Source organism: Coregonus lavaretus (genome assembly GCF_964263955.1).
Source record: "Coregonus lavaretus genome assembly, chromosome: 11".
NCBI lineage: Eukaryota > Metazoa > Chordata > Actinopteri > Salmoniformes > Salmonidae > Coregonus > Coregonus lavaretus.
This window is the reverse complement of record NC_139998.1, coordinates 15,823,757-15,967,935: the sequence shown is the minus strand read 5'-3', so window position 1 is coordinate 15,967,935 and position 144,179 is coordinate 15,823,757. Positions and strand designations below refer to the sequence as shown.

The following is a 144,179-nucleotide window of genomic DNA, read 5'->3' as shown; positions in this document are numbered from 1 at the left end:
TGCTGTATTTTCAGCTGATATTTCATTTGTTTATGGAAATGCATATTGTTTATGCAGTGTTGAGGAATGGGAAAGAACACCCTTGATTATTTTTACTGTGATAACTTATTTTGCTTTTGTAAGCCAACACTTTTGAGATCAGTCAATAAATGCTTCTGGCATTGACTTATATGCTGCCCCTGTCTTCATGTTGTTACTGGACATATCTTTTTTTAAAATGTGTGTAGGTCACCTAAATCATCAGAAAAATTGCCCCCCCTGAGAATTTTTTCAGGAGCCGCCACTGGTCTCAGGCTAACACCTCAGTCAGTGCAGTTCAGACCCGTGCTGCGTTCACGGAGGGCCGGAATACTATGGTTACGAGTTTAATCAACGTATTGGCGCCCCCGCTTCTCTCAGAACGCGCTGATGTTTCCTCTCCCTTTCATGGGAGGCCCGCCTTGGGCTGTTCCACCACCTCAGTGCTGGGGAACAAGGGATTTTTTTTCTAATCAATTATATCACGGCAACAGTAGTTATCAGTGTTCTAATCTAGACGTCTGATCTGCCACTAAATGTCCAATCAGGCTAAAGTCTGCTTCAAATGGCCCCGCCCGTTTTGGGGCGATTTCAGTCAGGTTGAAAATCGCCCCAGAAGTCTCTCATAGACTCTCATGTAAAATCTTTTTTTTTTCAAATATCAGAGCTTTCAATACAATCTCTATGGGTTCCGGGAGGGCTTGCACTTACGCGCTTTCGTCATACGTAACATAACCATGAACATAACTAAGAAAAGAGCGGGTAGCAGCGTCAATCAATTCACGTACTACTGTCAAGATGGCTAGCGTTCAGTGCAACTCGATTGTCTCTTTGAAAGAAGTTCCTTTTTGTCGGCGAACAAATCAAGATAAATTGGCAACGAAACAATTAGGACATCCCAGACCAAATTTAATAATTCAACAGGTTTCTACTAAAGGGGGAAAGTCCTACACCCGAGGATTTTCCAAAAATTGGTACGAACGAAAAACCTGGCTAGCAGGCTGCGATGTAGCTAATGCAGTCTTCTGCTACCCCTGCTTACTCTTTCACCCTGAAGGCGGCACGGCAGACAGCACCGCTTGGACAGCGACTGGTGTAACGGACATGCACCATCTTTCAGAAAAGATTAAGAAACATGAGCTGTCAAAGACCCACATGGATAGCTGTTTGAGATTGTCTGCTTTGGGGAGAGTGAACATTGCCACTCAACTGGATGAGGGATACAGGCTAGCTGTCCGCCGCCACAACGATGAGGTTAGCAAGAACCGCCACATCCTCAGCCGGCTAATCCAGTGTGTGAAGTTTTGCGGAGTGTTTGAGTTAGCTTCGCGAGGCAAAGATGAAACTGAGGGCTCCACCAACCCTGGTATTTTTCTTGGACTTGTCAACTTTGTGGCACAATTAGATGAGGTGTTTGATGACCATCTTAAAAATGCTAAAGTTTTCAAGGGCACATCAAAGACCATTCAAAACGAGCTACTGGAGTGTATGCTAGCGGTCATGAGGGAACATATTGTGGAGGAGGTGAAGTCGGCGAACTTCGTAGCTATCCAAGCTGACGAGACCACGGACGTTTCTACACAGACACAGCTGGTGCTTGTGCTGAGGTACATAGATAGCAAGAAGATTTTATTTTTTTCCTGGGGCTTTTTCACAAAATCATGCCCCACGTCGACATTCTGTACCAGAAGCTACAGAAGAAGGACATCGATGCTGTCTTCATCAAACGTGCCCTCGACAGCTTCACAAGCAGTGTGCAGGCCATAAGGTAAGATTAAACAATATCATTAGATCTTTCTCAAAGCAGAGCTTTATTTGAAAATGTATGCATGAAAGGAGACATCATCATATTTACAAATCTATACAATTGGCCAGAATATGGTTGTTCATTTTTACAAAGCCATACAGATAGCTGTGTTTACCTTTTCTAGAAATTATTTTCAAATTCTGTTTTCAGGCAAAATGTCTATCACTGTTCATTTTCACAAATCTATACAAGAGGACAGAATATGGAAGTCTATAAAAATGTCTTATTACCAATAACTTGCATCAATGTTTTCAGTAGCCTCTATCAAAAGCTCCTGCTTGCTTGTTGTGAATTATGCTCAGGTGAACATATTTCCAATTCAACCATGAGGCCTTTTTGAAGCAAGTAATGTGTATATCAGTATTGACTTATATGCTGCCCCTGTCTTCATGTTGTTGCTGGACATATCTTTTTAAAAATGTGTGTAGGTCACCTAAATCATCAGAAAAATTGCCCCCCCTGAGAATTTTTTCAGGAGCCGCCACTGGTTAGGAATCACAGTACAAATACCCCAAGCACTAACCCGAGTATGTCTCGTGTACAACTCCAAAAGGATGGGGTCGATTGTAAATTAATTGATGCTGTACATTTAGATCCATCTGATCTTATCTACCTGAATATCCTTTGTGAGCTCTGTTGATGACTACTCCATATAAATGGCGCCGGAGGAGATGGCTGCTGTTTTACGGGGTCCTAACCAGTTGTGCTTTTATGTGTGTTTTTTTTGCGTTATTTGCAACTTATTTTGTACAGTCGTGGTCAAATTTTTTTGAGAATGACACAAGTATTGGTCTTCACAATGTTCGCTGCTTCAGTGTTATGAGATATTTTTGTCAGATGTTACTATGGTATACTGAAGTATAATTGCAAGCATTCCATAAGTGTCAAAGGCTTTTATTGACAATTACATTAAGTTTATGCAAAGACTCAATATTTGCAGTGTTGACCCTTCTTTTTCAAGACCTCTGCAATCCGCCCTGGCATGCTGTCAATTAACTTCTGGGCCACATCCTGACTGATGGCAGCCCATTCTTGCATAATCAATGCTTGGAGTTTGTCAGAATTTTTGGGTTTTTGTTTGTCCACCCGCCTCTTGAGGATCGACCACAAGTTCTCAATGGGATTAAGGTCTGGGGAGTTTCTTGGCCATGGACCCAAAATGTCGATGTTTTGTTCCCCGAGCCACTTAGTTATCACTTTTGCCTTATGGCAAGGTGCTCCATCATGCTGGAAAAGGCATTGGTCGTCACCAAACTGTTCTTGGACGGTTGGGAGAAATTGCTCTCGGAGGATGTGTTGGTACCATTCTTTATTCATGGCTGTGTTCTTAGGCAAAATTGTGAGTGAGCCCACTCCCTTGGCTGAGAAGCAACCCCACACATGAATGGTCTCAGGATGCTTTACTGTTGGCATGACACATGACTGATGGTAGCGCTCACCTTTTCTTCTTCGGACAAGGTGTTTTCCGGATGCCCCAAACAATCGGAAAGGGGATTCATCAGAGAAAATGACTTTACTCCAGTCCTCAGCAGTCCAATCCCTGTACCTTTTGCAGAATATCAGTCTGTCCCTGATGTTTTCCTGGAGAGAAGTGGCTTCTTTGCTGCCCTTCTTGACACCAGGCCATCCCCCAAAAGTATTTGCCTCACTGTGCATGCAGATGCACTCGCACCTGCCTGCTGCCATTCCTGAACAAGCTCTGCACTGGTGGTGCCCCGATCCCACAGCTGAATCAACTTTAGGAGACGGTCCTGGCGCTTGCTGGACTTTCTTGGGCGCCCTGACGCCTTCTTCACAACAATTGAACCTCTCTCCTTGAAGTTCTTGATGATCCGATAAATGGTTGATTTAGGTGCAATCTTACTAGCAGCAATATCCTTGCCTGTGAAGCCCTTTTTTGTGCAAACAATGATGACGGCACGTGTTTCCTTGCAGGTAACCATGGTTAACAGAGGAAGAACAATGATTTCAAGCACCACCCTCCTTTTAAATCTTCCAGTCTGTTATTCTAACTCAATTAGCATGACAGAGTGATCTCCAGCCTTGTCCTCGTCAACACTCTCACCTGTGTTAACGAGAGAATCACTGACATGATGGCAGCTGGTCCTTTTGTGGCAGGGCTGAAATGCAGTGGAAATGTTTTTGGGGGATTAAGTTCATTTTCATGGCAAAGAGGACTTTGCAATTAATTGCAATTCATCTGATCACTCTTCATGACATTCTGGAGTATATGCAAATGTCCATCATCAAAACTGAGGCAGCAGACTTTGTGAAAATTAGTATTTGTGTCATTTTCAAAACTTTTGACCACGACTGTACATAATGTTTCTGTCACCGTCTCTTACAACCAAAAAGTGCTTCTGGATATCAGGACAGCGATTACTCACCTCATACTGGACAAAAAAAAAATTCTTCAACGAGTAGGACACGAAGGATTTACTTCAGACACCCGACAAGGCCCAAATCCCCGTCATTCGCTGGAGAAAGAGATGGAAATATCGGGGACGTAGGTCGAGGTGCCTCTACCATCAGTCCTATTAGCCAACGTACAATCATTGGATAACAAAATTAACTAGTTACGATCACGAATATCCTACCAACAGGACATTTAAAAACTGTAATATCTTATGTTTCACCGAGTCATGGCTGAACGAAAACATGGATAACATACAGCTGGCGGGGTTTACGCTGCATCGGCAAGATAGAACAACGGCCTCCGGTAAGACAAGGGGTGGCGGTCTGTGTATATTTGTAAAGAACAGCTGGTGCACAAAATCTAATATTAAGGATGTCTCAAGGTTTTGCTCGCCTGAGGTAGAGTATCTCATGATAAGCTGTAGACCACACTATTTACCAAGAGAGTTTTCATCTATATTTTTCGTAGCTGTCAATTTACCACCACAAACCGATGCTGGCACTAAGACTGCACTCAATGAGCTGTATAAGGCCATAAGCAAACAGAAAAACGCTCATCCAGAGGCGGCGCTCCTAGTGGCCTGGGACTTTAATGCAGGGAAACTTAAATCAGTTTTACCTCATTTCTACCAGCATGTTAAATGTGCAACCAGAGGCAAAAAAAACTCTAGACCACCTTTACTCCACACACAGAGATGCGTATAAAGCTCTCCCTCGCCCTCCATTTGGCAAATCTGACCATAATTCTATCCCCCTGATTCCTGCTTATAAGCAAAAACTGGAAGCACCAGTGACTCGGTTAATAAGGAAGTGGTCAGATGATGCAGATGCTAAGCTACATAACTGTTTTGCTAGCACAGACCGGAATATGTTCCGGGATTCTTCCGATGGCATTGAGGAGTACACCATATCAGTCACTGGCTTCATCAATAAGTGCATCGATGACATCATCTCCACAGTAACCGTACGTACATACCCCAACCAGAAGCCATGGATTACAGGCAACATCCGGGTAGAGCTGCCGCTTTTAAGGAGCGGAACTCTAAACCGGACGCTTGTAAGAAATCCCGCAATGCCCTCCGATGAACCATCAAACAGGCAAAGCGTCAATACAGGACTAAGATTGAATCGTACTACACCGGCTCCGACGCTCGTCGGATGTGGCAGGGCTTGCAAACTATTACAGACTACAAAGGAAAGCACAGCCGCGAGCTGCCCAGTGACACGAGCCTACCAGACGAGCTAAATCACTTCTATACTCGCTTTGAGGCAAGCAAAACTGAGGCATGCAGGAGATCATCAGCTGTTCCAGACCACTGTGTGATCACGCTCTCCGTAGCCGATGTGAGTAAGACCTTTAAACAGGTCAACATTCACAAGGCCGCAGGGCCAGACGGATTACCAGGACGTGTACTCCGAGCATGCGCTGACCAACTGGCAAGTGTCTTCACTGACATTTTCAACCACCATAGTCCCTGTTCCCAATAACACTAAGGTAACCTGCCTAAATGACTACCGACCCGTAGCACTGACGTCTGTAGACATTAAGTGCTTTGAAAGGCTGGTCATGGCTCACATCAACACCATTATCCCAGAAACCCTAGACCCACTCCAATTTGCATACCGCCCCAACAGATCCACAGATGATGCAATCGCTATTGCACTCCACACTGACCTTTCCCACCTGGACAAAAGGAACACCTACGTGAGAATGCTATTCATTGACTACAGCTCAGCGCTCAACACCATAGTGCCCTCAAAGCTCATCATTAAGCTAAGGACCCTGGGACTAAACACCTCCCTCTGCAACTGGATCCTGGACTTCCTGACGGGCCGCCCCCAGGTGGTAAGGGTAGGTAACAACACATCTGCCAAGCTGATCCTCAACACAGGGGCCCATCAGGGGTGCGTGTTCAGTCCCCTCCTGTACTCCCTGTTCACCCATGACTGCATGGCCAGGCACGACTCCAACACCATCATTAAGTTTGCTGCCGACACAACAGTGGTAGGCCTGATCACTGACAACGATGAGACAGCCTATAGGGAGGAGGTCAGAGACCTGGCAGTGTGGTGCCAGGATAACAAGCTCTCCCTCATCGTGATGAAGACAAAGGAGATGATTGTGGACTACAGGAAAAGAAGGACCGAGCACGCCCCCATTCTCATCGACGGAGCTGTAGTGGAGCAAGTTGACAGCTTCAAGTTCCTTGGTGTCCACATCACCAACAAACTATCATGGTCCAAACACACCAAGACAGTCGTGAAGAGGGCACGACAAAGCCTATTCCCCCTCAGGAGACTGAAAAGATTTGGAATGGGTCCTCAGATCCTCAAAAAGTTATACAGCTGCACCATCAAGAGCATCCTGACTGGTTGCATCACTGCCTGGTATGGCAACTGCTCGGCCTCCGACCACAAGACACTACAGAGAGTAGTGCGTACGGCCCAGTACATCACTGGGGCCAAGCTTCCTGCCATCCAGGACCTCTATACCAGGCGGTGTCAGAGAAAGGCCCTAAAAATTGTCAAAGACTCCAGCCACCCTAGTCATAGACTGTTCTCTACTGCACGGCAAGCGGTACCGGAGCGCCAAGTGTAGGTCCAAAAGGCTTCTTAACAGCTTCTACCCCCCAAGCCATAAGACTCCTAAACAGCTAATCAAATGGCTACCCAGACTATTTGCATTGCCCCCCAACCCCTCTTTTATGCTGCTGTTACTCTGTTTATTATCTATGCATAGTCACTTTAACTATACCTACATGTACATATTACCTCAATTACCTTGACTAACCGGTGCCCCCGCAGATTGACTCAGTACCGGTACCCCCTGTATATAGCCTCGCTATTGTTATTTTTACTGTTATTTTACTGCTTTTATTTTCTACTTATCTATTGTTTACTTTACACTTATTTTTCTTAAAACGTTTTTTTGGTTAAGTGCTTGTAAGTAAGCATTTCACTGTAAGGTCTACACCTGTTGTATTCGGCACATGTGACAAATAAAATGTGATTTGATTTATCGTGAGCAGTACCTTGAGAGATGAGGTATTCACTCTGTCCTCTCTGTTTCCTCTCTGACAGATGATGCCGGAGGTCAGAGTGGCTCTGTTCGGTGCCAACCCAAACCATACATTTTTGGATTAACCGATGATGCTGATGGAGACAGAAAGGTTAAGGTATCATTGGATGTGCTACTGCGAACAAGCCTCTTATTTGGACTGGATATGTGGAAAGTTAAGCAGAGTCTCTGTGACGCCCAGGATGTTTGTTTTCTGAGGGGATGGTTAAAAATGGAAAAGAACACCCATGGTCATCTCTATCTCCCCAGAGCACTTATCTCTATGATCTTCCAAAGTAAGACACGGTTTTATGAGACACGATGTGAGGGAGAATGTGTGTTGGCTGGTGTTAAAGGTAGGTGGCTTTCACAAGTGTTTTATCCTACTCTCAGTTTACCACTGCTCCCCTCCCAGCACTGCAGGTTGTCTGATTGTAACCTATACAGAAAAAATATATTAACGCAACATGCATCAATTTCAAAGATTTTACTGAGTTACAGTTCATATAAGGACATTTGTCAATTGAAATAAATAAATTAGGCCCTAATCTATGGATTTCACGACTGGGCATGGGTGCAGCCATGGGTGGGCCTGGGAGGGCATGGGCCGACCCACTTGGCAGCCAGGCCCACCCACTGGGGAGCCAGGCCCAGCCTATCAGAATGAGTTTTTCCCCACAAAATGGCTTTAATACAGACAAATACCTCCCCCACCCCTCCCTCAGACAGGTGACGAAGCAGGATGTGGAGGTCCTGGGCTGGCGTGGTTACACGTGGTCTGTGGTTGTGAGGCCAGTTGGACATACTGCCAAATTCTCTAAAACTACGTTGGAGGCAGCTTATGGTAGAAAAATTTACAATAAATTATCTGGCAACAGCTCTGGTGGACATTCCTGCAGTCAGCATGCTAATTGGACGCTCCCTCAAAACTTGAGACATCTGTGGCATTGTGTTGTGTGACAAAACTGCACATTTTAAAGTGGCCTTTTATTGTCCCCAGCACAAGATGCACCTGTGTAATGATCATGTTGTTTAATCAGCTTCTTGATATGCCACACTTGTCAGGTGGATGGATTATCTTGGCAAAGGAGAAATGCTCACTGACAAGAAATAAACTTTTTGTGCGTACGGAACATTTCTGGGATTTTTTTTTTCAGCTCATGAAACATGGGACCAACACTTTACATGATGCGTTCATATTTTTGTTCAGTGTAGATTGCCCCCTTTACCTTCCCTTGCGGAACAATCAAGGTATTGTTTGTTTACCGTAAGGTGTTCAAACTCCTAAAAGGGTGGCTGCTGCTGTATACCTTTTGATGGTTGTTTGTGTGTGTGTGTGTATTTTGTGTTGAATGGGAATATATTGGATTGGAGAATGGATTTATTTTATTGTTACTTACGCATGTGATTAATAATAAATACATATGCAACACAGAAATGTGAATATTCAGTCTTTTTATTTACAGTTCGTAAACAGAATGTTCATTCAAATCAGATTGTTCTCTCCAATTAATAATCAAATAGTTATTCCAGCCCCATCATAAAATGTAGTGTTCAGCATTAAAAATGTAAAAAACTAAATGCTTTTATTGCCACCTAGTGGATTTACACCATAGAAACTTCGCAAGAACTGAGTGCTTTAAAATGGATCTTATCATAGGCTCCACTTCATTGTACATCAATACAGCCAACACCAAACATTTCAACACTTTTTAAAATTCTGCTGAATTCCAAATTTTAAGATTCATGCACAAGTTAAATGTTTTGAACAAGAGACTCCATCAGCAAAATAAGGCTTTATTTTTATTGTGCAAATGACATGTCATTCAAAGAAGCATTAAAAAAAGTTAAGCTAACAGTAATACAGGTAGAGGAGGTTTGCTTCTGAGCCTCAGAGTTATGGTGAACAGGAAGGTAAGGCCTCAGAGTGCAGGCCCAGCAGTCTAATCTGTAGGCGAGGAGCCTGGCTGTTTAGTGGGTTACAGTACAGAGATAGGATTAAAGCATTAACAACTGACCCTATACAGTTAACTGGCAGTGCTTGACACAGGAGGAGTCCAAGATTACAACTCTGGACTCACGGATGGGAAAGCAACTCACTGAGCTAATGTGGAGGTTAAATCCTTTTTCATAAAACAAAACAAAAAGGATATCTCTCTGAAAGGTGAACCATTTGCTTTGAAATGCGGGCCTAATTCTAGTTTAGACATGGTAATGTAGTCAACATTATACAACATTCATACAAATATTTGATAGTTTGAAAACAAATTTCAAGAGGATTTTGTCACTTACATACAGTGCTATTGTCAAACAAATAACACGATAGCTTGGCAACTTCCTTAGTGATGGCAAACTCAAGGACCCTTCTGCATAAGAACCATGGAGAGTTAACTCTCTGGTTGAAAATACAACCCCAAGACACCAACCTGGCTGAGACACCTCCAGATTAGTCACATACATAAACACTCAGGAGCCTGTTTAACCTATAGAACCCTGCTTACAGCTTTTAGAAATCTAGACAAACATAATTAGTGTGCAATGTTGTTTCCCATGTTAGCAGTTAGAGCCTCCTCATCTTTCACACTCTTCCTCTTTTTTTCATCATTTGGTTAGCTGATTGTGACCTCTCTCTTTCGGTATTTCTCTCGCTCTCTCTCCATGTACTCAGTGCTCATACAGTTAGGGCCCCACTCTCCTCTCTCCCTCCATTCATTTTCACTGCTGAATGAAGCAGTATGTTCTATACAGTAAAGGGTCACTGCCACATTCTGCTGCTATCCCAGTAGCCCTAGCAACTGCTCTCCTACACCCAGAAAGTAGACCCCCTGTGCGATGCCGAAGAGAGGGGCAATGACCAGAGCGCGACACGTCGCCCCCTTGAGGAATGTTGCTGGGCCCTCTTTACTCCAGATCCGCCTATGGAAAGGTGAGAAACCTGCTGTCAGCGAAAGGTTTACACATACCCATTGGAGTAGCAAACGTGTGGGTTTTACAGTGCATGCCTTACCGTGTGCAGTCAACAATGCCTCGGTATGTGTCCTCCCCCTCCCCCTTCTGCAAGGTCTGTATACGAGTCTTTATGACTGCCAACAAACACACACACACAGAAATCAATGTCAACTCAACTGCCCTTCTTTATAAAGTACAGACAATGAGGGTATCATTGTGCTCTGGGATTCCTGAGTTATTGATAATACTGTAGTTCATTCTATTGCACTTGGGATATCATTTAATTGTAATCCGCTAATCAAATTCAATAGCCTCTGCAACCCCAACCCGACACAGGATTTAGCCCTTACAAACTGTCCCTGTATGACATCTACATAAGGATTAGATGGTTTTATTGTGGACGTTACAGTGTAGGACTGAACAACATGTGCTGCTACTGAATAACGTGTACGTTACTGAATGACACTGAGAATACAGTGGTTTATCTCTCCTTTATGGGGCTCCCCCAGCCCTTCCCTGCCTCCGTCTCTCTCACCGTCCAGTGGTGTGACAGCTACAGCTGCCACTGATCCGGCTGTGCAGCCTGCAGTGAAGGACTGCAGGAAGGGGGCCCGCTCTTGCAGGTCTCCATGGCTACCCGGCCCTCCCCGGCCCAGCGCGTTCAGGTTGGCGAACAGTGGGAAGTAGATCATAGAGAAAGGGACGTCCCTGGAAAAGAAAAAATAACAGAGGCATACCTCAGTCCACAGCAGGATTAACCCTGCCAGACATAACTGCAATAACCTATTGATTTATGTTGGGCTTGATTAACCAGGGTGCCAGTCAGACCCCACATACCGTAAGATACAACTTATTTGAACAGAGTGATGCGATATGTGGTGTACGTAAATGAGGTAGCCTTAACCAGAAGTAAATCTGAAGGTCTTTGCCACGAACTAATCACCAGTAATGAGGCAATGAGACAAATCAGGCCTGACAGTGAGTCTAGCAGGTTACCTCAGTTCAGGATTACTCAGAACTGAACAAGAGAAACATGTTTGTGTGCGTGTTTGTGTGTGTGTGTGTGCTTGGCCCACAGGGAGTGAATGAGTGAGTGAGTACGTACGTTTGACACACACACGTACAGTTTGTCTAATATCATTCATTCAGTGTTCGACTTTGTATGCTGTTGCCTATGTGAATTTGAGAGAAACAGAGAGAGTGTTTGACCTCATCAGTGTGGCTCCTGCTCCCCGGTAGAGGCCAGGCAGGCCGCGTGTCTTCAGTAGCTCCAGGGTGATACGGATGGCAGTGGTCCGTGGTGGAGGGGTAGGCTGGGCTGGAGGGGGGGCCACCAATGACGGTGCTGGACCAGGAGCTGCTTGGACCACTCTGGTTATGGCAGCTGTGACACACACACACACACACACACCATATCAGTGTCAAAAAACTTCAGCAGCTGAGTCATTATCACTGCCTAGCACACTGAGCTGTGGCCTAAGGACAAATGGTTCACAGAACTCACCCAACCTTCCTGCATCTTGCAACTGGATCTTGAGCATCTCCATTGGTGTGGTCACTATCACCTGGCACGTCCCCGCCCCACATCCTGCAAGTATCTCCCCCCATAGGGGCAATTTCCTGTGGGACAAAATGACTGAGTTAGGCTAATAAACGACACATAGCAATGGCACCACCACTCTGATAAATAGACAGTGCACTGTAGCAATAGCACCTTAGATTGTTTGACTTTATTACATGAATGTTATGTTAACTAAGGATTATCCACCTCATGATCTTTTTGGATAAATAAGTGCTCTAAGGCAGGGGTTCTCGAAGTGGGGTCCAATGCGGTCGTTTTTATCTAAATATCAAATCATTTCTGGGTAACAATTAAGTACCTTACTGTGATTGTTTTCAATGAAAGTTGCACTATGCAGAAATCGCTACGCCAATTCCTGGTTGCTAATACTCTAATAATTCACATAATTTCAGTTTATTTGACAAAATATTGTACCATCTAAACCGCTGTGAAATATATTTTCCATAACCAAAAATATTGTTGTTTCAAATGCTTAAAGCTGGTGTACAAAACCGAAGTAAAAGACACAAAAAACAAAACTTAAGAACAGGAAGCATAGAAATAGCGCACATAGAACATACAGTATCTACCGCTTCTTAGACTTGCTTTCAAGTAGAATGATAGATCTATAACTCACATTTCTGTGTGAATTTGGTCTGGTCGCCCAAAAATGTACATATTGCCACTTTAAGATGGGCAAATATAAACAAAAATAGCTTCTTAAAAAGAGCAATTTCTCAAGCAAGAATTTTGCTAGAACTGTCTGGGAGTGGTCTGAATGGGGAGGGGAAACTGAAAATTAGCTGTTATTGGCAGAGAGGTTTTGGACTCTCTTTCTTATTGGTCTATTAACTGTCACCAGGCAGGCCAAAACTCCATCCCACCAAAACAGGCTGAAATTTCAGGCAGTCTTTTCGAACAGCACTTGCACTAAAAGGGCATTATCATCAATTTCACAGTATTATTCCAACCTCACAGTGTGGAAATATATATAAAACACAGGAAAATCACATTTTTGACTGCACTGGGCCTTTATTTGTTTTAAATGAATATTACTGATGACAACAGATTAAACGACGTTTGGCCAAGGGATCCGTGGAATACGTTTAGAGGGTGTAATACAATACAATGTAAGATTATTCATCTACAATTTATGTTCTTAACCCTGGGCAACACGGGCCTGGGAGGGATATTGATATCCACAGTACTCCACCAATTATCAATTTTCAACTCAATACTTCTTGTTTTCCAGTACATAAATGCACTGTATTTTGTTTTGCTTTAAAACTGCAACATTTTCTCTCTGCCTCATGGAAAAATATGTAGAATTGCAGGATATTACCTTTAAAGCTGCAACAACAAAAAATCTCTCTGCCACATGACAAAATCTGTACTGCAGGAAATTAGCTTGAATTGCAACATTTTCTCTCTGGTGCCAAGAGGTGGGCCTTTAAAATGTTCATTCCCAGGGCCCAAAACGTTATTCATCCTGGCCATGCTATTGTTAACTCAATCGAGTTGTGTTCTGATTATGAGGGGGTCCCTGATGAATGTGCTATCACAAAAGGGGTCCCCTGCCCCAAAAAGTGTTTCAGTTTAAGTATCTTTCAGTTGAATCGTGAAAAGTGTAGGTGCTGTACTAGGACAAAAAGTGAGTTACCCATCCTTGGAGAGCTTCTGTCTGAAGATATCATTTGCTGCCAGTTTGATGGCTTTCTCTGGTGTGACAAGAGTGAGATTCACTACTGCACCTGGGGAGGGGAGGGGAGGGGGGGGGGGGGGGGGTAATGGATTATAGCAACACATAAACTACAGTTAACATCATACACAAAACCTTCCCCTGCACTGCACTTCCATATGATTAGCTCTGGGCTAGTTACTAACTGTAAGTGCTTGATACAATACAAGGTTTACCGCAGCTATGTCAATTTAGGCAATGTTAGCTAAACTCAAAACACAGAATTGTACATTACATTAATCCAGGGAAATAGTACCTCGATACATCCCAAAGTAGCCTTCCATCTTAACTGTCTTCGTCAAACAGTCCAGCCTTCACATCAAAAGGAGAAATATTAAGGTAAAATCAGTTTGGGTGAACTTTCTGAAGAATTCCATCTATGAAATTCATGATTTATCTTATAACATTTATAACTGATGCTTATTGACCATGCATAAACAATGAATACCTGAATGTAATGTAAATGTTGAGCGGCTTCACTGCAAGTAGATTGTATGTTTGAATATTTAATAATAATAAAATCAAATAAAAAAATTATGAAAAATGAATACCATGTAAGTAATTTGCTTTTCCTTACAATACAGTGTCTTGTCAATCTTAACATAAACCCTACATAGCTGAATGTTGGTTGTTCAGTATCACTTAAACACAGCTACACACTACAAACGCAAAGATAATTGATGGACACCTTCCTTTAATTGGTTCACATTTGGTTCGCATTGTGATTTTCCATTGATGTGATCAACTTCATGAGCAGTTACAGTGAGGGAAAAAAGTATTTGATCCCCTGCTGATTTTGTACGTTTGCCCACTGACAAAGAAATGATCAGTCTATAATTTTAATGGTAGGTTTATTTGAACAGTGAGAGACAGAATAACAACAAAAAAATCCAGAAAAACGCATGTCATAAATGTTATAAATTTATTTGCATTTTAATGAGGGAAATAAGTATTTGACCCCATCTCAATCAGAAAGATTTCTGGCTCCCAGGTGTCTTTTATAAAGGTAACGAGCTGAGATTAGGAGCACACTCTTAAAGGGAATGCTCCTAATCTCAGCTTGTTACCTGCATAAATGACACCTATCCACAGAAGCAATCAATCAATCAGATTCCAAACTCTCCACTATGGCCAAGACCAAAGAGCTCTCCAATGATGTCAGGGACAAGATTGTAGACCTACACAAGGCTGGAATGGGCTACAAGACCATCGCCAAGCAGCTTGGTGAGAAGGTGACAACAGTTGGTGCGATTATTTGCAAATGGAAGAAACACAAAATAACTGTCAATCTCCCTTGGCCTGGGGCTCCATGCAAGATCTCACCTCGTGGAGTTGCAATGATCATGAGAACGGTGAGGAATCAGCCCAGAACTACACGGGAGGATCTTGTCAATGATCTCAAGGCAGCTGGGACCATAGTCACCAAGAAAACAATTGGTAACACACTACGCCGTGAAGGACTGAAATCCTGCAGCGCCCGCAAGGTCCCCCTGCTCAAGAAAGCATATATACAGGGCCGTCTGAAGTTTGCCAATGAACATCTGAATGATTCAGAGGAGAACTGGGTGAAATTGTTGTGGTCAGATGAGACCAAAATCGAGCTCTTTGGCATCAACTCAACTCGCCATGTTTGGAGGAGGAGGAATGCTGCCTATGACCCCAAGAACACCATCCCCACTGTCATACATGGAGGTGGAAACATTATGCTTTGGGGGTGTTTTTCTGCTAAGGGGACAGGACAACTTCACCGCATCAAAGGGACGATGGACGGGGCCATGTACCGTCAAATCTTGGGTGAGAACCTCCTTCCCTCAGCCAGGGCATTGAAAATGGGTTGTGGATGGGTATTCCAGCATGACAATGACCCAAAACACACAGTCAAGACAACAAAGGACTGGCTCAAGAAGAAGCACATTAAGGTCCTGGAGTGGCCTAGCCAGTCTCCAGACCTTAATCCCATAGAAAATCTGTGGAGGGAGCTGAAGGTTCGAGTTGCCAAACGTCAGCCTCGAAACCTTAATGACTTGGAGAAGATCTGCAAAAAAAATAAAATAATAATAATAATAATAATAAAAAATAAAAAAAAATAAAAAATAATATGAAAAATATAAAGACAAACAAAAATAGAAAAAAAAAAGAGTGGGACAATATCCCTGCTGAGATGTGTGCAAACCTGGTGGCCAACTACAAGAAACGTCTGACCTCTGTGATTGCCAACAAGGGTTTTGCCACCAAGTACTAAGTCATGTTTTGCAGAGGGGTCAAATACTTATTTCCCTCATTAAAATACAAATCAATTTATAACATTTTTGACATGTGTTTTTTTGGATTTTGTTGTTGTTATTCTGTCTCTCACTGTTCAAATAAACCTACCATTAAAATTATAGACTGATCATGTCTTTGTCAGTGGGCAAACGTACAAAATCAGCAGGGGATCAAATACTTTTTTCCGTCACTGTACTAGATTGTTACTTAATTAAAAGACCAGGAGTAGACATGATGCCAAAGGATCACTCCTGTGCCAATCAGTAACTCACTGGGCCAAAATTCTGTCTTCACCAAGGTAAATATAGGCATAATGCCCACTCAACCCTGTGTTGCCATAGCACTGTCTTATCTGTACAGATGTACAGTGGGGAAAAAAAGTATTTAGTCAGCCACCAATTGTGCAAGTTCTCCCACTTAAAAAGATGAGAGAGGCCTTTAATTTTCATCATAGGTACACGTCAACTATGACAGACAAAATAAGAAAAGAAAAATCAGAAAATCACATTGTAGGATTTTTTATGAATTTATTTGCAAATTATGGTGGAAAATAAGTATTTGGTCAATAACAAAAGTTTCTCAATACTTTGTTATATACCCTTTGTTGGCAATGACACAGGTCAAACGTTTTCTGTAAGTCTTCACAAGGTTTTCACGCACTATTTTGGCCCATTCCTCCATGCAGATCTCCTCTAGAGCAGTGATGTTTTAGGGCTGTCGCTGGGCAACACGGACTTTCAACTCCCTCAAAGATTTTCTATGGGGTTGAGATCTGGAGACTGGCTAGGCCACTCCAGGACCTTGAAATGCTTCTTACGAAGCCACTCCTTCGTTGCCCGGGCAGTGTGTTTGGGATCATTGTCATGCTGAAAGACCCAGCCACGTTTCATCTTCAATGCCCTTGCTGATGGAAGGAGGTTTTCATTCAAAATCTCACGATACATGGCCCCATTCATTCTTTCCTTTACACGGATCAGTCGTCCTGGTCCCTTTGCAGAAAAACAGCCCCAAAGCATGATGTTTACACCCCCATGCTTCACAGTAGGTATGGTGTTCTTTGGATGCAACTTGTCCTCCAAACACGACGAGTTGAGTTTTTACCAAAAAGTTCTATTTTGGTTTCATCTGACCATATGACATTCTCCCAATCCTCTTCTGGATCATCCAAATGCACTCTAGCAAACTTCAGACGGGCCTGGACATGTACTGGCTTAAGCAGGGGGACACGTCTGGCACTGTAGGATTTGAGTCCCTGGCGGCGTAGTGTGTTACTGATGGTAGGCTTTGTTACTTTGGTCCCAGCTCTCTGCAGGTCATTCACTAGGTCCCCCTGTGTGGTTCTGGGATTTTTGCTCACCGTTCTTGTGATAATTTTGACCCCACGGGGTGAGATCTTGCGTGGAGCCCCAGATCGAGGGAGATTATCAGTGGACTTGTATGTCTTCCATTTCCTAATAATTGCTCCCACAGTTGATTTCTTCAAACCAAGCTGCTCACCTATTGCAGATTCAGTCTTCCCAGCCTGGTGCAGGTCTACAATTTTGTTTCTGGTGTCCTTTGACAGCTCTTTGGTCTTGGCCATAGTGGAGTTTGGAGTGTGACTGTTTGAGGTTGTGGACAGGTGTCTTTTATACTGATAACAAGTTCAAACAGGTGCTATTAATACAGGTAACGAGTGGAGGACAGAGGAGCCTCTTAAAGAAGAAGTTACAGGTCTGTGAGAGCCAGAAATCTTGCTTGTTTGTAGGTGACCAAATACTTATTTTCCACCATAATTTGCAAATAAATTCATTAAAAATCCTACAGTGTGATTTTCTGGATTTTTTTTTCTTAATTTGTCTGTCATAGTTGACGTGTACCTATGATGAAAATTACAGGCCTCTCTCATCTTTTTAAGTGGGAGAACTTGCACAATTGGTGGCTGACTAAATACTTTTTTTCCCCACTGTATAGAGATAGACAGCTGTCTGTACTAGACAGTAGAACCAAGAATGTCAAGAACTAATACCATAGAGCCAAGAATAAGCTATTTTCCCTGTCTGATTTATTGTGGAAGCCACTCTGTAAATATAGCGCTCACCAATACAGCACCAAACGCTTGTTTTGAATGCAGATGTGCAAAAACATGTTTGACCCAATCTGCCCTCATGGACAGCTTAGTCTGATTACTTGTGAACAATTACTGAGTGCATGAGTCAAAACAGAACTATTCTCTCTTTCTTCCAGTTCAATAAACTGTATTCATCCCACAAGGGAAAACCTGTTTCAAAAGGAGCGTCTCCCCGTCTCAAAGACGGAGGACAGGAAGTGTCTCAAGTCCCTTGTGTGAATAAAATAAAAGAGGAGCCAAGGCAGTACTCACATCCCGGTGTAGACTCGGGCACCCTGCTGGTTCTGTAGGCGGGTCTTGGCCAGATCAATAGGAAACACACAGGTTACACCCACCAGCCCTGCCACGCCCCCATTAATCAGCTTAGCAGGGAGGCTGTGGAAAACACAAAACACAAGCACACACACCCACGCAAGCCACCCGAGGGACACAAATCCATTCAAAAACACAGACAAACAGGAACACAGGCACACACACAAACAGATACATACATACATACACACACACACACACATGGAAAGACACAGACATAAACACTATGTAAATGCACAATGTTAACATAGAGCAACACAAAATGTTTCCTACTTTCACTCTATAGTTAGATTGAATCCTCAAGGTTCTAGGGGAAGAGTTATTGTAATGGTGGTTACCTAACTTTCTGCTCGGCCATCCTGGCTCTCACTGGGCTCCAGGCCCACGTCAGTTTCCTTCCTCCTCCTCCTATCGGCACACCAGCTCAGCCCCAAGGTGTCACCACTACCGTACCCTTACCGGCCCACCTGTCTCCGGCTCAACTGCAGCTTGCCGCCTCTATGGTATCAATGTAGTGTCTGTTCTTCCACAGTGGGGAACCATTAGGGTTCCTCTCCGCTGTAATGTGGCACCCACCACCTGAGTTTAACCGGTGTCCTCCGGCCAGTCTTCCCGCTCCACTGTGCCACACAGGAATACCAGTGGTCTCTGTCTGTTCCAAAAGAGCAAGGCCACACCAATGACATGGGTCAGGTTACCTTTTCCCATACCTCAGTATCATACCGAGGTCCTTTTATCTCTTTGTTAACTCTCTGAATTGCAGTGACAACTCTTTATAGCAATAGTTTTCAGGGTATTGTAGAGGATTGAATGTCCGCACACTGAATCAGAATTCTGACAGTAGATCTTATTATTGAAGGCCATCTTGGTCATTCATTAGCAGGATCCCAGATCTGTTTGCGCCATCATGCAACTCCTTTTCATGTTGGCATAGGACAAGGAGTGGCAAGGAGTGGAAGGTTAGCACAAACACGTCTGGTTCCCAGGCAGGTCATTCATAATACTGAGGCAGAATTTCCTGGGGCTCCCACACGTCTTAAGTCTCTCTAATCTTATTTCTAAAAGGGATAAGACTATTTGATCTACAGAGGAGGGCAGAACTGAATGATGACGTACTTACTGGTTTCCTTTTGCCGTGTTTGAAATCCAGGACTGAAAAAAATATTAAATGTGAACTTGTAACATTGGTTTGACAACTTATTTTCTGCCAACAATGATTGTCAGAAGCTGGTCTGTAAAGCATTATTATAGACAATATTACCCAAGCTGTAAAATCAACATCAGGTGTTCCCACCTTTCAAATTACCCTCTTCTCCTCTTGTCCCCTTACCCCTTTCTTCCATTCTTAATTTTTTTTGTCTCCTTACTTCCTTCTCTCAGCTCCCTAATTAATCTCTCTCTTAATCTCCCCACCTCCATTCCCCTTCTCTATTTTTACCTCTGTAAACCTTCCCTCTATCCTCGCTTCTCTCTTCCTATGAAAAAACAATAAATTCACCTTTCTCCATCTCTCACCTTTCTTTTGATTTCTCCTCAGTTCTTATCTTCCACCACAGACATCCTCCTCTTTTAAACCGTTCCTTTGGATCCCTCTCTTACTACAGCTCTGTACTTGCATTTCTAGTGCCCAATCACATTCTGCACATGCCTTTCACTGAGCCTCTCTGTGAATCTTTCTTTCAGCTCTGCTCCTTTCACACTAGTCCCCTGCCAAAACACAGACAAGAGCGTCCACCCCACGCCAACCTCAAACCCCCAAGCCCCAACGTCTCCAAACTGCACCAGATCATCCAGCACAGACAACATAGTTAATTTTAAGACTGACATTTTTGTTTTATCATAAGAAAGATAGCAGTGGGGAACTTACTCCTCTCAGTGCATGCCACAAGCAGGATCAAGCTGTCCACTTTCCTTTCACTTCAACAATGTGTACAGCAACGGTAGTCAAGCGAGAGCAATCTGAGAGACCTAGTCGCCGCTCAGGGGCCGTTGCACAAACACCAGCATTGTCCTCCTGCCTAAGTCCCTCCCTCTCGTGGTGACTCTCTGTGACACAGCCACAGCAACACAGCTCTGCACTAAGGCAACGCAACATAAACTCTGCCTATAGTCACACCACAAAGCTACAGAAACTGAACTCCCCACTCACATAACATGCTGACCGTGCCAAAATATTGCTATTATAATCCACAAAAACCTGAGCTGCAATACAAAGGCACTTTATTTATGAGAGAACCTATTCAGTAGCAGCACAAACATTACATAATACCTCAGAGACACATTATGAGCCACAACTGAATGAGACACATATTTTAAATTCAATTAAACAACAATAAACAACAAAAATGAATAGTTGAAATTCTATTCAAGCCTTAAAAAAACAATTGTAAGAATAATATATAACTGAAACAATTAATGGAATAACAGCAACTCACAGCATTACTGCAACAACTCATTCCACTAACACAAGCTCCACCCTGCCCTGCCCCAACCGATTTATATAAGTATTGATTTTAGTATTGATTTATGTTAATGAGAAAACAACTTCTGACATAGAAAATTAGTCACATCAACTGGCAAATACTTGCATTCCAGCAGGAATTTTTCATAAAAGTAAATGTCGCTTTTAGGAGAACATCTCTCATTTTGGGTTACAACCTGTTATCACATTACAGTACAAAGACAAATGTAAAAAGGGCATAACTTACAAGACAGAAAAACACAAGCTGATAGAACATTTTTTCTTATCTTTTGGAGTGGTACACAAGTCAGAGTGCCTGTGAAACTCAGGTGGAAACAGGTGCAAGCTTCATATTATACATTCTGCATGCAGACTGCAGAGACAGACTGGACTAAATTGTTCATTGCCATAACAAGACAGAGTTTGCAATCCCTGTTATTGCCTATCTACAACTTTACAGTTGAAGTCGGAAGTTTACATAAACTTAGGTTGGAGTCATTAAAACTTGTTTTTCAACCACTCCACAAATTTCTTGTTAACAAACTATAGTTTTGGCAAGTCGGTTAGGACATCTACTTTGTGCATGACACAAGTAATTTTTCCAACAATTGTTTACAGACAGATTATTTCACTTATAATTCACTATATCACAATTCCAGTGGGTCTGAAGTTTACATACACTAAGTTGACTGTGCCTTTAAACAGCTTGGAAAATTCCAGAAAATGATGTCATGGCTTTAGAAGCTTCTGACAGGCTAATTGACATCATTTGAGTCAATTGGAGGTGTACCTGTGGATGTATTTCAAGGCCTACCTTCAAACTCAGTGCCTCTTTGCTTGACATCATGGGAAAATCAGAAGAAATCAGCCAAGACCTCAGAAAAAAAAATGCGAAAAGTGCTAATCAATCCCAGAACAACAGCAAAGGACCTTGTGAAGATGCTGGAGGAAACAGGTACAAAAGTATCTATATCCACAGTAAAACTAGTCCTATATCGACATAACCTGAAAGGCCGCTCAGCAAGGAAGAAGCCACTGCTCCAAAACCGCCATAAAAAAAGCCAGACTACGGTTTGCAACTGCACATGGGGACAAAGATCATACTTTTTGGAGAAATGTCCTCTGGTCTGATGAAACAGAAATAGAACTGTTTGGCCATAATGACCATCTTTATGTTTGGAGAAAAAGGGGGTTGCTTGCAAGCCGAAGAACACCATCCCAACCGTGAAGCACGGGGGTGGCAGCATCATGCTGTGGGGGAGCTTCGATGCAGGAGGGACTGGTGCACTCTACAAAATAGATGGCATCATGAGGAAGGAAAATTATGTGGATATATTAAAGCAACATCTCAAGACATCAGTCAGGAAGTTAAAGCTTGGTCGCAAATGGGTCTTCCAAATGGACAATGACCCCAAGCATACTTCCAAAGGTGTGGCAAAATGGCTTAAGGACAACAAAGTCAAGGTATTGGAGTGGCCATCACAAAGCCCTGACCTCAATCCTATAGAAAATGTGTGGGCAGAACTAAAAAAGCGTGTGCGAGCAAGGAGGCTTACAAACCTGACTCAGTTACACCAGCTCTGTCAGGAGGAATGGGCCAAAATTCACCCAACTTATTGTGGGAAGCTTGTGGAAGGCTACCCGAAATGTTTGACCCAAGTTAAACAATTTAAAGGCAATGCTACCAAATACTAATTGAGTGTATGTAAACTTCTGACCCACTGGGAATGTGATGAAAGAACTAAAAGCTGAAATAAATCATTCTCTCTACTATTATTCTGACATTTCACATTCTTAAAATAAAGTGGTGATCCTAACTGACCTAAGACAGGGAATTTTTACTCTGATTAAATGTCAGGAATTGTGAAAACCTGAGTTTAAATGTATTTGGCTAAGGTGTATGTAAACTTCCGACTTCAACTGTATGGCTAAATTTTTTATTATTTCATTATCTAGCGTTTTTATTTTCTTCCACAATGACAAGGTCTTTATAAGAGTGGAAGCATTATGGATGGTCTTTTTGTGGAGGGGAGGACTTGTCTTCTCTGAGCTGGTTGTTGAGCCTTTCAGAAAGCGCCAATGAGAGAGCGGCTCTCACACCCCAGTTGTTACAGTGGGTAAATGTGGCTCCCAGACTGCCTGGTGTCAGGTTACAAACCCTGGACACCCCTTAACTCCTGGTAAAGAGGATGATCAATGCTCTTTTTATTGGAGGAGGGGGCTTCGATTTGGCTGTTCTGTTTAACTCTGTAACATTGACTGAGTACAATATCAAAGGGAAAGGTGGAGCTCATTTCAGATCTGAGAATTTCACAGCTTTCATAGAGTAGACTGTGATCATGTAAAGTATTCATATTCCAGAGATTCTTTGTTTGGCCATATTGAGTCAGTGGGTTCTGGCTCAAATACTGCACAAGTACAGTATGTCCAGAGGAACAGTAGACAGAGTCATCACTGACAAAGTCATGGGTATGATATTGATGACCAACCTGTGGTTGGATGCTTGATCCGTACCTTTCCTATTGCCTCAGTTTCATCAATCAATGTCCTAAAAGGGTACATGTACAGACAGTACTCAGAATAGCCCAACTATAGAGTACTTATACGCTTTCGTCCCTTGCAACTAGAGTGCTTACGCAATCACCTAGAATTCAACGCAAACTATATGATTACATTATTTGTAATCATGGATGGTCTTTTAATCTCGAAACAATGGTCAGTCTATATTAGGACAAAGCTAGTGGGCTGCATGACATGGTATTGGATAGTCTTTATGAGGCACATAGATGGCATGTTGTTGATCCCCTCTGAGAGTTGTGACTGGATGTTCTGAAAGAGCCTGGATCATTGAACAAAGCACATGTTCTAAAATGAGTAGGCTACCTAAGCTCGACCACAGCCACACTGGACAACGGGCAGTCAGGATCTGTCTGTCTCCTAGCAAGATAGCAGCACTGAAGGGGCACAGAGACTCCCAGAGGACCTAAGCCCATCAGACCATTGACAGCACTGTGAAAGCTGTCCACCGCCTAGCCCTGAGGTGACTTCTCAATCAACCCCAGCCCTAATCAAATCAAATCAAAATCACAGATTTGCTGGTGCTATAGCATGTGCAGCGAAATGCTTGTGTTTCTAGCTCCAACAATGCAGTAGAATGTCTCACAAATACAATACAAATACACAAATAATCAAAAAATTCCTTATTGATGTCACTTCTTAAATCCACTACAATCAGTGTAGATTAAGGGGAGGAGACAGGTTAAAAAATGATTTTTAAGCCTTGAGACAATTGAGACATGGATGGTGTATGTCTGCCATTCAGTGAGTGAATGGGCAGGACAAAATATTTAAGTGCCTTTGAATTGGGTATGGTAGTAGGTGCCAGGCGCACCGGTTTGTGTCAAGAACTGCAACGCTGCTGGGTTTTTCACGCTCAAGAATGACCCACCACCAAAAGGACATCCAGCCAACTTGACACAACTGTGGGAAGCATTGGCGTCAAACTGGGCCAGCATCCCTGTGGAATGTTTTCGACACCTTGTAGAGTCCATGCCCTGATGAATTGAGGCTGTTCTGAGGGCAAAATGGGGTGGTGCAACTCAATATTAGGAAGGTGTTCCTAATGTTTGGTATACTCAGTGTACATACACAGTGAGTAAACAACCGTATACAGTTGAAGTCTGAAGTTTACATACACTTAGGTTGGAGTCATTAAAACTTGTTTTTCAACCACTCCACAAATTTCTTGCTAACAAACTATAGTTTTGGCAAGTTGGTTAGGACATATACTTTGTGCATGACACAAGCAATCTTTCCAACAATTGTTTACAGACAGATTATTTCACTTATAATTCACTATATCACAATTTCAGTGGGTCAGAAGTTTACATACACTAAGTTGACTGTGCCTTTAAACAGCTTGGAAAATTCCAGAAAATGATGTCATGGCTTTAGAAGCTTATGATAGGCTAATTGACATCACTTGTTCTCAACTGGCTTACCTGGTTAAATAAAGGTTAAATAAAGAATTTTATAAAATAAAAACATTTGAGTCAATTGGAGGTGTACCTGTGGATGTATTTCAAGGCCTACCTTCAAACTTAGTGCCTCTTTGCTTGACATCATGGGAAAATCTAAAGAAATCAGGCAATACCTCAGAAGAAAATTGTAGACCTCCACAAGTCTGGTTCATCCTTGGGAGCAATTTTCAAATGCCTGAAGGTAACACGTTCATCTGTACAAACAATAGTACGCAAGTATAAACACCATGGGACCACGCAGCCGTCATACCGCTCAGGAAGGAGACGCGTTCTGTATCCTAGAGATGAACGTACTTTGGTGCGAAAAGTGCAAATCAATCCCAGAAGAACAGCAAAGGACCTTGTGAAGATGCTGGAGGAAACAGGTACAAAAGTATCTATATCCACAGTAAAACGAGTCCTATATCGACATAACCTGAAAGGCCGCTCAGCAAGGAAGAAGCCACTACTCCAAAACCGCCATAAAAAAAGACAGACTACGGTTTGCAACTGCACATGGGGACAAAGATCGTACTTTTTTGAGAAATGTCCTCTGGTCTGATGAAACAAAAATAGAACTGTTTGGCCATAATGACCATCGTTATGTTTGGAGGAAAAATGGGGTTGCTTGCAAGCCGAAGAACACCACCCCAATTGTGAAGCACGGGGGTGGCAGCATCATGCTGTGGGGGTGCTTTGCTGCAGGAGGGACTGGCGCCATTCACAAAATACATGGCATCATGAGGAAGGAAAATGATGTGGATATATTGAAGCAACATCTCAAGATCAGTCAGGAAGTTAAAGCTTGGTCGCATATGGGTCTTCCAAATGGACAATGACCCCAAGCATACTTCCAAAGTTGTGGCAAAATGGCTTAAGGACAACAAAGTCAAGGTATTGGAATGGCCATCACAAAGCCCTGACCTCAATCCTATAGAACATTTGTGGGCAAAACAGAAAAAGAGTGTGCGAGCAAGGAGGCCTACAAACCTGAAGGAGGAGTTCACCTAAATTGGAGTATATATATTTGTGCTGGTGGGAACATGTCTTTTGTTTTTTCAGCTGGTTGACCCTTTGGGTGAATAAACTTGGTTTGAGCTTTCTGTAGTAGTCTGTGCATTTTTACTGTGTATTTGTCCGAACCTAACAGTATATACAGTGCATTTGGAAAGTATTCACACCCCTTGACTTTTTCCACATTTTGTTACGTTACAGCCGGAAATATCACATTTACATAAGTATTCTGTCCCTTTACTCAGTACTTTGTTGAAGCACCTTTGGCAGTGATTACAGCCTCAAGTCTTCTTTTGTATGACGCAAGAAGCTAGGCACACCTGTATTTTGGGAGTTTCTCCCATTCTTTTCTGCAGATCCTCTCAAGCTCTGTCAGGTTGGATGGAGAGCGTCGCTGCACAGCTATTTTCAGGTCTCTCCAGAGATAGGGTTCAAGTCCGGGCTCTGGCTGGGCCACTCAAGGACATTCAGAGACTTGGCCCGAAGCCACTCCTGCATTGTCTTGGCTGTGTGCTTAGGGTCGTTGTCTTGTTGGAAGGTGAACCTTCGCCCCAGTCTGAGGCCCTGAGCGCTCTGGAGAAGGTTTTCTTCAAGGATCTCTCTGTACTTTGCTCCGTTCATCTTTCCCTCGATCCTGACTAGTCTCCCAGTCCCTGCCGCTGAAAAACATCCCCACAGCATGATGCTGCCACCACCATGCTTCACCATAGGGATGGTGCCAGGTTTCTTCCAATGTGATGCTTGGGATTCAGGCCAAAGAGTTCAATCTTGCTTTCATCAGACCAGAGAATATTGTTTCTCATGGTCTGAGAGTCCTTTAGGTGCCTTTTGGAAAACTCCAAGCGGGCTGTCATGTACCTTTTACTGAGGAGAGGCTTCCGTCTGGCCATTCTACAATAAAGGCCTGATTGGTGGAGGGCTGCAGAGATGGTTATCCTTCTAGAAGGTTCTCTCATCTCCACAGAGGAACTCTTGAGCTCTGTCAGAGTGACCATTGGGTTCTAGGTCACCTCCCTGACCAAGGCCCTTCTCCCCCAATTGCTCAGTTGGGCCGGGAGGCCAGCCCATGAAGAGTCTCGGTGGATCCAAACTTGTTCAATTTAAGAATGATGGAGGCCACTGTGTTCTTGGGGACCTTCAAGGCTGCAGACATGTTTTGGTACCCTTCTCCAGATCTGTGCCTCAACACAATCCTGTCTCAGAGCTCTACGGACATTTCCTTCGACCGCATGGCTTGGTTTTTGCTCTGACATGCACTGTGAACTGTGGGACCTTATATAGACAGGGGTGTGCCTTTCCAAATCATGTCAAAAAATTAATTCAATCAATTTTAGAATAAGGCTGTAACGTAACAAAATATGAAAAAAGTAAAAGGGTCTGAATACTTTCCGAATGCACTGTACATGAGGCATTAGTCTCAAGTTGCAGGACAGAGTACCGAGCAGGTAGCTGGCTAGTGATGGCTGTTCAACAGTCTGATGGCCTGGAGATAGAAGCTGTTTTTCAGTCTCTCTGTCCCAGCTTTGACATTTGTTTTACATTGAGGGAGAGGTTATTATCCTGGCACCACTCCACACCAGGGTTCTAACCTCCTGCCTGTAAGCTGTCTCATCATTGTTGGTAATCAGGCCTTCCACTGTTGTGTCATCAGCAAACTTGATGATTGAGTTGGAGTTGTGTGTAGCCACGCAGCCATGGGTGAACAGGGTCTGAGCACACACCTCTGAGGAGCCCCCGTGTAGAGGATCTGTGTGGTGAAGATGTTGTTGCCTACCCTCACCACCTGGGGGAAGTCTAGGACCCAGTTTCACAGGAAGGAGTTCAGACCCAGGGCCCTGAGCTTAGTGACAAGCTTAGAGGGCACTATGGTGTTGAAAGCAGAGCTGTAGTTGATGAACAGCATTCTCACATAGTTATTCCTCTTGTCCAGGTGGGATAGGACGGTGTGCAGTGCAATGGCGTTTGCATTGTCCGTGGATCTGTTGGTGCGGTATGCAAATTGTATTCTAGTATGTCTAGTTTTCCCTTTATAAGCCATGATTGTCAGAAGTCCCTGCCCAGTGATGCGAGCTTACCCGACGAGCTAAATGCCTTCTATGCTCGCATCGAGGCAAGCAACAATGAACCATGCATGAGAGCACCAGTTGTTCCGGACGACTGTGTGATCACACTCTCCGTAACATTCCGCAGGGCCAGACGGATCAACGGGACGTGTACACAGAGCATGTGCTGACCAACTGGCAAGTGTCTTCACCGACATTTTCAACCTCTCCCTGACGAGTCTCTAATACCTACATGTTTCCAGCAGACCACCATAGTCCCTGTGCCCAAGAACGCCAAGGTAACCTGCCTAAATGAGTACCGCCCCGTAGCACTCACGTCATGAAGTGCTTTGAAAGGCTGCATCAACACCATCATCCCAGAAACCCACTACAATTCGCATACCGCCCCAACAGATCCACAGATTACGCAATCTTCATTGCACTCCACACTAGCCTTTCCTACCTGGACAAAAGGAACACCTATGTGAGAATGCTGTTCGTTGACTACAGCTCAGCGTTCAACACCATAGCGCCCTCAAAGCTCATTACTAAGCTAAGGACCCTGGGACTAAACACCTCCCTCTGCAACTGGATCCTGGACTTCCTAATGGGCCGCCCCCCGGTGGTAAGGGTAGTCAACAACACATCTGCTGCGCTGATCCTCAACACGGGGGACCCTCAGGGGTGTGTGCTTAGTCCCCTCCTGTACTCCCTGTTCACCCACGACCGCGTGGCCACACACGACTCCAACACCATCATTAAGTTTGCTGATGACACAACGGTGGTAGGCCTGATCACCGACAACGATGAGACAGCCTACAGGGACCTGGCAGTGTGGTGCCAGGACAACACCCTCTCCCTCAACGTGAGCAAGCCAAAGAGCTGATCGTGGACTACAGGAAAAGGGGGTCCGAGCACGCCCCCATTCACATCGACGGGGCTGTAGTGGAGTGGGTTGTGTCACGACCTCCACCGAAGTTGGTGCCTCTCCTTGTGCGTACGGCTATCGGCAGTCGTCGTCACCGGCTTTCTAGCTGCCACCGATCTACGTTTCTTTTTCTATGTTGTTTTGTCTTGATTGTACACACCTGGTTCCCATCACGTTATGATTATTTCCCTATTTAACCCTCTGCTTCCCTCATGGTTGTGTGTGTGATTGTTCTTTGTTTGGTGTTGTTTACAGCTGTGAGCTGTTTTATTTCCCTGCATGGAAATTAGATGTTGTTTTCCGAGTAAAGTTCGTTATTTACTCAGGTCTGTGTCCTGCGCCTGACTCCGTCCTACCGCTGCACACTGACACCTGACAGGTTGAGAGCTACAAGTTCCTTGGTGTCCACATCACTGACAAACTATCATGGTCCAAACACACCAAGACAGTCGTGAAGAGGGCACGACAACGCCTATTCCCCACTCAGGAGTCTGAAAAGATTTGGCATGGGTCCTCAGATCCTCAAACAGTTCTACAGCTGCACCATCGAGAGCATCCTGACTGGATGCATCACCGCTTGGTATGGCAACTGCTCGGCATCTGACAGCAAGGCACTACAGAGGGTAGTGTGTACAGCCCAGTACATCACTGGGGCCAAGCTTCCTGCCATCCAGGACCTATATACTAGGCGGTGTCAGAGGAATGCCCTAAAAATTGTCAGACTCCAGTTATCCAAGTCATAGTTCTCTCTGCTACCACACGGCAAGCAGTACCAGAGCATCAAGTCTAGGTCCAAAAGGCTCCTTAACAGCTTCTACCCCCAAGCCATTAGACTGCTAAACAGTTAATCAAATGGCTACCCGGACTATTTGCATTGACCCCCTTTTTTACACTGCTGCTACAATCGAGCTGTGTATTATCTATGCATAGTCACTGTACCCCTACCTACATGTACAGTGGGGGAAAAAAGTATTTAGTCAGCCACCAATTGTGCAAGTTCTCCCACTTAAAAAGATGAGAGAGGCCTGTAATTTTCATCATAGGTACACGTCAACTATGACAGACAAAATGAGGGAAAAAAATCCTGAAAATCACATTGTAGGATTTTTTAATGAATTTATTTGCAAATTATGGTGGAAAATAAGTATTTGGTCAATAACAAAAGTTTCTCAATACTTTGTTATATACCCTTTGTTGGCAATGACACAGGTCAAACGTTTTCTGTAAGTCTTCACAAGGTTTTCACACACTGTTGCTGGTATTTTGGCCCATTCCTCCATGCAGATCTCCTCTAGAGCAGTGATGTTTTGGGGCTGTCGCTGGGCAACACGGACTTTCAACTCCCTCCAAAGATTTTCTATGGGGTTGAGATCTGGAGACTGGCTAGCCCACTCCAGGACCTTGAAATGCACCTTACGAAGCCACTCCTTCGTTGCCCGGGCGGTGTGTTTGGAATCATTGTCATGCTGAAAGACCCAGCCATGTTTCATCTTCAATGCCCTTGCTGATGGAAGGAGGTTTTCACTCAAAATTTTACGATACATGGCCCCATTCATTCTTTCCTTTACACGGATCAGTCGTCCTGGTCCCTTTGCAGAAAAACAGCCCCAAAGCATGATGTTTCCACCCCCATGCTTCACAGTAGGTATGGTGTTCTTTGGATGCAACTCAGCATTCTTTGTCCTCCAAACACGACGAGTTGAGTTTTTACCAAAAAGTTCTATTTTGGTTTCATCTGACCATATGACATTCTCCCAATTCTCTTCTGGATCATCCAAATGCACTCTAGCAAACTTCAGATGGGCCTGGACATGTACTGGCTTAAGCAGGGGGACACGTCTGGCACTGCAGGATTTGAGTCCCTGGCGGCGTAGTGTGTTACTGATGGTAGGCTTTGTTACTTTGGTCCCAGCTCTCTGCAGATCATTCACAAGGTCCCCCTGTGTGGTTCTGGGATTTTTGCTCACCGTTCTTGTGATCATTTTGACCCCACGTGGTGAGATCTTGCGTGGAGCCCCAGATCGAGGGAGATTATCAGTGGTCTTGTATGTCTTCCATTTCCTAATAATTGCTCCCACAGTTGATTTCTTCAAACCAAGCTGCTTACCTATTGCAGATTCAGTCTTCCCAGTCTGGTGCAGGTCTACCATTTTGTTTCTGGTGTCCTTTGACAGCTCTTTGGTCTTGGCCATAGTGGAGTTTGGAGTGTGACTGTTTGAGGTTGTGGACAGGTGTCTTTTATACTGATAACAAGTTCAAACAGGTGCCATTAATACAGGTAACGAGTGGAGGACAGAGGAGCCTCTTACAGAAGAAGTTACAGGTCTGTGAGAGCCAGAAATCTTGCTTGTTTGTTGGTGACCAAATACTTATTTTCCACCATAATTTGCAAATAAATTCATAAAAAATCCTACAATGAGATTTTCTGGAGAAAAAAATTCTCAATTTGTCTGTCATAGTTGACGTGTACCTATGATGAAAATTACAGGCTTCGCTCATCTTTTTAAGTGGGAGAACTTGCACAATTGGTGGCTGACTAAATACTTTTTTCCCCCACTGTACATATTAGCTGAATTACCTCAACTAACCTGTACCCCCGCACATTGACACGGTAACGGTACCCCGTGTATATAGCCTCGTTATTGTTATTTTATTGTGTAACTTTTTTCTTACTTTAGTTTATTTATTCTTATTTTTTATTTTTTTAAATCTGCATTGTTGGTTCCTCTACACTACAGGATCGGCATCCCTATCCTGGGACGGTTGCATGCTTCATATGCGATATGTGACTAGAATGGCATTGTAAACAACAGCCAACTTTCCGGGACATAGACATGTCTTATATGGGCAGAAAGCTCAAATTCTTGCTAATCTAACTGCAGTGTCCAATTTTCAGTAGCTATTACAGCTAAAAAAAGACCATGCTATTGTTTGTGGATAGTGCACAACAACAAAACACTTTTGTCACGGCAACTGGTTTGATACATTCACCTCTGAAGGTAAATAATGTACTTACATTCAGTAATCTTACTCTGATTTGTCATCCTGAGGGTCCCAGAGATAAAATGTGGCATAGTTTTGTTTGATAAAATCCATATTTATATTCAAATGTAGGAACTGGGTTGTACAGTTTGACCCGCTGCTGTCTCTGGCTCCACTAGATGTGTGAAGGTTAGTGTATTTTCTTTAGGGAAGCAAATGATCCATCATGTATGACATTCCTGGGAGTGTGTAAACTAAAAAATGTTTTTACCATAGCATTTTTGTATGCTCTCTATAGTTATGTACTTGAAAATGTATAAATTGACCAATTCGGAACATTTGGGAAAATTCCTGGCAGACTTGATACAAAATATTGTCTAGTGATGTAATCCTTCACTGGATCAGTCTGAAACTTTGCACACACAATGCTCCCATCTTGTGGACAAAATCTAAATTACACCTAGATTCCTACATCACTGTCCTGCCTTTCTCTTGCGTTTCAAAGATGATTAAAAAAAAGAAAATAACAAAAAGCATGTTTTTTTGTTTATATTATCTTTTACCAGATCTAATGTGTTATATTCTGCTACATTAATTTCACATTTCCACAAACTTCAAAGTGTTTCCTTTCAAATTATATCAAGAATATGCATATCCTTGCTTCAGGTCCTGAGCTACAGGCAGTTAGATTTGGGTATGTCATTTTAGGTGAAATTTTGAAAAAAAGGGTACGATCCTTAAGAGGTTTTAAGGGCTTGTAAGTAAGCATTTCACGGTAAGGCTACACCTGTTGTATTCGCGCATGTGACAAATACAATTGTATTTTATTTTATTTATTTGACATACCATTCAATTGTGACTCCACTTTGTCCCTCTAATGTATTTTTGCCTTTTGAATACAGCTAGGTTAAATCGAAGGGCAGTTTCCATTTGTTATTGAATATGGCAATATGGAAAATATTAAACAGATGGTTGTACTCTGGAAATTGATGATTGCCCTTTGTCTTCAATCCATTGTAAAGTTTTGTAGCCTACATAAATGGTGAATTATGCTATGTTATTTTGGTAGTGCATTATGATAGGCGCCCTATAATGGCAGTTCAGAGAGACAAAATGACAGTGTGTCAGGCCAGTGGTCACTCACCTCCTGATCAGTGCACACGTCTCTCCTTTAGGCTACATGCGCTTTCCACCTCCTGCGATGGGGGGAGCCACAGCTTTAGATACTAACCTTACTTAGTCTCCATTGAAAGAGACTGCCGTTACAAAACAAATGTATTCAAAACCTTTTCCTCACTATTCTAGCTAATAGATCTACACTTAACTGTGCTTTTATATAAACTGCATGATGAAATATGAAGGCTAATTGCTAGCCTATAATAGGAGTTCAATAAGGAGATGATTACCTAACTTATCATAACTGGTCCAGGGAGGACAAAACGAAAGAAAAACAACATCCAAAATATGGCCCAGTGAACAAATAAATGTAAGTCCATGTAAATGCACCTGCCGCTTTGCGCACACAATTTTATGTAGATACCGTACTTTTGAAAGACCATTCAATTCACGAGCATACCCTTTAAATGGGGACTGGTCTATCAAGTCGAGGTGGTGGTGGATGGCCGCAGAAGATAGCATAAACAAAACAAAGAAACCAGATAATCAAATGTTAGTACCAATACATATTAATTTAAGTAGAATTGCATGTAAACCCATATTTAGATGGGTATTATAAATGCTTGTTGGATTTTCGTATATTTTAATACACTGCGTAAGTAACCGAACACCCCTCCTCGCGCGGAGGTGGTAGCGCCACCCCATCTGTTCAGCTCTTGTGAAATTCTGATTGAAACAGATTGTAACTAGCTAGCACTCTCCAGCCCGGGTTGCAATGGCAACTGACTGGATGGAACAACAACTTTTGTAATTTATTTAAAGGAAGTTTAAATTAAGGAGATTTTACACTAACCTTGCGGAAATTATTTCTAATGTGAGAGACAAAGTTATAAAATTTTCGGTCCGAAAATGTCCCAGGGATGTAGAATTTCTGTGGAAGAGATCCAGTCTTGGTGGGAAGTCCCCGCCATAGCCCACTTCTGTTCGCTGTTCAGGACTGCATTCAACCTACCAGACTTTGAAATTGAGGTAAAGAAGTTCTGGAAATTACATTTAGAATTTTGGGAGACTTTTTTTTCTATTTTTGGACTGAATATATTACAATTTCCTTCACATTTGCCTCATATAATGCGTTTGTAGGGTAGTTGAAAAGTAGCTAACAGTTAGCTATAGCTTATCTTACTATTCAGAACTTATCTGTGTTTACCTATTGTAGCTAGCTAGTTGACGCGCTAGCCAAGTTAGCTAACGTTACTAACTAACTAACTAGCTAGTTAGCTAGCAAGTGCCTAGAGTAGTTAGCTAAGTCAGAATGTTTGAAACCTCGTTATTAAGTTCCAGTTGAAATACACTGTATTGTTTTATTTCATGGTATGTATGCTGTTACTTTGTATAACAAGCCATGGAACGTTAGCTACACCAATGGTCGTGTGTTGTATTTTGATAACAACATTAACTAGCTAGTTCTTCCGAAACAGAACCATGTGGTGTGATCCGTTTTGTTTTCATTTGGTGAAATCTAACGTTACGCTCGTGTTTATAGCCATCCAGTAAATCGCACGTCTTTGTCCAAACGTTAACCAAGTTATAGATTAAAACAAATGTAAATTATATCACCGTAAAAAAGCTCGAAGTTAGAGCTATCTGTAACTTGTAAGTTATTGATACGAGAGCCCTATTATCTTTAGCTAATACTCTCAACGCAATAAATCACACGCACGTGAATAAAGGGTAACGTTACTTGCAGGTTGTATCTTTGTTGCTTTTGATCCACTGTTGCCATGTTTTTATCAAATAGTCAAGTTCATGACGAGAGTTTCGAGTTTATTGTCAAGCAAGCCATCTGGCTTGGGTAGCATTTGACATTCTGCCATTGTTTCATTCTCTCATGTTTTAACGTTAGTATGATGAAACAGGCGTTAAAAATGCTTGTTTTCTATGAAGCTAACAGAAATGTGTGTCGAGCGTCAGGAAACATTGCGTCGGTCATTTCGCGCGTTACTTTGCTATGTGGGAATAATTTAGATGTATTACACCTCTGTTACATAATTCAACTTTATCATCGGTTTCTTCTTCCAATTCCAACAGAGTGGTTTCGTTTATGTCGTTTGTTGGCGCTCACTGCTTGGCTGGTTAGTATGCAGTCAGTGTAATGGGGTTTGTTTGATCCATCGAATAATTATGGGACTTGAAGAAAAAGTGTAAGGTCAACATCACTCATCAACAGCCCCCATTACTCTCGGGAGTGAAAATCACATGCAGGCATCACTTTGTTATTGGATGAGGGATAGGTTGGTAAACATCACCTCTAGTTTGTAGGGAAGTTGGTATTATCAGTTGACAGTTTTAACAGGATATATATGAATGCATGTGAAAATACAACACAATACTGCAGCAATCAGCGTGTGATATCATGATACAAATGCCCCGATTCTGTAGAACTCCGTTTTGAACGTTTTGCACAGTTTGGTTTTACGCGGATGCGCGTCCTGCAGCCACTGCGAGCGACTGACAATCTATCTTTAACCGCATCACTAGGCACAGATCACATGTGCTGCCTTGCCTGCATCCACTGTAGTTGATTTCGAGGAACATCTTATTTGATGGATCGTTTAATCCTTGACGCATATCAATAACTATATCTATGATAATGTGGTTTCGATATCAGATGTGTCCTGCTCAAATGCGCACCATAAACCGACCCACTGATTTGTGACACTTTTCTTGATATATTTGAGGTCTTAGTCAGGCACACTCTTTGTTGTCCTAGGTCACAAGTCTATTGTGCTCTGGGCAATAGAGTTAAGAGTAGAACCTGTATCTCTGAATGAATGTCAAAGCCCTTCATTGAAAGAAAGGCGCCGGAGGAAATGGCTGTCGTTTTTACGGCCCCCTAACCAATTGTGCTGTGTTTTTTTGCGTTATTTGTAATTTATTCTGTACATCATGTTTCTGCCACCGTCTCTTATGACCAAAAAGAGCTTCTGGATATCAGGACAGCGATTACTCACCTCGTATTGGACTAAGAGTTTTTTCTTCAACAAGTCGGACGCAAACAATATTCTACAGACACCCGACAAGGCTCAAATCCCCGTCATTCGCATGAGAAAAAGACGGAGATATCGTGGACGTAGGTCGGGGTGCCTTGTAAGGATCCGACGGTGAGCGAGTAATCTGCCTCTTCCATCAGCACTATTAGCCAACGTACAATCATTGGAAAACAAAATGGACAACCTACGATCACGGATATCCTACCAACGGGACATTCAAAACTGTAATATCTTATGTTTCACCGAGTCGTGGCTGAACAATGACATGGATAACATACAGCTGGCGGGATATACACTACTTCGGCAGGATAGAACGGCTGACTCCGGTAAGACAAGGGGTGGTGGTCTGTGTATATTTGTAACAACAGCAGTTGCACGAAATCTAATGTTATGGAAGTCTCGAGGTAGAGTATATCATGAAAAGCTGTAGACCACACTATGTACCGAGACAGTTTTCATCTATATTTTTCGTAGCTGTCTATTTACCACCACAAACCGATGCTGGCACTAAGACCGCACTCAGTGAGCTGTGTAAGGCCATAAGAAAACAGGAAAACGCTCATCCAGAGGCAGCGCTCCTAGTGGCTGGGGACTTTAATGCAGGGAAACTTAAATCCGTCCTACCTCATTTCTACCAGCATGTTAAATGTGCAACGAGAGGGAAAAAAAACTCTACACCACCTTTACGCATACAAAGCTCACCCTCACCATCCATTTGGCAAATCTGACCATAATTATATCCCCCTGATTCCTGCTTTATAAGCAAAAACTGGAAGCACCAGTGACTCGGTTAATAAGGAAGTGGTCAGATGATGCTAAGCTACAGGACTGTTTTGCTAGCACAGACTGGAATAGATTCCGGAATTCTCCCGATGGCATTGAGGATTACACCACATCAGTCACTGGCTTCATCAATAAGTGCATCGATGACGTCCCCCCCACAGTGACTGTACGTACATACCCCAAACAGAAGCCATGGATTACAGGCAACATCTGCACTGAGCTAAAGGGTAGAGCTGCCGCTTTCAAGGAGCGGGACTCTAACCCGGACGCTTATAAGAAATCCTGCTATGCCCTCTGACGAACCATCAAACAGGCAAAGAGTCAATACAGGACTAAGATTGAATCGTACTACACCGGCTCCGGCGCTCGTCGGATGTGGCAGAGCTTGCAAACTATTACAAACTACAAAGGGAAGCACAGCCGCGAGCTGCACAGTGACACAAGCCTACCAGACGAGCTAAATCACTTATATGCTCGCTTCGAGGCAAGCAACACTGAAGCATGCATGAGAGCATCAGCTGTTCTGGATGACTATGTGATCACGCTCTCCGTAGCCGATGTGAGTAAGACCTTTAAGCAGGTCAACATTCACAAGGCAACAGGGCCAGATGGATTACCAGGACGCGGACTCCGAGCATGCACTGTCTACTGGCAAGTGTCTTCACTGACATTTTCAACCTGTCCCTGAGTGAGTCTGTAATACCAACATGTTTCAAGCAGACCACCATAGTCCCTGTGCCCAAGAACACTAAGAGAACCTGCCTAAATGACTACCGACCCGTAGCACTCACGTCTATAGGCATGAAGTGCTTTGAAAGGCTGGTCATGGCTCACATCAATACCATTATCCCAGAAACCCTAGACACACTCCAATTTGCATACCGCCCCAACAGATCCACAGATGATGCAATCTCTATTGCACTCCACACTGCCCTTTCCCACCTGGACAAGAGGAACACCTACGTGAGAATGCTATTCATTGACTACAGCTCAGCATTCAACACCATAGTGCCCTCAAAGCTCATCACTAAGGACCCTGGGACTAAACACCTCCCTCTGCAACTGGATCCTGGACTTCTTGATGGGCCGCCCCCAGGTGATAAGGGTAGGTAACAACACATCTGCCACACTGATCCTCAACACAGGGGCCCCTCAGGGGTGCGTGCTCAGTCCCCTCCTGACTGCATGGCCAGGCAGAACTCCAACACCATCGTTAAGTTTGCCGACGACACAACAGTGGTAGGCCTGATTACCGACAACGATGAGACAGCCTACTGGGAGGAGGCCAGAGACCTGGCTGTGTGGTGCCAGGATAACAACCTCTCCCTCAATGTGATCAAGACAAAGGAGATGATTGTGGACTACAGGGGGAAAAAAAGAGGACCGAGCACACCCCCATTCTCATCGACGGGGCTATAGTGGAACAGGTTGAGTTCCTTGGTGTCCACATCACCAACAAACTATCATGGTCCAAACACACCCAAGACAGTCGTGAAGAGGGCACGACAAAGCCTATTCCCCCTCAGGAGACTGAAAGGATTTAACATGGGTCATCAGATCCTCAAAGTTATACAGCTGCACCATCGAGAGCATCCTGACTGTTTGCATCACTGCCTGGTATGGCAACTGCTCGGCCTCTTACCGCAAGGCACTACAGAGGGTAGTGCGTACGGCCCAGTACATCACTGGGGCCAAGCTTCCTGCCATCCAGGACTTCTATACCAGGCAGTGTAAGAGGATGGCCCCAAAAATTGTCAAACATTCCAGCCACCCTAGTCATAGACTGTTCTCTCTGCTACCACATGGCAAGCGGTACCGGAGCGCCAAGTCTAGGTCCAAAAGGCTTCTTAACAGCTTCTTCCCCCAAGCCACAATATTCCTGAACAGCTAATCATGGCTACTCAGACTATTTGCATTGTCCCCCCCCCCACCCCCTCTTTTACGCTGAAGCTACTCTCTGTTTATTATCTATGCATAGTCACTTGAACTCTAGCCACATGTACATATTACCTCGACTAACCTGTGCCCACGCACATTGACTCTGTACTGGTACCCCCTGTATGTAGCCTCCCTACTGTTATTTTATTTTACTGCTGCTCTTTAATTATTTGTTATTTTTGTTTTTTACTTAACACTTATTTTTCTTAACTGCATTGTTGGTTAAGGGATTGTAAGTAAGCATTTCACTGTAAGGTCTACACCTGTTGTATTTGGCATGTGGCAAATACAATTTGATTTAATTGATATTGCCAATTCCTTCTACTCCATTTCAGAAATACTTCTGGGATTATGTGAGAGGGAGAATATGTATACTGCAATAATATGTATTTGTCACTCTTAATTGCTGCAGGACAACATTGTAGACAGTACAGATTGTATTGTGCTGTTTTCAAAACATTCATTTAGTTGATAACATTGTCTGGTGCATTTGCTTAAAATGTGGGTGAAGGAAACAGTTATTCTCAGCTAATGTGTTTAACTTTATGCATATTAATACATGTGCCTTCTCACACCGCTGAGGTGTGCAGTAATTCCCTGGCAACGCACAGTCTTTTGTGTGTTAATGCTTACTTAACCACCTTGCTTTCAGTATAGTCCCAGTCGGTATTAGATAGAACATCGCGGCCCTGTCTGCCTGTGGGGAAAACAAACCGTGGTTACCTAGGTTACCCCATTGGTTTACAGCAGAAACTACATTTAAGTCTAAAGATTATTTTTCAACATTGCATGCTCCCGGGTGTTCTCAGTACTTAGAAAAACATAATATTGTAGGGCTTCCCTCATGCCCCTTTTCATGATGGTGCTAGCAGTCATGTGAGTGATTGCTAGCTAGCTAGCCAAGACCGACAACACAAATAAACTGACTATACAGATACAGGTAGTGAGTTTAGTATAGTCCGTTTGTAATAAGTTAAATGTCTTACCTGTAATGAAATGTTTTCCACACACATAGCTACATGTAGCCTACTTGAACACCGGGTCCCCACATTTCCAACTCTTCCACGCCGAATAGCCTGAAGACACAGGGCTCTTCTCACAGGCTATATTTCCCTACGTGGGAGCATTGCAAACCATAAGTCAGGATATTTGACCTGCTTACATGTAGATTGAACAACACAGCAGCTTTTCAGCATGTTTTGTTATTTCTGTATAACTAAATTACATTGGGGGTCAATAGGAAATAATGTTTTTCCCCACCTAATTTGTGGTCGAGGGGAATTCCTTATTACGTGAATACACTACGAGTCAAAAGTTTGGACACACCTACTAATTTTAGGGTTTTTCTTTATTTTTACAATTTTGTACATTTGTAGAATAATAGTGAAGACATCAAAACTATTAAATAACACATATGGCATCATGTAGTAACCCAAAAAGTGTAAAACAAATCGAAATATATTTTATATTTGAGATTCTTCAAATAGCCACCCTTTGCCTTGATGACAGCTTTGTACACTCTTGGCATTCTCTCAACCAGCTTCATGAGGTAGTCACCTGGAATGCATTTCAATTAACAGGTGTGCCTTATTAAAAGTTAATTTGTGGAATTTCTTTCCTCCTTAATGCGTTCGAGCCAATCAGTTGTGTTGTGACAAGGTAGGGGTAAGGGGGTATACAGAAGATAGCCCTATTTGGTAAAAGACCAAGTCCATATTATGGCAAGAACAGCTCAAATAACCAAAGAGAAACGACAGTCCATCATTACTTTAAGACAGGAAGGTCAGTCAATATGGAAAATGTTAAGAAGTTTCTTCAAGTGCAGTCGCAAAAACCATCAAGCGCAATGATGAAACTGGCTCTCATGAGGACTGCCATAGGAAAGGAAGACACCCAGAGTTACCTCTGCTGCAGAGGATAAGTTAATTAGACTTACCAGTCTCAGAAATTGCAGCCCAAATAAATGCTTCACAGAGTTCAAGTAAAAGAGACATCTCAACATCAACTGTTCAGAGGGGACTGTGTGAATCAGGCCTTCATGGTCGATTTGCTGCAAATAAACCACTAAAGGACAGCAATGATAAAAAGAGACCTGCTTGGGCAAAGAAACACGAGCAATGGACGTTAGACCGGTGGAAATGTGTCCTTTGGTCTGGAGTCCAAATTGGAACATTTTGGTTCCAACCGCTGTGTTTTTGTGAGACGCGGTGTTGGTAAACGGATGATCTCTGCATATGTAGTTCCCACCGTAAAGCATGGAGGAGGAGGTGTTATTGTGTGGGGGTGCTTTGCTGGTGACACTGTCTATGATTTATTTAGAAATCAAGGCACACTTAACCAGCATGACTACCACAGCATTCTGCAGCGATACGCCATCCCATCTGGTTTGGGCTTAGTGGGACTATCATTTGTTTTTCAGCAGGACAATGACCCAACACACCTCCATGCTGTGTAAGGACTATTTTACCAAGAAGGAGCGTGATGGAGTGCTACATCAGATGACCTGGCCTCCACAATCCCCCGACCTCAACCCAACTGAGATGGTTTGGGATGAGTTGGACCGCAGAGTGAAGGAAAAGCATCCAACAAGTGCTCAGCATATGTGGGAACTCCTTCAAGACTGTTGGAAAAGCATTCCAGGTAAAGCTGGTTGAGAGAATGCCAAGAGTGTGCAAAGCTGTCATCGAGGCAAAGGGTGGCTATTTGAAGAATCTCAAATATATCATATAATTTGATTTGTTTGACACTTTTTTTTGGTTACTACATGATTCCATATGTGTTAATTCATAGTTTTGATGTCTTCACTATTATTCTACAATGTAAAAAATAAAGAAAAACCCTTGAATGAGTAGGTGTGTCCAAACTTTTGACTGGTACTGCATATCTCTTGTTTATGTCTGATTTTAGGGTGCGTTCGTAAATTTGCTCTGGCTATCTACTCCAATTTCAGAGCACTCTCGTCTGAGTGTACCAGAGCACAGAATAACTGATGAATTTACGAACACTCAACACCCATTGAATGTGGCTGGTGTCAGTAAACGTGATTCAATTGTTGCCAGCAGCACAGTTAGTCACCAACGCTCTGCTAGGGCGAGTAAAATGGTCAGAGTGAGGTGTTCTGTCAGTTGTGTCTGGAAGTAGCTAGCCAACATTAGCCAGTTAGCTTGAGTGCTTTAAAAAAAAATGCACCTTTATTTAACCAGGTAAGCCAGTTGAGAACAAGTTATCATTTACAACTGCGACCTGGCCAAGACAAAGCAAAGCAGTGCGATTTAAAAACAACACAGAGTTACACATGGGATAAAACAAAACATATAGTCAATAACACAATAGAAATTCTACATACAGTGTGTGCAAATGTAGTAAGTTATGGAGGTAAGGCAATAAATAGGCCATAGTGCAAAATAATTACAATTTAGTATTAACACTGGAGTGATAGATGTGCAGGAGAAGATGTGCAAATAGTGATACTGGGGTGCAAATGAGCAAAATAAATAACAATATGGGGATGAGGTAGTTGGGTGGGCTAATTACAGATGGGCTGTGTACAGGTGCAGTGATCGGTAAGCTGCTCTGACAACTGATGCTTAAAGTTAGTGAGGGAGTTAAGATTCTCCAGCTTCAGAGATTTTTGCAGTTCGTTCCAGTCATTAGCAGCAGAGAACTGGAAGGAATGGCGGCCAAAGGAGGTGTTGGCTTTGGGAGAAATACCTGCTGGAGCGCATACTACGGGTGGGTGTTGCTATGGTGATCAATGAGCTAAGATAAGGCGGGGATTTGCCTAGAAGTGATTTATAGATGACCTGGAGCCAGTGGGTTTGGTGACGAATATGTAGTGAGGGCCAGCCAACGAGAGCGTACAGGTCACAATGGTGGGTAGTAAATGGGGCTTTGATGACAAAACGGATGGCACTGTGATAGACTACATCCAATTTGCTGAGTAGAGTGTTGGAGGCTATTTTGTAAATGACATCGCCGAAGTCAAGGATCGGTAGGATAGTCAGTTTTACGAGGGCATGTTTGGCAGCATGAGTGAAGGAGGCTTTGTTGCAAAATAGGAAGCCGATTCTAGATTTAACTTTGGATTGGAGATGCTTAATGTGAGTCTGGAAGGAGAGTTTACGGTCTAACCAGACACCTAGGTATTTGTAGTTGTCCACATACTCTAGGTCAGACCCGCCGAGAGTAGTGATTCTAGTCGGGCGGGCGGGTGCAAGCAGCGTTCGGTTGAAGAGCATGCATTTAGTTTTACTAGTGTTTAAGAGCAGTTGGAGGCTACGGAAGGAGTGTTGTATGGCATTGAAGCTCGTTTGGAGGTTTGTTAACACAGTGTCCAATGAAGGGCCAGATGTATACAAAATGGTGTCGTCCGCATAGAGGTGGATCCGAGCGTCACCAGCAGCAAGAGCGACATCATTGATATACACAGAGAATAGAGTCGGCCCGAGAATTGAACCCTGTGGCACCCCCATAGAGACGGTTATTGCGTGTATAATATCGTTTAGGACCTTGAGCGTGGCTGAGGTGCACCCATGACAAGCTCGGAAACCGGATTGCATAGCGGAGAAGGTACGGTGGGATTCGAAATGGTCGGTGATCTGTTTGTTAACTTGGCTTTCAAATACTTTCGAAAGGCAGGGCAGGATGGATATAGGTCTGTAACAGTTTGGATCTAGAGTGTCACCCCCTTTGAAGAGGGGGATGACCGCGGCAGCTTTCCAATCTCTGGGGATCTCAGACGTTACGAAAGAGAGGTTGAACAGGCTAGTAATAGGGGTTGCGACAATTTCGGCGGCTAATTTTAGAAAGAAAGGGTCCAGATTGTCTAGCCCATCTGATTTGTAGGGGTCCAGAGTTTTCAGCTCTTTCAGAACATCAGCTGTCTGAATTTGTGTGAAGGAGAAGCGGGGGGGGGGGGGGGGGGCATGGGCAATCTGCAGCGGAGGGTGCAGAGCTGGTGGCCGGGGTAGTGGTAGGCAGGTGGAAAACATGGCCAGCCATGGCAAAATGCTTGTTGAAATTCTCGATTATTGTAGATTTATCGGTGTTTCCTAGCCTCAGTGCAGTGGGCAGTTGGGAGGAGGTGCTCTTATTCTCCATGGACTTTAGTGTCCCAAAGCTTTTTGGAGTTAGTGCTACAGGATGCAAATTTCTGTTTGAAAAAGCTAGCCTTTGCTTTCCTAACTGATTGTGTATATTGGTTCCTGACTTCCCTAAAAAGTTGCATATCGTGGGGGCTGTTCGATGCTAATGCAGTACGCCACAGGATGTTTTTGTGCTGGTCAAGGGCAGTCAAGTCTGAGGAGAACCAGGGGCTATATCTGTTCTTAGTTCTGAATTTTTTGAATGGGGCATGCTTATTAAGTTTGAGAGGAAAGCACTTTTAAAGAACCAGGCATCCTCTACTGACGGAATGAGGTCAATATCCATCCAGGATACCCGGGCCAGGTCAATTAGAAAGGCCTGCTCGCTAAAGTGTTTTAGGGAGTGTTTGACAGTGATGAGGGGTGGTCGTTTGATCACGGACGCAGGCAATAAGGCAGTGATCGCTGAGATCCTGGTTGAAGACAGCAGAGGTGTATTTAGAGGGTACATTTGTCAGGATGATATCTATGAGGGTGCCTATGTTTACAGATTTAGGGTTGTACCTGGTAGGTTCGTTGATAATTTGTGTGAGATTGAGGGCATCTAGTTTAGATTGTAGGTTGGCCGGGGTGTTAAGCATACCCAGTTTAGGTCACCAAGCAGTACGAACAGTGAGGATAGATGGGGGGCAATCAGTTCACATATGGTGTCCAGGGCACAGCTCGGGGCTGAGGGGGGTCTGTAGCAAGCGGCAACAGTGAGAGACTTATTTCTGGAACGGTGGATTTTTAGAAGTAGAAGCTCAAACTGTTTGGGCACAGACCTGGATAGTACGATAGAGCTCTACAGGCTATCTCTACAGTAGGTTGCAACCCCACCCCCTTTGGCAGTTCTATCGAGACTGAAAATGTTGTAGTTGGGGATGGACATTTCTGAATTTTTGGTGGCCTTCCTAAGCCAGGATTCAGACACTGCTAGAACATCAGGGTTGGCGGAGTGTGCTAACGCAGTGAATAACTCAAACTTGGGTAGGAGGCTTCGGATGTTAACATGCAAGAAACCAAGGCTTTTACGATTACAGAAGTCAACAAATGATAACGCCTGGGGAGTAGGAGTGATACTGGGGGCTATATGGCCTGGGTTAACCCCTACATCACCAGAGGAATAGAGGAGGAGTAGAGTAAGGATACGGTAAAGGCTTTAAGTACTGGTCTTCTAGTGCGTTGGGTACAGAGAATAAAAGGGGCAGATTTCCGGGCGTTGTAGAATAGATTCAGGGCATTGTGTACAGAAAAGGATATGGAAGGATATGAGTACAGTGGAGGTAAACCTAAGCGTTGGGTAACGATGAAAGAAATAGCATCACTGGAGGTACCGATTGAGCCGGTCTCCGCGTGTATGGGGGGTGGGACAAAGGAGCTATCTAAGGCAGGTTTAGCTGGGCTGGGGGATCTACAGTGAAATAGTACAATATGAAATAACCGAAACAGCAATAAGCAAGGCATATTGACATGGGAGAGAGGCATAAAGCAATCACAGGTGTAATTCGAGAGAGCTAAGACAACAGCTGGTAATGGCGACAAAGTTTGGGCTGAGGCTAAACATAAACAGGATGCGGTACCATAAAAAGGAACAGTCCAGCAGGCATCAGCTGTATAGCTGAGTTATCATAAGGTCCGGTGAACAGCAATAGGATAGTTCGGAGGTAGTTCGGGGGCTGCTATAGCACTAGCGATCAAGAGGCCACGGCTAGCGTGTGCTAGCGGGCCGGGGCTAGCAGATGGATCTTTGTGGTCGACGTCGTAACTGGAAGCCTGTTGTAACCACATCAGACGATTTAGTCGGCAGACGAGTCGTGTTGGATCGGCGGGGCTCTGTGTCAACACTAGGAGGTCCCGTCCGGTTGACAGGGAGGTAGATAGCTGAGAGATGGGCCTGGCTCAAGGTTAACTCAGGGCTGATTAGCCAAACACAAACGTCCATTTGGTAGCAGCTAGCTAGTAGCGATGAATCCGGTGTTAAAGGTTCAGTGATTCCGGCAGAAAAACCGATATGTTCAGGGTCGAAAACACGCTGTGCAGACTGGCCGAATAATAGTCCAGGCTAGAGCTGGCTGGCTGGTAGGTAGTGCAGGCCACGGACAATGGTGAAGACCGCTAACGGTGGCTAAAAGCAAGTAGCTAGTTAGCTGGCTAGTGATGATCCGGTGTTAAGGTCCAGTGATTCAGTGGTTCCGGCAGAAAATCCGATATGCTCTGGCTCGATAGCGCGATGTGCAGACTGTGCAGACTGGCTGACAATTGTCCAGACTAGAGCTGGCTGGTAGGTAGTGCAGGCCACGGCCACGGACAATGGTGAAGACCGCTAACGGTGGCTAATAGCAAGTAGCTAGTTAGCTGGCTAGTTTCAGCCAGAGGTTCTGGATAAAAATGTATGAAGAAACAACAGAATCCGTTCCACATTGGGTGAGGCGGGTTGCAGGAAAGTATATTTAGTTAAAGGATGGAAAGTGAGATTGAGAAATATATACAAAAAATACAAAAAACAGGCTATTTGCATAAGGACACTACAGAAAACACGACCGCACTGCTATGCCATCTTGGTTCGTCTGAAACCCTTACACAGGTAGGCTATTTATACACTGGCCCAAACGGAACTGAGCTGAAAGATTGCCAGTTCTCCTCACTGTTTGAGACGAACTAAGCCCAATCAGTGAATTGTGGTCCTGGATGATCTTCTGTGCTACATTACCTGGCCTATAATGGAACAGAGCTTAGTGGATGGCTCTGTTCCTTGTTTGGTTTGTTCTGTTTTTAGCCCTAATGTGTGCTCTTAAATGGCTGTGGTGATAAAAGCAGGTGGCTCGCTCAGTAAATAGCACACAAATCCAGGTTTAAGAGGCTCTATTGTCTTTGATGTGTCCTTGCCTAGGAGGTGATCGTATGACCAAGCCGGAGTAAATGATCAACTGAGATGAGAGTAAACCTGTGTCTCACTTGACAGAACAGAGAGCCCAAGCGCTTTAGGAGATCACCTCAAGCTCTTCCTGTATTCACCAGCATGTATACAGTGGGCAGAACAAGTATTTGATATACTGCAGGTTTTCCTACTTACAAAGCATGTAGAGGTCTGTAATTTGTATCATAGGTACACTTCAACTGGAATCTAAAACAAAAATCCAGAAAATCACATTGTATGATTTTTAAGTAATTCATTTGCATTTTATTGCATGACATAAGTATTTGATCACCTACCAACTAGTAAGAATTCCAGCTCTCACAGACCTGTTAGTTTTTCTTTAAGAAGCCCTCCTGTTCTCCACTCATTACCTGTATTAACTGCACCTGTTTGAACTCGTTACCTGTATAAAAGACACCTGTCCACACACTCAATCAAACAGACTCCAACCTCTCCACAATGGCCAAGACCAGAGAGCTGTGTAAGGACATCAGGGATACAATTGTAGACCTGCACAAGGCTGGGATGGGCTACAGGACAATAGGCAAGCATCTTGGTGAGAAGGCAACAACTGTTGGCGCAATTATTAGAAAATGGAAGTAGTTCAAGATGACGGTCTGGGGCTCCATGCAAGATCTCACCTCGTGGGGCATCAATGATCATGAGGAAGGTAAGGGATCAGCCCAGAACTACACGGCAGGACCTGGTCAATGACCTGAAGAGAGCTGGGACCACAGTCTCAAAGAAAACCATTAGTAACACACTATGCCGTCATGGATTAAAATCCTGCAGTGCACGCAAGGTCCCCCTGCTCAAGCCAGCGCTTGTCCCGTCTGAAGTTTGCCAATGACCATCTGGATGATCCAGTGGAGGAATGGGAGAAGGTCATGTGGTCTGATGAGACAAATAGAGCTTTTTGGTCTAAACGCCACTCGCCGTTTTTGGAGGAAGAAGAAGGATGAGTACAACCCCAAGAACACCATCCCAACCGTGAAGCATGGAGGTGGAAACATCATTCTTTGTGGATGCTTTTCTGCAAAGGGGACAGGACGACTGCACCGTATTGAGGGGAGGATGGATGGGGCCATGTATCGCGAGATCTTGGCCAACAACCTCCTTCCCTCAGTAAGAGCACTGAAGATGGGTCGTGGCTGGGTCTTCCAGCATGACAACACACAGCCAGGGCAACTAAGGAGTGGCTCCGTAAGAAGCATCTCAAGGTCCTGGAGTGGGCTAGCCAGTCTCCAGACCTGAACCCAATAGAACATCTTTGGAGGGAGTTGAAAGTCCGTATTGCCCAGCAACAGCCCCGAAACCTGAAGGATCTGGAGAAGGTCTGTATGGAGGAGTGGGCCAAAATCCCTGCTGCAGTGTGTGCAAACCTGGTCAAGACCTACAGGAAATGTATGATCTCTGTAATTGCAAACAAAGGTTTCTGTACCAAATATTAAGATCTGCTTTTCTGATGTATCAAATACTTATGTCATGCAATAAAATGCAAATTAAATACTTAAAAATCATACAATGTGATTTTCTGGATTTTTGTTTTAGATTCCGTCTCTCACAGTTGAAGTGTACCTATGATAAAAATGACAGACCTCTACATGCTTTGTAAGTAGGAAAACCTGCAAAATCGGCAGTGTATCAAATACTTGTTCTCCCTACTGTACATATGTAGCCTAAATCAACTGTTGCTCAGCCCAGACTAGATCTAATTACAATATTTTCATTGAAGGCTGCATTTTAGCCTTCAGGCCTATTTCTGGGATGTGAGTTGTAGTTTATAATGCTCTTTCTAGCTCTGTATATCTGCGACGCCTTGAGGATATGTGGCCACACAGCTAGGATGTTCGAACTATGTTCGACCTGTTTGGAGGGACTCCACAGTTCAGAGTATGTTTGAGAGCGCCCCCTCCTCACTGGTGGTGTGGAGAGAGGGGTTCCTCTGATTTCTCATGGGGCTCAGTAAAACCATGTTTATTTCTCTTCACGCTGCATACCTTGAGATACCATGGAGGCAAGCAGGCCTACAGTAACATGGTAGTCTTGACGAGTCCAGTCCACCATTGTCTCAGTCTTGAAGAGTAGTCCAACTGAAATGTTCCCTGTCCTAAATGTTTCCGGTTAAAACACCTATGTTTGGGATTGATATAGCCTATTTTTCAGAAATACAATATTGGCCAGTAATTACAGCCAGTGAACAAAAGGGTATTTCTCACCAAATTCCTAGAACGTGAATAACATTATTTATATAGCAGATGCAACCAGGCTGTTTCTTTGAACTCCACCACCACAGATCTTAGAAGCTCATTTCCTGTGTTTGTACTTGTGCTCTGTCTGTGTGTCATGGTGGCACTTAGCTCTGTGATCAGCACTATCTGTGAACATTGAGGTTGGGTTACTTAAAGGAAAGATTAATCAATTTTTTATGTTATGGTTTTTGTGCATCTCTGAGCGATGTTCTATTTATTCCTGGGGTCATTTCATGTTTTCATGTGTATCGGAGTTATTGCCGTTCAAGCAAGCAGCCGGTATGATGAGTTTTGCATCTTTCCTTTAAAGAGTCTGTGTGGAGGGAGGCAGGAAGTGGGTGTCATTCCCCTGACAGAATGGTCCGTCCTTCCTCTGGTATCGAGTGCCGGGTGATTTTGAGTGAAACCTATGTCTGTGTCAACATTTCATAACATTCCGTCCGTCCAGCATTTTGGACACAGAGCGACGCATGTCTCAGGGAGGCTGGTGTCCTGTCTTCCACATTCTCTCTCTCTAACACTGGATGGACAGGATGGTAAACATTGTGGCCACTGAGCGCTTCAACCAACTGTCCCTGACACATTCATTGGCTCTTGTTAATCTTCTACTCTGGTTTTGTCCTCTTCTGTCAGAGTTGGCAGATGGGAGGAAAGCAGGGGTCATGTTAATGCAGAATTCTGCGTTTTTCACACAGAGAAAAATATAAAACTCATAAGAAATATCTTGCTGCGTTTTACATCTAAAATGCTTCTTATTGTAATTTCTGCTTGGCATCAGACACATTTTTTGCTTCAGTTGCTGTTCTTCATTCGGATGAGAATTCACTAACGGGCATTCAATCAGCAAACTACTGGCTACATTCTATGATAAACATTAGAAATATGATGGCCATGCTCATTTACTTGCGTGGCTGCTAGCCAAATAGCGTTGCACTTCTGTTGTCATCTTATGAAAATTAAGCTATTTTCTGCCGAATGTGTTGCACTTACAGTGAGGGAAAAAAGTATTTGATCCCCTGCTGATTTTGTACGCTTGCCCACTGACAAAGACAGGATCCGTCTATAATTTTAATGGTAGGTTTATTTGAACAGTGAGAGACAGAATAACAACAACAAAATCCAGAAAAACGCATGTCAACATTTGTATAAATTGATTTGCATTTTAATGAGGGAAATAAGTATTTGACCCCCTCTCAATCAGAAAGATTTCTGGCTCCCAGGTGTCTTTTATACAGGTAACGAACTGAGATTAGGAGCACATTCTTAAAGGGAGTGCTCCTAATCTCAGTTTGTTACCTGTATAAAAGACACCTGTCCACAGAAGCAATCAATCAATCAGATTCCAAACTTTCCACCAGGGCCAAGACCAAAGAGCTCTCCAAGGATGTCGGGGACAAGATTGTAGACCTACACAAGGCTGGAATGGGCTACAAGGCCATCACCAAGCAGCTTGGTGAGAAGGTGACAACAGTTGGTGCGATTACTCGCAAATGGAAGAAACACAAAATAACTGTCAATCTCCCTCGGCCTGGGGCTCCATGCAAGATCTCACCTTGTGGAGGTGCAATGATCATGAGAACGGTGAGGAATCAGCCCAGAACTCCACAGGAGGATCTTGTCAATGATCTCAAGGCAGCTGGGACCATAGTCGCCAAGAAAACAATTGGTAACACACTACGCAGTGAAGGACTGAAATCCTGCAGCGCCCGCAAGGTCCCCCTGCTCAAAAAAGCACCATATACAGGGCCGTCTGAAGTTTGCCAATTAACATCTGAATGATTCAGAGGAGAACTGGGTGAAAGTGTTGTGGTCAGATGAGACCAAAATCGAGCTCTTTGCCATCAACTCAACTCGCCCTGTTTGGAGGAGGAGGAATGCTGCCTATGACCCCAAGAACACCATCCCCACCGTCAGACATGGAGGTGGAAACATTATGCTTTGAGGGGGGGTTTCTGCTAAGGGGACAGGACAACTTCACCGCATCAAAGGGACGATGGACGGGGCCATGTACCGTCAAATCTTGGATGAGAACCTCCTTCCCTCAGCCAGGGCATTGAAAATGGGTCGTGGATGGGTATTCCAGCATGACAATGACCCAAAACACACGGCCAAGGCAACAAAGGAGTGGCTCAAGAAGAAGCACATTAAGGTCCTGGAGTGGCCTAGCCAGTCTCCAGACCTTAATCCCATAGAAAATCTGTGGAGGGAGCTGAAGGTTTGAGTTGCCAAACGTCAGCCTCGAAACCTTAATGACTTGGAGAAGATCTGCAAAGAGGAGTGGGACAAAATCCCTCCTGAGATGTGTGCAAACCTGGTGGCCAACTTCAAGAAACGTCTGACCACTGTGATTGCCAACAAGGGTTTTGCCAAAAAGTACTAAGTCATGTTTTGCAGAGGGGTCGAATACTTATTTCCCTCATTTAAAATGCAAATCAATTTATAACATTTTTGACTTGAATTTTTCTTGATTTTTTTGTTGTTATTCTGTCTCTCACTGTTCATATAAACCTACCATTAAAATTATAGACTGATCATGTCTTTGTCAGTGGGCAAACGTACAAAATCAGCAGGGGATCAAATACTTTTTTCTCTCACTGTATGTATTATATGTGAAAGAAAACTATAGTTGAGACCCCCCCCCGATCACTCTTGAAGCAAAGAAACACTGACTTTCAATATAAAACACAGGTGAAATGGTTTAAAACGCAGATCTTTTGATGGTCTGTGTTTTTTTAAATCAATATTTCTGAACTCTAACGTGACCCTTGGGAAAGGGTATGCTGGCCTCTATGAGTAATGGGCTTCTTGTGTAGAGTGAGTATAAAGAACAGGTTTAGGCCTATTTGTTACGTGTCATCTCTGCAGAGGAAATTATCAACATGCGAGAGAGGCAAACATGTAAGGATTGACTTAAAGAATGTAGCCTATGTAATGCCTTTTTCCCACACGGTAGGGGCCTTAGCTCTACATGGGTCAAATATCTTGTCTCTTGGTCATAAAGCTCAGGATAGGGGGAATGGCTCAGTGGGCAGAATGCACTGGGGCTTTTTTCCAGGAGCCCCTTCATGAATATCACAGAGCAGAACTTTTGTACCTTGTGAAATCGCTACCAACTGGATATTAACAAACCCAGTGATCCAGTTGGAAGGTGGTGATGTCGAGCGGCTCTTTTCTTTTTCGGGCTGCGGTTCCGGTGGGTGATAATGTAGATTTTTCTTGGCAGGCTCACAAAACGGCTCCTTGCACATTGTTCCCCTGTTATACTTCACTGTCACTCCCAGTCTCCCCTGGCCGGAGGGAGAGGGGCTCTGCAGGAAGAGGCTCCGGCTGACCTGGCCGTCCCCCTGCTTCTTTGTCTCCGTGGATTCACGCTTGATTTCCTGGCAGTGTGGCTGTGAAATGAGCCCTGAAATCCCAGAGACTCCGAGCACTCCGAGCCTCCTCTGGATCCTCCAGGATGTTCCCTCCACCACCAGCACTGCCAGTCCCTGCCAGCCAGAGCCTAACCTTCTCCTACTAGAGATTAGTGATGGGGGAAAAAATTGATAGTTACATATCAGATATCATTTTTGACAATATATCGTATCGTTTTGACAATATCACACTATAGTGCTAGTTTGCTGTACCTCCCGAGTGGCGCAGTGGTCTAAGGCACTGTCCATTGCAGTGCTAGCTGTGCCACTAGAGATCCTGGTTCGAATCCAGGCTCTGTCGTAGCCGGCCGCGACCGGGAGACCCATGGGGCGGCGCACAATTGGCCCAGCGTCATCCAGGGTAGGGGAGGGAATGGCCGGCAGGGATGTTGGTAGAGCACGGCGTTTGCAACGGCAGGGTTGTGGGTTCGATTCCCACGGGGGGCCAGTATGAAAAAATATAATGTATGCACTCACTAACTGTAAGTCGCTTGGTCCATCATTTACATTTACATTTTAGTCTGCTAAATGACTAAAATGTAAATGTAAATGATGGACCAAAACCAGTATTTTTCCTTCGTAGCTTGTACTCCATCTTCTTTTTAATTAGGGAGCCAGTTTGTTTATAGCACTTTTGTTTCTATAACTGATCAAAACTAGTTTTCTCATGGCTCTCTTGTCCACCTGCAGCAGACATTGTGAGCAATATGTTTGGAACATCGAATCTCAATAAAATCACAGTATTAAATTGCAATACATATAGAATCGTGAGAATCGCAATACATATCGTATCGTCACCTAAGTATCATGATAATTTCGTATTTTGAGGTCCCTGGCAATTTCTAGCCCTACTGGAGAAGTGTGTTTGTCGCTCTGTGCTGGTATTTGGTTCAGCGTGTCTGATTCCATACATCTTCATCAGCTGTCTGATGTTATCTGGAGAGCAGCAAGGAAATTGGCCTTTTTCTGGGGCCGTTTATTAAACTTGAGACAGGCAGAGGGTTGAGAGCGAGGTACAAATTTGCTTTGAGGGTGAATCGATTAAGAGCCAGGCTGATGAAGCCAGTCAGCAGGGCTGAATGCGGATGAAACGGAAATCAGGCTGCTTCAGCTGCTGCTATCTGCACTGACGATACACTGAAACAGGTCCTGGTCTGTGAAAGATCATGGGTCTTCTGGTCTTACATTCCTTATGGAGCCAACCTACTGCCACAGGACCTGACCAGGCAGTTCTCAACTAACTGAAATGAACAAGGAACGTAGGTTTCTAGGTAATTTATTTTACCATTTTAGATGCTGTTTATTGTCCTGAAGCCATCAAATCAAAATTTATTTGTCACATACACGTGTTCAGCAGATGTTAATGCGGGTGTAGCGAAATGCTTGTGCTTCTAGCTCCGACAGTGCAGTAATATCTAACAATTTCACAACATATACCCAATACACACAAATCTATTAAAGAAAGGAATTCAAGAATATATACATATGGACAAGCAATGACTGAGCGGCATGGACTAAGATACAGTAGGATATTATAAAATACAGTATATACATATACAAGATATGTTAACATGATTAAAGTGACTGGTGTTCCATTTCTTAAAGTGGCCAGTGATTTCAATAGGCAGCAGCAGCCTCTAATGCGCTAGTGAAGGCTATTTAACAGTCTGATGGCCTTGAGATAGAAGCTGTTTTTCATTCTCTCGGTCCCAGCTTTGATGCACTTGTACTGGCCTTGCCTTCTGGATGATAGCGGGGTGAACAGGCAGTGGCTCAGGTGGTTGATGTCCTTGATTATCTTTTTGGCCTTCCTGTGACATTGGGTGCTATAGGTGTCTTTGAGTGCGGGTAGTTTGCCCCCGGTAATGCGTTCGGCAGACCACACCACCCTCTGGAGAGCCCTGTGGTTGCGGGCGGTGCAGTTGCCATACCAGGCGGTGATACAGCCCGACAGGATGCTCTCAATTGTGCATCTGTAAATGTTTGTGAGGGTTTTAGGTGCCAAGCCAAATTTCTTCAGCCTCCTAAGGTTGAAGAGACTCTGTTGCGCCTTCTTCACCACACTGTCTGCATGGGTGGACCATTTCAGTTTGTCAGTGATGTGTACGCCAAGGAACTTGAAGCTTTCCACCTTCTCCACTGCGGTCCCATCGATGTTGATAGGGGGGTGCACCCTCTGCTGTTTCCCGAAGTCCACGATAAGCTCCTTTGTTTTGTTGACGTTGAGTGAGAGGTTATTTACCTGGCACCACACTCCCAGAGCCCTCACCTCCTCCCTGTAGGCGGTCTCGTCATTGTTGGTAATCAAGCCTACTACTGTTGTGTTGTCTGCAAACTTGATGATTGAGTTGGAGGCGTGCTTGGCCACGCAGTCATGGGTGAACAGGGAGTACAGGAGGGGGCTGAGCACGCACCCTTGTGGGGCCCCAGTGTTGAGGATCAGCGAAGTGGAGATGTTTCCTACCTTCACCACCTAGGGGCGGCCCCTCAGGAAGTCCAGGACCCAGTTGCGTAGGGCGGCGTTCAGACCCAGGGCCTCGAGCTTAGTGATGAGCTTGGAGGATACTATGGTGTTGAATGCTGAGCTATAGTCAATGAACAGCATTCTTACATAGGTATTCCTCTTGTCCAGATGGGATAGGGCAGTGTGATGGCGATTGCATCGTCTGTGGTTCTATTGGGGTGGTAAACAAATTGAAGTGGGTCTAGGGTGACAGGTAAGGTAGAGGTGATATGATCCTTGACTTGACTACGGGGCGATAGTCATTTAGTTCAGTTACCTTTGCTTTCTTGGGTACAGGAACAATGGTGGCCATCTTGAAGCATGTGGGAACAGCAGACTGGGAAAGGGAGAGATTGAATATGTCCGTAAACACACCAGCCAGCTGGTCTGCGCATGCTCTGAAGACGTGGCTAGGGATGCCGTCTGGGCCGTAACATGCTTAAATGTCTTACTCACGTAGGCCACGGAGAAGGAGAGGCCACAGTCCTTGGTAGTGGGCCTCGTCGGTGGCACTGTTATCCTCAAAGCGGGCGAAGAAGGTGTTTAGCTTGTCTGGAAGCGAGACGTCGGCGACGTGGCTGTTTTTCCTTTTGTAGTCCGTGATTGTCTGTAGACCCTGCCACATACATCTCGTGTCTGAGCTGTTAAATTGCGACTCGACTTTATCTCTATACTGATGTTTTGCCAGTTTAGTTGCCTTGCGGAGTGAGTAGCTACACTGTTTGTATTCTGCCACATTCCCAGTCACATTGCCATGGTTAAACGCGGTGGTTCGCGCTTTCAGTTTTGCGCGAATGCTGCCTTCTATCCACGGTTTCTGGTTAGGGTTGGTTTTAATAGTCACAGTGGGCACAACATCACCTATACACTTCCTGATAAACTCATTCACCGTTTCAGTGTATAATCTCTAAATTATTTTTGCAAGCTACCTGGAACATATCCCAGTCCGTGTGATCAAAACAATCTTGAAGCGTGGATTCCGATTGGTCAGACCAGCGTTGAATAGTCCTTAGTGCGGGTACTTCCTGTTTTTGAGTTTCTGCCTATAGGAAGGGAGGAGCAAAATGGAGTCGTGGTCAGATTTGCCGAAAGGAGGGCGGGGGAGGGCCTTAACCATCACGGAAGTTCGAATAGCGATGGTCGAGGATTTTAGCAGCGCGAGTACAACAGTCGATATGTTGATAGAACTTCGGCAGCCTAGTCCTCAAATTTGCTTTGTTAAAATCCCAGGCTACAATAAATGCAGCCTCAGGATATTTGGTTTCCAGTTTGCATAAAGTCCAGTGAAGTTCTTTGAGGGCCATCGTGGTATCAGCTTGATGGGGGGATATACACGGCCGTGACAATAACCCAAGAAAATTCTCTAGGGAGAGAATACGGTCGGCATTTGATTGTGAGGTATTCTAGGTCGTGTGAACAAAAGGACTTGAGTTCCTGCATGTTACTACAATTACACCATGAGTCGTTAATCATGAAACACACACCTCCGCCCTTCTGATTCCCGGAGAGAAATGTATTAATGTCTGTGCGATGAACTGAGAACCCATCTGGCTGGACCGATTTCTACAGAATATCCCAAGAGAGCCATGTTTCCGTGAAACAAAGTATGTTACAGGCCTTGATGTCTCTCTGGAAATAAATCCTTGCCCGGAGCTCGTCGACCTTGTTAACCTGAGACTGAACATTAGCGAGTAGTATACTTGGAAGCGGTGGGTGGTGTGCGCACCTCCTAAGTCGAACCAGCAGGCCGCTCCGAGTGCCTCTCCTCCTCCGGCGATGTTTTGGGTCAGCCGCTGGAAACAAAGGATCTGCTTCGGGAAAGTCGTATTCCTGGTCGTAATGCTGGTGAGTTAACGCTGCTCTGATATCCAATAGTTTTTCCCGGCTGTATGTAATGATACAAAGCACTTTCTGAGCTAATAAAAAACAAAATACAGCAAAGTTTCCTAAGAGCTAGTCGCGAGGCCGCCATCTTCGTCGGCGCCAGGATGCTTGCATTTCGCAACCACTGCGTTCCAATTCCTACTTTTAAACAAACTCCCACCACCATTAGGGCTGGGAATCGCCAGGGACCTCACGATACCATATCATGATACTTAGATTCCGATACAATATTTTTTGAGATTCTCAAGATTCTATATGTATTGCAATTCGATACTGCGATTTGATGTTCCAAACATATTGCTCACTATATATAGGGTATCTACCAACTCTGCACAAAATGGGTAGATAAGCACTTTAGTGATTTCACTCACTGTTTGATATCACTTGCATACTGTACTTGGCTGGGTAAGCTCTGCTTAATTAGATCATTGATCTTTGATGTATTCACAATCAGAGAACCCAAAGTTCTCCAAACAGCCACATCCAATAGTGATTTGTATTTTGTATAGAGAATCCTCACCCACCCTACTAGTGAGGCCTCAGAGTGCAGACAGTCCAATGCATTTTACCAAGACAAATATGGTTATTCATATTCATATTCCTTTCTCTAACATTTCATTAACAGTATATCAAAAAAGTCCGGTTTCGTAACCTGATACATTCGATAATAAGCACCAAGCTCTGTTGACAGAGCGGTGCAGCTTTCTTGCCACAACTTTTGAGGATTTTACGTATTGTGGTGGTCGTCCGCTGGTCGCAAAAAGCAATGGGAAAGTGAGCCTGTCAGGTTGCCTTCATTCTCACACAGCATCCAGCCTAGCTGATTCGACATTAAGCATGAAAATGCTAATATACAGTGCATTCGGAAAGTATTCATACCACTTCCCTTTTCCACATTTTGTTACGTTACAGCCTTATTCTAAAATTGATTTAAATTGTTTTTTTCCCTCATCAATCTACACACAATACCCCATAATGACAAAGCAAACATGTATTAATCCTTGATCATCCTTGATGTTTCTATCAATCAATCAAATTAATTTATAAAGCCCTTTTTACATCCGCAGATGTCACAAAGTGCTATACAGAAATCCAGCCTAAAATGGCAAGCAATGCAGATGTAGAAGCACGGTGGCTAGGAAAAACTCCCAGGAATGGCAGGAACCTAGAGAGGAACCAGGCTCTGGGGGGTAGCCAGTCCTCTTCTGGCTGTGCCGGGTGGAGATTATAAGAGTACATGGCCATTTTAAGGCCAGATTGTTCTTCAAGATGATCAAACGTTCATATATGACCAGCAGGGTCAAATAATAATCACAGTGGTTGTAGAGGGTGCAACAGGTCAATACCTCAGCCCTAGGATCAGGACTACCTGGCCTGATGACTTCTGGCTGTCACCAGTCCACCTGGTCGTGATGCAGCTCCAGTTTCAACTGTTCTGCCTGGGGCTAGGGAACCCTGACCTGTTCACCGGACGTGTTACCTTGTCCCGGACCTGCTGTTTTCGACTCTCTCTACCGCACCTGCTGTCTCGACCTCTGAATGCTTGGCTATGAAAAGCCAACTGACATTTACTCCTGAGGTACTGACCTGTTGCACCCTCTACAACCACTGTGAATATTATTTGACCCTGCTGGTCATCTATGAACGTTTGATCATCTTGAACAATCTGGCCTTAAATGGCCATGTACTCTTATAATCTCACATCTGTGACTCAACCCACTCAAGTGACGCACCCCTCCTATGGACAGCATGGGAGAGCATTAATAAGCCAGTGACTCAGCCCCCGTAATGGAGTCAGAGGCAGAGAATCCCAGTGGATAGAGGGGAGCCGGCCAGGCAGAGACAGCAAGGACGGTTCGTCGCTCCATTGCCTTGCCGTTCACCTTCGCACCCCTGGGCCAGACTACACTCAATCATAGGACCTACTGAAGAGATGAGTCTTCAGTAAAGACTTAAAGGTCGAGACAGAGTTTGCGTCTCTCACGTGGATAGGCAGACCATTCCATAAAAATTGAGCTCTATAGGAGAAAGCCCTGCCTCCAGCTGTTTGCTTAGAAATTCTAGGGACAATAAGGAGGCCTGCGTCTTGTAACCGTAGCGTACGTGTAGGTATGTACGGCAGGACCAAATCGGAGAGTTAAGTAGGAGCAAGCCCATGTAATGCTTTGTAGGTTAGCAGTAAAACCTTGAAATCAGGCCTAGCCTTAACAGGAAGCCAATGTAGAGAGGCTAGAACTGGAGTAATATGATCACATTTTTGGGTTCTAGTCAGGATTCTAGCAGCCGTGTTTAGCACTAACTGAAGTTTATTTAGTGCTTTATCCGGGTAGCAGGAGAGTAGAGCATTGCAGTAGTCTAAGCTAGCATGGATTATCTTGTCTGCATAATTTTTCGACAAAATGTTTCTGATTTTTGCAATGTTACGAAGATGGAAAAAAGCTGTCCTTGAAATATTCTTGATATGTTCATCAAAAGAGAGATCAGGGTCCAGAGTAACGCCAAGGTCCTTCACAGTTTTATCTGAGATGACTGTACAGCCATCAAGATTGTCAGATCCAACAGCAGATCTCTTTGTTTCTTGGGACCTAGAACTAGCATCTCTGTTTTGTCCGAGTTTAAAAATAAAACATTTGCCGCCATTCACTTCCTTATGTCTGAAACACAAGCTTCCAGGGTAGGCAATTTTGGGGCTTCACCATGTTTCATCGAAATGTACAGCAGTGTCATCCGCATAGCAGTGAAAGTTGACATTGTGTTTCCGAAAGACATCACCAAGATGTAGACTATATAGTGAAAACAGTAGTGGTCCTAAAACGGAACCTTGAGGAACACCGACACGTACAATTGATTTGTCAGAGAACAAACAATCCACAGAGACAAACTGATATCTTTCCGACATATATCTAAACCAGGCAAGAACTTGTACGTGTAGGCCAATTAGGGTTTCTAATCTCTCCAAAATAATGTGGTGATCGATGGTGTCAAAAGCAGCGCTATGGTCCAAGACCACGAGGACAGATGCAGAGCCTTGGTCTGATGCCATTAAAAGGTAATTTACCACATTCACGAGTGCAGTCTCAGTGCTATGATGGGGTCTAAAACCAGACTGAAGCAATTTGTATGCATTATTTGTCTTCAGGAAGGCAGTGAGTTGCCGCGCAACAACTTTTTCAAAAAAAATTGAGAGGAATGGGGATTCGATACATGCCAATTCCGGGTCAAGGTTTGGCTTTTTCAAGAGAGGCTTTATTACTGCCACCTTTAGTGAGTTTGGTACACATCCGGTGGATAGGGAGCCATTTATTATGTTCAACATAGGAGGGCCAAGCACAGGAAGTAGCTCTTTCAGTAGTTTAGTTGGAATAGGGTCCAGGTTTTTAGTTAGCTTTGCAACAGTATCAAAAATGTATGTTGGGTTCTTATTCTCCTCAATTAGGTTGGAAAAATAGGATGATCAAACAGCAGTGAGGGCTCTTCGATGTTGCACGGTACGGTCTTTCCAAGCTAGTCGGAAGACTTCCAGTTTGGTGGAGAGCCATTTCCGTTCTAATTTTCTGGAAGCTTGCTTCAGGGCTTGGGTATTTTCTGTATACCAGGGAGCAAATTTCTTGTGGCAAATATATTTTGTTGTTAGGGGTGCGACTGCATCTAGGGTATTACGCAAGGTTAAATTAAGATCCTCAGTTAGGTGGTTAACCGATTTTTGTACTCCGACGTCCTTGGGTAGGTGGGGGGAGTCTGAAAGGGCATCTAGGAATCTTTGGGTTGTCCGAGAATTTATAGCACAGATTTTGATTATCCTTGGTTGGGGTCTGAGCAGATTATTTGTTGCGATTGCAAACGTAATAAAATGGTGGTCCGATAGTCCAGGATTATGAGGGAAAACATTTAGATCCACAATATTTATTCCATTCGACAAAACTAGATACAGGGTATGACTGTGGCAATGAGTAGGTCCGGAGACATGTTTGACAAAACCCACTGAGTCGATGATGGCTCCGAAAGCCTTTTGGAGTGGGTCTGTGGATTTTTTCATGTGAATATTGAAGTCACCAAAAATTAGAATATTATCTGCCATGACTACAAGGTCCGATAGAAATTCAGGGAACTCGGTGAGGAACACTGTATACGGCCCAGGGGGCCTGTAAACAATAGCTATAAAATGTGATTGAGTATGCTGCATAGATTTCATGACTAGAAGCTCAAAAGACGAAAACAGTCATTTTTTGGGGGGGGTAAATTGAAATTTGCTGTCATAAATTTTAGCAACACCTCCGCCTTTGTCGGATGCGCGGGGGATATTGTCACTAGTGTAACCAGGAGGAGAGGCCTCATTTAACACAGTAAATTAATCAGGCTTGAGACATGTTTCAGTCAGGCCAATCACATCAAGATTATGATCAGTGATTAGTTCATTGACTATGACTGCCTTGGAAGTGAGGGATCTAACATTAAGTAACCATATTTTGGAATGTGAGATCACAATCTCTTTCAACAATGACAGGAATGGAGGAGGTCTTTATTCTAGTGAGATTGCTTAGGCGAACACCGCCATGTTTTGTTTTGCTCAACTTAGATCGAGACACAGACACGGTCTCAGTGGGGATAGCTGAGCTGACTACACTGACTGTGCTAGTGGCAGACTCCACTAAACTGTCAGGCTGGCGAACAGCCTGCTGCCTGGCCTGCATCCTATCTCATTGTGGAGCTAGAGGAGTTAGAGCCCTGTCTATGTTCATAGATAAGATGAGAGCACCCCTCTAGCTAGGATGGAGTCCATCAATCCTCAGCAGGCTAGGTTTGGTCCTGTTTGTGGGTGAGTCCCAGAAAGAGGGCCAATTATCTACAAATTCTATATTTTGGGAGGGGCAGAAAACCGTTTTCAACCAGCGATTGTTGTGAGACTGCTGTAGAGCTCATCACTCCCCCTAACTGGGAGGGGGCCGGAGACAATTACTCGATGCCGACACATCTTTCTTGCTGATTTACACACTGAATCTATGTTGCGCTTGTTGACCTCTGACTGTTTCATCCTAACATCGTTGGTGCCGACGTGGATAACAATATCCCTATACTCTCTATACTCACCAGTTTTAGCCTTAGCCAGCACCATCTTCAGATTAGCCTTGACGTCGGGAGCCCTGCCCCCTGGTAAACAGTGTATGATCGCTGGATTATTACTTTTAAGTCTAATATTGCGGGTAATGGAGTCGCCAATGACTAGGGTTTTCAATATGTCAGAGCTAATGGTGGGAGGCTTCGGCGGCTCAGACCCCGTAACGGGTGGAGGAGAGACCTGAGAAGGCTCGGCCTCTGACTCCAACTCTTTGCTTAATGGGGAGAACCGGTTGAAAGTTTGTCGGCTGAATGAGCGACACCGGTTGACCATGCCGACAGCATTTCTTTCCAGAAGCCTTGAGAGAATTGTCCGCTGCGGGGACTGTGTGGGGGGATTTATACTACCATCTGTACTTACTGGTGGCACAGACACTGTTTCATCCTTTCCTACACTTAAATTGCCCTTGCCTAACGATTGCATCGGAAGCTGTGCTTGCAACACGGCTATCCTCACCATAAGGCGATAGTGCTCCTGTATATTATGAGTACAGCGACTGCAATTAGATGGCATAGTGTTAATGTTACTACTTAGCTTTTTCGGCTGGTGGAGGTCCTGTAGAACCATGTCCGGGGTGATAAAGTTGAATGAAAAAAGTCAAGCGAGGGGGAAAAAAACAAAGATGTTGGTAAATGTATTAAAAGTAAAAACCGAAAAGTTTGGTAGATAGCCAAGTAGCAACAAACAGCATGGAGACAAGTCCGCAGGTGCTCCAACTTAATTTGAGTCCACCTGTGATAACTTTAATTGATTGGACATGATTTGGAAAGGCACTGTGTATATAAGGTCCCACAGTTGACATTGCATGTCAGAGCAAAAATCAAGCCATGAGGTCGAAGGAATTGTCCGTAGAGCTCCGAGACAGGATTGTGTCGTGGCACAGATTTGGGTAAGGGTACCAAAATATGTCTGCAGCATTGAAGTTCCCAAGACCACAGTGGCCTCCATCATTCTTAGATGGAAGAAGTTTGGAACCACCAAGACTCTTACTAGAGCTGGCTGCCCAGCCAAACTGCGCAATCAGGGGAGAAGGGCCTTGTTCAGGGAGGTGACCAAGAACCGGATGGTCACTCTGACAGAACTCCAGAGTTCTTCTGTGGAGATGGGAGAACCTTCCAGAAGGACAACCTTCTCTGCAGCACTCCACCAATCAGGCTTTTATGGTAGATTGGCCAGACGGAAGCCACTCTTCAGTAAAAGGCACATGACAGCCTGCTTGGAGTTTGCCAAAAGGCACCTAAAGGACTTTCAGACCAAGAGAAACAACATCCTGGTCCTTACCCTGTAAGCAGTCAATGACTAATTTCTCTGAACAGGGGAAAATAAACATCACCAAATTCACTAGGAATACATTACATAGGATGAAGAAACTACTCTGAGCCGCAGCTCCATACTACTTGTCAGACATAGAGAGCTGATACACTGAGTGTACAAAACATTAAGAACACCTTCCTAATATTGAGTTGCCCCCCCCCCCCCCCCCCACTTTTGCCCTCAGAACAGCCTCAATTTGTCGTGGCATGGACTCTACAAGGTGTCGAAAGCATTCCACAGGGATGTTGGCTCATGTTAACTCCAATGCTTCCCACAGTTGTGTCATGTTGGCTGGATGTCCTTTGGGTGGTGGACCATTCTTGATACACACTTGAAAACCCAGCACCGTTGCAGTTCTTGACACAAACCGGTGCGCCTGGCACCTACTACCATACCCCCGTTCAAAGACACTTAAATATTTTGTCTTTCCCATTCACCCTCAATTGTCTCAAGGCTTAAACATCATTTTTTTAACCTGCTTTAACCTCCCCTTCATCTATAACAGTGGTCACTAACCGGTCGATCGTGATCAACTGGTCGATTTCCATGCCATTCCTAGTCGATCGCCAAAAATTAAAAAAACACAACAATAAAGCCTTGCATTCCTGTTTTTATTTATTTGTCTCGTGCTGTTAGCGGTAGGTGCAGCCGATTTAGCTGCCCTGCGCGCCAGGTAGGCGAAGTGTTCTCATTTTGAACCAGGTGGGCCCTCAGTCTGCTGCTCTCTCCCTCCGCTGAGACTGACCATCAGATGCAGGCACCATCAGCCCAGTAAACAGAAAAAAGCAAATTATTTAAAGGTATGCTCACTCAGCTGTGCCTCACAAGTAAGTTGTGTCTCCTGAGTGGCGCAGTGGTCTAAGGCACTGCATCGCAGTGCTAACTGTGCCACTAGAGATCCTGGTTCGAATCCAGGCTCTGTCGCAGCCTGCCGCGACCGGGAGACTCATGGGCGGCGCACAATTGGCCCAGCGTCGTCCAGGGTAGGGGAGGGAATGGCCGGCAGGGATGTAGCTCAGTTGATAGAGCATGGCGTTTGCAACGCCAGGGTTGTGGGTTCGATTCCCACGGGGGGCCAGTATAAAAAAAAAAAAAAATTATTCACTAACTGTAAGTCGCTCTGGATAAGAGCGTCTGCTAAATGACTAAAATGTAAAATGTAAAGTAATACAACAACTGATCTATTACCGGTGTCATCATATAGCCTACCTCAAATGTTGTTAATGGTCCGAACAACAATGCATTGCCAGGGCAATTCAAGCAAAGCCAATATGCGGGGATAATGTATTGGGCCTATAGCCTACTGCACAGACCTCATTGTTACAGTACTGGTTTAATAGGTTAATGTTGCACAGGCTTGAGTTTTTGAAGCCAAATAAAAAATAATTCTGAGTGGTTGATCTCGGCTTGCATTTTGACTCAAAGTGATCTTGACTCAATAGGTTGGTGTCCGCTGATCTACACTGATTGAAGTGGATTTAACAAGTGACGTCAATAAGGGATCATAGCTTCCACCTGGATTCACCTGGTCAGTCTGTCATGGAAAGAGCAGGTGTTTATAATGTTTTGTACACTGTGTATACTCGTTATTGGTGTGGGGGGTCTGTGGGTGGCTTTTGACAATTTCTTTGGACTCATTGTTAGAAAGTTTGGTCCAAATCGGATGTTAAGTACTATATTTGAGTATTATATGAATCCTATCAATTGAAATGGCACATTTTTGGGTGCAATCATTGGCTTAATTTCTCAAATTATATTTCAACAAAATAATGTTGCAGGAATATTAATCTTATCTGATTCTAACAACAAACTATTTTAGAACAATCTGAGATGGTGGGTGTCAATCCTTTCTTGTGGTTTTTGAAGTGGACTACTAAGTTGAGTACATTTTTTAATATTGTTGAATTATCTTTTAATGTCTGGATTCCTTCCGCGTTCTCCGCACCGCAGATTTTATAAGGCCCTAATCTCCCCACCCAACTTGGGCTGGGCTGTTCAGTGTGCCAGTGCTAAATAGCCTTTATTCATCTAGCCACCAGAGCGGTGCAGCTCCAGCCCCAGCCCTGGCATCACCATGACTAAACCCCAGATGGTGGTTCTTTCTTTGCCTTCCCCCTGGAGGGTGGAGGTGCTGCTGCCTACTGCAGCCTGTCTTGACTGGGGGGGGCTTCTATTCTTCCTAGGCCTCCGCCTGATTGTAAAGGAAGATTTAGTCCTATTAGTGCGGGGAGCTGAGTGCGCAAGGCGTCTTGCTAAAAGCAAATGGATTACAGTGAAAGATCTATGGGGTTTGTGACGTCCCCCAAGTTTAGACGGTGCCCTCTGGTATCCGCTGATTCGCAGTGTGTGGATTATAAATCGGAGATAGCAGTCACTTAAAGCGTGGTGCCGGAGTCTGGGTTGAATTAAGGGCTTTGACGTGGTGGTGGTGGTGGTGGTGGGGGGGGGGGGGGTGAGCATTGGCTGTGGGATCTGCGCTATCAATAAGGAATGGGTCAGCTGGCCATGTTGCAGCCAGTGCAACGCTGCGACTTGAAAAATATCAGTGGTGCAGTATTCATCCTGAATATCTTTACCTTTTAACCCTGGCCTGCTCAGCTCTTTTGTGAGCCACACAACAACAATGAGCCTTTCATTATCCCAGTTTGTTTTAGCCTACCTTCTCAGCTGAATCCACCCAGAGTTCTCTCTTAGCTCTGCGCTTCACCACCCACCCTCCCAACACATCCCACTCCGACTCATCCTCTGAAAGTGCCACACCTGCAACCCTCACACGGCTATGTTGGGTAACTCAAAGCACAATCCTTTTCACACCCTGCTGTAACCCCTGAAGGATGTGGATCCCTCATTAATACACAGGCACACATACACACATTCTTAGTCCTTCACATGAACCCAACCATACCCAGGCATATTACATTTTAAATTTTAGTCATTTAGCAGATGCTCTTATCCAGAGCAACTTAGAGTTAGTGAGTGCATATATTTTTCATACTGTAAGAGCTGGCTCCCCTCCCCCAGCTGTGATTGACAGGTGAGAGCAGTAGTACATGCATCGGATTGTTTCACAGGAGATGGGGGGTGAGGGTCACGTACACTGGGGTTTGTTTCAGCTAGCTCCATTGTTGCTGCTCCCCATGGCTCCCTCTCTCTGTCTCCAGTCTGGGGCAGCCTCTACCCTCGCTGCTCTGCTCTCTCAAGGGCTCCTCTTGTTATTGGCTTGTAGAGAAGATCGAACATAGTAGAAGGTCAATTACTTATGAGCTTCTCCGAATCAGGTCTTGTCAAGGGGGATTCCTTGAAAGCCAGCTAACAACTAAGCCTAACTAATATGTATTTAGTGCGCCTGGCAGCCGTGTGTTTGCATGCATGCTCAATACAGTGTGATGCAAGATCACACATTGAGCAGGTAAGAGCGGGGTGGGAAATCTTTCGTCCAGGAGTGCAGCGCTGTTCCTCCCTCAGGACAACAGCGAGGAGGGGAGTGTGTGTGTGTTGTGTGGGGGTGGGGTGGGGGGGGGGGTGCATTAACCAGCTGGAATGTCACCCCACAGCCTCAGAGACTGGGAGAGGGGGTTGCTGTTTGTGTGGGAGGGAGGCGCATATTGGGGAAGACGTGTGGGACTAGGGCTATGGGAGGTGGAGGAGGGTGTGAGATGGTGTAGATGGGCACATGGGCACATGCTCGATTGCTTAGAGGCTATAGTCAGAACGGCCTGAAACAAAGACTGTTCTAAATGGTTCTGTCAAGCATGCGTTTCTCTGTAATATGTTTTAATAGTCAGTGTTTCCCTGTCTTTCTTTAGTAGGCTACATGATTTTCCTCATGTAAGTTATGCTGTACTTTTAGTGTTTTTAGTTTCACCTGTTGCTCCTCCCTCATTCCTACCTCCTGTCTCACTTACTTCACTGTTCCGTTGTCTCACTTGTTGCCATTTCCCCTGTCTCACTGCTGTTGTTCTCATGTTGCTGCACTTCTAGTCCTGCCTCTGTTCTCCCATCTGCCTCATTTTGTTTTCTCCAACCCACTACTCCCTCCCTCCTGCCTCCTCCAACCACATTGGTCAGAATTATTATTTTTTCCTCTGTAGGGCCAGCAGGCTAAATGTTAATGGGCCGTGTGTGTGTGTGTATGTTGGGATACGATGTGGGAAATGAAACCACCGGGTTGTCGGCGTAAAGCAGGAAACTCCAGTTCTGGGGGGGAAGTTGATGTGTTTACCCGTGTGGTTGTGGAGGAATGAGCCTTCTTGTGCTGCCCTTCCATCTCCTGTGCTTAATGATCCTCACCCAGGGGGCTCTGCTGAGTGCACGGCAGTGAGCTCAGCCCAGGAAAGATCTGCCCAGCCGCCTGTCACACCTGGCCAACTGGCCCTGACATTGACTGCAATGTAACTCAGCCGGATCTCCTACTTGATTGATGGGAATCAGCAATTTGCTGATTGTGTGTGCTTCATTGTTTTACTTAGGGTCATTTCCATCTGAAAGGACCCATGACCACCAACATGTGAAGTTCATAGGATCATGTCAAATTGGGTGTCAAATGAAAGCTAAGAGACTATTTTTGAGAAATTAAGGCATATATACATTTTTCAACCATTTTCCATCCTACAAATTTGGAGTAAGCAAAGGTTTTGATTTCTGGTCAAGCAGATGGAAAAGGGGTCTTAGAAAACATCTACCAGAAAAAGTCTAAAAAGGTATTAGAAATACATAAAAACACAATGCTGAAATAAAAACCCCTGCCAACTAATATCAACACTTGTAGTTTTGGTTAAATGTTTCTGCCTTCTGTAGGTTTTTAAGAAACATTGCCTCTTTAAGAAATTTTATAATTTCTCTCCCTCCTGAGGAGGGAGGATAATGACAGTTCACAGAAGTAACAACTAAAGGTAGACCTATCAGTTAGTTAGTATTTTTACTGATATCAATCTTTATGAATTATTAAGTGATTAAAACACAATTCCGTTACCAAATCGATAACGGAATTTCCGAAAAATCCGTAATGGAATTTCTGCAATCGAGTTGGCTACAATGGGAAATCATAGTAGTTACAAACCAAAGTTGGGTTCAGAGGATGTCCCAAACTTGTGAAACATAGTCTATGATTGGTTCAGAATTGGTCCGGACCAACACATTTGGTCTTATTTGGGGGCAGAGCTCATTAAAATAATAGCCAGTGTGTAGAATAATACCCATACATTTTAAGTGGAAAATCTGAGTCTCAGAGCAATACCGTGGAATTGCCCCTATGTGTTGTATGGTAAAGTAGTAGAAGATGATTCACATGTAAACAGTTTTGTCATGTCCAGTCATTGTTTTCAGGGGCCAAATGGAGACCATGATCAGGTAGCACAGAGGGCATAATGTTTTAAATGTGTCAACATTGCTCCAGGGCTTCACAGCTCGCTGCAGTAAGTGCGAGATGGGTGGACCCATCACCAAAGCTCCAACGAACTCATTATGCATCCGGATAGATGGTATGCAGGCAAGGCATCCATCTTATTTATCTGTCTTCTCAAGGTCAGGTATGCGACTGACTTATCTCGATGCTCTCCAGAACGAATGCATGGCACATCCTGAGGATGTGAGGGCGTCTTCCTGTGTTGTTATGGTGTGTGCTTTGCTACATGTCGTGTGGGAGGGGAGGTCTGAGTGTTGTCAGTTGATGACTCCTGGAGGAGCCGTGGGGGAGGTAAGTGAGAAGAGAAGAGCCTTCACACAATGCAGGCAGGCCTCCCCTCCCCCAACCCCCTCCTCCCTCCTCTAACTGCCTGCTTGAACTCCTCCTGGAGTTGTAAACGGCACTGGCATGGAAAGCGTCTGGAGTGAGGCTCTGCAGAGAGGCCAGCCCTGATACCACGGCCTCTCTGGGTCTGCTAGAGCTCTGGCGCCGCCAGATACAGTCCCAGCGTCAGGGCTTATCACGCCAGGCTTTCTCTCCTGCACAGATATGGATTAGGCCACACATTGTCGTTGGGACACAAGCAATGATGGGGAGAACTGGGCGCGTTTTTTAAATCTTCTGTTGCTGAGACTATCTTGGAGGATCAGGCTAGTGACTGACTGAGCACGTGTCCTGTTTTCTCTGTGGTTTGGTCATATGGCAGATGACCAGCCCCAGGAGGGGAGGGGGGGGGCTCTAAATGGGCTGTGGTCTTTGACCCCGGGCCTCCCTGGCTCTACCTGGGGTATCTGCCGGCCTGTGGAGCGAGGAGCGCTGGGCCCTTTGTGCTCACATCCAGCCAACCTGCTGTGTTAACCCACCACAGAGGCTCTGTTTACACAATCAGCAAATGTTTGTGAAGCATGTCAGTGTTTTTCTCTCTGACGCAAGAGGCTCGTGGTGGCAGCACAAAAACGGAAGTCCATTCCTTTGAATGGGGTTAGTCCATCGTTGACTGAAAAGATGTATTGTGTTACACATGTTATGGCAGTTCTGACACCATACGTAAAATGTATGCAAGCATGACTGTGTCGCTTTGGATCAGGGGTGAAATTCATTCCATGGAGGGCCTAGTGTGTGTGCTGGTTTTTGGTTTTTCCTTTCAATTAAGCCTTAGACAACCAGGTGAGGGGAGTTCCTCACTAATTAGTGCCCTTAGTTCATCAATGAAGTACAAGGGAGGAGCGAAAACCTTTAGATACTCTCCCCTCCGTGGAATGAGTTTGACACGTGCTTTGGATAAAAATGTCTGCTAAATGGCATATATTATGCTGATGATTTGCTCATGGCAGAGCCTGAGGTTCCTCTGCTGTGAGTCAGAATGCCAGACGCCAACCTCTGACCCTGTAGTCCAGGTGTGAAGCTGCAAGTGACACCTGAGAAATAGCACACATACACCAGGGTTTGCTTTTAGCCTGTAATAGCTAGCTTTTGCCCCCCCCCCCCCCCCCTCAAAATCAGAAAAGACGCTTTTAAAATTGGCACTGGCCAATTGTCCAGGATAGAGAGAAAAAATCCTATTGCAAAATAATTATTTTTTGCCTATACATTGATGGAAATATCAATCGATGGAAATATATTTGAGTGGTCATGCTTATCGGTCTATAGGTTAATTTGTAGGAATGTGCATCTCATTTCATGAACGATTCGAAACGCATCTAGATACATGGGCTGATATGTTTTACTTTGAAGCGATTCGGTTTGATTAGGGGAAACGAATTGATGCGATACGGTTCGATACTATTCGATGCACTTTATATGTCATATCTGATGCTAATGGGAGCTCAAGAGCTGGGCCTCTCTGAGCTGGATCTGTCTGAGATGACTTCTCTAAACTGAGTGGCCCTGTGTGTGTGTCTCTGTTTGTCTGTGTAGGCAGCTGAGCCATAGGGCAGCTGAGCCATAGTGAGGACAATTTGTGCTTTTTATGCCCCCACTTTTTCTCTGAACTCACCATCACCCACTGATTAACTTGTCATTTTTGCAGATTAAACATGTTTTCAGCTAGTACTATGACAATATTTATCTTCATATATTAGCATGGCATTGAGCCAATTTAATATAACGCAGCTTTGGATTTTACCCTGTCTCAAAAGGGAATGGTTTGGAATTTTAAATGCAACCATGCGCAGCTGGCAAAAATGATTGCTGTCCTTCATGAAATTACCCTCTTCATGAAAAATTACCAAATACACTGACTGTTTTTAAAGCAGAACTACCAAAACTATTTCTTAAGGTGAACAATCAAAATAAAATCTGAATGATTTGATGTGTGTTGCGTCCCCTCCAATAGGCTACACAACTCCGAAAAACACAATTTTCTACAGTGGATTTGGTTAACGATGACCCAGCAAATGACATTGGTTGTCACAACTAATAAAGCTCATGATTTGACATTGCAAAATACATTTTACAAGCTTCTGAATGCAGATGTACGAATGGCTTATTAGAACAGGGATAGAACAGTCCCCTGTAGCTCAGTTGGTAGAGCATGGCGCTTGCAACGTCAGCGTTGTGGGTTCGTTTCCCATGGGGGGCCATTATGAAAATGTATGCACTCACTAACTGTAAGTCACTCTGGATAAGAGCGTCTGCTAAATGACTAAAATGTAAAATGGATAGGCCTAGCTCTCGTTGGCGCAAGCAGCTGTGTCTCCAGCACTGTGCGCATAGTTATCTGACAGTCATACGCAGTTACATGCATAAAATGTCGATAAGCTACTGAACTGAAGGAGAGGACTCATCAATTCAGTCACAAAATAAGAGGTATTTTCGGAATGAAACAATGAGTAAAAAACATTAGTGGAACCGGTGATTCATAACATTTTAATCAGTGACCGATGCATGCTTAATTTGGATTGGTTTGGGCTCCCGCGGACTGATACACAGGCATCTTAAACATTTGAACCGGGGACCAATGCCTATCAGTGAATCGTTACATCCCTATTCATTTGCATAATTTAGTGGAATTAAACTGGTGCGTGTATTTTCGTTAATCCTTATGAGTCTTATTTATCACACACCCACATCATACAAATACAGCATAATGCCTTTTGAAAATGTGTACTTAATTGTGTGAAACGTTAACGTTTTACTTTATATTATGAGGCATTTCTTACCTTGCTTCAAAGTAGCCGAGCCAAAATCAATTTCTATAAAAGTGGAGGCAATTATTTTATAAGGACTTCCATATGCCATTGAAACAAGTAGCCTATTTCTCTCATGTTCTATTGGTTTTCAAAATAACTTTTTTTCATTGTCCAGTAGCCAAAGGCCCAATCTTAGTCATGTTAGCAACCTATGCTAGTTGTTGCATCTTTAGATCTCCCATCTTTCAACATTTCTAAGGATATTTTAATCTCTGTCACATGAAACTGCTCGCATGTGCAGTGCGCTTTTGACAATGGTGTTTTCTAGGCTTGGGTGGTATACCGTATACCGGGGTATTTGGAAATGGCCACGGGATGTTTTTTCAATACCGTTGAAACTATTTCTTTGCAGTTTTTTTATTTTAAATGTTAATATTTGTAGCTACTTTTTAAGTAAATACCTGCAGTCAACTTGTACAATATATTAGGAGATTAAGAAGCTTGTGTTCTTCATTTCACCTGTCACATAATCTTTCATTAGGAAGCTTACCGGTAGTCCCCAGTCACGTGGTGTTTGTTTACAAGCACACAACGACGAGAGACCAGAGCCTTGTTAGTCACTCACTGTTGTGTTGTGCCGCCAGGTGATCTACACTGAACAAAAATATAAACGCAACATGTAAAGTGTTGGTCCCATGTTTCATGAGATGAAATCAAATAAATGTTCCATACGCACAAAAAGCTTATTTCCCTAAAATGTGGTGCACAAATTTGTTTACATCCCTGTTAGTGAGCATTTATCCTTTGCCAATATAATCCTTCCACCTGACAGGTGTGGCATATCAAGAAGCTGATTAAACAGCATGATCATTACGTTCTTAATTCCATTGTTGTGAATTGTTAGATACTACTGCACTGTTGAAGCTAGGAACACAAGCATTTCGCTACACCCGCAATATCATCTGCTAAATATGTGTGTGACCGATTTGATTTGACAGGTGCACCTTGTGTTGGAGACAATAAAAGGCCACTCTAAAATGTACAGTTTTGTCACAGAACACAATGTTTGGGATGCTCTGGATCGACGTGTATGACAGCGTGTTCCAGTTCCCGCCAATATCCAGCAACTTCGCACAACCATTGAAGAGGATTGGGACAATATTCCACAGGCAACAATCAACAGCCTGATCAACTCTATGCAAAGGAGTGTCGCGCTGCATGAGGGAAATGGTGGTCACACCAGATACTGACTGGTTTTCTGATCTACGCCCCTACCTTTTTATTTATTTCTTAGTTATCTGTGACCAACAGATGCATACAGTGGGGAAAAAAAGTATTTAGTCAGCCACCAATTGTGCAAGTTCTCCCACTTAAAAAGATGAGAGAGGCCTGTAATTTTCATCATAGGTACACGTCAACTATGACAGACAAATTGAGGGAAAAAAAATCCAGAAAATCACATTGTATTTTTAATGAATTTATTTGCAAATTATGGTGGAAAATAAGTATTTGGTCACCTACAAACAAGCAAGATTTCTGGCTCTCACAGACCCGTAACTTCTTCTATAAGAGGCTCCTCTGTCCTCCACTCGTTACCTGTATTAATGGCACCTGTTTGAACTTGTTATCAGTATAAAAGACACCTGTCCACAACCTCAAACAGTCACACTCCAAACTCCACTATGGCCAAGACCAAAGAGCTGTCAAAGGACACCAGAAACAAAATTGTAGACCTGCACCAGGCTGGGAAGAGACTGAATCTGCAATAGGTAAGCAGCTTGGTTTGAAGAAATCAACTGTTGGAGCAATTATTAGGAAATGGAAGACATACAAGACCACTGATAATCTCCCTCGATCTGGGGCTCCACGCAAGATCTCACCCCGTGGGGTCAAAATGATCACAAGAACGGTGAGCAAAAATCCCAGAACCACACGGGGGGACCTAGTGAATGACCTGCAGAGAGCTGGGACCAAAGTAACAAAGCCTACCCATCAGTAACACACTGCTTAAACCAGTACATGTCCAGGCCCATCTGAAGTTTGCTAGAGTGCATTTGGATGATCCAGAAGAGGATTGGGAGAATGTCATATGGTCAGATGAAACCAAAATAGAACTTTTTGATAAAAACTCAACTCGTCGTGTTTGGAGGACAAAGAATGCTGAGTTGCATCCAAAGAACACCATACCTACTGTGAAGCATGGGGGTGGAAACATCATGCTTTGGGGCTGTTTTTCTGCAAAGGGACCAGGACGACTGATCCGTGTAAAGGAAAGAATGAATGGGGCCATGTATCGTGAGATTTTGAGTGAAAACCTCCTTCCATCAGCAAGGGCATTGAAGATGAAACGTGGCTGGGTCTTTCAGCATGACAATGATCCCAAACACACCGCCCGGGCAACGAAGGAGTGGCTTCGTAAGAAGCATTTCAAGGTCCTGGAGTGGCCTAGCCAGTCTCCAGATCTCAACCCCATAGAAAATCTTTGGAGGGAGTTGAAAGTCTGTTGCCCAGCGACAGCCCCAAAACATCACTGCTCTAGAGGAGATCTGCATGGAGGAATGGGCCAAAATCCCAGCAACAGTGTGTGAAAACCTTGTGAAGACTTACAGAAAACGTTTGACCTGTGTCATTGCCAACAAAGGGTATATAACAAAGTATTGAGAAACTTTTGTTATTGACCAAATACTTATTTTCCACCATAATTTGCAAATAAATTCATTAAAAATCCTACAATGTGATTTTCTGGATATTTTTTTCTCATTTTGTCTGTCATAGTTGACGTGTACCTATGATGAAAATTACAGGCCTCTCATCTTTTTAAGTGGGAGAACTTGCACAATTGGTGGCTGACTAAATACTTTTTTTCCCCACTGTATGTGTTCCCAGTCATGTGAAATCCATAGATTAGGGCCTAATGAATTTACTTCCATTGACTGATTTCCTTATATTAACTTTATTTTATTTTATTTCACCTTTATTTAACCAGGTAAGTCAGTTGAGAACAAGTTCTCATTTACAACTGCGACCTGGCCAAGATAAAGCAAAGCAGTGCGACAAAAACAACAGTTACAAATGGAATAAACAAAACGTACAGTCAATAACACAATAGAAATTCTATATACAGTGTGTGCAAATGTAGTTATGGAGGTAAGGCAATAAATAGGCCATAGTGCAACATAATTAAAATGTTGTATTAACACTGGAGTGATAGATGTGCAGAAGGTGATGTGCAAATAGAGATACTGGGGTGCAAATGAGCAAAATAAATAACAATATGGGGATGAGGTAGTTGGATGGGCTAATTACAGATGGGCTGTGTACAGGTGCAGTGATCGGTAAGCTGCTCTGACAACTGATGCTTAAAGATGGTGAGGGAGATGTGTCTCCAGCTTCAGAGATTTTTGCAGTTCGTTCCAGTCATTTGCAGCAGAGAACTGGAAGGAATGGCAGCCAAAGAAGTTGTTGGCTTTGGGGATGACCAGTGAGATACCTGCTGGAACGCATACTACGGGTGGGTGTTGCTATGGTGACCAATGAGCTAAGATAAGGCGGGGATTTGCCTAGAAGTGATTTATAGATGACCTGGAGCCAGTGGGTTTGGCGACGAATATGTAGTGAGGGCCAGCCAACGAGAGTGTACAGGTCACAATGGTGGGTAGTATATGGGGCTTTGGTGACAAAACAGATGGCACTGTGATAGACTACCTCCAAAAATGCTTATTGAAATTCTTGATTATCGTAGATTTATCGGTGGTGACAGTGTTTCCTAGCCTCAGTGCAGTGGGCAGCTGGGAGGAGGTGCTCTTATTCTCCATGGACTTTACAGTGTCCCAAAACCTTTTGGAGTTAGTGCTACAGGATGCAAATTTCTGTTTGAACAAGCTAGCCTTTGCTTTCCTAACTTTCCTAACAGCATCGAACTGATTGTGTATATTGGTTCCTGACTTCCCTAACAAGTTGCATATCGCGGGGGCTGTTCGATGCTAATGCAGTACGCCACAGGATGTTTTTGTGCTGGTCAAGGGCAGTCAAGTCTGGGGTGAACCAGGGTTATATCTGTTCTTTGTTCTGAATTTTTTGAATGGGGCATGCTTATTTAAGATGGAGAGGAAAGCACTTTTGAAGAACATCCAGGCATCCTCTACTGACGGAATGAGATCTATATCCATCCAGGATACCCAGTCCAGGTCAATTAGAAAGGCCTGCTCGCTAAAGTGTTTTAGGGAGCGTTTGACAGTGATGAGGGGTGGTCGTTTGACTGCGGACCCATTACGGACACAGGCAATGAGGCAGTGATCGCTGAGATCCTGGTTGAAGACAGCGGAGGTGTATTTAGAGGGTAAATTAGTCAGGATGATATCTATGAGAGTGCCCATGTTTACAGATTTAGGGTTGTACCTGTTGGTTCCTTGATAAATTGTGTGATATTGAGGGCATCTAGTTTAGATTGTAGGACGGACGGGGTGTTAAGCATATCCCAGTTTAGGTCACCAAGCAGTACAAACTCTGAGGATAGATGGAGGGCAAGCAATTCACATATGGTGTCCAGGACACAACTGGGGCCTGAGGGGGGTCTGTAGCAAGCGGCAACAGTGAGAGACTTATTTCTGGAAAGGTGGATTTTTAGAAGTAGAAGCTCAAACTGTTTGGGCACAGACCTGGATCGTATGATAGAGCTCTGCAGGCGATTGCAACTCCGCCCCCTTTGGCAGTTGGATCTAGACGGAAAATGTTGTAATTCAGAATTTTTGGTGGCCTTCCTAAGCCAGGATTCAGACACTGCTAGAACATCAGGGTTGGCAGAGTGTGCTAATGCAGTGAATAACTCAAACTTGGGGAGGAGGCTTCTGATGTTAACATGCAAGAAACCAAGGCTTTTACGGTTACAGAAGTCAACAAATGATAGTGCCTGGGGAGTAGGAGTGATACTGGGGGCTACAGGGCCTGGGTTAACCTCAACATCAGAGGAACAGAGGAGGAATAGAATAAGGATACGGCTAAAGGCTTTAAGAACTGGTCTTCTAGTGCATTGGGTACAGAGAATAAAAGGGGCAGATTTCCGGGCGTTGTAGAATGGATTCAGGGCATTATGTACAGACAAGGATATGGAAGGATATGAGTACAGTGGAGGTACACCTAAGCATTGTGTAACGATGAAAGAGAGAGCATCACTGGAGGTACCGATTGAGCAGGTCTGTTGGGGGTTGGTACAAAGGAGCTCTCTGAGGCTGGTTGAGCGGGACTGGGGGCCCTACAGTGAAATAGTACAATAAGAACTAGCCCAAACAGCAATAGGTTAGGCATATTGACATGGGAGAGAGGCATAACGCAATCACAGGTGTTATGTGAGAGGGCTAAGACAACAACTGGTAATGGCAACGAAAGTTTGGGCTGAGGCTAAACAGATAAACAGGATAGGGTACCGTGTAAAGGAACAGTCCAGCAGGCATTAGCTGTGTAGCTGAGTGATCATAAGGTCCAGTGAACAGCAATAGGTAAGTCCGGGAGCAGTTCGTAGGCTGCTACAGCACAGGCGAGCAGGAGGCACGGCTGTTGATTGCGCGTGCTAGCGGGCCGGGGCTAGCAGATGGATCTTCGTGGTCGTCGCAACGGAAAGCCTGTTGAAACCACATCAGACAATTATGTCGGCAGACGAGTCGTGATGGATCGGCGGGGCTCCATGTCGACACTATGAGGTCCTGTCCGGTTGACAGAGAGGTAGATAGCCGGGAGATGGGCCTTGGTCGAGGTTAGCTCAAGGCTAACTGGTGCGTCGGGACAGTGGTGAATTAGCCAACAACAGCCATTCGGTTGCAGCTAGCTAGTTGTGATGATCCGGTGTTAAGGTCCAGTGATTCAGTGATTCCGGCAGAAAGTCCGATATGCTAAGGGTCGATAGCGCGCTGTGTAGACTGGCAGATAATTGTCCAGGCTAGAGCTGGCTGGTAGGTAATGCAGGCCACGGACAGTGGTGAAGACCACTAACGGTGGCTAATAGCAAGTAGCTAGTTAGCTGGCTAGTTTCAGCCGTAGATTCTTGATAAAAATAAAGAAATAATAGAATCCGTTCCACATTGGGTGAGGCGGGTTGCAGTAAAGTATATTTAGTTGAAGGATAGAAAGTGAGAGAGAAATATATACGAAAAAATACAAAAAATTAAAAAACTGGCTATTTACACGAGGACACCACAGAATACACGACCGCACTGCTACGCCATCTTGGAACTGTAACTCATTAAAGTCTTTTAAATTGTTGCATGTTGCATTTTATATTTTTGTTCAGTGTAGTTGCAGTATGGAATTCACAGATAAATGTTTGCCAGCTAGATATTTTATAACTATTAAGTTAACTGTCTAAAATGTGCTAAATTTTCTGCAGTTGTGCATTTGGTTTGCTAGTTTGCTATCTAGCTAAGTGGTTAGCTTCTTCCAAAATCTAGTTTTGCATGGTAACAGCAGAGAACCCCCTCCTGGATCAAGAGGCTTACTGTCTAATATTTGTTTTGTGCGTGCAGCAAACTGCGAGTAGCATTTTTGAGTTACATGAATAACTTTATGAGCTGGGATGTCTACCCTGCAAATACTTGTTCATGATGCGCTCATTAGCATTTAGTTAGCATTCTCTATGGGATTGTACATGTACTCTTTAGCATTGCTAACCTTCGGATTACAATAGTGCCCCTTGTGTTCAGTGCCGGTATTACCGAATATCCTTGTATGGCACAAGGTCGGCATGACAATCTGGATACTGCCCAAGCCTAGTATTTTTCCCGCTAATTGCATTATGGAATGAACATTCACGCGTAGCTGCCTGCGCATTGCTGTGCAGCTATAATGTGAAGAAATAATAGTTTATCAACATTTTAAGCCAGTGGTCACCAACATTTTCTGAGTCAAGATCACTTTCTACCGCTCAGAATTATTATTTTTTTAACATGACTTAAAATGTAACATTACCTACAAAAAACTTATGTAGGGCTGGAACACTAGTCACTTTAATCATCTTTACATATCTTGCACTACTCATCTCATATGTGTATATACTGTTCTATTCTATAATATTCTGCTGTATCTTAGTCCATGCTGCTCGGTCATTGCTTGTCCATATATGTATATATTCATAAATTCCATTCCATTTTAAAGTTATTTTGATGTACTGGTTGTATTAATTTTTGGATCTATCATCCCACAACTGTCCCAGAGTCTGTTTGGAATAACCTATTTATTTTCCGCACAGAACAACAAGCTGACCAATAGAATAGGTAAAGTTTTCTATGGGAGATAGTAGATTGACATAGGCTAGTGATTTTGCTGTTTGTTGGCTGAGAAAGTAAATGTTGACAATTATTCTAAAACCAAAGCATCGGAATTCGGTAAGAAGGACGCACGCCGTTGCATCCTCGAGTGGCATGTTCTGTTAAGATGTATTACACCGTGGGTGGACGCCATAATCAGGTTACGCACCCAATGCATAGGCCTATATGTCCGGTAAATGTCTCAAATGTCCGGTAAATTAAAATGTTTCCTGTCAAATGTCCAGCGCCACATTTACCTAGCGGAAACCCTGACACGCACACTCTCACATTACTCCTCACTCTCATTCGCACTCTCTCACTCTCCTCCTCTGACAGTGAGCCTGGCCAGCTACCCTACCCTCAGTTTAGCAAGCTACAGCAGAGCCACTGACAGGGCTGAGGGGGTTGAGAGAGTGCTTTAGAGGATGTGACACACCTTTGACTTAGCATTGACTCACCCTCCAATCATCTTTCAAGCGTTTGACTCACTTGGGGAGTGTTTACCAGCCTGCTGTCTAGTGCCTTGTGATAAGTCTGTCAACCCTCTATGATTTGGACAAAGATGGAGAGGGGATATCTTTGTCTTATCCATGCCATGCACAGGTCATCGGGCTGAGCTAGTGTGTGTGTGCATGCTTCGGGGAGCAGGGCGTGTTCTCACTTTGTGTTTCCTCCCCGCAGTGTGAGCTCCTTGCAGGAGCGCTCCAGCTGCAGCGAGTATCCCTCACGGCCCTTAATCAAGCCGAGTGTGTGTTAACGGTGAGCCCGCAGAGGGATCTCCGCCACGCTGGGCACACACCACATTAATTCCCCTTCCTTTGCCATCTGAGCTGCCAAGTGGCACTTCAAAGGTGGAGCGGGGTGGTGTTAATCCAGGGCTGCTCCACTGGGCTGGGCCCTGGCTCTCCGAGCCGGCCCCATGTTTGAAGTGTGATCAAAGTGCAGTCTGCCCCTGATGGATGGGCCTTCTCCAGCCCAGGGGCTGTCTGTCAGGGAACCAGGAAGTGCCAGGAAGCGTGACACAGGATCTCAATGTCCTCCTGTCGACAGGAAGGGGGAGACCAGATCAGAACCAAGAGTCCTCCATGATAACCCCTACATACTGAAATGGGGACCCTACAGACTTACTTATCATGGAGGACTCTTGGTTCTGGTCTCCCCCCTTTCCGTTGACAGGAGGACACCGAGATCATGTCACTCTCCATGGATGCAGACTTGCGTTCACAAGCCTGTACACACACATACACACTTATACACTCCCTCTTTCCCAAGGCTACACACAGAAGTTTTTGTTATCGCACATGTACAGTTGAGGTCAGAAGTTTACATACACTTAGGTTGGAGTCATTAAAACTAGTTTTTCAACCACTCCACAAATGTCTTGTTAACAAACTATAGTTTTGGCAAGTCGGTTAGGACATCTACTTTGTGCATGACACAAGTAATTTTTCCAACAATTGTTTACAGACAGATTATTTCACTTATAATTCACTGTATCACAATTCCAGTGGGTCAGAAGTTTACATACACTAAGTTGACTGTGCCTTTAAACAGTTTGGAAAATTCCAGAAAATGATGTCATGGCTTTAGAAGCTTCTGATAGGCTAATTGACATCATTTGAGTCAATTGGAGGTGTACCTGTGGATGTATTTCAAGGCCTACCTTCAAAGTCAGTGCCTCTTTGCTTGACATCATGGGAAAATCTAAAGAAATCAGCCAAGACCTCAGAAAAAAAATTGTAGACCTCCACAAGTCTGGTTCATCCTTGGGAGCAATTTCCAAACGCCTGAAGGTACCACGTTCATCTGTACAAACAATAGTATGCAAGTATAAACACCATGGGACCACGCAGCCGTCATACCGCTCAGGAATGAGATGCGTTCTGTCTCCTAGAGATGAATGTACTTTGGTGCGAAAAGTGCAAATCAGTCCCAGAAGAACAGCAAAGGACCTTGTGAAGATGCTGGAGGAAACAGGTACAAAAATATCTATATCCACATTAAAATGAGTCCTATATCGACATAACCTGAAAGGCTGCTCAGCAAGGAAGAAGCCACTGCTCCAAAACCGCCATAAAAAAGCCAGACTACGGTTTGCAACTGCACATGGGGACAAAGATCGTACTTTTTGGAGGAATGTCCTCTGGGCTGATGAAACAAAAATAGAACTGTTTGGCCATAATGACCATCGTTATGTTTGGAGGAAAAAGGGGGTTGCTTGCAAGCCGAAGAACACCATCCCAACCGTGAAGCACAGGGGTGGCAGCATCATGCTGTGGGGGTACTTTGCTGCAGGAGGGACTGGTGCACTTCACAAAATAGATGGCATCATGAGGAAGGAAAATTATGTGGATATATTGAAGCAACATCTCAAGACATCAGTCAGGAAGTTAAAGCTTGGTCGCAAATGGGTCTTCCAAATGGACAATGACCCCAAGCATACTTCCAAAGTTGTGGCAAAATGGCTTAAGGACAACAATGTCAAGGTATTGGAGTGGCCATCACAGAGCCCTGACCTCAATCCTATAGAAAATGTGTGGGCAGAACTGAAAAAGCGTGTACGAGCGAGGCCTACAAACCTGACTCAGTTACACCAGCTCTGTCAGGAGGAATGTGCCAAAATTCACCCAAGTTATTGTGGAAAGCTTGTGGAAGGCTACCCGAAAATTGTTTAACTTGGGTCAAACGTTAAAGGCAATGCTACCGAATACTAATTGAGTGTATGTAAACTTCTGACATTTCACATTCTTAAAATAAAGTGGTGATCCTAACTGACCTAAGACAGGGAATATTTACTAGGATTAAATGTCAGGAATTTTGAAAAACTGACTGTAAATGTATTTGGCTAAGGTGTATGTAAACTTCCAACCTCAACTGTGCTATCATAACACTGTGAGCCTAGCTGTTGAAAGAGCCCCATGTTCTAGGACAGAAATAGCACTGAGGCTAGAGAAGTGCCTTTTGATTATGTGGTTGATGCACATGTGTGCATCTCAACTGCACACGTGTACACATAGCCCACACCCAGTTAGGGCTGTTACAGTGACCGTATTACCGCCACACCGGCGGTCACGAGTCATAACCGCAGTCAAATTCCGCTTGGCCGTTTAGTCACGGTAACTAGGCTTCTCCTAGCTCTGATGCTGCTGATGGTCGTTAGTAGCCTACCAAACTTGCTAACTGCCTGGTACTCAGGACTCTATTGTCCCTCTAATCACTCTGACATCAATGCAAATGTTTTCGAAAATCAAATCAACACTTCATGAGATCCATGTTGCGCAACATTTCTATAGGCTATGCAATTACGTGAGAAACCCGTTTTGATGGCCCCTCTTAAAAAGAGGAGGATCCCATTACCTTTCTATAAGCTAGGCCTGCTATATTTATTTATTTGTTTATTTATTTATTTATCAACTTTCCTAATATTAAGCACATTGCTTAGCTTTACAACAGGAGTACAGCTTACTTGGCTGGCATGAAAATGAACCATGGGAAAAGCGTCCTCCATTTGCTATTTAAGTGCATAGATAACCTACATGTACAAACTACCTCGGCTAACCTGTACCCCTGTACATTGACTCGATACCGGGACCCCCTGTATATAGCCTCGTTATTGTTATGTAATTTTATTGTTACTTTTTATTGTTTACTTTAGTCTATTTAGTAAATATTTTCTTAACTCTATTTCTTGAACTGCATTGTTGGTTAAGGGCTTGTAAGTAAGAATTGCACGGTAAGGTCTACACCTGTTGTATTCGGCGCATGTGACGAATAAAATTTGATTTGAACTAAAAAAATTTTACCATGCCCCTGTTCAGGTGCATGAAAATGGTCCATTCTAAATCAAAACTAATTTCACACACACATTTCATATATATAGTGGGACTCTGTACGCCTATGTAGATATTCCATTAAATATCAGCCGTTTTCCAGCTACAATAGCCATTTACAACATTGCAATGTCTACACTGTATTTCTGATCAATTTGATGTTATTTTAATGGACAAAAAAATGGAGGACATTTCTAAGTGACCCAAACTTTTGAACGGTAGTGTATATATATTTAGTATATGTAAAGACAACATTTAAATAAAGAATAGTCTGATGGGTGACAATATTAGCCTATCACCTGTGAATTATGTATTATCTCTTGTGAATGATGCCCAGTATGTACAGTAAGGCAAGAAACAGCGCATGCCTTTTTTTGGTGACTTTTTCAAATCATAGTCGCACACCTCATGTAGCCTAGCCTATAGGCCTGTATGTTTTAATAAGGTTTGTATCACAACTAAAGTGGCCAAATAACTTCTTAAAATTAAGCACATTAATCCACTTTACAACCGGTGTAGAGCCTACCTGGCATACATAGGTGGCACGTGAGTTTCAAGTTTGGGGAAGATAATTTTCACCATAGAAATGCACCATTATAATAAAGCATTACATGCATAATCGCATTTGTGGTCACTTTTGAGAAGTCTTCAGTTGTAGCCTACTTCTTAGCTGAGATGCCTGTGAGAAGGACTCGATCACGTGACGTGCATTGGCTAATAAGAATTGAGATATCTGAGAGAGCCATGTGAGTGAGAGGTGCTTCGGCGCACATCAGCCGGGGGAAGTTAATTATAATTGTTATATTCAGCCCAAGGGCGCAACGGCCACTTTTGCCGCAAAAGGCATGGATTTTTTAGGGGGCGTTACGGCCACACAAGGGGGATGCCGCCTGGAAATTCGAGGCCTGGTGAGAATATTATCAAGTGCCTGTCAAATTGTGAATGAGAGAGACTGATGAAGTGTGTTCAGCCTGCACAATAAACAAATCAGAGCGCATGCCTTTCATGCAACTTTTTTCAAATCATCATTAGTCGCATCATGCAGCCTTAGAATGTATTAAAAAGTCTAAACATATAGCCCAACATTTGTATCACAACTAAAGTTGCATAAATAACTCTAAATTAAGCATATAGGAGGACCTGTTTCTTTAACCGCTCAACACAGAATAGCCTCATGTGCGCCCTTACTTGGAAATCATTTGGAGAAGATATCCTTTCTATTTTATTCAGCTATGTTCAATTATATTTTTCATACTATAAAATAATAAAAATAATGCCATGGAATACTAAACAAATCTTGTCTGCTAAATGAACTAGTGTAGCCCACAGCCATACGGCATAGCCATATCAGGGCCTAACATAAGGACAACTCAGTGTGCTATTCTGTTCTTCTGAAATAGACCACATTTTCTTCATATCATGTTTCTTTAGACCTGTCTAAAATAAATAATGGATTTATTGTGATGGTGTAGACTATTAAATGGATTTATTATACTTTTTCAAATGTAGATGTTCCAAAGGTCTGCAACAGTTGCTTGTAGGCTATGCGTGGAAGCCAGGAGATGTTAAACGTGTATGTTAATGAACTGTCAATTACCGTGAGGCCGGCAAATATTTGCTTGACAATCACCGGCTGACAAAATGTAATGACCGCCACAGCCCTACTCACAGGAGCTAACCATGTTATTGTAGCTTCTGTCCCACTAGTTCCAGGCCCTCCCAGGGTTGTGCGCTTCCCCCTCCCAGGCTCTTCATATTGAATTATTCTGTAGATCCATTAGAATGTTTCTAATTTGCCACCGTGAGCAGATTGATCAATAGCTTTTTTGGTTATTAAAATGTGCTCAAGAAGCTTAATGAACTCTGTTTTGAATAATAGGACTTAGAGATAAAGAATCAGCCCAGGCAGCTCCTCTGGCATGTTTCTGTTGCAGCACCAACCAGTCCTGAGTAGCTATCTGAGGAGTTTTTACCCCAAAGCAGAAACATCCATCTTATCCTGTTTTTCAACACCTCCCTCCCTCTGTTTTTCATCCTGCTGACTGTTTGCTCCTGTCTTCCGTGCCTCTCCACAGCCGGGAGGTGTGGAGGCTGACCCCCAGTGACCCGGCACTCACCAGCGTTTCTCTAGAGAGGGGCAGCAATCTGCAGGCTGCACAATGAAACGGGCCTCCTTGCCCTTGAGTTTATTCTGGACTGTCACCATGCTTTTTCTTTGGGGACGTGGAGTGGTGATGGTGGTGGTGGAGGGGTGATGTGTTTTATGCAGAGAATTTGGAAATGAATTCTGTAGAGGGAGACCGAGGGGCGTGGTGGTGGGGGGGAGGCGGTCAGCTGCAGGCAGATTCCTTTTTAAAGAGGAAGGGCCAATGCTGAAGGGTCGCTTTGCATCCTGGGAAACGGGGGAGGGGGGTTAAGTAAAATGGACACTTGGTTGATGGAGCACTTTTCATTAGCATTTTTTGCCATCTCAGCCTCCCTTGTCTCTCCCCCGACTGCTCTGTAGCCGAGGGCCTTTGGGTATCCCGGGGAGAGAGCAAAGCATGCTGGGTAATGGTGTGGGGTGCTGTGGCCCGATTGGGCAGTGGAGGAGAGGGGGGGCGGGTCTGTGCGGTGGCCTTATTCTCATGCTGCCATCTCTCCTTGGCTCTTTGAGGGCCTTTAGAGTTTGCTCTCCCGTTTTACTGCCGCTTCATAAACCCTAAATGGCAGCCACACAATGCCAGGCAGGAGAGGGGTCAGGGTTGAACTTGAACATCGGCTCCAACCGCTGGCCGAAAGGACTCCTCTGAGAACATGTCAACTAGTCCCCCCTCCCACAACTCAAACAGGTCCCCTACGCACAGCCTATCTAGTACACACACGTTCTGTATGGTTGTTTATCATGATCAAGAGTGTTAGACTCAGTAGAGTTAGAATACTGCCTGGTATTCTGGTCCCCTATGGCTCTCACAATATAAGTTACTAGTTCCAATATCCACACTTCAACCAAGTTTAGCTACGAGAGCTCCTGTTTCTTTGAAAATGTCAAACTATGACTTGGAAACCCTAAATTCCCATCACCACCTACGGTTTAACTCCAGGGCATCCGTATCACTTCGGAATCTTACAGCTTTTTTTTTACTGCACCGTCCTGTGACTAATACCAACCATTAAATGTTATATGCCGACTTTAAAACTGAGCTTTTTGTGTGCCTTTAAAAAGTGGATTGCCATATAACTCAAAGGTTAACCTCTTCCCTCTGCTGTGTCTCTCTCTGTGTGGTAGGAGATAGAAGAGGCGCTACAGAAGCAGGACATAGACTTTCTGTCTGACCTCCTCATCTCACTGCTGCAAGGATGCTACCAGCGCACAGACATCACGTAAGTAGTGCCCCCAGCCTTCCCACATCCTTTATTCAATCTTTATTTATACGGGTGTTAAATATTAATACTTTTTCTAGAGAGAGCCTCAGAACTAGGCCTAACCTTTTAGCTCACCAGCACAGAGCAGCATATCTATTTACCTTCCTTGTAACAGACCAATCTTGGCGACAACATCCAGGGGCCAAATGGGCCTGAAACACAGGAAGTTTGAGTCACAAACCCTGTTAGTAGTGAGCACATCAGGGTGTGCACAGCTTGTGTTGAAATCAGCCGTTGCAACTGAGTGAGGCTTCTCACAAAGGAAACTGGGGTTAGGTGGATTTTTCCCTGGGGGGGACAGTTCCTTGATGAGTAAGTGTGAGAGAGAGGGAGTGGGAAGAGCACAGGAAAGTGAAATGAATGTTCCAGCCCTGAAGGGGCCCCCACCTACCACCACTACCTCCCCCTCTCCTGCTCTTGCTCCATCAGCATCACTGGGGTAGGCACCAATCAGCCTGTGACTCGGTAGGTAGGGAGGGATGAGGGAGGTTAGGGCTGATCCAGTTTCCACACTCAGGCAGGCGGTAACAGGACAACCTGCCTTATTGGACTGGACAGCCGCTGGCATCCCGGGGGTGGATGCTCGGCTCTGGCCTTTCAAAGAGCTGCCCTTTTCATCCGCACGCGTTAAACGCTCCGGCGGAGCTGGGGAGGGGGGCGGGGGTGTGTTAGCAGAGCAGGAGAAAGGGAGAGATGTGGTAGTGGGGGGCCTCCAGCTGTGTGAAAGTGCAAACTGCTCTTTCAAGATGGGCAATTTTTTCTCCAGTTTTCCTCCTCTCTTTTCTGCTGTTGCATCGGCACTCACCCCTGCCCTGAGCACTTGTTTCTGTGCGTCTGAGCAGGAACTGAAGGGTTCCAGATTAATCAGACAGATCTGACCCGGAACCAACATTTATTTACCAGCATCCAAAAGAACAATGAAACAAACCCACTCGAGTGCAAAGAAATTGCTCTCTTTTTCCCTTCCTTTTCTCTACAGAACCACTACGGTATGGCAGCTTGAATTATTTCATGACGGTCTCTGTCACAATAGACAGCCTGTTGAAATTGAGACATTATATGCGCTTGCTTTACAAAGCACACTTTAAGGACAAGCATTTGCAAGTGAATGAATAGTGGTGCGCCATATTGTCGTATCCCAAGGACTCTTTAAAGGTCTATGTATTATGGCGATTGTTGTTATTTTTGTCGAACTATCGCCCAATCAGCATTTAATTTTAATTTTGTTGATTGGTATCAATACAAACACATGTTCCTTTTGACCTTTGACACGGTAGGCATTTGAGAATGAATTACTTCTAGTTTAAGCAATTAATGAGTATGTGACATGAATGGGTTAGAAACAATGAACTAGGCCTAAATTCTCAAATGTTGTATGGGAACCCTTGACTAGTCTGCTCCAACCAAATTCACTGCAGTAGAGCTCTCTATGATTTTATGTTACCCACCCCTCCTCACTACTGTATTGTCATACTAGCATATGGGACTAATCACTCCCCGCCCCCCTTAGTCCCCAGGCGTTCAGCGGTTATCTGGACGACATCATCAACTACCGCTGGGAGCTGGAGGAGGGGAAGCCCAACCCCCTGCGCCAGGGGCCCTTTGAGGAGCTGACCCCGCGCACACAGGTGGAGCTGCTGCACAGGCTGTGTGACTACCGCCTGGACGCCGCAGACGTCTTCGACCTGCTCAAGGTACTACATATACACTACACACACACACACACACACAGGGAAAGAGTACACCTTGTACCGCAAGCCTGCACCTGTTTTAAACTCCTGTTATTATGACTGTTTCAGAGTTAGCATGGGTAAACAGTCAAACTGGGAAAACACTCTTCTTTTGGAAACCTGTAGTTATGGGGATTTTATTGTGACGCTGTTGATGGTGACGGACTTAAGAAGTGCTATCTAACCTGATGTAGTGAATTAAGTGATACTGTATATGCATTATTAATCCATGCAATGTTTGATCCCAGGGCCTGGATGCGGACAGCTTGCGCGTGGAGCCGCTGGGGCAAGATGGGAGCGGTGCCCTCTACTGGTACTTCTATGGTACCCGCATGTACAAAGAGGAGCCGGTCAAAAGGAAAGCAGAGCAGCTCGGGTAAGTGGGTTGCATCATAGGGCAAAGGCTGTAGACGTTGGATGGTTTTGCTTGCCTGTAATTCACCAATACAAACAGAGGTCACAGTATGTGAACGCTATGCTGGTATATAACCAGTAATTTTTTTATGGATTATCTGATAATTTACATTGTGTGTGTGTGTGTGTGTGTGTGTGTGTGTGTGTGTGTGTGTGTGTGTATATATATGGTTGTGTATACATTACGTATTATGTGTTGTTACTTTGTGTGTATATATATGCTCTATGGTTTCTGTAAGGCAATGAGATATGTAATATGTAAACAGTAGCACTTCCTACTGCTAATTCTGTTTTCTAACGAAGGACAAAGTGAGCACCAACATAGTAATTACTCCATAACTATGTACTTATTAGCTTGTTAGAGGTTAATCATAAGGGTCACTCCAGTAATAGCTACCCTGGTAAAAGGCCTGTTTAATTTAAAGTGTGGGCGGATATTTGTTTTTCACTGTGTTGTCCGTACAGTGAAGCCCCTGAGATCAAACCAGCAGAGAAGAGGAAAAGGGGAAGACCACCAAAGAAGATGAAAGTGGAGGAGACCCAGCTAAGGTAAGACCAGCAGCAGGCTCTGTCAAATCAAATTAAATTGTATTTGTCACATGCGCCGAATACAACAGGTGTAGACCTTACAATGAAATGCTTACTTACAAGCCCTTAACCAACAATGCAGTTTTAAGAAAAATAAGTGTTAAGTACAAAATAGATAACTAAAAAAAGTACATATAACAAATCATTAAAGAGCAGCAGTAAAATAACAGTAGCACAGGAGGTACCGGTACAGAGTCAATGTGCGGGGGAACAGGTTATTCGAGGTAATTGAGGTAATATGTACATGTAGGTATAGTTAAAGTGACTATGCATAGATAATAAACAGTGAGTAGCAGCAGCGTAAAAGAGGGGGAACAATGCAAATAGTCCGGGTAGCCATTTGATTAGCTGTTCAGGAGTCTTATGGCTTGGGGGTAGAAGCTGTTAAGAAGCCTTTTGGACCGAGACTTGGCGCTCCGGCACCGCTTGCCGTGCGGTAGCAGAGTGAACAGTCTGACTAGGGTGGCTGGAGTCTTTGACAATTTTTAAGGCCTTCTTCTGACACCGCCTGGTATAGAGGTCCTGGATGGCAGGAAGCTTGGCCCCAGTGATGTACTGGGCCGTACTCACTACCATCTGTAGTGCCTTGCAGTCGGAGGCCAAGCAGTTGCCAAAACAGGCGGTGATGCAACCAGTCAGGATGCTCTCAATGGTGTAGCTGTAGAACTTTTTGAGGATCTGAGGGACGCATGCCAAATCTTTTCAGTCTTCTGAGGGGGAATAGGCTTTGTCGTTCCCTCTTCACGACTGTCTTGGTGTGTTTGGACCATGATAGTTTGTTGGTGATGTGGACACCAAGGAACTTGAAGCTGTCAACCTGCTCCACTACAGCTCTGTCGATGAGAATGGGGGCGTGCTCAGTCCTCTTTTTCCTGTAGTCCACAATCATCTCCTTTGTCTTGATCACGTCGAGGGAGAGGTTGTTATCCTGGCAACACACGGCCAGGTCTCTGACCTCTTCCCTGTAGGCTGTCCCATCCTTGTCAGTGATCAGGCCTACCACTGTTGTGTCGTCGGCAAATTTAATGATGGTGTTGGAGTCGTGCCTGGCCGTGCAGTCATGGGGGAACAGGGAGTACAGGAGGGGACTGAGCACGCATCCCTGAGGGGCCCCCGTGTTGAGTATCAGCGTGGCAGATGTGTTGTTACCTACCCTTACCACCTGGGGGTGGCCCGTCATGAAGTCCAGGATCCAGTTTCAGAGGGAGGTGTTTAGTCCCAGGGTCCTTAGCTTAATGATGAGCTTTGAGGTCACTATGGTGTTGAACGCTGAGCTGTAGTCAATGAATAGCATTCTCACGTAGGTGTTCCTTTTGCCCAGGTGGGAAAGGGCAGTGTGGAGTGCAGTACAGATTGCATCATCTGTGGATCTGTTGGGGCGGTATGCAAATTGGAGTGGGTCTAGGGTTTCTGGGATAATGGTGTTGATGTGAGCCATGACCAGCCTTTCAAAGCACTTCATGGCTACAGACGTGAGTGCTACGGGTCGGTAGTCATTTAGGCAGGTTACCTTAGTGTTCTTGGGCACAGGGACTATGGTGGTCTGCTTGAAACATGTTGGTATTACAGACTCAGTCAGGCACAGGTTGAAAGTGTCAGTGAAGACACTTGCCAGTTGGTCAGCGCATGCTCGGAGTACACGTACTGGTAATCCGTCTGGCCTTACTCACATCGGCTATGGAGAGCGTTATCACACAGTCGTCCGGAACAGCTGATGCTCTCATGCATGCTTCAGTGTTGCTTGCCTCGAAGCGAGCATAGAAGTAATTTAGCTCGTCTGGTAGGCTTGTGTCACTGGGCAGCCCGCTGCTGTGCTTCCCTTTGTTGTCTGTAATAGTTTGCAAACCCTGCCACATCCGACAAGCGTCGGAGCCGGTGTAGTATGATTCAGTCTTAATCCTGTATTGACGCTTTGCCTGTTTGATGGTTTGTCGGAGCGCATAGTGAGAATTCTTATAAGCGTCCGGGTTAGAGTCCCGCTCCTTAAAAGCGGCAGCTCTACCCTTTAGCTCAGTGCGGATATTGCCTGTAATCCATGGCTTCTGGTTGGGGTATGTACGTATGGTCACTGTGGGGACGACGTCATCGATGCACTTATTGATGAAGCCAGTGACTGATGTGGTGTACTCCTCAATGCCATCGGAAGAATCCCAGAACATATTCCAGCCTGTGCTAGCAAAACAGTCCTGTAGCTTAGCGTCTGCGTCATCTGACCACTTCTTTATTGACCTAATCACTGGTGCTTCCTGCTTTAGTTTTTGCTTGTAAGCAGGAATCAGGAGGATAGTTATGGTCAGATTTGCTAAATGGAGGGCGAGGGAGAGCTTTGTTTGCGTCTCTGTGTGTGGAGTAAAGGTGGTCTCGAGTTTTTTTTCCCTCTGGTTGCACATTTAACATGCTTGTAGAAATTAGGTAAAACTGATTTAATTTTCTCTGCATTAAAGTCCCCGGCCACTAGGAGCGCCGCCTCTGGATGAGCGTTTTCCTGTTTGCTTATGGGATTATACAGCTCATTGAGTGCGGTCTTAGTGCCAGCATCGGTTTGTGGTGGTAAATAGACAGCTACAAAAAATATAGATGAAAACTCTCTTGGTAAATAGTGTGGTCTACAGCTCATCATGAGATACTCTACCTCGAAACTTCCTTAATATTAGGTTTAGTGCACCAGCTGTTGTTTACAAATATACACAGACCGCCATCCCTTGTCTTACCGGCGGCAGCTATTCTATCTTGCCGATGCTGCGTATATCCCGCCAGCTGTATGTTATCCATGTCGTTGTTCAGCCACGACTCTGTGAAACATAAGATATTACAGTTGTTAATTTCCTGTCGGTAGGATATCCGTGATCGTAGTTCATCTATTTTGTTATCCAATGATTGTACGTTGGCTAATATGACTGATGGTAGAGGCAGATTACCCACTCGCCGTCGGATCCTTACAAGGCACCCCGACATCTCCGTCTCTTTCTGATGCGAATGATGGGGATTTGGGCCTTGTCGGGTGTCTGAAGAAAATCCTTGGCGTCCGACTTGTTAAATAAAACTTCTTCATCTATTTCGGGGTGAGTAATCGCTGTCCTGATATCCAGAAGCTCTTTTCGGTCATAAGAGACGGTGGCAGAACCATTATGTACAAAATAAGTACAAATAACGTGAAAGAACACACAGTAGCACAATTGGTTAGGAGCCCTTAGTGGTCTCGTATTCTCTCCGTTCTCAAACAAAACGTCTCCAGAGAAATACATGTATTCACCAGCTTTATTCCCCAGACCTTGTTCATGCAATGCTTTGGAATGGATGGTAAATACTGAATGGACCGTCCTGTTGGGTTTCAGTGAGGTGGAGAACGAAGTGAAGGAGAATGGACTGGAAGCTCTGCACTCAGGCACAGGTGAGCAAAAAGGCAAAGCTATCAGAAACATGATCTATTTAGATTGACTCCAACTTCTGATATTGATGCTGACGATTGAGACTCGTGTTCAGAAAAATCTAATCGAATCAAAGTTTATTGGTCGTGTACACAGATTTGCATATGTTATCGCAGGTGCAGAGAAATGCTTATTTTCTAGCTCCAACAGTGCAGTCATATCTAGTAATACAATGACAATACACACGATAGACATATAATTCCCCCCCCCCCTTCCTTAGAACGAGCAATATCAGAACGAGCAATGTCAGAGTCTGGAGTATATTGACCATGATGTTGTGTCTGTCTGTCCGTCCAGACCGGGAGCGCGGTGCCTGGTCCCTGGTGTGTGACACGGAGGAGCAGTGGGCCAGTCTGGCCGAGAGCATCAAAGACAAAATGTCCCCCCAGGACCGCCACCTATATCGCATCATCAGCCAGAACTTCCTCCCTGAGATCAGCAGCATGATCGAGCACAAGGTCAGACAGCTCTTTTCTTCGTCTCCTCCCTCCCCCTCCCCTCTCAACCCATCACTCTTCATTCAGACACTGACTTAGTCAGCTGATGTGCTCTGTAACGGCATAGCGTCTCAAATGGCTGCCTCCAGGAGACGTTGGGAAATGGAGTCTGGAAGGGGGGCTGTGTGGTGCGGCTGCAGGTGTGTGGAGGCAGACTGGTCTCTGCTTTCCCAGAACACCAGCTTCTAAACCCGGCAGAGCCCCGGGCCCAAAGCCTGTCTGTCTTATCTGTGGCCATATGTGCTGCTGCTGCTGGAGTGACAGAGTCGGGGCTGGGAGTGCTCATTTGTCGCATGTTTTTTCTTCTGCGGAATGAGTCGCCTCAGATTGTTGACACCGTGTTTTAACTGTTCAAACTCTGCCCTTTTAAGACATTGCATACTAATTTATCTTTGAGTATACATGGCTAGACAGTAGAGAACGGCCTATATGGATTTTCTTAGGGCCAATACCGTTTCTTGGTAGTCAAGAAAGTTGATGGATGATATTTTAGGTCGATATCATTAAATAAAACAATTTTGATGACAAAATTACATAACATAATAGTAATTGTATTTGAATGATAAATCTCTTAATAAACTGGGTCAATTTAAGATGGCATAGGCCTACTCACAATATAGGTGAATGCATATTCAATAGGAGTGTGTGCATGCATTGAGTTATCAAGCTTGTTTTGGCTGATCAGTGGAGTCTGTGGTGCTACAGATGACCATCTGTTTGCCTTCCATTTGGGACTTAGTTGAAGTCGGCAGTTTACATACACTTAGGTTGGAGTCATCAAAACTCGTTTTTCAACCACTCCACAAATTTCTTGTTAACAAACTATAGCTTTGGCAAGTCGGTTAGGACATCTACTTTGTGCATGACATAAGTAATGTTTCCAACAATTGTTTACAGACAGATTATTTCAATTATAATTCACTGTATCACAATTCCAGTGGGTCAGAAGTTTACATACACTAAGTTGACTGTGCCTTTAAACAGCTTGGAAAATTCAAAAAAATGATGTCATGGCTTTAGAAGCTTCTGATAGGCTAATTGACATCATTTGAGTACCTGTGGATGTATTTCAATGCCTACCTTCAAACTCAGTGCCTCTTTGCTTGACATCATGGGAAAATCAAAGGAAATCAGCCAAGACCTCAGAAAATAAATTGTAGACCTCCACAAGTCTGGTTCATCCTTAGGAGCAATTTCCAAACGCCTGAAGGTACCACGTTCATCTGTACAAACAATAGTACGCAAGTATAAACACCATGGGACCATGCAGCCGTCATACCGCTCAGGAAGGAGACGCGTTCTGTCTCCTAGAGATGCATGTACTTTGGTGCGAAAAGTGCAAATCAATCCTAGAACAACAGCAAAGGACCTTGTGAAGATGCTGGAGGAAACAAGTACAAAAGTATCTATATCCACAGTAAAACAAGTCCTATATCGACATAACCTGAAAGGCCGCTCAGCAAGAAAGAAGCCACTGCTCCAAAACCGCCATAAAAAAGCCAGACACTACGGTTTGCAACTGCACGGATCCTTTGCTGCAGGAGGGACTGGTGCACTTCACAAAATAGATGGCATCATGAGGAAGGAAAATTATGTGGATATATTGAAGCAACATCAGTCAGGAAGTTAAAGCTTGGTCGCAAATGTGTCTTCCAAATGGACAATGACCCCAAGCATACTTCCAAAGTTGTGGCAAAATGGCTTAAGGACAACAAAGTCAAGGTATTGGAGTGGCCATCACAAAGCCCTGACCTCAATCCTATAGAAGATTTGTGGGCAGAACTGAAAAAGCGTGTGAGAGCAAGGAGGCCTACAAACCTGACTCAGTTACACCAGCTCTGTCAGGAGGAATGGGCCAAAATTCACCCAACTTATTGTGGGAAGCTTGTGGAAGGCTACCGGAAACGTTTGACCCAAGTTAAACAATTTAAAGGCAATGCTACCAAATACTAATTGAGTGTATGTAAACTTCTGACCCACTGGGAATGTAATGAAAGAAATAAAAGCTGAAATAAATCATTCTATTGGCCCTCATGTAGCTCAGTTGGTAGAGCATGGCACTTGCAACGCAAGGGTTGTGGGTTCGCTTCCCACGGGGGGCCAGTATGAAAGATGTATGCACTCACTAATTGTAAGTCGCTCTGGATAAGAGTGTCTGCTAAATGACTAAAATGTCAATTGGATCACAATTTTTTTTTCTTCTCTACTATTATTCTGACATTTCACATTCTTAAAATAAAGTGTTGATCCTAACTGACTTAAAACAGGGAATATTTACTAGGATTAAATGTCAGGAATTGTGAAAAACTGAGTTTAAATGTATTTGGCTAAGGTGTATGTAAACTTCCGACTTCAGCTGTATATTAGCTTACTGATCAACAACATTTGCATAGGCTCATCACTCCAGCATGTCATGCATGTATGGAAGGACATCATATAGGCACTGCTGTTAGTTTGAGAATATAAAAGAACATCTATTCCATGCAAATGGGTCCAACGTAATGATTTGTGATCACGGATGCTTATGAAACTAGGATTTTAAGTCATTTTTCAGGATCAGGTTTTCAGCTGTCAGGACACATCTCTAAACAACTCAATTGGCTAGTTCATCTATCTGTCAAGAAATGGGCGGGTTGTAACTTGATCCTGCTGCTACAATTGGATAGAGCGAGGTTGTAACGCTGCTCTCTTTCACATCTCCTCACATCTCTCTCCATCGCTCAAATCATTTGCTGCTGTTTACTGCTACTATGAGAATTAGCTCAATGGTGATTACAGTTTCTACAAAGGCATAAATGTGCATAATATCTAACAAGGAGAACAAGGGTAGAAAAAAATATGAAACGACAATGCACGTTCTGACTCAAATCTACCCATAGTTTGAGAAGTGAAAACACGCACGCTGATCTACAGCTTTCTTGGTCCATAAACATGCAGTAAGATTCTTAGGTAGCTAAACATATATTGCCAACCTTTATTTTGAAACAATTCATTCTTTCCTTATTACGACAATCATCTAATCCAACTATCAACTGTCAATTTACGAATATGATTGCAGCTGGTCAGATCAGCAGATGGCTCGTTGCCGAAAATGGTGCAAGTTCAAAATGATAACCAGCTAACGTTAGCTAGCTACATTGGCTATTAGCTCCTATCTGATATCTTAGCACCATGTTTATCTAGCCAGCTAACTAGCATAGTAGCTAATATATCTAGCTAGCGAGCTAAAACCACAGATGAAAGGGTTAGTTATCGTAATCTTTGCTAACAGGTCATATAGCTATCTGCTTAGCTAGCTAGCTTGCTTATTACGGGCATGTCTGGGCATGTCGACACAAGCTTTGTTATTGGTAAATTAACTAAACTAATATTTGCAACAGGAGTAAAATGTTGGTCACTGTGCCAATAAACCCATTTGTCAGTACTGCACCTTTCTGTTGGAGAATAAGCTAGCTTGCTGCTGCTGATTTTCCGACCTAGACATTCCACAGCATTGTGCTCGTGGCTCAGGCGGTGAGTGGTGGCTGGTATAGCAGCAGTTTTACTATGTAGAGGGACTATCATCAAAGCCGCTAGAGAAGGGCCGATAGACTAGAAAAGGCCAATATCGGCCTGATATATCTGCTCGGGTGATTATCGGTAATTCTCTACTAGACAGCCTACGCAGCTATGTTGTTGGTAGCTGCAATCCCTAGCCCACCATTTTTCTAGTGTCCTCTTGTCTGATAACACATTCTGGCCCTGTTGAGATGTAGGTAGGTAGATAGATAGATAGATAGATAGATAGATAGATATACAGCTGTGGAAAAAATTAAGAGACCACTGCACATTTTTCTTAAATCAGTATCTCTACATGTATGACAGCCATTCCATTCCAGTGTCTGTTGAATTCCAACACAGGCACACCTCATTCTACTGAATTAGGTACTGATTAGGTGATCACATTAACCAAATCTTATTTAACGAGGAAAAGTATAAAAACCACTGCTGTGGTCATCACTATCCTCTTGTAATAGGACCAGCTGGATGGCAAAAACAGTGCTAATAGTACCTCAAAAGTAATATTAATCAAAAAATAACTATTGACCATGCCAAAAGAGTTGAAAAGGAAAGTTTTGAGTGAGGAAAAGAAGGGTTCAATTCTGGCTTTACTAGCAGAGGGATACAGTGAGCGTCAGGTTGCTTCCATCCTTAAAATTTCAAAGACGGCGGTTCATAAGAACAAGGTCAAGCAGCATATATTGGAGACAACAAAGCTACAGACCGGCAGAGGGTGAAAACGACTCTCTACTGACCGGGATGACCGCCAACTCATTCAAATGTCACTCAAAAAGAATGGCAAGCGGCAGCTGGGGTGAAGTGCACGGCGAGGACGGTTCAAAACAGGCTCCTAGGAGCAGGGCTGAAGTCGTGCAAAGCTAGAAAAAAGCCCTTCATCAATGAGAAGCAAAGAAGAGCCAGGCTGAGGTTTGCAAAAGACCATAAGGATTGGACCGTAGAGGACTGGAGTAAGGTCATCTTCTCTGATGAGTCCAATTTTCAGCTTTGCCCAACACCTGGTCGTCTAATGGTTAGACAGAGACCTGGAGAGGCCTACAAGCCACAGTGTCTCGCACCCACTGTGAAATTTGGTGGAGGATCGGTGATGATCTGGGGGTGCTTCATTAAGGCTGGAATCGGGCAGATTTGTCTTTGTGAAGGACGCATGAATCAAGCCACGTACAAGGTTGTCCTGGAAGAAAGCTTGCTTCCTTTTGCTCTGACATTGTTCCCCAACTCTGAGGATTGTTTTTTCCAGCAGGACAATGCGCCATGCCACAGAGCCAGGTCAATCAAGGTGTGGATGGAGGACCACCAGATCAAGACCCTGTCATTGCCAGCCCAATCTCCAGACCTGAACCCCATTGAAAACTTCTGGAATGTGATCAAGATATAGGCCCATTATCAGCAACTATCAGTCCTGTGTTCCAATGACACCTTGTGTTTGCTAATCCAAGTTTATCATTTTAAAAGGCTAATTGATCATTAGAAAACTATTTTGCAATTATGTTAGCACATCTGAAAACTGTTGTGCTGATTAAAGAAGCAATACAACTGGCCTTCTTGAGACTAGTTGAGTATCTGGAGCATCAGCAATTGTGGGTTCGATTACAGGCTCAAAATGGCCAGAAACAAAGAACCTTCTTCTGAAACTCGTCAGTCTATTCTTGTTCTGAGAAATGAAGGCTGTTCCATGTGAGAAATTGCCAAGAAACTGAAGATCTCGTACAACGCTGTGTACTACTCCCTTCACAGAACAGCGCAAACTGGCTCTAACCAGAATAGAAAGAGGAGTGGGAGGCCCCAGTGCACAACTGAGCAAGAGGATCTAGTTTGAGAAACAGGCGCCTCACAGGTCCTCAACTGGCAGCTTCATTAAATAGTACCCGCAAAACACCAGTCTCAACGTCAACAGTGAAGAGGCGACTCCGGGATGCTGACCTTCTAGACAGAGTTGCAAAGAAAAAGCCATATCTCAGACTGCCCATCTTAATCTTCTCTTTTTATTGGCCTCTCTGTGATATGGCTTTTTCTTTGCAACAAAAATAAAGTGGTGATCCTAACTGACATAATACAGGGAATTTTTACTAGGATTAAATGTCAGGAATTGTGAAAAACTGAGTTTAAATGTATTTGGCTTCCGACTTCAACTGTATATAAACTCTGCAAAAAAAGAAACGTCCCTTTTTCAGGACCCTGTCTTTCAAAGATAATTTGTAAAGTAACTTGTAACTTCACAGATCTTCATTGTAAAGGGTTTAAACACTGTTTCCCATGCTTGTTCAATGATCCATAAACAATTAATGAACATGCACCTGTGGAACGGTCGTTAAGACACTAACAGCTTACAGACGGTAGGCAATTAAGGTCACAGTTATTAAAACTTATGACACTAAAGAGGGCTTTCTACTGACTCTGAAAAACCCCAAAAGAAAGATGCCCAGGGTCCCTGCTCATCTGCGTGAACGTGCCTTAGGCATGCTGCAAGGAGGCACGAGGACTGCAGATGTGGCCAGGGCAATACATTGCAATGTCCATACTGTGAGACGCCTAAGACAGCGCCACAGGGAGACAGAACAGACAGCTGATCATCCTCGCAGTGGCAGACCACGTGTAGCAACACCTGTACAGGATCGGTACATCCGAACATCACACCTGCGAGACAGGTACAGGATGACAACAACAACTGCCTGAGTTACACCAGGAACGCACAATCCCTCCATCAGTGCTCTGACTGTCCGCAATGGGCTGAGAGAGGCTGGACTGAGGGCTAGTAGGCCTGTTGTAAGGCAGGTCCTCACCAGACATCACCGGCAACAACGTCGCCTATGGGCACAAACCCACCGTCGCTGGACCAGACAGGATTGGCAAAAAGTGCTCTTCACTGACGAGTCACGGTTTTGTCTCACCAGGGGTGATGGTCGGATTCGCGTTTATCGTCGAAGGAAAGAGTGTTACACCGAGGCCTGTACTCTGGAGCAGGATCAATTTGGAGGTGGAGGGTCCGTCATGGTCTGAGGGCGGTGTGTCACAGCATCATCGGACTGAGCTTGTTCTCATTGCAGGCAATCTCAACGCTGTGCGTTACAGGGAAGACATCCTCCTCCCTCATGTGGTACCCTTCCTGCAGGCTCATCCTGACATGACCCTCCAGCATGAAAATGCCACCAGCCATACTGCTCGTTCTGTGCGTGATTTCCTGCAAGACAGGAATGTCAGTGTTCTGCCATGACCAGCGAAGAGCCCGGATCTCAATCCCATTGAGCACGTCTGGGACCTGTTGGATCAGAGGGTGATGACTAGGGCCATTCCCCCCCAAAAAATCCGCGAACTTGCAGGTGCCTTGGTGGAAGAGTGGGGTAACATCTCACAGCAAGAACTGGCAAATCTGGTGCAGTCCATGAGGAGGAGATCCACTGCAGTACTTAATGCAGCTGGTGGCCACACCAGATACTGACTGTTACTTTTGATTTTGACCCCCCCCCCCCTTTGTTCAGGGACACATTATTCAATTTCTGTTAGTCACATGTCTATGGAACTTGTTCAGTTTAGGTCTCAGTTGTTGAATCTTGTTATGTTCATACAAATATTTACACATGCTGAAAATAAATGCAGTTGACAGTGAGAGGACGTTTATTTTTTTGCTGAGTTACAGTGGGGAAAAAAGTATTTAGTCAGCCAACAATTGTGCAAGTGATGAACATGCACCTGTGCAAGTCAAAAAGATGAGAGAGGCCTGTAATGTTCATCATAGGTACACGTCAAGTATGACAGACAAATTGAGGGGAAAAAATCCAGAAAATCACATTGTAGGATTTTTAATGAATTTATTTGCAAATTATGGTGGAAAATAAGTATTTGGTCACCTACAAACAAGCAAGATTTCTGGCTCTCACAGAGCTGTAACTTCTTCTTTAAGAGGCTCCTCTGTCCTCCACTCGTTACCTGTATTAATGGCACCTGTTTGAACTTGTTATCAGTATAAAAGACACCTGTCCACAACCTCAAACAGTCACACTCCAAACTGCACTATGGCCAAGACCAAAGAGCTGTCAAAGGACACCAGAAACAAAATTGTAGACCTGCACCAGGCTGGGAAGAGACTGAATCTGCAATAGGTAAGCAGCTTGGTTTGAAGAAATCAACTGTGGGAGCAATTATTAGGAAATGGAAGACATACAAGACCAATGATAATCTCCCTCGATCTGGGGCTCCACGCAAGATCTCACCCTGTGGGGTCAAAATGATCACAAGAACGGTGAGCAAAAATCCCAGAACCTAGTGAATGACCTGCAGAGAGCTGGGACCAAAGTAACAAAGCCTACCATCAGTAACACACTACGCCGCCAGGGACTCAAATCCTGCAGTGCCAGACGTGTCCCCCTGCTTAAGCCAGTACATGTCCAGGCCCGTCTGAAGTTTGCTAGAGTGCATTTGGATGATCCAGAAGAGGATTGGGAGAATGTCATATGGTCAGATGAAACCAAAATATAACTTTTTGGTAAAAACTCAACTCGTCGTGTTTGGAGGACAAAAAATGCTGAGTTGCATCCAAAGAACACCATACCTACTGTGAAGCATGGGGGTGGAAACATCATGCTTTGGGGCTGTTTTTCTGCAAAGGGACCAGGACGACTGATCCGTGTAAAGGAAAGAATGAATGGGGCCATGTATCGTGAGATTTTGAGTGAAAACCTCCTTCCATCAGCAAGGGCATTGAAGATGAAACGTGGCTGGGTCTTTCAGCATGACAATGATCCCAAACACACCGCCCGGGCAACGAAGGAGTGGCTTCGTAAGAAGCATTTCAAGGTCCTGGAGTGGCCTAGCCAGTCTCCAGATCTCAACCCCATAGAAAGTCTTTGGAGGGAGTTGAAAGTCTGTGTTGCCCAGCGACAGCCCCAAAACATCACTGCTCTAGAGGAGATCTGCATGGAGGAATGGGCCAAAATACCAGCAACAGTGTGTGAAAACCTTGTGAAGACTTACAGAAAATGTTTGACCGGTGTCATTGCCAACAAAGGGTATATAACAAAGTATTGAGAAACTTTTGTTATTGACCAAATACTTATTTTCCACCATAATTTGCAAATAAATTCATTAAAAATCCTACAATGTGATTTTCTGGATTACGTTTCTCATTTTGTCTGTCATAGTTGACGTGTACCTATGATGAAAATTACAGGCGCCTCTCATCTTTTTAAGTGGGAGAACTTGCACAATTGGTGGCTGACTAAATACTTTTTTCCCCCACTGTATATATATATATATATATATATATATAACACACACACAGTACCAGTCAAAAGTTGTCATCTAGGCAAATGGTGGCTATTTGAAGAATTTCAAATATACAATTATATTTTGATGTGTTTAACACTTTTTTGGTTACTGCATGATTCCATATGTGTTATTTCATAGTTTTGATGTCTTCACTATTATTCTACAATGTAGAAAATAGTAAAAAAATAAAGATAAACCCTTGAATGAGTAGGTGTTTAAAACGTTTGACTGTGTTTGTTTGTGTGTGTGTATGTATGTATATATATATATATATATATATGTGTATATGTATATACAGTGGGGAGAAAAAGTATTTGATACACTGCCGATTTTGCAGGTTTTCCTACTTACAAAGCATGTAGAGGTCTGTCATTTTTATCATAGGTACACTTCAACTGTGAGAAACGGAATATAAAACAAAAATCCTGAAAATCACATTGTATGATTTTTAAGTAATTCATTTGCATTTTATTGCATGACATAAGTATTTGATACATCAGAAAAGCAGAACTTAATATTTGGTACAGAAACCTTTGTTTGCAATTACAGAGATCATACGTTTCCTGTAGGTCTTGACCAGGTTTGCACACACTGCAGCAGGGATTTTGGCCCACTCCTCCATACAGACCTTCTCCAGATCCTTCAGGTTTCGGGGCTGTCGCTGGGCAATACGGACTTTCAGCTCCCTCCAAAGATTTTCTATTGGGTTCAGGTCTGGAGACTGGCTAGGCCACTCCAGGACCTTGAGATGCTTCTTACGGATCCACTCCTTAGTTGCCCTGGCTGTGTGTGTCGGGTCGTTGTCATGCTGAAAGACCCAGCCACGACCCATCTTCAATGCTCTTACTGAGGGAAGGAGGTTGTTGGCCAAGATCTCGCGAAAATGGCCCCATCCATCCTCCCCTCAATACGGTGCAGTCGTCCTGTCCCCTTTGCAGAAAAGCATCCCCAAAGAATGATGTTTCCACCTCCATGCTTCACGGTTGGGATGGTGTTCTTGGGGTTGTACTCATCCTTCTTCTTCCTCCAAACACGGTGAGTGGAGTTTAGACCAAAAAGCTAAATTTTTGTCTCATCAGACCACATGACCTTCTCCCTTTCCTCCTCTGGATCATCCAGATGGTCATTGGCAAACTTCAGACGGGCCTGGAAATGCTCTGGCTTGAGCAGTGGGACCTTGCGCGCACTGCAGGATTTTAATCCATGACGGCGTAGTGTGTTACTGATGGTTTTCTTTGAGACTGTGGTCCCAGCTCTCTTCAGGTCATTGACCAGGTCCTGCCGTGTAGTTCTGGGCTGATCCCTCACCTTCCTCATGATCATTGATGCCCCACGAGGTGAGATCTTGCATGGAGCCCCAGACCGAGGGTGATTGACCGTCATCTTGAACTTCTTCCATTTTCTAATAATTGCGCCAACAGTTGTTGCCTTCTCACCAAGCTGCTTGCCTATTGTCCTGTAGCCCATCCCAGCCTTGTGCAGGTCTACAATTTTATCCCTGATGTCCTTACACAGCTCTCTGGTCATGGCCATTGTGGAGAGGTTGGAGTCTGTTTGATTGAGTGTGTGGACAGGTGTCTTTTATACAGGTAATGAGTTTAAACAGGTGCAGTTAATACAGGTAATGAGTGGAGAATAGGAGGGCTTCTTAAAGAAAAACTAACAGGTCTGTGAGAGCTGAAATTCTTACTGGTTGGTAGGTGATCAAATACTTATGTCATGCAATAAAATGCAAATTATTACTTAAAAATCATACAATGTGATTTTCTGGATTTTTGTTTTAGATTCCGTCTCTCGCAGTTGAAGTGTACCTATGATAAAAAATTACATACCTCTACATGCTTTGTAAGTAGGAAAACCTGCAAAATCGGCAGTGTATCAAATACTTGTTCTCCCCACTGTATATGTGTACATATATTATATAATCTTTTTTTTTTTTTTTTTAAACCTTTATTTTAGCAGAATCCCATTGAGACCAAGGCCTCTTTTCCAAGGGAGCCCTACATGAACACAATTGGTCAAATATACAACATTTAAACACACAACATTTAAACACAACGTAATTAGAACATACAATACTACAAGCAATTTTAAGAAACAAACACATTCTTCAACAATGAGGTTCTCCATTGACAACTTGAACTGCCCAACAGGCACCAGAGCATCAAGGTGCAGAGAGCTCTGCTGATCATTCCATACACAGGGGCACAAAAAAACTGAATGCAGATTTACTTAATTCTGTAGTGATCAACGGGACCTCTAGCCTTAGCCATCTCTGTGATCGGGTCTGATAGAAGCTATAGAAACCCAACACAGCCTGCCTGTCCTTGTGGACTGTGACGGTCAAAAGCTCTTTGGCCATTCTGTCGGCATGGGGTCATTCTCTAACGGTCACCCGATGGTGACCTGTCTTTCACGGCCAGCATGCCTGCCTGGTATCTATCTGGACATATTCACAGTTCTAAAGCTGCTGGATGCAGGTTCTGGCGTTACAGAGCAGGCGTCTGGGTTGTATGTGTGTAATGCGTGTGTGAATGCGTTCGCAGCATTATTGTGTGTTTTTGAGTGTGTGTGAGTGAGCACACAGCCGTGGCGTCCTCCAGCTCCTGTCCACAGCCCTGGCTGTCACAGCCATTTCGTGGGGCGCTGACGGGAGGCAGGCGCTCACCTTGAGGCGGGATGAAGCCACTTGATTGACGACCTGCTGCGCTGCAGGATTGTCGACCTCTTTAAGTGGCGACACCAGAGGCAGTCTATCTCCTGTGTGGGATTAAGTGCTGTGGGTAATGCACAGAGCAGAGGCAGGGCAGAGGAGCCCTGGGACACGCCGGTGCAGAGAGAGAAGACTGGGGGATGGGAGCTGTAGCACATTCAGCACTTTGACAGCTGCCTTGCTCTATCTCACACGTCCTCATGCTGCTAGCAGGTAAAACTCTACAAGGGGGAAAGGGTCTCGTGGTGTTCACAGGCCCCATCCTGACTGGAAGCATTTACATTTTAGTCTTTTAGCAGACACTCTTCTCCAGCGTGACTTACAGTTAGTGCATTCATCTTAAGATAACTAGGTGACAGAACCACATCACAGTCGTAGTAACTACATTTTCCCTCAAAGAATATAAAATATAACAAATAACACAACAGAAACAAAAGGCACAGGAGGTGGTGCAGCCCAGGAGGCAGGCGTCCATCTTGTTTCCCATAACTTCCAACGTACCAGACTCCATTACCCCCATGCTCCTGGAAACAACCATACCTTTGGACTGCATTCCCTGACATAGATAGAGATACTGCCTGGCCCAGAGGGTTCCGTTCTGACTGCAGCTTCCTTCTGTTGTTATATTTTTTTCATGTTGTAGTCTGTGTAAAGGTTTGTATTCTGCAACCAATTCTGATGCTCATATTCAGTCATGTAACATTCTTACTAATTGCTACATTTATAGACTATATGCTATTTCATCAAGTGGCAATGCTGTGGTCCGTTTGCAAATAGAAGCACACACACACGTAACAGCCCACCCCCACTCCCCCAGCTTTTAGTGGCAATCGTTACGTGTGATTATTAATGTCACAGGAAGCATGGAGGGGTTTGATTTGTTTGGTTGGTCAGTGACCCACTGGGAGAGGGCTAGCAGGGTGGGTGGGATTTAAAGGGGGGTAGTCGGGGGAGGAGGAGCAGAGCCTGGATCACCCCTTCTCTCCTCACAGCTCTGCTGGAAGAGCACAGAGGATTCCCCGGGGCATGCTTGGGTATTGGCTCCCGTGGATGCGTTACTTGATCAATGCGACTGCGTGTGATTTTAACAAGTGTGAATAACGAAACCACTTATTTGTGTTTTAATCTTGATTATTTTGCCTCTGCAGGAGAATGAGCGGAAGCAGAGGCTGATGGACCCCACGCTAGTACGCAGCTCTTACCGGCTCTCTGAGAAACGCATGAGCCAAGAGGAGGAGGTGAGACCAGCTGCGCGTGTGTGTGTGTAATTTATTGTTCTTAGTGTATGTCCTGTCTCCTGTGAGACCCAGTGGACTGATGGTTTCCTGCGTGTGTGTGTCCAGGCCTTAGCCAATGTGGAGCAGCAGAAACAGAGGGATGAGGACATGGACAGGCAGGCCCTGCTGATGGAGCAGAGACGAGAGGAGGAGATGCTGCTGCAGGAGGAGCGTCAGAGAGAGGAGCTGGAGAGACTCCAAGCTGTGGAGGGTGAGTAGTGGAGCTAGGTTAGGGGGCAGGGTGGGGCTCAGGGTGGATTCTGAAAGACTGCCAAACCCGCACCCCGCACACACCTCTGCATTTGTATTGTCGGTACCATTGAATGATCTATTGCCCTGGTTGTGAATTATATATTGCAATATATTGCACCGTATTGGGCTGCGAGTAAGTGGGAATGTTTAGCCCTTTGAATCACAGGAGTCCTTCTGATGTCACCTGCCAAGGGTTAATTAACTGGTGAAGGACCCTCATTAATGTATTATAGATGAACAGCAGGACCGGGCTGGGCTGCCTGGTCTCTGGTGGATCGGAGCACGTGGAATCCAACCCTCCACCCTCCAACATATTTTAATCCGCTCAGCAGGGGGGCGGCAGCCCGAAGCCTTTCAGGTTGAGAGATAAAGCAATATGTGTTCCTTTTTGTTCTCGCTTTTTTGATCAGCTAAGCCTGCAAAAGGATGGTCAATGAATCACTCATCTTCTCTGAACTCCTTCAGTCTCTCAAGTTGTTCGGCCTGGTTTTTATTGACTCTGCGCACCAGCAGGCGGCCGGATGGCCAACAGGTGCCCTTGAAACTGTAATAAGAGACTTGTTGTTGTGTGTAATTAACTGTGGTTCCTATGTTCTGTTGTTTCCCTCAGAGCGAGCGCGGCGGCGGAAGCTGCGTGAGGAGAAGGCCTGGTTGATATCCCAGGGAAAGGACCTGCCCCCCGAACTGCTGCACCTGGAGCCCCACTCACCCATCCGACGCGCCCGCAGGACGAAAGAGTTGTAAGAGCCACACACTACTACTCAACACTAGAGTACTGATAATTTATGGAGAGTGAAATATTATATATATATATATATATATATTTTTTTTTTTTTTTTTTTTACTATTTAAAGTTCACAGATGTGGCAGACATAAATAATATAATAAAATATAAAACAAAAGAAACAACAAATTTGCAGCAGCACTATCTGTGATCATGTTAGCTATTTCAGCTTTAGCTGAGACAACGAGCAAATAATTAGTTTTATAGCACCATACACAACATGTGTATACACACACATTTCCTTAATCACCCCATTCACTCTGTCAAATTTGAAATCTAGTTGAGTAGTGGAGACCAGAGTCTGTCAAACCTCGGCTGTCTCTTGCGGAGGTCATAAGTGAGCTTTTCAAGAGGAAGAAAGTCAACAATCTGGTCAATCCACATTTTAAATGTAGGAGAAGAATTAGAAGCCCACAGTAGGAGAATACATTTTTTTTTAGCAAAGTATGATAGTCATAAACACATTTTCTCTGTCTGGATCAAGAACAAAGTCCTGCTGGGCATTAAGAAGGTAGAGACACAGGGTCATATCAAACTGTACATCTAATATTTTCTGTGCAGCAGTATTTATAGATTGCCAAAATCTGGTAATCTCTTTACAACTCCAAAATACATGCATATAGAGGTACATGATCCCTAGAGTATGTCAAAGATTAAAGTTGGCATACTTTGGCAAGTCTGGGTTGCATACTATAGGCGAGTGAGAGCATATCTGTGAGGAAATGCCAAGGTATTTCTTACAGTCATTCTGTGCTAGTAGGGTGTTGTAAATCACAAGGGCTTTGGGTATGTTGCCCACTTCACTAAAGTTATTAATTCATATAATTGAGCTTAGAGGCCCAATCCTGTGGTTCATTGCCCCTATCTGAATCCACGTTGAGTCTTGTCTGTTTGTGATTCATGTTAACATGTTGCGGATTTGGGCAGCCCAGTAGTACAATTGAAAGCAGGGAAGAGCAAGATCACCCTTAGATTCAGGTTTTGATAGAGTGGCGAACTTGATCCTAGGTTTTTTATTGCCCCATATACATTTGGTGATGTTTTGGTTGGTTGTTTTAAAAAAAGAAACTGGGAGATCGCATGGGAGCATCTGAAATAAATAGTTAAATCTAGGGAGGATAACATTGATTCTTCCGACTAAGCTAATTGGGAGATAATTCTGATCCAGGAGTGGGAGATCATTTTCCTTTAAAAGGCAATTCAGATCGGGTGTTACAAAGATTCCAAGGTATTGAAACTCCAGTGTCTTACATTGGAACGGGCAGAGTGTCTTCATAGATCTGGTGAGTGGAAGATTGAGGGGGCAAACAATGGATTTGTTAAAATGTATATTATATCCTGAAAACTTGCCATACTGAGCAATTGTGTCTAAAATGAGAAGGATTTCTCAGGGTTGGATATGTAGAGCAAGACATCATCCGTGTAGAGCGAAATCTTGTGCTGAAGGCCGCCTGCAGAAACCCCCATAATACTTGGATTGCTCCTTATCAATTCTGCCAAAGGCGCCGCCCCCAACAAGTAGAGCAGGGGGGACAGCGAGCATCCTTGTCTTGTGCCACGTCCCAAAGGGAATCTGTCAGAGTTCAGACCGTTAGTAGACACCATGCCATTTGGATGAAAATGTAGGGACTTAATCCATTTAATAAAGTTTTGGTCCATATTGAACTTTTCTAAGACTGAGAACAGAAAGATCCACTCCATCCAGTCGAACGCTTTCTCAGCATCCAGTGAAGCCAGCAGGACAGGGGTCTTCTGTGCATTTACTTGATCTATAATATAAAAAATACAGCGAATGTTATCAGAAGAGTACCTGTCTCTAATAAATCCAGTTTGGTCTGCTATTATTATTTTGGGAAGAAGTGTGTTTAGTCTTTTGGCGAGCAATTTGGTCATGATTTTGTAGTCTAAATCCAACAAGCTTATGGGCCGGAAGGATGAGCAGGATAGAGGGTCCTTTTTTGAGCAACACTGTAATGCGGGTTGTGTACATAGCAAAAATTATCCCGCAATGGCATGAAAATAGGTTTAAACTGGAGCCAAAAAGCTTTATAGAACTCTCTGGGAAATCCATCTGGGCCTGGGGACTTGTTAGGTGGCATGGAGATAATTGCCTCTAGGACCTCCTCTGGAGTGGAGGGGGAGTTGAGATCTTCTTGGTCGGTCTGATCGTTTTGGTAGTGAGATTCCCTCTAGGAAGGAATGGGGTTCTACATCTGAATGTTTTCTCTCAGAAGTATACAATTTGCAGTAAAAGTTAAATTGATCTTATTTGGATCATATGTCACTTCATCTGCTGTTCGGATGGCCATGATTGTACGCTCTGACTGCTCTTTTTTCGATTGGTATGCAAGCAATCTGCTAGGCCTATTGCTATACTCATGGTATTTCTGTTTAGTAAAGATTTTTCTTGAGTATAGTCTAAGTTTAGTTTGGCTTTGGCTGCTTTAAGTTGACTCCAGGAGGTGCTCTCTGGGGATTGTTTATGTACTTTTTCGCAGCGTTAAAGCTCCCTCTCAAGATCTAACCTGTGTGTTTCCGTAGCTTTTTTCTTAGAGGAAGCATATGCAATTAGATGACCTCTTAGTGTGGTTTTGGCAGAGTCCCATATTATGGCCGGAGGAACAGGAGAGTCTTTGTTGTTTTGTGTGTAGTTGTCTAGCCATGTAGTGACCAATGTATGGAATGCTTTGTTTGATAACATGGAGGTGTTGAATTTCCAGCTCTTTGACCTGGGGATGTTTTTACAGAGGGCAAAGCAGAGGCGGACAAAGGCGTGATCTGAAAGTGCAATGGGTCCGATTGTACAAGTGGCAGAATTTATGAAAATCTTTAGGATAAAAATGTAATCTATACGAGAGTAGGTGTTATGGACATTGGACTAGTATTTATAATCCATAGATGAGCCATTAGTCTCTCTCCAGGTATCTATCAGTCATAGCTCTTTAGTAAGAGAGTTCAACATCTTTGCCGATCTAGGGTTTGGGGTGGGGACTTCAGGTGATTTGTCCAGAGTTAAGTTGAGGGTACAATTAAAATCTCCAGCCAGCACTCCAAAGGAAACAATTCTCATTGAACAGGGCTATCATTTTCGACATGAAAGCAGGAGTATCTGTGTTAGGAGCATATACAGTGCCTTCGGAAAGTATTCGACCCCTTGACTTTTTCCACATTTTGTTAGGTTACAGCCTTATTCTAAAATTGATTAAACCGTTTTTTCCCCCTTATCAATCTACACACTACCCCATAATGACAAAGCAAAAACAGGTTTTTAGAAATGTTTGTTAATTTATAACAAATAAAAAAACAGAAATATCACATTTACATAAGTATTCAGACCCATTACTCAGTACTTTGTTGAAGCACCTTTGGCTGTGATTACAGCCTCGAGTCTTCTTGGGTATAACGCTACAAGCTTGGCACACCTGTATTTGGGGAGTTTCTCCCATTCTTTTCTGCAGATCCTCTCAAGCTCTGTCAGGTTGGATGGGGAGCGTCGCTGCACAGCTATTTTCAGGTCTCTCCGGAGATGTTCGATCGGGTTCAATTCCGGGCTCTGGCTGGGCCACTCAAGGACATTCAGAGACTTGTCCCGAAGCCACTCCTGCGTTGTCTTGGCTGTGTGTTTAGGGTCGTCGTCCTGTTGGAAGGTGAACCTTTGCCGCAGTCTGAGGTCCTGAGCGCTCTGGAGCAGGTTTTCATCAAGGATGTCTCTGTAGTTTGCTCCGTTCATCTTTGCCTCGATCCTGACTAGTCTCCCAGTCCCTGCCGCTGGAAAACCTCCCCACAGCATGATGCTGCCACCACCATGCTTCACCGTAGGGATGGTGCCAGGTTTCTTCCAGACGTGACACTTGGCATTCAGGCCAAAGAGTTCAATCTTGGTTTCATCAGACAAGAGATTATTGTTTCTCATGGTCGGAGAGTCTTTAGGTGCCTTTTGGCAAACTCCAAGCGGGTTGTCATGTGCCTTTTACTGGAGTGGCTTCCGTCTGGCTACTCTACCTAAAGACCTGATTTGGTGGAGTGCTGCAGAGATGGTTGTCCTTCTGGAAGGTTCTCCCATCTCCACAGAGGAACTCTGGAGCTCTGTCAGAGTGACCATCGGGTTCTTGGTCACCTCCCTGACCAAGGCCCTTCTCCCCCGATTGCGCAGTTTGGCCGGGCGGCCAGCTCTAGGAAGAGTCTTGGTGCTTCCAAACTTCTTCCATTTAAGAATGATGGAGGCCACTGTGTTCTTTGGGACCTTCAATGCTGCAGACATTTTTTGGTACTCTTCCCCAGGTCTGTGCCTCGACACAATCCTGTCTCGGAGCTCTACGGACAATTCCTTTGACCTCATGGCTTGGTTTTTGCTCTGACATGCACTGTCAACTATGGGACCTTCTATAGACAGGTGTGTGCCTTTCCAAATCATATCCAATCAATTTAATTTACCACAGGTGGACTCCAATCAAGTTGTAGAAACATCTCAAGGGTGATCAAGGAAAACATGATGCACCTGAGCTCAATTTCGAGTCTCATAGCAAAGGGTCCGAATACTTATGTAAATAAGGTTTTTCTTTTTTTGTAAACATTTCTAAAAACCTGTTTTCGCTTTGTTATTATGGGGTATTGTATGTAGATTGCTGAGGATTTGTATCTATTTAATCAATTTTATAATAAGGCTGTAATGTAACAAAATAAGGAAAAGGTGAAGGGGTCTGAATACTTTCCGAAGGCACTGTATATTTAAGATAGTAATTGGTTGCCCATACAGTGACCCAGTTATTAGAATAAATGAGTGAATTTGTTTTGAACATTTTCTCAATCTTTTATTGCAGCTATGAAATTGATGATGATTATACGGCGTTGTACAAAGGTAATGTATATGCCCTGTCATCTATGCAATCATCACTGTATAATATCTGTATGTGTAAAGCATATTGACCTGCAAATTGTTCTGGACAGTGAGACAAGATGTTTCCTCTGTTCTGACTCCAACTGCCTTGGTCCTCCTTTCTTTTTTCTCTCCCCACAGTGTTGGAGGCCCTGAGAGCCCACAAAGACGCCTGGCCCTTCTTGGAGCCTGTGGACGAGTCCTATGCCCCAAACTATAATGCGGTCATTCAGGTGAGCTCAGAGTGAAAAGGAAGGGTCCAAACTTTGTCAAATGACGGTTAGACGCCTCAGTTATACACATTTTTTTCACAATGTAATTTGAGGTCGTCCATTCTACAAGTAGTCATTTATGCTTGCCCTGATTTTTCCTCAGACTCCGATGGACCTGTCCACCATCGAGACTAAGCTGAATGAAGGGGAGTACATCGCCAAGGAGGAGTTTGTGTCCGACGTGAAGCTCATGTTTGAAAACTGCATCGAGTACAATGGGGAAGACAGCGGTAAAGACATTTTAATTTTTATCTAAAACCTCATTTATTTTTTGTCAAATTTATGATGTCCTTAAAATGCGTCTAGCATGTGCAAATGGTTTGTGGGTTGACTTTGGACTTGATTTATGAATTTGAGATAGATAGGGATCAAGATCAATATGACTAAGTGCACATGGAGGAGGAGAGGAGGAGAGAATGGCTGCGTTGGGGGAGAGCTGAGCTGTAACGTGGCTCTGTGTGACAGTGATGAATGGGGAGTGATTGAGCTGTGCTCCAGTGCACCAGGCCCTGCAGTGTCCTGCCTGCCTGCCTGCCAGAGAGACATTCTAGCCCCTAGTTAAGCCTCCTGTCTGGAGCCGTCCATCCGTCTGAATGCACTCCCAAGGGAGAGGCACGGGTGCCAGGGGTCAACCACACCAAGGCCCTCTGAACTGGTCAACCTGCCGGCCAACACTGGGGCAAACATCGCCTGGCCCCACAACAGACGAGTGCGTGTCTGTGTGCATGGCATGCAGATAATACTCTGATGGTGCCTTTGTGTTTTTCTTCAGAGTACAGCATCATGGCGGAGTCCCTGGAGCGTTGTTTCAGCCGGGCGCTACTCAAGCACTTCCCGTCGGAGGACGGCGACACGGACGAGGAGTTCCACGTGAGCGGCGAGGACCGCGAGAGAGACCGCAAGGAGAAAAGGCGGAGCAAAGGCCACAGGCAGGCAGGGCCAGAGAGCTTGATCCGAGCCACTGAGCAGGCCTCGCGCAAACGGACACATCCAGGGGGCAAAGGCAGCACCCTCATGGAGGAGGAGGGGAACAAGCCAGCACAGCCACCCCCTCCCCCCCACTGGGCCAGTGGACCCCCACACCTCCACGGCATGCCCCATGGACAATCCCATCCTGGGAACCTTTACCACCCAGCACAGCAGGTAGCTAGCTATGAAATCTGCTTAGATGTTTTGTTCTTGTTTAGGCTTAAAGTGAGGCCATATATTTCAAAAACAATATTTCACATAGGAGAAGGTATGTTTTACTGCTTTAGTGGGTGTTGGTAATGAATGAAGAGAAAGCATCAAGGGTTTTGCACCCCTTTTACAGAGGAGTTAAAAGGTAGTTCTAGATGAGGACGACAAGTTAATGCATTACATTTTAGACATGCGATGTTGAACTGTCATCCATTCTGCAGCAGCTCCAGCGCCCCCCTATTCCCCACGGCCCACACATGTACGGCCAGAGGATGGCCATGGACCCCCGCTACGCCTACCCTCACCCTGGACAGGGACACATGCCCCGGCCTGGGGATCCCAATGCTCACCACATGCCTCAGCATTACAACATGCAGGTGAGATCAGCTAAGAAAACAATCTAAGGAGGTTTCACATATCTAATTCGGAACTATCCAGTGTCTGCTATGCTTGCACAATGTGCTCCAACTTAACAATGTTTTGTGTGTTTCTGATCTGTCAGTTGGTTGGTTATATTTGCTGCTATGCACATACTAATAGATGTTGTATTCCAGCCACACATGGGTGATGGACACCACGTCGGCCCTAGATACCAAATGGGGCCTGATGGCCGGCCTCTTCAGCCACTGCACCACCGGCAGCAGCACCCCTACATGGGTCCCACCCACGGCCCCTCACTGGGCCCCCGTCCCGTGGCCCTCCAGTCTGGGGGCCTCTGCACCCCCACGCCCGACAGCAGCATGTACTTGTCCCGCCAGCGCACCAACGGCCACCCCATACACCCGGGAGGGAACTGCTACCCCGGGCCTGACGTTCCACCACGACACAACTACCCATCCTTCCATTCAGGCATGGGCATGCCTCCTAACATGTGGTCAGGGATGAACCACCAAGGCCAGGAGAGGCCCAGTGGACCTGGGAAACAAGTGCAGAATATGGCTAACCACCAGCAGCACCCCTATAACCACGGGGGTCCACGTCCCATTGGCCCCAAACCTTGGCCAGAGCAGCCTGGAGGCCCTGGAGGGTACCCCACTCACCCAAACGGCCAGTACAGGATGTCCACTGCCATCACCAGCTCCTCGGGGCCCATGGCCCTGCAGACTCCCATGCCTCATCAGGACTCCAGGCAGCGTCTGGCCTCCATGCTGGAGAGCCCAGAGATGATTGCCCTGCAGCAGCTGTCTGCCTCCTCCACCGGACTCCCTGCTGGCTCCTCTCACGAGCACATGGGCAACTTTCAGCAGCAGCCCCCACAGGGTGTTGGCAGCGCCCCAACTCCAGCTCACCCTTCGCAGCACCACCCATCCCCTGAAATTCAGCTGCTGCGTCCTGCCAGAGACAATGGCCCGGACAGCCAGCCTGCCCATCACGCAGATATGCAGCTCAAAGGTAGGAATGACCTTCTCTGCTTTAGAACTCTACCTCGCTAAGTTTTATGAAAATCTACCTTAAAGAAATTTCATTCAGGACTTTTCTGTAGTTCAGTCTATATTTCATAGGCAAACCCCTCCCCTCAACTCTGTGCAATGCGATAATAATGATTTTTCACAGTAAGTGACAAATTAAATATTCATCAGTTTAATGAGTGTCTCGTGACTTGCTTTGAGAGATGACATCATCACACTGCTGCAGTGTTAATTTTAGCACTCTTTTTTAGATTTAGTCTAGTCATTTTGACTAAAATAGTATTAAAGATGCATTATGCAGAAATCGCTCCGCCATTTCCTGGTTGCAAAAATTAGAACAGTTCGCCTAATTTCAGTTTGTGACAAAACAAGCAAGGATAGCGTAAAGAATCAATGTACCATCTAAACTGCTGTGATTATGTATTTTCCATAACCAAAAATACTGTTTGAAGCTGGTGTACAAAACTGAAAGTAAAAGACGCAAAACCGAAAGTTAAGAATGGGACGCATAGAAATAGTGCACATAAAACATATCTACCACTTCTTAGACTTGCTTTCAATGCGAATAACCGATCTATAACACATTTCTATGTGAATTTGATCGGGTCGCCCAAAAAGTTACATATTGCATCTTTAAGTCTTAGTCACATTTTTGTAATTTGAATAATGATTTAGTCTAGTTATTGTCAAAATAATGAAAACAGTGGGCCATTTTAGTCAACTATAAATGCCCTTCCATTTTAGTCACATCACATTTGTATTACCTCATTAACCTATAGTAAACATAAATCACTGACTTCATATATACATAGCCTTGTCCTACCAACATATTTTTCCGCATAACATCCTATTTTATGATTCTATTCCCAACAGCCAAATTGGCAGAATAACACATTACTCTGCAGCAGGTAAAAAATATGACCCCTTGACAGTGCTCCAGACTAACATTTTCCACTGGTGGCACTAACTTTTTCAGTTGGTGGCACCAGCCCATGATTTGGTGGCACCATATTTTTTCCGCGGCAACACACAATAGAAAATGCATGATTCAAAATATTTGTATCTGCAAACTAACCGAATGATTGTGATGAATTGTGGGTTGACAATAGGGTATTGTTATTTTACTGTTAAAATAGGGCTCCAGGATGTTCTTAATTTTGTTGTTCAATAGAGATTAATGTGGCTACATCTTTACGTGCACTAATTCACCACATGAGGAAGTGAAAACTCAAAACACATTAGCTAGATTGCTAACACTAAATATAATACCCACTGCTAGTAGCCCTGTATTAATCTAATAGTACATTTTTAATGTCCTAAAAAAACAGTTGTAGCCTACTACCTATGCACACGCAATGGCCGTTGCGCAATTGCACATTTTGCGCAATTGCACATTTTCACATTCATATCTTAAAGCCATATCAAATATCTTCGTTGTAAAATAGTTGATATTGAGCTCAATATTAAGAGATGACAAATACAAATGATACTCATAGAAAGCTGAGAACAACAGTAGTTGCTTCCAAAGCTATGTATTTCCCACAATTGGATTTTGAAATGTTATACAATCAGAAGCCTTTTCTTCTTCCCTGAGCGCACATCAAGTGGCTCGCTCATCACAGCAGCAGGCCCCAGTGAAACAGGCCTAGGGACTGGGCAGACACTTTCATTACAGGAATCGTGAGGATAATGCCCTTTACTGTTTTAACAGCCAAAGAATGACGTTTTACAACCTTTGAGTGAGGTGACCATGTAGACCTAATGAATGTTCAGCTGCGACCAATTAAAAATGTGACTCGCACAGCCAAGTCAAAGGGTCGCAAAGGGCGACTAAATGGTCGCAGTCTGGAGCCCTGCCCCTTCACATACTGTAGCTGTATTGTAGGCCTAATCAAAGTTCTGTCTGATAGGTTGCAGCAAACTAACTAGCTAGCATTATCAATCTGTTATTACATGAGCGTATATATTGGAATTATGCGCTTTCAGATATCTCTTGAGGTTGGTAGTATTTTTCCCCGTAAACTTGTGGTTGCAAATGCCATCTTCTCCCGCGCAAACGTTGCATTCGGTATTGTTTGAATCGACATAAGTAAAGTGTCTCCAAACGTTGCACCTTTTTCTATCAGGAGGTTGTAGCCATGGTATGCGCCTTATTTCCATCAATCAGTGTGCATGTAAACGTACTCAATGATTTGTTGGCGCCAGATTGGAGAGCGGTTGCCAGGCCGCAGGGTTACCAGGTCTAGCTAGAATTTCCAGATGATTACCACTCAAAACCCGCCCACAAGGCCTGAAAAATAGCCCTAAAATGTTTTGCCGCAGCAAGACAGGTTGCCACATTTATCCAATAGGTGTATTCATAATGACAATGTAAATACAACTAGAAAAATTGCTTTACCTTGATCTCTGCATTTCTCCCTTTTATTGGTTCATCACACCAAATTATTTAATCTGAACTATAGAAGTGATCATAGTGAATGGTTAAGACATGTTTGTTTTTTCAGGGAACATTATTGTGAAATGCTGGTAACACAAAGTTAAACATTGTGAAATAGTGTTATTACAAGTCACATTGTACTAAAATAATCTTATTTTCAACTGGAGTATAAAAATCAATTCATGTCTGGCTGCAGTCAGCCTGATGTCCCAGTCATCCATCCCTCTGGAGCAAGATGGAAAGGAAAGAGAGAAAGGAGATCCATCAAGAGTTTTTTTTCTACTAATCAATCAATCAATCACTACTATTATAATTTGATAGTCAGTAACGGAGTTAATCAGTTCCTCTCTGTCCTCAACTCTGCACTGCTGCGCGCCGCTCTCTCTACTGACTTCAACCTTCTGGCCAATGGTGGCTAGCTAGCATGCTACATACAGGGCTCGAGATAACCTTTTTCATCACCGTCCCATAATCGTCCCGAAGTGCAATTTGAACCATCCCAAATGAAATTACTTATACAGTGAGGGAAAAAAGTATTTGATCCCCTGCTGATTTTGTACGTTTGCCCACTGACAAAGAAATGATCAGTTTATAATTTTTATGGTAGGTTTATTTGAACAGTGAGAGACACAATAACAACAAAAAAATCCAGAAAAACGCATGTAAAAAATGTTATAAATTGATTTGCATTTTAATGAGGGAAATAAGTATTTGACCCCCTCTCAATCAGAATGATTTCTGGCTCCCAGGTGTCTTTTATACAGGTAACGAGCTGAGATTAGGAGCACACTCTTAAAGGGAGTGCTCCTAATCTCAGCTTGTTACCTGTATAAAAGACACCTGTCCACAGAAGCAATCAATCAATCAGATTCCAAACTCTCCACCATGGCCAAGACCAATGAGCTCTCCAAGGATGTCAGGGACAAGATTGTAGACCTACACAAGGCTGGAATGGGCTACAAGACCATCGCCAAGCAGCTTGGTGAGAAGGTGACAACAGTTGGAGCGATTATTCGCAAATGGAAGAAACACAAAATAACTGTCAATCTCCCTTGGCCTGGGGCTCCATGCAAGATCTCACCTCGTGGAGTTGCAATGATCATGAGAACGGTGACAAATCAGCCCAGAACTACACGGGAGGATCTTGTCAATGATCTCAAGGCAGCTGGGACCATAGTCACCAAGAAAACAATTGGTAACGCACTACGCCGTGAAGGACTGAAATCCTGCAGCGCCCACAAGGTCCCCCTGCTCAAGAAAGCACATATACAGGCCCGTCTGAAGTTTGCCAATGAACATCTGAATGATTCAGAGGAGAACTGAGTGAAAGTGTTCTCTCGCTCTCTCTCTCCCTCTCCCCTCCCCCTCGCCCTTTCTCTCTCCCTCTCCTTCTCCCTCCCACTCGCCCTCGCCCTCTCTCTCTCTCTCTCGCACTCTCTCTTTCTCTCTCTCTCTCCTTCTCCCTCCCCCTCGCCCTCACTCTCTCTCCCTCCCCCTCGCCCTCTCTCTCTCTCTCTCTCGCACTCTCTCTCTCGCTCTCTCTCTCTCCTTCTCCCTCACCCTCTCTCTCGTTCTCGCTCGCTCTCTCTCTCCCTCTCCGTCTCCCTACCCCTCGCCCGCTCGCTCGCTCGCTCTCGCTCTCTCTCTCTCACTCACTCCTTCTCCCTCCCCCTCCCCACAAAATCGAGCTCTTTGGCATCAACTTAACTCGACGTGTTTGAAGGAGGAATGCTGCCTATGACCCCAAGAACACCATCCCCACCGGTGGAAACATTATGCTTTGGGGGTGTTTTTCTGCTAAGGGGACAACTTCGCCGCATCAAAGGGACGATGGACGGGACCATGTACCGTCAAATCTTGGGTGAGAACTTCCTTCCCTCAGCCAGGGCATTGAAAATGGGTCGTGGATGGGTATTCCAGCATGACAATGACCCAAAACACACGGCCAAGGCAACAAAGGAGTGGCTCAAGAAGATGCACATTAAGGTCCTGGAGTGGCCTAGCCTGTCTCCAGACCTTAATCCCATAGAAAATCTGTGGAGGGAGCTGAAAGTTTGAGTTGCCAAACGTCAGCCTCGAAACCTTAATGACTTGGAGAAGATCTGCAAAGAGGAGTGGGACAAAATCCCTCCTGAGATGTGTGCAAACCTGGTGGCCAACTACAAGAAACGTCTGACCTCTGTGATTGCCAACAAGTACTAAGTCATGTTTTGCAGAGGGGTCAAATACTTATTTCCCTCATTAAAATGCAAATCAGTTTATAACATTTTTGACATGCGTTTTTCTGGATTTTGTTGTTGTTATTCTGTCTCTCACTGTTCAAATAAACCTACCATTAAAATGATAGACTGATCGTGTCTTTGTCAGTGGGCAAACGTACAAAATCAGCAGGGGATCAAATACTTTTTTTCCCCTCACTGTACAAACCTGACTCAGTTACACCAGCTCGGTCAGGAGGAATGGGCCAAAATTCACCCAACTTATTGTGGGAAGCTTGTGGAAGGCTACCCGAAACGTTTGACCCAAGTTAAAGAATTTAAAGGCAATGCTACCAAATACTAATTGAGAGTGTAAACTTCTGACCCACTGGGAATGTGATGAAATAAATAAAAGCTGAAATAAATCATTCTCTCTACTATTATTCTGACATTTCACAGTCTTAAAATAGTGGTGATCCTAACTGACCTAAAACGGAATATTTACTAGCATTAAATGTCAGGAATTGTGAAAAACTGAGTTTAAATGTATTTGGCTAAGGTGTATGTAAACTTCCGACTTCAACTGTATCTTCCCAGTAAAACAATGAAAACAAGTAAGCATCCCAGAAAAAAAGTGCTCAAAATAGCCCACGTTAACATATGTAGCTTAAGAAACAAGGTTCATGAAATCAATAATTTGCTAGTAACAGATGACATTCATATTCTGACTATCTCTGAAACTCACTTAGATAATACCTTTGATACAGTGGTAGCAATACAAGGTTATAACATTTACAGAAAATATAGAAATGCCAATGGTGGAGGTGTTGCTGTTTATATTCAGAACCACATTCTTTAAAGATTAGAGAGGATCTCATGTTAAATACTGTTGAAGTAATATGGCTACTGATTCATCTGCCTCACCTAAAGCCCATTCTGGTGGGAAGCTTCTATAGACCACCAAGTGCTAACAGTCAGTATCTGGATAACATGTGTGAAATGCTTGATAATGTATGTGATATCAACAGAGAGGTATATTTTCTGAGTGATTTAAATATTGACTGGCTTTCATCAAGCTGCCCACTCATCAAAAAGCTTCATACTGTGACCAGTGCCTGCAACCTGGTTCAGGTTATCAGTCAACCTATCAGGGTAGTTACAAACAGCACAGGAATGAAATCATCATGTATTGATCACATCTTTACTAATGCTGCAGAAATTTGCTTGAAAGCAGTATCCAGATCCATCGGATGTAGTGATCACAATATAGTAGCCATATACAGTGGAGAGAACAAGTATTTGATACACTGCCGATTTTGCAGGTTTTCCTACTTACAAAGCATGTAGAGGTCTGTAATTTTTATCATAGGTACACTTCAACTGTGAGAGACGGAATCTAAAACAAAAATCCAGAAAATCACATTGTATGATTTTTAAGTAATTAATTTGCATTTTATTGCTTGACATACGTATTTGATACATCAGAAAAGCAGAACTTAATATTTGGTATAGAAACCTTTGTTTGCAATTACAGAGATCATACATTTTCTGTAGGTCTTGACCAGGTTTGCACACACTGCAGCAGGGACTTTGGCCCACTCCTCCATACAGACCTTCTCCAGATCCTTCAGGTTTCGGGGCTGTCGCTGGGCAATACGGACTTTCAGCTCCCTCCAAAGATTTTCTATTGGGTTCAGGTCTGGAGACTGGCTAGGCCACTCCAGGACCTTGAGTTGCTTCTTACGGAGCCACTCCTTAGTTGCCCTGGCTGTGTGTTGTCATGCTGGAAGACCCAGCCACGACCCATCTTCAATGCTCTTACTGAGGGAAGGAGGTTGTTGGCCAAGATCTCGCGATACATCGCCCCATCCATCCTCCCCTCAATACGGTGCAGTCGTCCTGTCCCCTTTGCAGAAAAGCATCCCCAAAGAATGATGTTTCCACCTCCATGCTTCAGGGTTGGGATGGTGTTCTTGGGGTTGTACTCATCCTTCTTCTTCCTCCAAACATGGCGAGTGGAGTTTAGACCAAAAAGCTCTATTTTTGTCTCATCAGACCACATGACCTTCTCCCATTCCTCCTCTGGATCATCCAGATGGTCATTGGCAAACTTCAGACGGGCCTGGACATGCGCTGGCTTGAGCAGGGGGACCTTGCGTGCGCTGCAGGATTTTAATCCATGACGGCGTAGTGTGTTACTGATGGTTTTCTTTGAGACTGTGGTCCCAGCTCTCTTCAGGTCATTGACCAGGTCCTGCCATGTAGTTCTGGGCTGATCCCTCACTTTCTTCATGATCATTGATGCCCCACGAGGTGAGATCTTGCATGGAGCCGCAGACCGAGGGTGATTGACCGTCATCTTCCATTTTCTAATAATTGCGCCAACAGTTGTTGCCTTCTCACCAAGCTGCTTGCCTATTGTCCTGTAGCCCATCCCAGCCTTGTGCAGGTCTACAATTTTATCCCTGATGTCCTTACACAGCTCTCTGGTCTTGGCCATTGTGGAGAGGTTGGAGTCTGTTTGATTGAGTGTGTGGACAGGTGTCTTTTATACAGGTACAGAGTTCAAACAGGTGCAGTTAATACAGGTAATGAGTGGAAAACAGGAGGGCTTCTTAAAGAAAAACGAACAGGTCTGTGAGAGCCGGAATTCTTACTGGTTGGTAGGTGATCAAATACTTATGTCATGCAATAAAATGCAAATTAATTACTTAAAAATCATACAATGTGATTTTCTGGATTTTTGTTTTAGATTCCGTCTCTCACAGTTGAAGTGTACCTATGATAAAAATTACAGACCTCTACATGCTTTGTAAGTAGGAAAACCTGCAAAATCGGCAGTGTATCAAATACTTGTTCTCCCCACTGTGTGTGTGTGTGTGTGTGTGTATATATATATATATACACACACACAGTGGGGGAAAAAAGTATTTAGTCAGCCACCAATTGTGCAAGTTCTCCCACTTAAAAAGATGAGAGGCCTGTAAGTTTCTCATAGGTACACGTCAACTATGACAGACAAATTGAGGGAAAAAAATCCAGAAAATCACATTGTAGGATTTTTAATGAATTTATTGCAAATTATGGTGGAAAATAAGTATTTGGTCACCTACAAACAAGCAAGATTTCTGGCTCTCACAGACCTGTAACTTCTTCTTTAAGAGGCTCCTCTGTCCTCCACTCGTTACCTGTATTAATGGCACCTGTTTGAACTTATCAGTATGAAAGACACCTGTCCACAACCTCAAACAGTCACACTCCAAACTCCACTATGGCCAAGACCAAAGAGCTGTCAAAGGACACCAGAAACAAAATTGTAGACCTGCACCAGGCTGGGAAGACTGAATCTGCAATAGGTAAGCAGCTTGGTTTGAAGAAATCAACTGTGGGAGCAATTATTAGGAAATGGAAGACATACAAGACCACTGATAATCTCCCTCGATCTGGGGCTCCACGCAAGATCTCACCCCGTGGGGTCAAAATGATCACAAGAACGGTGAGCAAAAATCCCAGAACCACACGGGGGGACCTAGTGAATGACCTGCAGAGAGCTGGGACTAAAGTAACAAAGCCTACCATCAGTAACACACTACGCCGCCAGGGACTCAAATCCTGCAGTGCCAGACGTGTCCCCCTGCTTAAGCCAGTACATGTCCAGGCCCTTCTGAAGTTTGCTAGAGTGCATTTGGATGATCCAGAAGAGGATTGGGAGAAGGTCAGATGAAACCAAAATATAACTTTTTGGTAAAAACTCAACTCGTCGTGTTTGGAGGACAAAGAATGCTGAGTTGCATCCAAAGAACACCATACCTACTGTGAAGCATGGGGGTGGAAACATCATGCTTTGGGGCTGTTTTTCTGCAAAGGGACCAGGACGACTGATCCGTGTAAAGGAAAGAATGAATGGGGCCATGTATCGTGAAATTTTGAGTGAAAACCTCCTTCCATCAGCAAGGGCATTGAAGATGAAACGTGGCTGGGTCTTTCAGCATGACAATGATCCCAAACACACCGCCCGGGCAACGAAGGAGTGGCTTCGTAAGAAGCATTTCAAGGTCCTGGAGTGGCCTAGCCAGTCTCCAGATCTCAACCCCATAGAAAATCTTTGGAGGGAGTTGAAAGTCCGTGTTGCCCAGCGACAGCCCCAAAACATCACTGCTCTAGAGGAGATCTGCATGGAGGAATGGGCCAAAATACCAGCAACAGTGTGTGAAAACCTTGTGAAGACTTACAGAAAACGTTTGACCTGTGTCATTGCCAACAAAGGGTATATAACAAAGTATTGATAAACTTTTGTTATTGACAAAATACTTATTTTCCACCATAATTTGCAAATAAATTCATTAAAAATCCTACAATGTGATTTTCTGGGGAAAAAAATCTCATTTTATCTGTCATAGTTGACGTGTACCTATGATGAAAATTACAGGCCTCTCATCTTTTTAAGTGGGAGAACTTGCACAATTGGTGGCTGACTAAATACTTTTTTCCCCCAATGTGTGTATATATATATATATATATATATCTATAATATATATATATATATATATATCTATATATATATATATATATATACACAGTGGGGAAAAAAAGTATTTAGTCAGCCACCAATTGTGCAAGTTCTCCCACTTAAAAAGATGAGAGAGGCCTGTAATTTTCATCAAAGGTACACGTCAATTATGACAGACAAAATGAGAAAAAAAATCCAGAAAATCCCATTGTAGGATTTTTAATGAATTTATTTGCAAATTATGGTGGAAAATAAGTATTTGGTCACCTACAAACAAGCAAGATTTCTGGCTCTCACAGACCTGTAACTTCTTCTTTAAGAGGCTCCTCTGTCCTCCACTCGTTACCTGTATTAATGGCACCTGTTTGATCTTGTTATCAGTATAAAAGACACCTGTCCACAACCTCAAACAGTCACACTCCAAACTCCACAATGGCCAAGACCAAAGAGCTGTCAAAGGACACCAGAAACAAAATTGTAGACTTGCACCAGGCTGGGAAGACTGAATCTGCAATAGGTAAGCAGGTTGGTTTGAAGAAATCAACTGTGGGAGCAATTATTAGGAAATGGAAGACATACAAGACCACTGATAATCTCCCTCAATCTGGGGCTCCACGCAAGATCTCACCCCGTGGGGTCAAAATGATCACAAGAACGGTGAGCAAAAATCCCAGAACCACACGGGGGGACCTAGTGAATGACCTGCAGAGAGCTGGGACTAAAGTAACAAAGCCTACCATCAGTAACACACTACGCCGCCAGGGACTCAAATCCTGCAGTGCCAGACGTGTCCCCCTGCTTAAGCCAATACATGTCCAGGCCCTTCTGAAGTTTGCTAGAGTGCATTTGGATGATCCAGAAGAGGATTGGGAGAAGGTCAGATGAAACCAAAATATAACTTTTTGGTAAAAACTCAACTCGTCGTGTTTGGAGGACAAAGAATGCTGAGTTGCATCCAAAGAACACCATACCTACTGTGAAGCATGGGGGTGGAAACATCATGCTTTGGGGCTGTTTTTCTGCAAAGGGACCAGGACGACTGATCCGTGTAAAGGAAAGAATGAATGGGGCCATGTATCGTGAAATTTTGAGTGAAAACCTCCTTCCATCAGCAAGGGCATTGAAGATGAAACGTGGCTGGGTCTTTCAGCATGACAATGATCCCAAACACACCGCCCGGGCAACGAAGGAGTGGCTTCGTAAGAAGCATTTCAAGGTCCTGGAGTGGCCTAGCCAGTCTCCAGATCTCAACCCCATAGAAAATCTTTGGAGGGAGTTGAAAGTCCGTGTTGCCCAGCGACAGCCCCAAAACATCACTGCTCTAGAGGAGATCTGCATGGAGGAATGGGCCAAAATACCAGCAACAGTGTGTGAAAACCTTGTGAAGACTTACAGAAAACGTTTGACCTGTGTCATTGCCAACAAAGGGTATATAACAAAGTATTGATAAACTTTTGTTATTGACAAAATACTTATTTTCCACCATAATTTGCAAATAAATTCATTAAAAATCCTACAATGTGATTTTCTGGGGAAAAAAATCTCATTTTATCTGTCATAGTTGACGTGTACCTATGATGAAAATTACAGGCCTCTCATCTTTTTAAGTGGGAGAACTTGCACAATTGGTGGCTGACTAAATACTTTTTTCCCCCAATGTGTGTATATATATATATCTATAATATATATATATATATATATATCTATATATATATATATATATATACAGTGGGGAAAAAAAGTATTTAGTCAGCCACCAATTGTGCAAGTTCTCCCACTTAAAAAGATGAGAGAGGCCTGTAATTTTCATCAAAGGTACACGTCAATTATGACAGACAAAATGAGAAAAAAAATCCAGAAAATCCCATTGTAGGATTTTTAATGAATTTATTTGCAAATTATGGTGGAAAATAAGTATTTGGTCACCTACAAACAAGCAAGATTTCTGGCTCTCACAGACCTGTAACTTCTTCTTTAAGAGGCTCCTCTGTCCTCCACTCGTTACCTGTATTAATGGCACCTGTTTGATCTTGTTATCAGTATAAAAGACACCTGTCCACAACCTCAAACAGTCACACTCCAAACTCCACAATGGCCAAGACCAAAGAGCTGTCAAAGGACACCAGAAACAAAATTGTAGACTTGCACCAGGCTGGGAAGACTGAATCTGCAATAGGTAAGCAGGTTGGTTTGAAGAAATCAACTGTGGGAGCAATTATTAGGAAATGGAAGACATACAAGACCACTGATAATCTCCCTCAATCTGGGGCTCCACGCAAGATCTCACCCCGTGGGGTCAAAATGATCACAAGAACGGTGAGCAAAAATCCCAGATCCACACGGGGGAACCTAGTGAATGACCTGCAGAGAGCTGGGACCAAAGTAACAAAGCCTACCATCAGTAACACACTACGCCGCCAGGGACTCAAATCCTGCAGTGCGAGACGTGTCCCCCTGCTTAAGCCAGTACATGTCCAGGCCCGTCTGAAGTGCATTTGGATGATCCAGAAGAGGATTGGGAGAATGTCATATGGTCAGATGAAACCAAAATATAACTTTTTGGTAAAAACTCAACTCGTCATGTTTGGAGGACAAAGAATGCTGAGTTGCATCCAAAGAACACCATACCTACTGTGAAGCATGGGGGTGGAAACATCATGCTTTTGGGCTGTTTTTCTGCAAAGGGACCAGGACGACTGATCCGTGTAAAGGAAAGAATGAATGGGGCCATGTATCGTGAGATTTTGAGTGAAAACCTCCTTCCATCAGCAAGGGCATTGAAGATGAAACGTGGCTGGGTCTTTCAGCATGACAATGATCCCAAACACACTGCCCGGGCAACGAAGGAGTGGCTTCGTAAGAAGCATTTCAAGGTCCTGGAGTGGCCTAGCCAGTCTCCAGATCTCAACCCCATAGAAAATCTTTGGAGGGAGTTGAAAGTCCGTGTTGCCCAGTGACAGCCCCAAAACATCACTGCTCTAGAGGAGATCTGCATGGAGGAATGGGCCAAAATACAAGCAACAGTGTGTGAAAACCTTGTGAAGACTTACAGAAAACGTTTGACCTGTGTCATTGCCAACAAAGGGTATATAACAAAGTATTGAGAAACTTTTGTTATTAACCAAATACTTATTTTCCACAATAATTTGCCAATAAATTCATTAAAAATCCTACAATGTGATTTTCTGGAATTTTTTTTCTCATTTTGTCTGTCATAGTTGACGTGTACCTATGATGAAAATTACAGGCCTCTCTCATCTTTTTAAGTGGGAGAACTTGCACCATTGGTGGCTGACTAAATACTTTTTTTCCCCACTGTATATATATATATAGCCCAGTGGTTATTCTGTGACTAGCTAATACGCATATATTTTTTTGCTGTGGTATTGTTTCGGTATCGAGTATCGTGATATTAAACCTGGCTATCGGTATCAAAGTCAAAATTCTGGTATCGTGACAACATTACCGCAGTGCAACATTGCAATGAGAAAACCTTACAATTTTGCTAATGTCATGAATGCTTTTGATTGGACCAAACAAATAACACTACAAAGCTCTCAATCTCTCCAAAAACTATTGTCCAGTCCACTTACTAGTCAGATTTTAGTCACAGAGATAATTGAGTCTCGTTTTCGTCAGCCGAAATGAAAAATAATTTTTGTTTGGTTGTAGTTTTTTCTGGGTCTATTTAGTCAGTTATCGTCTTGTCAATTGCCACCGAAAAATATATTTTAGTTACTTTTTTAGTTGACGAAAGTAACACTGCACTGCAGCTACCCTAGCAAGAAGATGTTTAGATATAAAACGATGAACCCAACATTTTTCACGTACAAATGTAATCAAAGATCATTTGTTAATTTTGTGTATCAATTAATGTGACCATTTTGAGTCTGCCAGGAAATGTAATAGGACATGTTCTCAGTCTTTAGAGGCATTCACTCAGATGTTGTTCTACAAATCGTTTCTTTGTTTTCACTGTAACAACCTTTCACTCACTAAGTTATCTGTCTTGACAGGGTCCACATCAGATCCCAAAACATCCAACAACAACCATGCAGGAGCGCGGGTAACTCCCGTCCCGTTTGAACAGGAGCGCCCCTCATTCCCCAGTCCCACAGAGCCTCCCAGTCGCCCCACTCGGGGCATGCAGAGCCCCTCTGCTCCAAACTGGGGCAGATCACAGGAGAGGGTTAGTGGGACCGGGGAGCAGGCTGCGTCTGGGCTTGGACTCCCACAGAGCTCAGAGACAAACGGCAACCAGGAGGGGGAGAGCAAAGGACAATCTGTCAGGCAGACTCCCCCTCAACAGAACAACCCTTCCATTGTTCCTCCTCCGCACCCCCACAATGGCCCCCAGATCCCTCACCCCCACAATGCACCTCACTCACAGAACTCTCCTCACTCCCAGAATGCTCCACAGCATATTACCCAGAGCCCCCCCCAGCAAATCCCGGAGAATGACCCTCACCTTCAGAACGCCCATCAATACGATACCCAGAATGCACAGCAACAAAACATCCCTCAACATATCACTCGGAATGCCCAACAGCAAGGATCCCAAAACCCCCACCAACAAAACTCTCCACATGAGGCTCAGAATCCCCCTCAACGTGGTCCACAGACAATCCCCATGCATGAGATGCCACAGAGTGCCCCCCAGGGGGCCCAGCCTGGCCCTGGTCCACCCCAGCCAGCACCTCTCACCTCCCTGCCCCCCAGCCACCCTGTGTCCCAGTTGCCTCCCCAGCCCAGCCCAGCAGACCAGGGCGACGAGAGGCCAAGCGAGCCCACTAGCAGGAGGGACTCTGGAGGCAGCTCTGGTAACCCCAGCATGATTAAGTCTGGACCACCCAATGGCATATATAAACAACAGTCGTTCAGTCCCAAGGCACAACAGACACAGCTGGGTAACCAGGGGCCAAGGGGACCGGCACCTGGTCACAACCCAGCCATGCCGCCCCACTCCCAGGGCCAGGGGAATGGAGCCATGGGTCAATATGGCATGGGCAGCCCAACACATCCACACTATGGTCAACCTATGGGCATGCCCCCTTCAAATCAACAGCCTTACCCGAACCAAGCTATGCCCCAGACCATGAACCCCCACCATAACAATGCCCGCTACCCCACCTACCACCAGCAAGGAGCTGCCTATCCATACCACATGGCCCAGCAGCAGCATCCCCAGGGCCACCCTAACATGTACCCCCAGTACCAGCAGCAACACTTTTATTCCCAGCCCCAGGGCAACAGCCGGGGAGGCTACCCCTCCGAGGAGTGGCACAGGCAGCAGCAGTACCAGCCTCGCCACTGCATGCCCTCCAACACCTACCTGCCTGCAGCTAGTGCCAACGTCAATGGGCTCCTGAAGGAGGGCAGCAGTATGGGCTCCCCCCTGGGCTCTGAGGGCTCTGGGGGCAGCCTGATGTCCCCCAATCCCCTGCTCGAGGGCCCCCATGTAGGCTCTGTGGAGAGGGAGAGCAGGGAGGCCGGCAGCCCTGTGAAGCATCAGCCTGCTCGGGTGGAGGAGAGCTCAGAGCGGCCAGAGAGCCCCAAAGAGATCCTGGACCTGGACAGCCACAACGCTGCCACACGCCGCCAGAGTGCCCAGCCCCCACCTCACGTGGCCAACTTCCTGTACGACCCCCGAGCAGTGCATACTGGGATGCAGCAGGGCGGAGCCCCGCCTCCCCACATGATGTCTCGTGCTTCATACCCCAGCCAGCCCGGTTACCCCAATGGACACTACGCCCCCCAGAGACCCCACCCCCACCTCATGGAGGCCCTGCAGCGGCCCCAGCACCTGCCCTTTCCCCTGGGGCAGACCCGCATGGCCATGTACAGACATCCCCAGGCTGGAGGCCACTTCCAGGGCATGATGGTCCAGCAAAGAGGCCTGGCGCCCGAACACTTCCTTCACCCCAGGTAAGAAAGATCTAACCATTAATTTGTTATTTTGCTTTGATGGCTGGGAAGAGGAGATTACTGATATATCTTATGTAATGTTGTAGGCAGCAGATGATGTCTCCCAGTGGTCCAAGCGGTAAACAGGGAGTTTGAGCAACTCTGTGGGAGCAGGGTGAGTGATTATTCAATGGTGGAGGAGGGTGAAGGGCTATCACCAATCAATATTTCAGAATCCCAGTCATATTTCAATGTTTCAATGATTAATCTCCTTTTTCATTCCTTTTCCCCACAATCCAGGTAAAGGACAGAAGCAACAAAAACCTGTACACAAAGCAGTGCCTGCATATCATCCATCCATGACGATAACCCGTGTGCTTGCCTGTGCATCTCATGTCATAAGCCTTTAAATGTGACTGTGCTGTTGGAACCATGATGTTCTCTGCTGTGGAGCGGCTCAAAATGGAGTCTTGTCTGTTGTCTTGTCTCTGTCTGTCGGTGTCACGGGGCACCAGTAAGTACTGCTCTCACTGCATCAGACAGAAGATATGCAGTGTGTGCAGACAAGGGAGACATATTTATTTGAGAATCTCTTTAGGGAGTGAGTTCTTTGCCCCTCGGGGATGTCTGTCTGCTTTATGTGGAACCCTCACTGAGACTGCCTTTGCAGAGATGTGGCTCTGTCTGCCAGTGGACTTCCACTTCAGACTGTGTGTACAGCTGGTTCCTTCCTGCAAGAACATCTGGAGATCCTGCTCCTCTGTCTGCAGCCTCACACTGGTTGAACACAGCTACTGGTCAGTGGGTTTGTCTGGAGGAAGGCTCTCCCCCTGACTGTAGCTCTCTATGGACCTCCAGTCCTTTCGGTCCTATCAGAACCTCTACAGAAGAGAAAATGGAGCTGGTGATGAGAAGAGAGCGCGGGTGTTGTTTTTTTTGTTTGTTTTCCAAACGTTTTTAAACTCAGGTGTAGAAAAGGAGGAACTTTGAGACTGTAGAGAAGCAGTCATCAGAATCCTGTCGACACAGGCCTTGCAGTTTCCTTTTTGTTGAATGTATGTGTGAATGATAGATATATGTAGATGTGCAGCACAGGAGCCCCGCCACGTGAAGGGACAGAAGACCATAGAGGATTGCCTGTAGGAAAAGGAAACCGTCCTGGAAAGGGGAGCTTTCTGTCCGGGCGCACTGTCCATTTCCACCTCGACTAAAACACAGATTTTTGCTTTAGTTCTGGTGTAATTTTATGCGTCCTTCAAAGCTGCCTTCTCGGCTATGAGAATGTCTTTGATTTCATAGACCTGCAGAGAGCCTTCTCTGCTATGCACTAGGGATAGTCTATACATACTGGAATTTAGTGGCCTTGGAATCTTTACGTTGGTGCTTGTTACCATGTATATATGCCAGTTATATATATAAAGTATAACTCTTCACTGTAGTTGACCTCTTGTCTCAAACTAGAGAATTCTGTTGGATGGTTCTCTACACTTCCATGTGTCCTGCTGGTTGGTATACGCACTAAGTGAACATTAGTTAGAATCAACAATTGATGTATGCTAAGGTCTTTTTTTTAAATATTAATGTTGTCATCTTTACAGCCCATTTCTTTTAACCTATGCCATGTATTGCATTCCATACATTTGGTGAAAAATGACACCTAAAATGGTAGTCCCACTGTAGCTCCTTTTGTGGTGTGTTTTATTATTCTATTTGTAATGGTTAAGATTGTATACACAATCGCACCCATGCATGATTATTTCTTCACATCAGTGCTTCATCCTCCCCAATTCAATGAACTAAATATGTCCTCAGGGTGTACAGTTTTATACGGGTATTTTAATGAATTATTTGAAGGAGAAGAAACAAGAAAATATGACTGGAATTGTGACAAATTAATCAACCTCGTTTTATGTGAAGAAATGATAAACCAATATTGTTTTGCAAGGTTTTGTGTTATTTTCGGTCCTCTTGTGACAATGGTGGTCTTGCTCACTGCCAACCTGTTGGCTTTCTGTTTGGGGGAAAATAAAATGTCTATTCCGATTAGTACTAATTGGAATAATAGTTGAGTTATTTGACATTCCTGTTTGTTATTTGTTTAATATTATACCTCTTGTCATTGCCACCATACATTGGTGAGTGATTTGTGTCTTTGAACAATTGATCTGTGTAGATTTTAAGTCTTCCCCATCTTATCATATCCATGTTGCACATGTGAGTCCCACAGGTATAGTGATGGCAACAAATGAATCTACCTCATAGCCAGTCCACTGGCATCCACTAAGTCCCTCCACTCACCAGAGTCAGACCCCAGCACACAAATGGCCTAACACTACTATTGTTACTGTTGTCATGACTATGTATAATTTTCCCAGTGCCAAGTCGTGGTACTGTCCTGATCAAAAGTGTAGCGGACCCGTCCATGGGACATTTTATTGTAAGGTTATTTGTGTCGCTGCCGGGGGGTGTCATTAAAGGGCATATGTCTGAGGTCATGAGAAAAGGGCTCTTTAAATATGATCTTGTCTCATTAGCTGTATAGATTGCATGCCTTCCTGCCACAGAGTGAGGTGAATCTAGACAACCTGAATGCTGTGGTTCTATTGGATCTGTGTTAGGCAGCATAGAGATGGCAGTGTAGTGCCCTCAATGATAGACACCTATGGCATTAAAAGGAAATGTGCTCAAGGAGGGATGAATATAGGAAAATACTAGAAGCTGTGAGACAAGATGGATTTGTCCAACAATAATGTATAACAGGGATCATCAACTAGATTCAGCCGCGGGCCAATTTTTTTCTTGAGCGAATGGTCGGGGGACTGGAACATAATTACAAATCATTTGTAGACTGCAATTTGACTCCAAGAATCCCAAACAGATATAATATTTCACTAAGACATAATAATTTCAAACATTGCTTACATTTGTATACGATCACATGTATCTCTCTATTATGCGTGGGAATACTTGGGAACAAGTTTTGCTCAGAGAACTTGGGTGGCCAAATAAAATGCCAGTTGGGGGAACCCTGCTGTATAAGGATGTATTGTTTTACTTGCTAGGGATTTTTAGTACTAGATGAGGTCTTCTTGGAGGTAGTGTGTTCACTTGCGCTGTCCCATGTATGAAGGACAGTGTAGTTGTAAATGGTCTGTGAGGTTATGATACTGTTATGCAGCTTTGTTGTCTCTGATGTGTAGACTGCACAAGACATGGAAGTCTGTATACCACTTCCTCCACTTCTACTCTGCTGTCATCCAGTTCGTCTGCACTAGTAAAATATCTAGATTTGATTAAATGTTAATCATATTTATTTGCTCTTTTACATTTTGTACATTTTTGGACTAGTTTGTAATATAAATGTGATATCTGGTTGTTGTTTTTTGTTTTTAAGCAGTTTACATTTACCTCTGTAGCATGGCAGCGTCAAAGAAGACCCTGTATGTTTCATCTGACATAGATTATTTTGGAAATGGACTGAAGTATTTTCTATACTGCACATTTCTTAGAATAAATAACTTTTCCTGAATTTAAGTATGTTGCTTGTTCTCTATTTTCTTTGGTAGGGGAGGGAGAGCTGGGTGATGTTACTGAAAGATGCTTAGGCCTATCAAAGGACTGTTTCTTGTAAAGGAGTAGCCTATTGCATAGGCCTACTGGTATGGCAGATAAGTAGGTATAAGGCTTCTGACTTGATTAATTAAAATAATGTAAGACTGTTTATGCCTTGATGAATTTGAAAATGTAATTGGAAAAAACTAAGACTCTGCATTGATGTTTCTGTCTTGAAGTGTTCATCAGGGTCCTCCTTGCCTTAGTAAACTTTATAATCTACAGTGGGGGAAAAAAGTATTTAGTCAGCCACCAATTGTGCAAGTTCTCCCACTTAAAAAGATGAGAGAGGCCTGTAATTTTCATCATAGGTACACGTCAACTATGACAGACAAAATGAGAAAAGAAAATTCCAGAAAATCACATTGTAGGATTTTTAATGAATTTATTTGCAAATTATGGTGGAAAATAAGTATTTGGTCAATAACAAAAGTTTCTCAATACTTTGTTATATACCCTTTGTTGGCAATGACACAGGTCAAATGTTTTCTGTAAGTCTTCACAAGGTTTTCATACACTGTTGCTGGTATTTTGGCCCATTCCTCCATGCAGATCTCCTCTAGAGCAGTGATGTTTTGGGGCTGTCGCTGGGCAACACGGACTTTCAACTCCCTCCAAAGATTTTCTATGGGGTTGAGATCTGGAGACTGGCTAGGCCACTCCAGGACCTTGAAATGCTTCTTACGAAGCCACTCCTTCGTTGCCCGGGCGGTGTGTTTGGGATCATTGTCATGCTGAAAGACCCAGCCACGTTTCATCTTCAATGCCCTTGCTGATGGAAGGAGGTTTTCACTCAAAATCTCACGATACATGGCCCCATTCATTCTTTCCTTTACACGAATCAGTCGTCCTGGTCCCTTTGCAGAAAAACAGCCCCAAAGCATGATGTTTCCACCCCCATGCTTCACAGTAGGTATGGTGTTCTTTGGATGCAACTCAGCATTCTTTGTCCTCCAAACACGACGAGTTGAGTTTTTACCAAAAAGTTCTATTTTGGTTTCATATGACATTCTCCCAATCCTCTTCTGGATCATCCAAATGCACTCTAGCAAACTTCAGACGGGCCTGGACATGTACTGGCTTAAGCAGGGGGACACGTCTGGCACTGCATGATTTGAGTCCCTGGCGGCGTAGTGTGTTACTGATGGTAGGCTTTGTTACTTTGGTCCCAGCTCTCTGCAGGTCATTCACTAGGTCCCCCCGTGTGGTTCTGGGATTTTTGCTCACCGTTCTTGTGATCATTTTGACCCCACGGGGTGAGATCTTGCGTGGAGCCCCAGATCGAGGGAGATTATCAGTGGTCTTGTATGTCTTCCATTTCCTAATATTTGCTCCCACAGTTGATTTCTTCAAACCAAGCTGCTTACCTATTGCAGATGCAGTCTTCCCAGCCTGGTGCAGGTCTACAATTTTGTTTCTGGTGTCCTTTGACAGCTCTTTGGTCTTGGCCATAGTGGAGTTTGGAGTGTGACTGTTTGAGGTTGTGGACAGGTGTCTTTTATACTGATAACAAATTCAAACAGGTGCCATTAATACAGGTAACAAGTGGAGGACAGAAGAGCCTCTTAAAGAAGAAGTTACAGGTCTGTGAGAGCCAGAAATCTTGCTTGTTTGTAGGTGACCAAATACTTATTTTCCACCATAATTTGCAAATAAATTCATTAAAGATCCTACAATGTGATTTTCTGGAATTTGTTTTCTCAATTTGTCTGTCATAGTTGACGTGTACCTATGATGAAAATTACAGGCCTCTCTCATCTTTTTAAGTGGGAGAACTTGCACAATTGGTGGCTGACTAAATACTTTTTTTCCCCACTGTATGTTAAATAGGCTCTATGCACGCATCACTTCTGCATTGGCGTAAGGATGCTTGGGCATTTCCGGTTACCGGAAAAAAACAGACAGTGACAGTAGACCGTTATGATGGCAGAGATGACGTTTACAAGGTGTTTGCTGGAGTTGCCTAAAGTATCTGTTAATGATATACGGAGGGTCGTCCGGACATCCAGTACGACACCACGTAGCAAACTGGATAAAGGCTTCAAATTTTAAGTTTCTTCTTTTCTTTGCAACTTTGAAGGTAATATGCTAACGCTAGCTAGCCTGAGCTAGAAGCCTTGCTTTGGTGTTTTAAGTCATGACTCCGTCCTGCTTCAGGTTAGTCATGCTTTAAATAAAGTGTAATCATGTGTATATACCTCTCACTTCATGTGTTTGTACTTTTATGAAAGTATCAGGTAAAAACAGGGCTACAAATGAGATCTCTGTGAGAGCCCACTGCTACCGCTCAATTAAGTAACTAAAGCCACCACACCAGCTGAGAGTAGGACTAGATTAAGTGACACGTTCAAAGTTCTGTTGAACTTGTTCAAGGTTCCGTTCAACACATGTTTTACTCGTTTAATGTTACCACAGCTTTGATTGCCATTGCTAAGAGAACACTTTAGAACTTTAGTGGTTTTCACGATAGCTGAACAGTGGTAGCCTAATACAGACCAGGGTAGCTGAGTGGGAATTGCCATGCTTTGTTGTTGGGTCTGTTGTAAACAAATTGGAGTTTGGTTTGAAATGTAAACAATAATGAGATTACTACTTTTTCCTGACTTGATGACTGCAATGACAGTAACATATTCCACTCAGCTATTCTTCAAACTGCTGATGTTCTACTCAAAACTGTCCTGTCATCTTTACTTCTTTCTTTATAAACATATGGCCCAACTTCCTTGCTTTTGTACTTGATGTTTCTACTTTTCAAGAGGAATTAGGAGCGAAACCTTCACTCTACTTTTGTTATTGGTACTAGGCTACAATGTTGCACCACTCACCTACTGCTCTGCCAATACTGTTTGAAGGTAGGTAAATGGCACAAGACAATAGGTAAGTGGTGGGAGACAGTAGGAAAGTGATGCGAGACAGTAGATAAGTTGCTTACACCAGTAAAAAGTAGAAAGAACAAGTTTTGCTCCTCCTCCTGCTGCTGTAGATCCTCGTCTTTCAAAACCCATTAAATTATGCTTCTGTGTATTTCAGATGACAGTGCGTGATTCACAGCCAGTTGTGCTTGTTAAAAGCTACTGTTCCTGTGTGGCTGGGTGTGGGATATGCAATCATTTGGTTGCATTACTATATCAGACTGCCCATTACTCTGAATGTGGCATGTCTGTCGTCCCTCCTGTACTTTCGTGCACTCAAACAGAGCAGAAGTGGCATAAACCACGAACAATGGTTTGTATCATTTCAATACCAGACAGTTGTCACATGCATACTAGCATCTCTCCTAATACCATCTCATAAATAAATAGGGAGTGAAGCCAGGACCTGTGGATGCCATGGTTGTAGTGAAGCCCAAACCAGATGCTACTCCGGCAAGCAGAATTAGGTATGCAGAGTCCAATTAAATAGGCAGACTACAATGTGTTGCGAAATAAATGTTATTAATCGCTGTTAGCATCCTTATTGACAGTTATACAACATCTTAGAACATTTGGCACTAAGGTCAGAAACTGGACCACGCACACGTCAGTCCTTTTGCTTACTGCTCTTCTCAGTATTTAAAAATTATATTAATGCGCTAGTAGATAGTTTTAGATACTTTACTCATCCCGAGGGAAATTCAAGGTTTCCAGCAGCTTACAACACACATCACACATGCAACATTTAAACAGATAATAATACTAGTCATTGTTGACAGCTCAAATACATAGGCCTATATATTAAACACATTGGACATTTTAATTTACCTTGTGAAAAACCTTGTCATCATCAGATCCAGCAAACCGCTCCAAGCAGAACTTGCTGCTGATAGTTATCTCCTCAATTTGATTTCGGAGCCTTGCTATCTCTACACTAAGTTCTTCATTGTGGTCAAGGGACATATCCAGCGCAGCAGGTTCAGTACTGTTGCAGTAGTCATGGTCAGGAGGACAGTCCAATTCCACAGACGGATTATTCATGGTTTCTGTGTTGGGACGCTCGGTCCTTTCCCAAACTCCGGGCCGTGGGGCTGGAAGACTGAAATTGTTCCATTGAAACAGCACTGGAACAGCTCCCTTCTTCAGACGTCTGCGCCCAGCTGGAGTCGGAGGCTCTATCACATCTTCACTTAGAACGTGTCGGCTGCAGACTCGTGTGTTTGTTGTAAGAAAGTTGACTCGTCGAATGTTAATCACCCACCGTTTATGTAATTCACGGTCTTTGGGAAAAGTAAAAAAAACTAACAGAAGAATTGCATCTGGCACACACTCTACATTGCGGCACACAGCAGTGATGGCTGGAAGAGCTGTCATCCCGTTTTTGAAAGGACACTTTCGTACGTTTACACGTCATCGTGTTGTAAGTCAAGACGAAGTATTACAAGTAAAAACATTAACATAAACATTAAGATAAACAACAACAACAACGAAAATTAACCGTTTCGGATGTTTTTGACGTTAAGCATTCAATGCTAGCATACGGTAGCACAGCATTCTACGATAACCGGAAGTTTACGTCCATCCTGAGATTTAACCGGAAAAACGTCATGCTCGCCTGTGCATATCGCCTATTAAATAATAAAATGGGATACTCTTAGCCATGGTCAGAATTCCATCGTTATATTCAGATACAACTGTGGAACCATATGTGCAAGGCATGGATTTATGGACCTGCAACCTCTTAACTGTCAAAAAGAAATACAGAATATGTTTAACTATTTTCAGTTTTTTTTTTTTTCATGTAGGACCAGGCTCGTGCCTTGATGGATATTTGCCCTGACGAAGGACTTGATGATGAAGTATTCATTGAGGGTCCTCCTCAATCTCCTCTCCATTGTGCTTATACATACCCTTAATGGGGGTAGCTAATCCAGGTGTTGTAGTACATGTGCTGAGCAGCATAGCAGGGTAGCCGCAGCAATAGGTGGGCTGGCAGCGGTCGCCCAGATGTGTCATCTGCTAATAGATCTCTGGTTTCTTCACCGGCATGCCATTTGCCCGTGCGCCCGGGGTCTCAATCTTCAGAAGGGTCTCTGGGTTGAGCTTTTTCCCGTGGACCTTGGAGGCTGCGACGGTGTCCTGGATGCAAGTGGAGGTAGTGGCCACACGGGACTCCAGCAGGCTCTTCATCATCTCCCGGATTTCTGTAGTCAGGTCCTTTGCAAAGGGTGTCTGGAGACAGCCAGTCACTGCCAAACCTAATGAAATAAAGTAAATAAATGTTTCTCATGTGTTGTTCATGGTCACTATACCTGCTTGGCACACCAACATAAAGTAACCTAGTTGAGAGACTATGACCAACTGGATATTGGAAAATGGTGCACAGAAGTACATTTAGTAGGCTAATAGAAAGCTGTGACCCTGCTATTTTTACAGTGGCCATCAACTGCTTTCAAAGGTGTGTTTGCCCGCGACTGCGTTAAGAAAAATGCAATCGCTGGGCATGGATGTTTCTCCCTCTAGCACTCACACATTTTAAAGCGCCTCTGGCGGAATATTTCTCACAGAGTGCGACAAGCTGACCAATTGAATAGGTAAACCATTCTACTATAGGGTTGTCTGATTTTGCTGTTGGTTACTCGTGTTGTTGGCTGAGGAAAATTAAATGTGCACAACAATTTTAATTAGATATTGCAAAATTCGCTTAACCAAAGGTACCGGACTCAGCTCCGCACCTGGCTTCTGGTCTCAGAGTATTTCGTATTCATCTGTACGTAAATCCGAGACACTCCGTTTAGTATGATATGTATGGTATGTATTACTTTGTGGATGTCCATCATCCATTTCGTATGATATGTTACGAATTACAATTATGTTATTAATTTGCAAAAGTTTCTTTTTTTTGCCTTAAGTGACCTGTCTTATGTACCATACCAAATCTAACGTATCATATTTACGTTTACTATGTTATGTCTAGTCTATGAGGCCAGGCTGCTCATTTGGATCATAGCTGCAGGATCTCCGCCCCAGCCCAATTTTACCCCTGGTTGCATAAGTAACAACACACAAGAGAAATGACAGTGTGTAGTTTGTGAGTGACATTAAGGTCTTGGTTCCAAAAGTGTCAGGATGGCATATTGTATTGGCATGGTCTGTTTGTGGTGCTCTATCTGACCTTTATAATGATTTTTCTCACTTTATAAAGTCAATCAGGTTTGTGAAGGTGTCACAAATGATGAATTATTCAGTTTGCTAAAATGCAGTGCTCTTTTTTTCAGTATAGCCATATAAATACATGTTCCTTCACTAAATAACAACCTTTTTAAATTAAGGTTAATTAGGTTCACATCATTTCTGATTCCTTGTATCACTGACAATCCGTTAAAATAACTGAAAAGATGGCATCTATTGAAATGCAAACAGACAAAACAAGAGGACCTCTGCGACACAATGCATTAATCTATTGTGGCACTGCACGTTGTCTGCTTTCATCAGCTTCATCCACTTAACATGTGAGTCAACCCCCCTCAACGAGCGAGACCGGGTGACCCGCTGTTTTGGGAAGTGAGTAGGAGGTATTGGTACACTTGTAGGCTACAGAACTGAAAACAGCTTGTTGTTATTTAAGAGCAATATAGGAGCACAAATTAATCACTTCACTTTCACGGACAGGTTTGTTAATAAGTGGTGAGAAACATGTTCTAATAATAATTAAGGCACTGAGGCAATGTTCAACAACATGTACTATATGTATCCATCTGTTCAGTGTGAATGCGATCTCTGTTACTTTGTTACACTTTCGAATTGTTGGTATATACATTGTTAACATTGGTAGTTACATTGAAATCGCCAACGTGTCAAACCATCGCGTAGCCCAGCCTGGTCTCCTTGCAGCAGTAGCCCTACACTTTAAACTGAACAACATTATAGGCGACCGGCTGAAGCAAACAAGATGTCATGTTCATATTCGGGTCATTCCATGAAACCGGTATGATTTGAGTCCCTCTGACCTTTTAAAGTATATTTTAAGTATTCGGTCACCAAAGTCTAATTTAAAAAGCTTTTTTATATAAATTGAAATGTCCCCTGTAATGGGTTTGTCAAGCTCAACAACTCAACTCTGTTACATTAAATAAAGATAGAAAACTATTACTTATCAAAACTAGATTTTTTATTGCAAAAATATGTGCAATTTCTTAATTTCATGTATGCCATGTGGTCTCCTGTTCTTCACATGAGGAGCAGTGGCCATTTTAAGCCCAAAAACTCAACCATGCTACTTGTCTGATCATAACAGGGTTGTGAGACTGTGACAGGGTTGAGTTTGTCACTTTGTTTGTGAAGTTATCAAATTATTCAAATTAATTATATTGTTTATCTTCATTCTTATACATGCATATGTTGGCTGTAATGTTGTCCATGTTAAAGGTCGACTTTGGGCCAAAATGCAAAAAATAACAGCTTTAAACTCTATAACTGATCATATCAGGTCTTTTAATGCATAAACCGATGAACAAAAAATTAATAAAAATGATGAATACGATATTTGGATACGGAAGTGCCATTTCTTACCGATCTCTACAGCTTCCATCCAAAAACAAATCCTGTGAAATGACGTCAACACATACTGGAGGAGTTACTGGCTAGCTACAGTGGTTAGCTTAGCTAACAAACTATGTTGGTTGCGGCGTGCATGACCAGAATGACACTGATGAGCCACCAAAGGCACACCCCATTTCTGTTTGAAAAGAGAGAAAGTTGGATCATTTTTGTGCCCAAAGTCGACCTTTAAGAATATATACAGTAGTCCAGCCTATTAGAGTGAAGTCACTGGAGAGTCCACATGTGTATAGGCCTATTAGAGTGAAGTCACTGGAGAGTCCACATGTGTATAGGCCTATTAGAGTGAAGTCACTGGAGAGTCCACATGTGTATAGGCCTATTAGAGTGAAGTCACTGGAGAGTCCACATGTGTATAGGCCTATTAGAGTGAAGTCACTGGAGAGTCCACATGTGTATAGGCCTATTAGAGTGAAGTCACTGGAGAGTCCACATGTGTATAGGCCTATTAGAGTGAAGTCACTGGAGAGAGCATTCTATTCATCAATCAACATTTCTGCTTAGATTTTCACATCTCAGTCTAAAGTAAATTGCCCTGAAAATGTGGATTAGGGTTTAATATTAATAATTGTTCCATAAATCACTTTTCTCCTGGGTAACCCAGTATTTCCCGCCAAAACCGGAAGTGTCATTCAAAAGCATTATAAATAGGCCTATGTCTAAATTTGATTACAGCTTTGATAGAAAATTCAAGCCTGATGCTACCTGAGCCTGATGAGCCATACATTAAATACATTTAATGAGCCCAAGCCCAAGCCCAAAAAAGTAAAAATGATGGTGCTGTTATCCAATACATAGGCCTATAGGATATAGGCTACTGCACATTACGCACAACAGAAAAACATAAAAGCCCATAGATGTAGCTAGCTATATGCTCTCTTGGGTAAATAAATGAAACTAGCTCCAGTAGGCTAATCTTTTTGATTGTGAACTGTATTACTGTATTGTATTATACTGTATTATACTAATTACACACACCGATCAAACCATGATAAAGCAGGGAGAGAACATTCTGGTGCGGCACATGCAGCCTATGAAGTTAGAAGTATAGGCTAGCTAATTTGATTTTAATTTGGAAATGTAATAGGGCCTATTTGCAGAGGAGCCACTTTGGTTTTAGAAGTGGGGTGGAAATAGCCTGGCGGGTGGTCTGGGGGTCCTACAGCAGACCCCCAGGGCCAGGACTGAGCAGCCCAGCAGCTAGGGATTGCCTAAATAGGTATCTCCCCTGACGTGGGCATGTTTTCAATACAGACTCCTTTAATTGTACTTTATTCCATATAAGGCATCCAGACCTTATCAAAGCTGCCCAGTATACCCTTAATCTTGTAATAAATCAAATCTAGTGATATATAACTTGACATTGTGGAAGGATAACCAACCTTCCAATTAATGGCAATGCATTTCTTAGCTGCTGTAAATGCTATCAACATTTCCAAGCAAACAAAAACAGGGAGAAGGAAGAATCTGTAGACATGCTGAGATAAAATAACATACTCATCTCTTTGCCAGAATTCAGCCAGCCTTTTCAAGACCATAACATATGCAAATATGTCCCCTTTTGTGTTTTACACCTCCAGCAGAGTAATGACATTTCTGAGTACATGTAATTCAGTTTCACTGGCATATAATACGTTCTATAGATGGTCTTACACTGTAGTAATTTATGTCTGAGATTATATGAACATTACTGGGCATTCAAACATATCTGAATCCATTCATCATCATCAATAGCTTCTACCAGGTCTTCCTCACATTTTTGTTTTACATGTTTTGTGTCATCGGGAAAAGCCTCTATCAACCCTTGATACCGTTTGGATATCAACTTTGGAGGTTTGTCAGACTGCCTTAAAATAGCATCTGGCTTTTCCAGTGTTTGCTGCATAGAAAGAATAAAGTGTTGTATCTTCAAAAATTCACCTCACCTCAGTCACAGACTGGTCTTCCCTGGCTGCCTGACCCTGCTGAGACCCCTGTCACCATCTGATCCTCCTAAAATGAGGCATGAAAGAATGACCTTGGTGTACATTTATACATTATATTATCCAAGAATAGAATCAATGGTTCAATAAATTCAAATTACCATTATTCCCAGATCCCAGACTGTAGCTTTAAGCTTAAGCTGCTGTCCTGCCGCAGGTAGGTCTACTCATCAATTCAAGATGGAACTTTGTATCATTCACTGATATTATTAATATACAGTTGAAGTCGGAAGTTTACATACACCTTAGAATGATGATGATAAGGACAATGAAACGTATTTCATTTAACTGTTGAAAGCGAGGAAGGAATGAAGCAACAATAGAGAAAGAAAGAGGAGGTAGGCTAATAACATTAGGGGAAATATTATGAAAGGTATACATATGCTAGCCTATACTTGTAACTTTGTAGGCCACATGTGCTGCACCAGAATCGCATGTTCTCTCCCTGCTTTATCATGGTTTGAATGATGTCCATAATTCCAGTCCATATAATACAATATAATACAGTACAGTAATACAGTTCACGCTCAAAAAGATTAGCCTACTGGAGCTAGTTTCATTTATTTACCTAAGAGAGCATATACAGTGCATTCAGAAAGTATTCAGACACCTTCACCTTTTCCTCATTTTGTTATTTTACAGCCTTATTCTAAAATGGATTAAATAGATACAAATCCTCATCAATCTCCACACAATACCCCATAATAACAAAGAGATAAGTATTCAGACCTTTGCTATGAGACTCGAAATTGAGCTCAGGTGCATCCTGTTTCCATTGATCATCCTTGAGATGTTTCTACAAATTGATTGGAGTCCACCTGTGGTAAATTCAATTGATTGGACATGATTTGGAAAGGCACACACCTGTCTATGTAAGGTCCCACAGTTGACAGTGCATGTCAGAGCAGAAACCAAGCCATGAGGTCGAAGGAATTGTCTGTAGAGCTCAGAGACAGGATTGTGTCGAGGAACAGATCTGCGAAAAGGTACCAACAAATTTCTGCCGCATTGAAGGTCCCCAAGAACACAATGGCCTCCATCATTCTTAAACGGAAGAAGTTTGGAACCACCAAGACTCTTCCAAGAGCTGGCCGCCCGGCCAAACTGAGCAATTGGGGAAGAAGGGCCTTGGTCAGGGAGGTGACCAAGAACCCGATGGTCACTCTGACAGTGCTCCAGAGTTCCTCTGTGGAGATCGGAGAACCTTCCAGAAGGACACCCATCTCTGCAGTACTCCACCAATCAGGCCTTTATGGTAGAGTGGCCAGACGGAAGCCACTCCTCAGTAAAAGGCACATGACAGCCCGCTTGGAGGTACCTAAATACTCTCAGACCATGAGAAACAAGATTCTCTGGTCTGATGAAACCAAGATTGAACTCTTTGGCCTGAATGCCAAGCATCACATCTGGAGGAAATCTGCCACCATCCCTACGGTGAAGCATGTTGGTGGCAGCTTCATACTGTGGGGATGTTTTTCAGCAGCAGGGACTGGGAGACTAGTAAGGATCAAGGGAAAGATGAACGGAGCAAAGTACAGAGAGATCCTTGATGAAAACCTGCTCAGGACCTCAAACTAGGGCGAAGGTTCACCTTCCAACAGGACAA

General features: G+C 44.0%; 2 protein-coding genes across 3 annotated transcripts; one reads left to right on the top strand and one right to left on the bottom strand.

Annotated features, from left to right (window-relative positions):
- Positions 1–8,737: 8,737 nt before the first annotated feature.
- LOC311137105 (mitochondrial glutamate carrier 1-like) lies at positions 8,738–20,214 on the bottom strand. 2 transcript variants are annotated; one of them, XM_084171443.1, is made up of 11 exons: positions 19,749–19,889; positions 19,354–19,385; positions 18,572–18,885; positions 18,174–18,296; positions 13,803–13,858; positions 13,469–13,559; positions 11,752–11,867; positions 11,457–11,631; positions 10,783–10,955; positions 10,306–10,381; positions 8,738–10,214 (listed from the first exon to the last, which is right to left on the bottom strand). In XM_084171443.1, exons 3-11 carry the CDS (start codon positions 18,589–18,591, stop codon positions 10,073–10,075), a joined length of 972 nt encoding a protein of 323 aa, XP_084027569.1. In that variant the 5' UTR covers positions 18,592–18,885; positions 19,354–19,385; positions 19,749–19,889; the 3' UTR covers positions 8,738–10,072. The 2 variants fall into 2 exon arrangements, with proteins under 2 accessions (XP_084027569.1, XP_084027570.1); XM_084171444.1 differs by lacking the exon at positions 19,749–19,889 and adding an exon at positions 20,101–20,214 and having other exon boundaries at positions 9,081–10,214.
- Positions 20,215–33,558: 13,344 nt separating this feature from the next.
- Positions 33,559–132,981, top strand: LOC311137063 (chromatin remodeling regulator CECR2-like). The gene is made up of 19 exons (XM_084171386.1): positions 33,559–33,824; positions 86,020–86,114; positions 87,667–87,850; positions 88,135–88,262; positions 88,766–88,849; positions 92,224–92,279; positions 92,614–92,774; positions 105,498–105,587; positions 105,693–105,837; positions 106,489–106,618; positions 111,483–111,520; positions 111,680–111,771; positions 111,914–112,040; positions 112,583–112,953; positions 113,211–113,366; positions 113,544–114,381; positions 127,560–129,468; positions 129,555–129,622; positions 129,748–132,981. The coding sequence occupies exons 1-18, from the start codon at positions 33,705–33,707 to the stop codon at positions 129,601–129,603; spliced, it is 4,773 nt and encodes a 1,590-aa protein (XP_084027512.1). The 5' UTR covers positions 33,559–33,704; the 3' UTR covers positions 129,604–129,622; positions 129,748–132,981.
- The last annotated feature ends 11,198 nt before the right edge of the window (positions 132,982–144,179 follow it).

What these genes read in the sequence shown, in the direction of transcription:
- LOC311137105 (XM_084171444.1), bottom strand. Translation starts at nt 18,591, where the DNA reads ATGGCCGAGCAGAAAGTTAG. An exon ending in GCAGGAGCCACACTGATGAG is followed by an intron (nt 10,956 to 11,456) that starts GTCAAACACTCT and finishes TTTCTTTTCCAG; the next exon opens with GGACGTCCCTTTCTCTATGA. An exon ending in GGCATTGTTGACTGCACACG is followed by an intron (nt 10,215 to 10,305) that starts GTAAGGCATGCA and finishes ACCTTTCCATAG; the next exon opens with GCGGATCTGGAGTAAAGAGG.
- LOC311137063 (XM_084171386.1), top strand. Translation starts at nt 33,705, where the DNA reads ATGTCCCAGGGATGTAGAATTTCTGTGGAAGAGATCCAGTCTTGGTGG. An exon ending in GCATGAGCCAAGAGGAGGAG is followed by an intron (nt 105,588 to 105,692) that starts GTGAGACCAGCT and finishes GTGTGTGTCCAG; the next exon opens with GCCTTAGCCAATGTGGAGCA. An exon ending in GAACACTTCCTTCACCCCAG is followed by an intron (nt 129,469 to 129,554) that starts GTAAGAAAGATC and finishes GTAATGTTGTAG; the next exon opens with GCAGCAGATGATGTCTCCCA.